Source organism: Culex pipiens, chromosome 1 (genome assembly GCF_016801865.2).
Source record: "Culex pipiens pallens isolate TS chromosome 1, TS_CPP_V2, whole genome shotgun sequence".
Lineage (NCBI taxonomy): Eukaryota > Metazoa > Arthropoda > Insecta > Diptera > Culicidae > Culex > Culex pipiens.
In genome coordinates, this window is record NC_068937.1 from 90,766,055 (window position 1) to 90,910,233 (window position 144,179).

Consider the following 144,179-nt stretch of genomic DNA (forward strand, 5'->3'; position numbering starts at 1 on the left):
ACACTCTAATTTCTTTGATGCAAGATTGTATGCAACGCATTTTTTTAGTTTACACGGTTTACACACAAGTTAGAACCAAGATGTACATCTGTTCTCTGTGGTACTGGGGTGCCATTCCAAAAAACCCGGGCCGAAGGCCCTGGAATATTGCGTCATCCGTCAATCGCTTATATCTTCCTTCCCTCAAATCGAATCGGCACGATTTTGGTTCCATTCGATTCGAAAATTATTCAGCAATTTGCTATTAAATTTTCAATGTTGGCAAAATAGTTTTACTATTGTAACAACTCAATGTTTTAAAATGTTTTCAAAATGCAGAGATTTTGCAAGCAAAATGAGCGCTTCCCACTCACGGACGGGAAGGTCAAGTACCTATTTTGAGGGGAAAATCACACAAGCAGCGCGACCGGTACCGGTCGCGAAAAAGGAGGGGAAGTAGCGGGCCGAAAACTTATATAAGAAACTGCGCCAGATTTCAGACCATCATTCACGTCTCAGACGTCGGACCGGCAGCAGCAGCAGGAAAGCTCAGCCCAGAGCAGCAGCAGCAGGAGAGAGACCAGAGCAGCAGCAGCAGGAGAGAGAGAGGGACCAGAACTGCAAAAGAAGCGCGCATCGCCTTCTCGTCGTCACCGTCAGCCAGTTGCCTCTCGTTGGCCGGACCGTTTGGATCTTTCGTGGTAGGGGGTGAGGATTTCCCAACTCTTCGGAGTTGCCTCACTCCCCGTCCCTCGTCCCACCCGGGACGAGGCAACAACAAGATGAGGCGCGCGCCTGCTGCCTTCTCGCCGAACAGTTGCCTCTCGTGGGTCGTTGTTGTGAAACAATCAGGAAGGGGGTGAGGACTTCCCAACTCTTCGGAGTTGCCTCACCCCCCGTCCCTCGTCCCACCCGTGATGAGTCGGGGAAATGCCTTTCAGGAACTAGTGTTGGTCTTCGGGGGTGACGGATTGCACAGCTTTCTGAGGCTGCTCCCCCCCAACCCCTCTCTCCCCCACATTATGCTACCAAACTTTCATTCGGTTCACGAAAAAATCGTTTTTCGTTCTTCTCTCCTCCATTCGATGTTTCCATTGTTTAAATAAGGCTTTCTAGTCAAAGATTTACCAACACATTCAAAGTATGGTTACATGGCAGTTGCGGTCCGATTGAGTTGACTGGAGTGTGTAAGTTCTGTCTTGTCGGGGGGTCCATCTCCCATTTACGATCTTGTTCCGTTAATGTATTTCAAGTATCTAACTAATTCTTCAAAATTAAGGCTAACAACTCTTGCTGAGCAAAAATCCGTACACTTTGCCGATATGCCACCATGGTATAACAAAAACTGTCATTGAATTATTTAGATAAATTAAATTTAATAAATCTTAGAATTAAAAATATAAAACTGTGTCGTTTTTACAGCTAACAAATTTCACACAATGCTATCAGAGTGCTTATAACTTGCACGTTTAAAAGTATTCATAAAATAAACCATGATTTGAATCAAATAATTATGTTCTTCAATTTTGTTTTGTTAAACGTTTAAAAGTTTACGAAATGTCAAGATTATTTTTACGAATAATATCGCTCTTAGTGTTTTCACGAACACTTTTCCAGAGTTTTTTTTTATTGAAAAGGTCCTATAGCATGTGAAACACAACAGTTTATAGGACCTTTAAAAAAAACTCTAGATTTGTTTGAGATTTGTTAAATGTTCAAATGTTTTCACAAGTTTTAGAAAGCTTTTAGAAATGGAATATATTTAGTAAGGAATTTCTAAAAGAACAATTCTAGAGTTTTTTTTAAAGGTCCTATCAACATAAGCAAGACAATAGTTTAAAAACTCTAGAATTATTGATAATCAAGTTTGAATTGAAGAAAACCCCGGAAAACTCTCTCTTTTTAAATCAAACTCACAGAAACCAAAAATTTCAAACAACAAAACCTTCGACCAAATCAAAAAAGCAATTCAATGATTAAAAAGTTGTTAAAATTCCGTACAAATCCGTATTATGCGTAAAATTCCCTACAAAAATTCCGGCCTGTTAAAAATCCGCGAAGAGGTTCGAAAATCCGTATGGTAAGGAAAAAATTCGTACAGTTGGTAGCCTTATTCAAAATTAAGATATGGAAAACTCTATGTCCACATCTCAAAACTTTACGTAGCCTACGCCATTCCGGTTATGTCTGTGACATAACTACTTTGACTTTTTTCTGAATACAATGACCTTTTGTATCACTAAAAAGGATTAAAAATTAATTTTTAAATCAATTTCAAAAAATTAACTTCGCGACCCTTCTTGACAGAAAAGGTCCTACTTGACAGCTCGTTCCAAGGGGACCATAGTTGATCCATCGAAAAAAGGTTGTCTTGTCAATTTTTGATTTGCATTTTAATGAAGTAAAAGTGATTAGAAATGGGTTTTAATCGTGTTTTTTACCATTGTACATAAAAATTTACATAGTGCTTTAGGACCCTATTATCAAAGAACACAAGAAAAAAAATGTTTACTTTCAAATTTGAATTCAGTTTAAAAATGCGTGACGTAATTTGCGCACGCTCCCCCGCACACGTCCCCACTTTTTGCATAAACAAAAACAAAGCAAGCGAAACGTCAACCAATAACGTACGATTTTTCTCTAAGAGCAGGAGCGACGAATTTAACATTTTCAAAGCATTTTAGCGTAAAATCCAACAAAAAAAACCCACTCACATCCAAGACCCAACCAACCATGGAGGAGTCCGACGTTCATATCGACGTGAGCGGCAACATGGAACCCCCGAAGGAGGACACAAAGCTGGGTGGATTCAACATGTCTTCGTAAGTGTCGAAGGTTACTTGGAAGATGACTCAATCGGTTAATAATAACAAATGATTCAGGTTCACCAGTTTCTCCGCTCGGATTCCGAGCCTGTGGGAGCTGTTGCGGTTAACGCGACAGAACGTGCGTCCCTGGTCCGAATTTTTGCAGACGGCCAACTTTAAAACGGTCGCGAGCGTCCCCCGGTTGACGAATCGGATCATCCGGAACTTGGGCTACTTCCAGAGTAATTACCTGTTCGTGTTTCTCGGGCTGATTGTCTACTGTTTGTGAGTGTTGTTTTTGATTGGTTTCGCAAGGTCACTTCAATTTTAACTCACGAAAATCCCGATTTCAGATTGACGTCCCCGCTGATCCTGATCGTGCTTGGAGGCGTTTTCTACGCGTGCTACAAGATCAAGCAGGCAAACACTCCGGTGGCGTTCTTCTCGCGGCAACTCAACACGAACCAGCAGTGCATCGCGGTGAACGTGGCGTCGATTCCGCTGCTGTATCTGGCCGGGGCAGGAGCCGTCATGTTCTGGGTGCTGGGAGCGTCGTTTTTCGTCATTTCGCTGCACGCGGCCTTCTACAACATTGACGCGATCGTGACGGAGGACACGGAGACGTTCCTCACCGAAACGGTTTAAACGAAAAAAAAAGCTGGAGAAGATCCCACTAAACGAATGTCAATTTGGTCTCCGTTTCCGGCGGGTTGGTATTGTAAAGATCGGCGCCAGGAACGAAACCTAAATCAAAATTTTCTAACACGTGGCGTTTGAAAGCGCTTTGAGTGTCGCGATCATCACTAATAGACGGTAATGCTAGAAATTACTAATCGATCTTTATTTGTTTTTATTATTAGCCTTATCCAAACCAAGTTCAGTGTATGGACGAATTATAATAATCACTTTCACGCTCATATCAGAATACTACAACTGCTGTTAAATTGGTAATTTGTTTAGTTCTAAACATACGCGTACTATACAGTGCAGTTTTCATTTGAGCAATAAACTTTCGTAACAATTTACAAGTGTTTAAATGGTGACAAACTCCCTTTTTGTTATCTTTTTATTTAGAATCGACATTTGAAATTCATTCGCGAATTTCTATGTTTGTTTGAAGCAGAACTTGTTTTGTCTTCTATTTTCAAAATTCGTTTCAAACGAAAGCCTCAAAAACGCAGTAAAACATTCGGAATGCTCTGAAACTGCTGAATAAATAACCCACTTTCAGTAACGATGAAATTTTATGAAGAATTCGATAATTTTATCCAATAAAGGTCAATTCGTGCTTGCCATTTCATTAGGGCACATAACTTTTTTAAACAAGAGTGTGTCCCTTTCACACCTTATGTAAACTGTCATTTGAGTGAAAGAGATACACTATTGTTTACAAAAGTTATGTGCCCTTTTGAAATGTTAGGCTCCAATTTTGGGTGAGCGTACACAAATCCGCTTACCTCTGGTGGCCAGCACTGAAAGTTCTAAAAGTTCCCAGCTTTTAGTACAACTAAGTTAGTTTGCTATAAAAAGCTAACGAATAACTAAAACTTGCCCAGCGAAAGGCTTTTTGCCTATGTGTCGGGCGCAAACATTAAAAAGTTCGGCATTTTGCAAATTGTTCGGGCGTAATCAGTTGAATGAGCTGCTGGTGTTTAAGTTCAGTTTTAAGAATTTAAGGTTTTTCAGTTCAAAATCTACAAAATCAAATGAATGAATTCTCAAAAATTAAAACCCACTTCCAAATTTAATTAACGTCTCCTATTTATTAACGCAAACAATACAATCTCACTTCACGTCCGGTTGCCGACCCGTGCCCTGAACCGCCACCGCCGCCTCGTCCTTGACGCCAAAGTTCGGGTACAGTTTCGCCACTTGGCCCGGCGCGGTGCACAACCGGCCGCTAAAATCTATCCGCTTCTGACTTTGGGCCCGCTCGGACGAGGCCAGAATGTCCAGCAACGATCGCGTTCCCGGCCCCGATTGGCCCTTTTTGAGCGTTCCCCGGCCGGACCCGCTCGCCGCAAGCAGAGCCGTCACGGAACTGTCCGGGTTGGTGCTGGTGGCCGACATCGAGTGGGGCGGCGACATTGGGGAATCGGTGGTGGCTCGGATGACCGACGCCCGGTGCGCGTCGATGGGTTCGTCCTTGTCGGAAATTTCGATCGGGGCCCGGCTGCGGCAATCGCGGATGCACTTGAGGACCGCTTTGTGGCCGGCGGAGGTTCCGCTGAAGCTGACAACCAGTTCCAGTTCGGCCCACAGCAGCCGGTACTGCTCTTCGCGTTTGTTTCCCTTGAGACGGTGGCCCATGTTGGGCAGGGCCAGCGATTCCTGGCGACCCTCGAGGGTGGCCAGATTGTAGACGATCTTTTGACACTGCAGGACGTCGTCGTCGGTCAGTTCGAGCTTTTGTGTTCGCAGCAGAATTGGTTCGACGAATTGGCGCACGTTGTACAGGATGGTTCCGCCGAGCGTGATTGGCCAGTAACGGCTGTTTTTCGCCAGTTTCGTGCGCAGTTTCAGCAGATTCTCGTCGGGCGCTCGCTCGGGTACCACTTTAAGCGGCACGATCCGGTGCAGTTGCATGAGCTGGCCAAAGTCGTTAATGCGGTAGTCGGTGACGCGTCCTCCACCGCCTTCGGAAATCGACGGCGGTTCCTCGAGGCAGCTGCGGGACGTGTTGAGCGAATGGATGAAGATTTCGCCGCCATGCGCAGACAACAAGTGGCTGGTAATTTTACCGCCAGACTTTTTCGGCATTTCCAGCAGCACCGATCGGCCGTTAAGCAGGAAGTTGATCAGGCACGAACTGGGCCGCGACGTGACGTCCACCGGAGTCACTCGGCACTGGGCAAGGCACGGTTGCATTTCGGACGAGCCACAGCTACGCGGGGTGCACCACTTTAGTGTGACCGTTTCGTAATCCGATCCGTCCTTCACGCTGTGAGGCAGCGCCAATTCCGTCCCCAGGAACACCGAGTGTGCCGTTCGACCGTGAAAGATCTCCACGTCGTAATTTGCGCTGGAACTAGCGTTCTGCTCCTCCTTCATGGGAATTCCCGTTACGGTCGTGCTGGCCAGGTCAAAGTGAGGCAGAATCAAGTGCGTCAACTTGTTCGAGATCAAATGCGCCTTGTTGGAATGAATTTCCGACTTCAAAATCGGCGAAATGTCAATCAACCCACGATTGTTCACCATCGATTCCAGATTCGACGGGTACAAATTAATGATTACCAAGTGGCACTGGTCAATCTTCAAGTACTCCTTATGACTGGCCGATATCGTATTCTGCTGCATCAGCACCGTCCGGAAAATGTCCTCCAAACTCTTCATGCTGGCGTCGTCCCGCGCCGAAGTAATGCAAATCACCCGCCCCAAATTGTACGTGACCTGCTCGTTCGCCGCCAGCTGCTCCTTCTGCAGATCCGTCGGTTCCGCCAGCGCCTCGATCGCCGCCCTCAACCCATGAATAACGGAATAATCATTCGCCTGCGTTTGCCTCGGCGGAATCCCGACCATGGACATGGCGTTCATCACGTGCGTCAGACTCTGCGTCGAGGCATTCCACGTGTTGACAATATGCGCAGCCGTATCACTGACAACGAACCGGATCAACTTCCCCCCGGGGAACAGATCCCACGCAATCCGGCAGTACTCTACCGACGCTTCGACCGAAGCCGTCCACAAACTTTTGCTGATCGCAGGAATCGGAATCTTGCTCTTGATAAAGTCGCAATCGATTGGCGCCTCGCACGAAATGCCAAAGTACGGCGTGTGGTCCAGCACGAAGACCGTTTTGTGGTTAAACTCGGCCATCGCGGAGCCGGAGAAAAGTGATTTCAATCCGCGGCGGGTCAAGATTTTTTTTGGTGATTTGCAGGGGTTTGTTTACAACAACGCGGCGCGCGATTGACGTTTCACGTCTTTAAAGTGTCCCAGGTGGTGAATTTTGATTTTGAATATTCTTGTACACGCTCATCTAAAAGTTACACAACTTTGGTTCGCAAAAATTGCATACTCAGAAATAAGTTTCTTACCAATTGAAAATTTGTGTATATTTCAGTCAAACTCCCTGAGTCAAATTTAACTGCAATTGGGCAATTGGGTCATAATGTACACTCAAAGTAAAAAGTATCCTTTTTTCAAGTTCACCCGTCGTCACCCTTTAAAAGGGTATCGAAAATGTACTGAATTTGACATACCCTTTTAAAAGGGTGACGCCGGGTGAACTTTAAAAAAGGATGTATCCTTTTTGAGGATTGAAAGTACCCTTTTGAGGGATACTTCTGACTTTGAGTGTACTACTTTAAGTACGGTTTGCAGATCGGAAAGAACGCGGTCAAGAAATGTTGCGTGTTCTTTTCGTGACCCCCCCAAGAAAAGTTGACAGTTCGGTATGAGCGCGTTTGACGGTGTGCGCGCTTGAGGTTCTATGGGGGAAAAAAATAAAAAGATCAAAAATATTCAAAAGTTAAGCGGTATATACGCACTTCGGAAGGAACCGGTCAAGAAAAATTTCAAATGGGCAGCAGCGGCAGCGAAAGCAAGCCAGAGAGGGTGAAGCAAAGCCCCAAGAAATCGTTCTCTCTCCTTCTTTCTGCTGTTCGTAAAGCCATTTCTTGACCCCTTTTCTTGGGAGGTGCGTATTGGCCCTTAACATACAACAATGAAAAGCATGCACCTAAGCACCAGTCTCGTTCCTCAGCTTGACAGAAGCAGACGTGTTTTGGTTTTCCTTGCGTGGCAAAGTGCTTACGGATGGAGGTGGAAGAATCCTCCGATGGGGACGAGCTTCGTACCGTAAAAGAAACGCGGAAGCGGAAGAAGACCAGCGACGGAGCCGTTGACGGAAATGACCAAGTTGAGCATCTTCTCAACAACAACAAGTTCAGCCCGCTGGTGGAGAACAACAACAAAAACGATGGTAAGCAAGCTGGGAAAGGAGGCGGCCCATCGGTACCAGTGGTTCCAGTGGCCAAGAAACCACCACCTCTGGTGGTAAAGAATACGAGCTACGCCAAACTGAGGAGTGTATATTTCGTGACTGGGTAGGATGGTATAAAACCAAACAGCACACCAAATCCAGACAGCTTTGGTAGAGTTGCTGGTTGGCGGTTGGACTCGCAATCCAAAGAACGTCAGTTCGAATACCGGGGTGGAAGGTTTCTTCTTTTAATCAAGCCATAGGACTCCAGATCGTAAATTCCATTTTGTTTGGTAAGTGTTGAGGAAAGTAAAGTAAAAATAATCCTAAAATATGAAACACTTCATGACAAACACCTAAAAAAACAGTAAGAAAACGGGTACGGATTTGAAAATCAAAACTATTTATTACAGTCAAACCTCTTTTTACGCGAATTTTGGTTCTCGCGTAAAAAAAATTCGCGTTAAAAAAGTTCGTGCTATTTTGAATTTTTCGCGTAAAAAGAGTTCGCGCTATTTTGAATTAGTTTTCAATATTTTTGAGTTTTATAAAAAATTATGATTCTATGACAATTTCCGGAATTCCATTTCCCGGAATGGACATTATCCGGAATGGACGTTTTCCGGAATGGACGTTATCCGGAATGGACGTTTTCCGGAATGGACATTATCCGGAATGAAATTTCGCGGAATGGACGTTTCCCGGAATGGACATTTCCCGGAAAAATGAGTTTTTTTTTATATTACCTGATGTGACAATGAACTGGTTTGACCTAGTCACATTTAAGGAACTCGCTGTTTTGACAACTATATGAATGATAAATACATGAATGATAAAAAAGAAAGTGAAATGTTCGGACACGAACAATAGAAGCAAGCGTTGAATATTGAACCAATACTTCATTAACCACCGCGAGATGTAACAATGTAGATCGACAGTTATTAGACAAACACTAGATGTTTTCAACATTCTTTTAATGTGATGTTATGTAAGAATTTTCCCTTCTTTTGTTAACCAGTTGACTTTTGTGACTAAATTCTACCAAATTTTACCATAAAGTAGAATGATTATTTTCAAAGAAGGGAAAACCTCTAGAAAATAAAAAGCTTTCATTAGATAAAAGTATAAAGTGTATTTTCTTGAAGTTTTCCCTTCTTTAAAAATACACGATCTTTCATCAATGTGATAGGACTTCGCGTAAGAGATTTCCCTTCTTGTGTTAATCAGTTGACTATTGTGACTAAATTCTACCAAATTTTATTATAAAGCAGAATGATTATTTTCATAGAAAGGAAAACCTCAAGAAAATAAAAAGCTTTTCAGAAAATCAAGGTATAACGTGTACTTTCTTGAGAATTTCCCTACTTTAAAAATAAACATTCTGCTTTATAATAAAATTTGGTAGAATTTAGTAACAAAAGTCAACTGATTAACACACCCTGGGCTTTGTCATAATGAGTGTCATCGGTTTGATGCTTGTTTGGCAAAGAGTATGATTTGATTCGATGTGGAATTAAAATCGAAGTGTTCAGTATATTGCTGAAGCTTCCATTTTTACACATGGACACCACTTCATGCTACGAGAACCCACTTTGACGCAGTCTCAGGGCTTAATCGATGGCCGGTAAGCTGTCATCGAGACAAGGAGGTTCTCCGATAGTGGAAATATCACATTTGTACAATGAACCGCTACATATGTGATTTTTCCCTATCTTAATGTGGGTGTCAGGTTAGGACGCGGGTTTTTTAAAAAAAAAAAAAAAAAGTCAACTGATTAACACAAGAAGGGAAATCTCTTACACTAAATCCCATCACATTGATGAAAGAGTGTTCATTTTCGAAAAAGGGAAAACCTCAAGAAAATACACATTATACTTTGATCTTCTGAAAGCTTGTTATTTTCTAGAGGTTTTCCCTTCTTTGAAAATAAACATTCTTATGTATAGTTCAGAGTTCTTTAAGGAAAAAAAACTTCTGTATAGTTCAGAGTTCTTTAACGAAAAACTAGGTAAAATTTAGTAGAATCAACAAAAGAAGGGAAAGTTTTTAAATAAAATCCCATTACTTTGATGAAAGATCGTGTGTTTTTAAAGAAGAAAAAATCTCAAGAAAATACACGTTATTGTTTGATTTTCTGAAAAGCTTTTTATTTTCTTGAGGTTTTCCCTTCTTTGAAAATAAACATTCTTCTTTATAGTGCATAATTCTGTAACGAAAAACTAGGTAAAATTGAGTAGAATTAACAAAAAAGGGAAAATTCTTATAAAAAAATCCATTACTTTGATGAAAGAGTGTTAATTTTCAAAGAAGGGAAACCCTCAAGAAAATAAACATTATACTTTGATCTTCTTTCGTTTTCTACAGGGTTACCCTTCTTTGAAAATAAACATTCTGCCTTATTATACAGTTTGGTAGAATGTAGTCACAAAAGTCAACTGATTAACATAAGAAGGGAAATCTCTAACACGAAATCCCATCACATTGATGAAAGAGTGTTCATTTTCAAAGAAGGGAAACCCTCAAGAAAATACACATTATACTTTGATCTTCTGAAAACTTTTTATTTTCTAGAGGTTTTCCCTTCTTTGAAAATAAACATTCTTCTGTATAGTTCAGAGTTCTTTAATGATAAACTTGGTAAAATTTAGTAGAACCAACAAAAGAAGGGAAAACTCTTATATAAATCCCATTACTTTGATGAAAGATCGTGTATTTTTAAAGAAGGGAAAATCTCAAGAAAGTACGCATTATACATACATTGATTTTCTGTAAAGCTTTTTATTTTCTTGAGGTTTTCCCTTCTTTGAAAATACACATTCTGCCTAATAATAAAATTTGGTAGAATTTAGTCACAAAAGTCAACTGATTAACGAAAAAAGGGAAAATTCTTACATAACATCACATTGAAAGAATGTTAAAAACATCTAGTGTTTGTCTACTATCTATCGATCCACAGTGTTACATCTCGAGGTGGGTAATAAAGTATTGATTCAATAGTCAACGCTTGCTTCTATTATTCGTGTCCGAACATTGCACTTTCTTTTTTTATCATTCATATATAGGTATTATATTCAATATTATTGTCAAAATATCAAGTTCTTTAAATATGACTAGGCCAAACAAACGAGTTACAAACTTAATAATTCTTAACCACAAGTAAGCGAGTAGGCAACATTCCATTCATTGTATAATCAGGTAATATAAAAAAACTCATTTTTCCGGGAAATGTCCATTCCGGGAAACGTCCATTCCGGGAAATTTCATTCCGGATAACGTCCATTCCGGATAATGTACATTCCGGATAACGTCCATTCCGGAAAACGTCCATTCCGGATAATGTCCATTCCGGAAAACGTCCATTCCGGGAAATGGAATTCCGGAAATTGTCATAGAATCAGAATTATTATTATTTTTAATAATAATAATAAAGCTCTATACAAAAAGTGCACACCTCAAACTACAGCAGAAAAAAAACTGTCTGAGACACACACCCCTGTCTGAAGCTGTTCTAAAGTGTTCGAAAGCATCAAAGCTCAGTCAAGACACGCTCCACTATAAGCAAGGGGGGGGGGGGGGGGAGGAGGGGTAGGATTTCAAGTGTGCAAATATTTGGTGCAAAGTTTGCAATATTATCCGCGCACCACCAAACCGAAGTGCGCATCTCTTCTGTTGCGCGAAAAAATCTGTTGCGCCGTACAAAATTGAGTGGTTTGTCGTAAGCGTGTACATCAGCCTGTGACTCGCTGGATACTCTGCAGCAGGTTTAGATGTTCTGGGTTATCCAAGAATTTCCGGAAGTTATGAACTGAATATCTACCTGTTCAACAAGGGTCTGTACCGGTGTATTCACCACCGTGATCATTTCAGGTAGCTTTCGTGACCTACGATGGTAACCTTGTAATCTATTGGAATGTACTAGGTCCTCCAAGAACTCCCAGAAGTTTCGGCCTGATCAGCGGGGGTCTAAATGTCAACATTAACCATCGGTATAGCTTTAGGTAGCTTCAGTGAACCACGATGGACACTCTGTGGCATGTTGGATTGTTCTGGGTCACTCCCGGAAGTCATGGCCTGGATATCTACCTGAACAACGGGGACCCATATGGCTGTATTAACCATAGGTATAGCTTCAGGTAGCTTCAGTGGACCACGATGGGCATTCTGCGACATGTTGTATTATTTTGGGTCATCCAGGAACTCCCGGAAGTCATGGCCTGAATATCCACCTGGACAATGGGGATCTATATGGCTATATTTACCATAGATATTGCTTCAGGTAGCTTCAGTGAACCACGATGGACACTGCGACATGTTAGATTGTTCTGGGTCATCAAGAAACTCCCGGAAGTCATGGCCTAGATATCTACCTGATCAACGGGGGTCTATATGGAAACATTAACCATCGGTATAGCTTCAGTGAACCACGATGGACCCTCTGCGGCATGTTGGATTGCTTTGGGTCATCCAGGAACTCCTAAAGTCATGGCCTGGATGTTGTAGGGACGTCCTGCTTCCGGACGCAGCACGAAGGCTGCAGTAGCCATCCTCCCGACCGCCCACTGACCACGGTCCGGTTGCAGATTGCCCCGTTCGGATTCAGTAGAGATCCGCTCCGCTCCGTATAAGTCACACACGTTTCCCGATCTGTCACTCTCTCTCCCGATTCCTCAATCATCAGGTAACACGGATATCAGTACAAGATCATTCAAATGAAAGGTTACACAAATATTGGGTAATACAGAGAGATGCTCACCGACATCTCTACAGATGTCTACCTGAACAACGGTGAGCTATATGGCTGTATTAACCATACAGCAATTCCCCACGAAAACAGCATGATTCGAAAAAAAAGTTCTCCGATTGAGCTAAATTTTTTTCTGGGGGATCCTTGGCCGAAATAATTAGACCCGTATTTTTTTGTTTGGCCATTAGGGTGACCTACGCCGTGTTAGGGTGGTTCGAAAAATGGCAATTTTCGTCGATTTTCGCAAAAACCACTTTTTTCAAAAAGTCATATCTCCGCGCCATTTCATCCGATTTTAGCTGTCTTAGACGCAAAAGAAAGGTGATTAGTTGGGCTATTTGGGAAAAATAGTAAGAAGTTTCAAAAATCTAGCTTAACATTTGAAAAGGTCGTATGAAAACTTAAAATGCTGTTTTGAAGGTCTCGGGACCAAAGAGCCTATGTCTGAAAATATTTTTATCGGATTCCTCGGAAAATTTCACATAACATAACAAAAAATGGTGAAGTTATGTTTTCGATACTCTGAGATACGATTTTTTGAAAATAAAAACTGGGGTTTTCGACGCGCCACGCGCAAAAATGGGAAAATGACGAAAACGGGAAAAAATCTAAGGGCAGATCACTTCTGATACTGAGGTGTGTATGGAGTGTGTATGTAGCGAGTATCGTACTAGATATCGTGCGTATGATACGCGACCTAGTATTGACCATTATCTATGAAGATTTATTTCAGTGTTGAAACTTTTGACATTTCTCAACGTCAAACTTTAGTGCTGTTGGCTGGATGTGAAAATGAAGATGAAAACACCAAATATTGAGGAAATGCAGATTTCCCACAAGGCTAGCTTTTGCGGTTCAACAAGCTAAAGAAAGGAATTTTCTCTCGATTGATTGAAATTCATCTTTGACGAGAAAGATCTTACCCCCGTTTGTTGGCTGAGGGAATTCATTGGCGAGCTGTACAGTTGGGGCAGATTCTAGATCGGGGAAGCGGTTCTTATGAGGGGGTTCCCAACACGGCGTGTACTGTGCGGTCGACAACCGGAAGGTCAACTTCGAGAAGGTGTCAAAGTTTCTTTAACAGCACGGGATTGATTTGGACCACCATCGGTTCCTGATGCTGCAGGGCGAGATTGAGTCGATTTTGATAATAAAACCAAAGGCGCTCGCGGAGACCGATTGCGGGTTGTTAAAGTACCTGTAAGACATTGCCGGAACGACGCGGTACAAGCAACAGTTGGTGAAGTTTCCCGAACGCGTCAAAGCGCTGAACGAGATGGCAGCGGGAGGGGGGGGATGTTACTTCGGCTTCCTGCTGGAAGCCAGGGAACGGGCGCCGTTAGCCCTGGGATGGTTTCAGCACTCCCGTACCCCTGGAGAATGGTAGTAGAGGACGGGCCACACGCTGGGAGACCCCGGAATAAGAAGGAATAAGACGAAGACACCTCGACGAAGCCGGTGGACATAGGGGTCGCCCACCGGAGAGAGGTGGCACGCTTCGGCATCCGGTTCGGAGACACCCCCGGACACGTGACCCGCGTGGTGTGTGTGTGTGTGTGTGTGTGTGTGTGCGGGGGGGGGGTAGGGGGAGCTGGAGAATTCCCTGACACGCACTCGGAACTAACAAATCCAACAGAATCAACGAGCAAAAAAGGTCTTGCTGAAAGTTTCAAACAATACCGCCCCCAAAACAACTGTTGCCCTGATGCCGCTGATGGTCGATTCCGTCCCCAAATGTGGATGAATTTCTAACAGATCGAGCAACACATCTCGAAATTTCCAAATTTATTTGTCTTATGTTGCCGAATAAACATGTGTTGTGTATGCCATCTAGTCTGTTTATTATTTTGACCGATTTTGACAACTACACTGATATAAATCGTATCAAGAAGTTGACCATACCATGCCAGTATTATGCGCGTATGGTACGCGCGTATGGTATGCTGCCGTACACAGTATGCGGTATACTCGAAGTGCTTAACCCTTAGGAAAAAATCGACTTTTTTCACTAAAACTGCGATAATTTTAAAATTTCAGCGATGACCTGTAGATGTTATGGTACCAAATGGTTGGTATGGTATGGTTATGGTACCGTCTTTTAATTACGAAAATTTTGGTATTTTAACATGTATAGATCATCGCTGAAATTTTAAAGTTATCGCAGTTTTAGTGAAAAAAGTTGATTTTTTCCCGTTTTCGTCATTTTCCCATTTTTGCGCGTGGCGCGTCGAAAACCCCAGTTTTTAATTTCAAAAAATCGTATCTCAGAGTATCGAAAACATAACTTTACCACTTTTTGATATATTATGTGAAATTTTCCGAGGAATCCGATAGAAATATTTTCAGACATAGGCTCTTTGGTCCCGAGACCTTCAAAACAGCATATTATGTTTTCATACGACTTTTTCAAACGTTAAGCTAGATTTTTGAAACTTCTAACTATTTTTCCTAAATAATCAAACTAATCACCTTTCTTTTGCATCTAAGAGAGCTAAAATCGGATGAAATGGCGCGGAGATATAATTTTTTGAAAAAAGTGGTTTTAGCGAAAATCGACGAAAATTGCAATTTTTCGGACCACCCTAACACGGCGTAGGTCACCCTAATGGCCAAACGAAAAAATACGGGTCTAATTATTTCGGTCAAGGAACCCCCAGAATTGAGCCCGATCGGAGAACTTTTTTTTCGAATCATGCTGTTTTCGTGGGGAATTGCTGTATGGCTATATTAACCATAAGGTATAGCTTCAGGTAGTTTCACTGAACCAAGATGGGTACCCCAGAGTACGTTAAATTGTTTTGGGTCATCCAAGAATTCCCGGAAGCATTGACCTGTTGATCTACCTGATCAACGGGGGTCTATATGAGTGTATTTACAATCGATATAACTTTAGGTAGCTCAGTAAACCATGATGGATACACTTGAGTATTGTTTTTTTCTGGAACTTGCTCCCAGCGAACCGTGGCAGGCGGAGTTTCCGACGGCCAAACCCGAACCACGAATTCCGGACCGACTTTGGTTTCGGATAGGCAAAAAAAAAGGAAGACTCGAAACAGGTGACGTTTTGTCTCAAAGTCTTTATTCCGACTGATCTTCTCACCAAATTCAACTTCTCCCGTACCCTCTGTTCCACACCCGTTTGTATGTGTTCGTGAATCCAATAAGAAAAACGTAAACCCAAAAATAGGTTCGCCCTACTCAAATATAGTTAACTTTAAACAACAAATTGTGTTCTTGATTTAATCCAAAATATTTACTTCTCAACTCTAAACAAGTATGTTAGATTGTTATAGGTCACCCAGGAACTCCAAAGAGTCATGGCCTGGATATCTACACCTGATCATCGGTATAGCTACAAGTAACTTCAGTGAACCACGATGGATACCCTGTGCCATGTTGAATTGTTCTATGTCATCAAAGAACTTCCTTAAGTCATGACCTGATTTAAGTAGACACCCATGCCATGATATCCTGAATTTCTGGATAACTCAATACATTCCAACAAGCTGCAGAGTAGACATCGTCCACTAAAGTTTCCTTAAGCTATACCGATGGTAATACACCCATGTAGACCCCCGTTGATCTGGTAGATCATCAGGTCACCACTTCCGGGAATTCTTGGATGACCCATATCAATCCAATATGGCGAAGGGTATCCATTGTGGTTAAGTGAAGCTACCTGAAGCTATATCGATGGTTAATTTAGCCATAAAGACCCCCGTTAATCAGGTAGATGATCAGGTCATCACTTCCAAGAGTGACATGACATCCTGAATTTTTGGATAACTCAATACATTCCAACAAGTTGCAGAGTAGACATCGTTGTCCACTAAAGTTTCCTTAAGCTATACCGATGGTCTACACCCATGTAGACCCCCGTTGATCAGCTAGATCATCAGGTCATCACTTCCGGGAATTCTTGGATGACCCATATCAATCCAATATGGCGAAGGGTATCCATTGTGGTTAAGTGAAGCTACCTGAAGCTATATCGATGGTTAATATAGCCATAAAGACCCCCGTTGATCAACTAGATATCCAGGCCATGACTTCTCGGAGTTCCTGGATGACCCAAAACAATCCAACATGCCGCAGAGTACCCATAGTGGTCTACTGAAGCTACCTGAAGCTATACCTATGGTTAAGATAGCCATATAGACCCCCGTTGATCAGGTAGATATCCAGGCCATGACTTTCAGGAGTTCCTGGGTAACCCAAAACCATCCAACATGCCACAGAATGCCCACCATGGTCCACTGAAGCTACCTTAAGCTATACCGATGGTTAATATAGCCATATAGACCCCCGTTGATCAGGTAGATATCCAGGCAATGACTTTTCGGAGTTTCTGGACGACCAAAAACAATCCAAAATGCCTCAGAGTGTCTATAGTGGTCCACTGAAGCTACCTGAAGCTATATCTATGGTTAATATAGCCATATAGACCTCTGTTGATCAGGTAGATATCCAGGCCATGACTTCTGGGAGTTTCTGGATGACCCAAAACAATCCAACATGCCGCAGAGTGTCCATCGTGGTTCACTGAAGCTACCTGAAGCTATACCGATGGTTAATATAGCCATATAGACCCCCGTTGATCAGGTAGATATCCAGGCAATGACTTCCGGGAGTTCCTGGGTGACCTATAACAATCCAACATATACCAGTGTATCCATCGTGATTTACTGAAGCTACCTGACGCTATACCGAACGTTAATACACCCATATAGACTCCCGTTGATCAGGTAGATATCCAGACCATGACTTCCGGGAGTTCCTGGATGACCCAAAATAATCCAACGTGCCACAGAATGGCCATCGTGGTTCACTGAAGCTACCTGAAGCTATACCGACGGTTAATATAGCCTTATAGCCCCCGTTGATCAAGTAGATATCCAGGCCTTAACTTCCGGGAGTTCCTGGATGACCTCGTACATTCCAACAGATCGCAGAGAGTCCGTCGTGGCTCACTGAATCTACCTGAAGCTATAAAGATGGTAAATACACCGGTAAAGACACCCTTTGAACAGATAGATATTCAATTCGTAACTTCCGGAAGTTGTTAGTGGTCCAGAGTATCCCAATACGATGCAGAGTATCCGTACGTCATACATACCATACCAATCAGCTTAGAACACCATACGCGGTGCCCGTGCTGTATCAAGAAGGTTGTTCCATGTTGCTCGATTCTGGGCTGCAGCTCGCCAGTCTCCTAGGTTGCAGATCTTTCTTAGGTCCGCCTCGATCTGATTTCCCCATCGTGCACGCTGTGCTCCTGCTCTTCGGCCTGTGCCGCCATCGGGTCGCGCGCGGTCAAAGAGCATCCTGACAGGATGGTCTTCGTCCATCCTCGCGACATGGCCGGCCCACCTGAGCCTCCCGATTCTCGCCAGGGTAACGATTGTCGGTTCTCCCAGCAACGCGTGCAGTTCGTGGTTCATGCGCCTTCGCCACTCGTTCTGAGCTGTACGTACTCCACCGTAGATCGTTCACAGCACCTTCCGTTCGAAAACTCCAAGGGCTCGTTCGTCCTCTTGCCGCAGCGTCCAGGTCTCGTGGCCATAGAGGGCAACCGGTCTAATCAGTGTCTTGTACAGGGTCAGCTTCGTGGCGCGTTGCACTCGATCAGATGTCAAGGTTTTCCGTAATCCAAAGTAGGCGCGATTCGCGGAGTGGATACGAGTCCGGATCTCTAAGCTGGTGTCGTTGTCGGCCGTTACCAGCGATCCCAAGTACACGAATTCGCTCACCTCCTCCAGCACATCGCCATCCACAGCTAGAAAGGTGAGTCTTGGGGGGTCAACGTCCTTTTAGCCCCTCCCTTTCATGTACTTTGTTTTCGTCGTATTCATGGCCAATCCAATTCGTCTTGCTTGCGTCTTTAAGGCGGTGTAAACCCTTTTCACCGTCTCTAGGTCTCTCGCTATAATGTCAATGTCGTCCGCATAAGCAAGAAGTTGGACTGTCCTGTTGCAAATCGTGCCTCTCGTGTCTATACCCGCTCTTCGCATAACTCCCTCAAGTCCGATGTTAAACAGCGCATTGGATAAGCCGTCACCTTGTCGTAACCCTTGGTGCGATTGGAAGGGGCCCGCTAGCTCCCCTGCCACTCGCACGTGACACATCACACGATCCAAGGTAGCCTTGATCAGCCGAGTCAGTTTGTCCGGAAATCCGTTCTCGTGCATGATCTGCCATAGCTGTTCGCGGTCGACTGTATCGTACGCTGCCTTGAAATCGATGAAGATGTGATGTGTGGGCACGTTGTACTCACGGCATTTTTCGAGGATCTGCCGGAGCGAGAAAATTTGGTCCGTGGTGGCCCGAGCGCCAGTAAACCCCGCTTGATAGGGGCCCACGAACCTCCGTGCGTACGGTGTCAGCAGACGGCAGAGGATCTGGGAGAGGATTTTAAAGGCCGCGTTGATAAGTGTGATACCGCGGTAGTTGCCGCAGTCCAGCTTATCGCCCTTTTTGTAGATGGGACACACGACACCATCCATCCATTCTTCTGGTAGTTCCTCCTCCCTCCAGATCTTAGAAATCACCAAGTGGATCGCCCTCGCCAACTGCTCTCCTCCATATTTGAAGAGCTCACCGGGTAACCGATCTTTACCGGCGGCCCTGTTATTCTTCAGCTGCCTGATCTCCTTCTTCACCGTCTCCAGATCAGGTGCCGGGAACTGTTCGTCAGCAGCGGGCGGTCCAAGTTGGGCTTCAAAGCCGTCTCCATGCGCTACATCGCCGTTGAGGTGCTCGTTGAAGAACTGCTGCCACCTGTTCAACACCTCGCCTTTGTCCATAAGAAGGTTTCCCTCGGCGTCCCGACAAGTGTTGGCTTGCGGCGCATAGCCTTTGCGGGACCGGTTAACCTTCTCGTAGAACTTTCGCGTCTCGTTCTGCCGGAACAGCTGCTCCATTTCGGCGCGATCGCGATCTTCCAGCTGGCGCTTCTTGAGCTTGAAAACCGTTCTCTGCTGTTTCAGCGCTTGTTTTTATCTGGTCACGTTCTCATCAGTTGCAGCTCTCAGCTTCACCGCATAATCTGCTTTCTTCTCGTCAAGTAGCCGCTGGCACTCCTCGTCGAACCAGCGCTGCTTTCCAACTCGGACCGTACTACCTAGCGCGGCTTCAGCGGCACTGCCGATGGCCGAGCATATTCTCCTCCATCCATCGTTGAGCGAGGCAGCGCCGAGTTCCTCCTCCGTTGGCAGGCTCGCTTCCAGCTGTTGCACGTAGTGCTGAGCCGCAGCCGTGTCCTGCAGCCGCTCGGTGTTGAACGGCGGTGGGAGGCGGCTCCGTCGTCGGTGGTATGTCGTCGACAGTTTTGAGTGCATGCTTGCACCCACCAGGTAGTGGTCCGAGTGGATATCCGCACCGCGGTACGTGCGGATGTTCCGTATGTCCGAGAAGAATCGGCCGTCGATGAGGACGTGGTCGATTTGTGTTTTTGTTCGTTGGTTAGGCGATGTCCAGGTGACTTTGTGGATGTCTTTCCGGGGGAAGAATGTGCTTCGTACCACCATACCGCGGGAGGCTGCGAAGTTGATGCACCGCTGGCCGTTGTCGTTCGTGACGGTGTGCAGGCTGTTCGGCCCGATCACCGGCTTGTACATCTCCTCCCTTCCTATGCGGGCGTTCATATCTCCGATGACGATCTTGACGTCCCTCTGCGGGCAGCTGTCGAACTTCTGCTCCAGCTTCGCGTAGAACGCTTCCTTCTCGGCATCGGATGATTCCTCGTGTGGGCAATGTACGTTGAAGATGTGATAGTTGAAGAAACGGCCTTTAATCCTCAATCTACACATCCGGTCGTCGATCGGCTCCCAATCTATCACACGACTCCGCATCTTGCCCAACAGTATGAAGCCGGTTCCCAGCTTGTTTTCGGCTCCGCCGCTCTGGTACATGGTGAGCTCCAAAACATCATCCTCCCACATCTTCGCTCCCTTCCAGCACATCTCCTGCAGTGCTACAACATCGAAGTTGCGGGGTTTGAGCTTGTTCAACAGAGCGTACTCATACCCATCGAAACGTAGCGATCTGCAGTTCCATGTTCCGAGTTTCCAATCGGTGTCCTTTTCGTGCCTAGGTCTATGCCGTTTGTTCCGGATCCTTATTCCTTCTTGATTGTTCGTAATACTTGAATTTTCGGTATGCAGCCGGATTGGGGCTGCGATACCTAGTCTCGGGGTGGGGCTGCCACCTTGAAGCTACCGAGACCCAGCTCCGGTTTTCTCTCGACACCGTAACGGGGGCCTTTCTCACGAGGCCTAACGGCATAGCTACACCCTCCGAAGAGGATGGAGCCCCCCTTCCCTGTCAGCATACTACCATAGTTCCCACCGGGGTTGGTTACCCGATCTCTCCAATGGTTACTAGTATCCCGGCTAGCGCCGCGGGGAGGCCAGGGTATCGGAGTTACTGGACAAGAGGCTTATGGACCGCTTGATGAGTCTATTTTATTCCTGCGGTACTCGAAGTACCTATGGTACGCCATGTCCAGTCATTCGCCAACCCGTAGGTCACAGAAGCTACCGATGGTGAAAACCCCGATTTTGGTCCCCGTTGAACAGGAAGATACGACCATAATGGTTAAGACATCCGACCGCTTAAAATCGGTTCACGTTATTTTGAATTTTTCGCGTAAAAAAATTCCGCGCAAAAGGAGGTCGCGTAAAAAGAGGTTTGAGTGCTTGTTAGGTGATAACGATAACCATAAAATCTAATTTTTCCTGTTTCTTTATCATTTTGAGGCTGTTTTTCAGAACCAGACGTCTAATTTTCAATGTTTCATAGGATGATTTTGGACAACATTGATTTTTTTTTAAATATAAAAAATATAAATATAAAGATATACCAAATTTTTATTTATTTCAAATACGGTGCAATCTATCAAAATATATCTGTCAAGTATTTTTAAATTTCAAATCCGATTTTGCATTTCAAAAATGTGGTTAAAACTTTTTTTTAGATCTAGCTTCAGAGTTTTTCAAAAAATATGTTTCTTTCGTAAAGCTGTTAAAATTAAAACATTGAAATTTTATTGTAATTCCCTGGGCATGAGTAAGGATCTTGTCGCCGCTAGCGGGTTGGCTCAATTATAAAATTAAATATTGATAATATTACCCAATTATCCGGCCAACACTTGCGATCGGATCTCTACATTGTGTCTAGGTGTAAAATCCTAGTTAGGAGTGATCAGTGTTAGAGATGGTCCCAGGGCTTAAGTAGGAGTTCATTGAAGCAAATAGTCTCCCCTCCCTTTTAAATTGAAAAAATGAACTCTGAAAACAAGCGCTTACTCACAAGAAAAACAGATGCCTCTTCTAGGCCTGGTAGGACTGTAGAAACATAGATATATAAGTATATTATAAGTTTTTATAGGTGTATTATTGATGTGTAAATATGGAGAAACCAGTATCTGCCGCAGTTTTTCTTACTTTTGCAGGTAATTGCCGAGGACCCGACGACATGAGAGGGAGAAGACGAAAAAAGAACGAAATCTGGAGGAAGCAAGCTTATCATCGAGATGGTAATAGTACTAAAACCTAGACACGTAAAGGTAGGTTCTAAGGGAATAGTTCACACGTCCATTTTAGAGTGTGAAGTCCAAACGCAAATTGGATTCATTGGTAACGGCGCGCTAATTCTTTTTGTTTGTGGATGCGTACTCTGCCGTTGTGAGAATACTACTCAAAATTGGGTAGTATAAAGCTGTCATCCGAAATTAGAATAGGAATGTTTTTGACAGTTTAGAGTTAGAAAGTTATAATAAGTGTGTAACAGTAAGACTTGGCGCGAAAAAATTGAGTCGAACGGAATCCGGAAGTAAACAATCGTTGTTCGCGGAGTGAAAATTGCAAAATGGAACCGATAAAGTACAACGGCGGCTATGTGCTAGTGAGGAAGATAAAAGGCGACGGTCACTGTTTGTTTGCGGCAATCGTGTGTCAATTCCACGGGACACAGGAAACGGATGCGGGCCACATCCAGCGAATCATGGAGCTGCGGAACCAGGTGGTAGTCTACATACGAAGTCACATGGAGGACTTCCGTATGTCTCTGGAGGATACAATCCGGGATAACAGGTATCCGGGAGCAGACACAGAGGAGCAGATCGACAACTTCCTGGAGAGGCTGGCAACGACGAATGAATGGGGAGGCCAGGAATCAATTTCGGCGGCGGCGCACATTCTACAGAGGAAGATAGAGTTATATTATGAGAACGGTCCTGTTATTTCGTTTAATCGAGAGGCAGTGGTTTTTGGAGTAATAAAGATCGCGTACAGGTTAGCGGTTCGGAAAAGCAGAAACCGAGTTCGGAATCACTACGATTGGGTACTGCATCGACTAAGCATGCCGAGATCCAGTAGCGCCGCATCCGGTATATTGGAACAGCCGGTGACACAGGTGACGCGAATGCAGGATAACATGGGGCTTAACGACAGCCTTGTTGGATTGGACCCAGAAAGGTTGACGAACGAAGCAGAAGCGGATGAGAGCTGGAGGACTCAGTGGATTTTTGCGAGCTGGAATGTACGGGGGTGCACGGAAGAGGAAAAAAGGAACGACATGGATCTGTTCTTCTTCCAAAAAGGATACCAGATTATAGGATTGCAAGAAACGAGGATGATTCAGTGTTCCATTCAAACCGAAAATTTCTGGTGGTTCAATGTAAACAACGAAGAGGTGAGAAGCAGGATGGGTGGAGGAACAGCGATAATGGTGTCGAAGAAACTGTTCAAAGAAGGGATGTTCCGCCGTATCAGTGATGACTCCTGCTCATACATGCTTGAGGTGTTTGGCGAAAAAGTAGTCTTCCTCTCGTGCTACGTTAGAAGCGAAGCTAGCGTTGAGAGCGGAGAATTCCACAAGATCAGGAACTTCCTGCTGACACTTCCGGCAGCGCTCGCTCGAAATGTCGTAATTGTCGGCGATTTTAACGCTCACATTGGGATACGCGACAGAACTGACCAGGACAAAGGCATTTTTGGAAATAACCTTCATCACGACATCTGCAACGCGAACGGGCTCGGCCTCAAGTCGTTACTACACGGCTTTAGGTTGAAGGACCAGCTGACTTTCAGCGCATCATCATCTGTGAGAGTAACATGGTCCAACGGCAGGAGTATGTCTCAGATCGACCACGTGCTCATGTCTCGCATGGAGTTCATGAAACTTCCACGTGTGAAGGCATTCTTTGATGGAGAGCTCAGGAGCGACCACAAGATGGTAGTCTGTGTCTGCATGAAAAAGGACCAACAGGGGATGCCACCAGCAAGCCGCAGCCAACAGAGACCGGAAAAAAGGAAGAGTCAGGATCAGGTAAGAGCAGCCAAAAAACCGAAGTTCGATTTGGAACGACTGAAAGACGAGGAGGAGAGAGAGAAATACCAGAAACAGGTGGACCGACTACTTACAATCAACTCCGTGGCGGACGAACACTGCGTAGAGGATAAATGGAAGCGAGTAGAGACATCGGTAATGGGAGCAGCAAAGGCAACGCTCAAGACCCAGGGATCTCCTCCAACCCCCCGAAGAGAGCAAGCACACAAACAACACTTTATCGCGCAACAAAGGGCACTGGCGGACAGGAATAACAGATCTCTGAGAACCGAGGCGAGAAAAGCAGCTAAGGAGAAGAGGAACGCGTACAAGGCACACTTTGCTGACAAGGTGGACAAGTTCTTGGAGGACATTAAGAACGAGAGCAGCCTTGCGCAGATGAACCTGACATTCAGGTTTGTCAAAATGCACAAACGTATGGGAGAAAACAAAAACCGAACGTTCATCAGCATTAGGAAATGGGAGGAGAAGCTGGCGTCAAACACAAACGCAGAGCAAGGCGACCAGTTAAACCTTTTGCCAGAAGATGACGGACGTAGTCCGGGTCAAGAGCCTTCGCTGGAAGAGGTTCGGCAGATTCTGTGGGCCACAAGGAACAAAGGAGCGCCGGGACTTGATGGAATGAGGAATGAGTTCCTCAAGTACGGCTCGGAAGCCCTTCTAGAAGAGCTGACGAAGCTCTTGAAAGAAGTGTTCAGGACCAACCAAATCCCGAGCTCGTGGAACACAACGCTACAGGTGCCAATCCCTAAGGTACAGAACGCGAAACACGTGGAAGACTACCGATGTATTACGCTCTGTGGGGTGGCATATAAGGTGTACGCCAAAATTCTCCTAAATCGATTGAGGGAGCAAACTCAGCCGATTCCGTTCTACCAAATGGCGTTCCAGTCAAGAAGAAGTGCTACGGACCAAATCTTCGTTCTTCGGAGGATCATAGATGAGAGATGGAGAAAAGGGTGCCAGACAATTCTGGTATCGCTTGACTTGAAACAAGCATTCGATAATGTTGACACCTCCAAGGCGATCCCTATCCTGCAGGACTTAGGAGCGTCAAAGGCACTGATAAACCGGATCCTGAAAGCATGCCTGAGGGAATCCACATCCGTGCAGTGGTTCGGACAACGGACGACTACAAGGAAGAAGTCCAGGGGCATTAAACAGGGCTGCCCTATCAGTCCGGACATCTTTATTTTGATTCTGCACCATGTGCTAACCACCCTTAAGGATCTGTGGCCTGAACTTCAACTTGGACAGGGGCACAACATCAAACTCCCATGCATCCTTGGATATGCTGATGACCTGCTCGTAATTTTGGACAAGGAGGAAGATGTTGAAAAGCTTTTGGACCTCATCATACCCTTGCTTGCGTCGATCGGACTGGAGTTAAATACCAAGAAGACCAAGGTGTTGTATCGGGACCCATACGATACGAATAACACAGCCCCAGACACGATGAGGAATTTCGGGAAGTACGAGCTGGCGGTGGTGACTACGCTCAAATATCTTGGCGCCTACATAACAAGCAGTCTCACAAGAGGATCAACAACGTCCGAGCGAATAAACAAAGCCTACAAGGCGTTCCACCATCTCTGCTCGTTTCTAACAGAGCACAAGCTGAAGTGGGAAGTGGTAAAGAAACTCTATCACTGTCTCATCACGCCGGTTGCCACCTACGGAATGGAAGTATCTACAATCTTGAAGCGGAACAGGAATTCACTGCGAAGAATGGAGAACTCGATGTTGCTGATTCTTAGGGACCTCAGTCTTGAAGATAGCAGCGAACCTGAGAGCAATGAGGCGGCGGCAGCAGAAGTCGACACAATTGAGCCGGATGCTAACGGGTTACTTGAGGAGGAGGAAGGCTTGTTGGATCTGGAATCTGGAAGAGGCCGCAGCGAGAGCCTCCACGCTGCTGGAGAGGCCGAGGAGGGAAGGACTGGTAGTGGCCGTTCACGAGATGAATCTGAACGGGTGCCGAGCGGAGAGTCTCAAAGTGAGGGAGGTGCAGATGGTGAACACGAGGGAGTGGCGAGCAACAATCCACACATCGCCCCGAATTGGCTGGATAATCGAACCATCAACAATAAAATTCGCAGTGCAAGGTTCAACTTCTTGGCGCACGTGATAAGGAGTCCAGAAGGAGGAATCCTGAAGGCTGCGTTAGAGTACAAGATTCCGCTCCCCAAGAAAAGAGGGCGTCCAGCGTACACAGTGAGGAATAATATGTTCAGCGACATCGAAAGGAGCAAGATTCCACTCGGAGTAATACATGAAGCAGCTATGGACAAAAACAGAATGAAGGCGTTGACAAAGTCATTGTTCATCAACATGGTAGAATCGGAGTATGAAGTGAGCTCAGAGGACTCCGATGAGGACTCGGATGGTTCACTACTTTCGTCGGACTTTGCTGGATTTAGTGATGAATACGGGCCGGATGTGTTTGATGATTAAACACACACCCTGTTGATTTGAACATAATTGTTACTATTTAGTGAATAAGTTATAGAAGTAATTTTAGTTAAGATATCACTCATACTGGTAAGTTTAATCACTATCAGATTTAGAAAATAATTGCTAATCCATAAAACAATATAATTACAGACTCAACGATCTTCGTGGCTAGTTCGACGATGTAAGTAAAATGTTTCTTTTTTGTAATAGGGACTTCATTAAAATTTCTTCAAAAAAAAAAAAAAAGCAGAAAAAAGAGGTGAGCCGAAAACACAGCAATTAAAAGTTAAAAATTTCGTCAAAGTTGGTAGGCATGACCAGGTAGTTGCACATGCTAATTTATTTTTGTCGCGTCGCGGTAAATTTGTTATTCAGAAAAGTTAGAAATTCCGAAAACGTTATAGTAAACTATTAAAATTTCAAGAAACTAGAAAGCATAGGTATTGCTATAACAACTACAAGTGAATATTTGAACTTAAATGAATAATTGAACATTTTGGACTTATGAATAACACACAACTGTGCATTTATTCTAGAGTCAGATCCATGCAGCGTCAGTGTTTATTTGGTCGAAGTGTACTAATTCATTGGCAGATCTGATTCTAGTTGTAATGTACGACAAGACTACTGACGGACGCGACAGGACGAGGGCCCAGTTTAGAGGTTTCGACATCAACGATGTGCGGCTGGATCACCCTCCCAAAAAAAAAAAAAAAAAAAAAAAAAAAAAAAGAAATTTTATTGTAATTGATTCTTACTTACTTTACTTTTACTGCTCGTACAACCTCCGGGTCATGAGCTGTCTCCAGATGCGCTGCCACTGGACTCGGTCCTGGGCTGCTACTCTCCAATTCCGCTGCGGAACTCCCACAGTTTCCAGATCTTCCTCCACTTGGTTCAACCACCTTGCACGTTGCGCCCCCCTCCGCCGCGTTCAACCAGTGCTGAAAATGTCAGGGGTCATGACGCGAAAATCGGCGACTCTGACACGATTTTTTGAGATCCATTCACTGAACCGCAAAACCGTGACATAAACAAACCCGGCGCAGTCGTGAGTGCCCTAGCTCATTGAGCAGCTGCAATGCGAGGCAGTAGTCGGCCAACGCTCATTCGACGTTGCACACACACACATAAAGAAACAAGTTTTTACACAAAAAGTTGGAAATGTAATTTTGAGTATAAGCTATGGTTGATTTAAGTGTTTTGCACAGTCTACAACAATTCAACTGTTTGAAAATAGCCAAAATAGTGTTTAAAGAGGATTTTACGAGTCAGTCATATGACACGAATTGAGTGAGTGTAGCTCATTTTTTCACGTCTCCCATTCTCCAGCAGCCGACCGGCACGAGTCAGGCGGCAGTGGTTGAATAGACACAGTAGGCCTGCGGTCACATGCTAGCAGTGTACTGACATTTTGGTTTGCTTCATGTGTACGCTAGGTTGAATTTTTTTTGCTGGCCTTCTAACCGGCTCTGAATTAAACACCAACTTCACCGGATTGATAGTCTGGTTCGGTTGGCGCGCATCCAGCGCGTCCGGCATACTTGCGACGTGTCCGGCCCACCGGATTCGGCCAGCCTTGGCGACCTTCCGAATACTTGGCTTGCCGTAGAGTTGCGCCAGCTCGTGGTTCATCCTTCTCCTCCATACAGTGTTCTCGCGCACGCCGCCAAAGATCGTCCTAAGCACTCGTCGTTCGAAAACTTCAAGCGCTTGTAGGTCCTCCTCGAGCATCGTCCACGTCTCGTGCCCGTAGAGAACGACCGGTCTTATCAGCGTTTCGTACATGGTACACTTTGTACGCCGGGAAAGATGACCAGACCGTAGGTTCTTGTGGAGTCCATAGTAGGCACGACTACCGGTGATGATGCGCCTCCGAATTTCCCTGCTGCAGTTGTTGTCCGACGTAACCAACGATCCGAGGTACACAAACTCCTCCACGACCTCGAACTCGTCGCTGTCGATCGTCACGCTCGGTCCTATGCGAGTCCTAAGGGACTCGGTTCCTCCTGCCAGCAGATACTTCGTCTTCGCAACATTCACCTTCAATCCAACCTTATCCGCTTCCCGCTTCAATTCGGTGTACCGCCTGGCCACATCCTCGAACGTTCTGCCGACAATGTCCATGTCGTCGGCATAGTAGATGAACTGGCTGGACCGGTTGATGATCGTGCCCCGCATGTTGAAGCCCGCTCGCCTCATAACACCTTCAAGCCCAATGTTGAAACAGAGGCCGGATATACCGTCGCCTTGTCGCAGTCCCTTGCGCGATTCGATCGGGTCGGACATCGCTCCCGAAATCTTCACGCTGCACCGTGCCCCTTCCATCGTCGATTTCACCAGTCTGATCAGCTTCCCGGGAAAGCCGATTGATTCTTAGGTTCGCATTTAAGAGCGAGTCCACGAACAGGGCATACCCCTTTGTATGGGACGTCGTTTGGACCTCACCAATCTGCCTGAAATTTTCAGGGGTTGTTTGTACATATAAAACTAGCATCTGGCCAAAATATGAGCACCCTAGGTCAACGGGAAGTGGGGCAAATCGGGACACAAAGTTTGAAGGTTCAAAAACGTCAAAAATCTTAAAAAGGCTATAACTTACGCAACATTCAATTTAATTTCAAAATTCAAAATGCATTTAAAAGGGCTTGAAAAATGCAACAAAATGCAGGGTAGAGCATCTCAATTGGTTATTTCTAAAGGGAGTTATTGACATTTTAGTGAAAAAATAGCATAATTTTCAAACTCAAATAAAAAAGTGTTCCATCCAGATATCAACTCGGTTCGACCTGCAGCTTGTAGGGGACATCTGGGACTACCATCTGAGACTGAGAACGCTTTGGGTAAGGCAGTTTAACATATTAAATAGACACTTTTACTTTTAGTGAAGTTTTTGGCTGTAAATTTTTACTCGGGGGACCTCTTAGATCCCATTTTCTGGTGATAATTTTGTCATATTCGTATTCCTGAGACAATTTCACAATAGAAACATGCATAAAAATGTTTATTTTCATGCATTTTAACCCTTTTAAAAATGAAAGTTAAAAACAAATCTTCGATTCACATTTATTGAAAATCAAGTTCGTTTCCAAGGATACTAGTTGACAACAGAAAAAAGCAGCTTCTCAATTTTTTTTAACTTTCATTTTTTAAAGGGTTAAAATGGATCAAAATAAACATTTTTATGCATGTTTCTATTGTGAAATTGTCTCAGGAACTCGAATATGATAAAATTATCACCAGAATATGGGATCTAAGGGGTCCCCCGAGCAAATATTTACAACAAAAAAATTCACTAAAAATAAAAGTGTCTATTTAATATGTTAAACTGCCTTACCCAAAGCGTTCTCAGTCTCAGATGGTAGTCCCAGATGTCCCCTACAAGCTGCAGGTCGAACCGAGTTGATATCTCGATGGAACACTTTTTTATTTGAGTTTGAAAATTATGCTATTTTTTCACTAAAATGCCAATAACTCCCTTTAGAAATAACCAATCAGGATGCTCTACCCTGCATTTTGTTGCATTTTTCAAGCCCTTTCAAATGCATTTTGAATTTTGAAATTAAATTGAATGTTGCCTAAGTTATAGCCTTTTTAAGATTTTTGACGTTTTTGAACCTTCAAACATTGTGTCCCGATTTGCCCCACTTCCCGTTGACCTAGGGTGCTCATATTTTGGCCAGATGTTAGTTTTATATGTACAAACAACCTCTGAAAATTTCAGGCAGATAGGTGAGGTCGATGCAAGAAGGGTATGCTTTGCTCGTGGACTCGCTCTTAAAAAACAAAATCAAAATGAAAATACTATTTGAACTCAGCTGCCATTCAGATGTTTATATTTTGCAAGGATATGATATCGCACTTTGCTACGCACGCCAACACAAACGGTTTCTTCGAAGCAATCATTAATTAAAAATACGTTTTTCTTTATTATTCATTTTTTGATTCAGTAAAAAATAGATAAAAAATTAAACTACAATATAGGAATACAAGAGTTTTCTTCTCTACGTTGAACTACTTCTGTGTTTTTTTTTTACTTATTTTCACTTGTTCTTGTTTTATTCTCTTTATATTCGCTCATTTAAAAACTACTCAAAGACTTACTTGTTTTTTTTGTTCACTATTTCTCCTGCTGCCTTATTTTTTTCGTGACATTTTTTTTATTCTGATTTTACTGTTTGTTTGTTATGCTGATTCTAAAAAATCGTACTACATTCTCGCTACCAAAATGGTACAAAAACATTTTCCCTCATATTTTTTTTGTTATTAAATTTATTATTAGCATTGTTTATTTGTTTGTTTTTTTTTTCGATTAAAAAAATAAAGTAAACAGTGTAACAAGGTGTGTGTGTGTGTGTGTGTGAGAGCTCAGAACGATTAAGACGGTTTTAATAAATTTGGCTAAAAATTAGGGGTTCAGTGGTAGCGGTTAGAAGCCTAACTCAGGTTTAATTAACGGTAAGTCTGTTTACTATAAAAATAGACGCTCATTTCGCTATAAAACGGAGAAAAAAGTTCTATAAAAAAGGTGATTATAAACGAGTTGGTTTTGCATACTTTTTTTTGTGTATAATTAACTAGAAGACGTTAGCGCTTATATTTGTGTAGGTGTGATTTCATGTAACCTGTTTATACTAATACTATTCAGATTGATAATGACGGTAACAACGTCAACAAAGATGTTTTCTCCTCTGGAAACAAAAAAAAACATGTTTGTAACGCACGGTGTTTGCATATATTGTATGGATAAGAAGTACACTCAAAATCAGAAGTACTCCTCAAAAAGGGTTCTATCTACCCTTTATCTGTCATCACAAGGAAAACAAACCCTTTTTGAGGGTTACTTCCACTCTTTTCCAAGTTTGGGTGGAAATAACTCTCAAAAAGGGGTTCTTTTCCTTGTGTTGACAGATAAAGCGTAACTAGAAACCTTTTTGAGGGGTACTTCTGATTTTGAGAGTAGTTTGTTTGCTTTCTCTAAAATATGGAACGAAATTCGCCGCTTGGAAAATATAAACAACTTTGAACAAAACTACGTGACGAGAAAGTTTGCATAATTTTTACTCTTTTTTTCATTTAGCGATAATCAATACGTAGGCTTAACTGTGGAACCCGAGGTGGGGGGTTGAAAAAATGGTTTTATAGCTAAACAAAAACGAAGATCAAACAGAACATATTTGAGAGAGCCGAGAGAGGGGCTGCTTATCATGACTGCTCTCTCCCACTCTCACGGCCGCGTTTTGTCTCTTAGATATTTGGTTTTCTTCTTTCATTTTTTTTGTTTACTTTTATTCAAATGTTTAATGGTATAATATATACTTTTCATATATAATTTTAATTTTTTTGGTAATATTTTCTGTCTCAAAAATTAGTTTTCTTTTTTTTACGACTTTTGCTTGTTTTCATTTCTGATTAAAAAATTTCAGCTACGAGTATAAAAACATTCCATTCACCTAAAGTTCATTACTTTACTTTGTTTTTTTGCTTATTACTTGTTTAAATATTTTTTTCGTCAATATTTTTTTATTACTTTTTCTGTGAAAAAATTGTTCTAAAATTATAATAAAAAACTACTAAAAAGTATCTTGTTTCCATAATTTTTAATTATATGTACTTATTAGTTAGATGCTATATATTCTCTCTCTCTCATGCTCCTCGTTTGCAATTATTTCTGTTTTTCTTGCTTAATCTTCCTCCTTTCTTGACACTTTGCGCCCAGTCGCGTCGAGTAAACGAAAGCACGTGCCAAATTGATTTTTAGCCAAAGTTTTTTTTTTGTTTTGGTTTTTCGCCATTGTTTCACAATAAAAAGTGCCGTTTTTTTCGAAACGCAAAATTCCGGAAGCTTAAATGGTCCATTTTCTGTGTTTTTTTGCTTTAATTCTCGCATCGGTCTTAAATTTTGCTTTTATTAGTTTTTTTTTGTTTCGAGTCTGTCCGTTGGCAAAGGTTTTCTTTTTTTTTTGTTGCTAATGTTGTATTTTAAATTTAAACAGAGTAAATCGTACTCTGCTGCAAAGAGGGGATGGAGAGGTTCTACACTTGTATTTTTTGGTGGATTTTTGTTTTGTTTAATATTTATTTTCATGTTTTCATCGGGACGCACGAGGGTGCGCCCATGCCTTTTTGTCTGCGTGTTTGTTTTTATATCTTGAAATTTCAAACAGCTATTCTTTTTTGCTTGATTTTTATTTCACTTTACATTGAGAATCGATATTGCAGATTTGTTTGTCTTTCTTTTGTTGTATTATTTATTCGTATTCTTTTCTTAGATTTTTTTCTTCATTCTTACCTAGCTGCCGATATGAGATGCGTAGCTGATTTTTGTTTACATTCCTTGCTTTCAGAACATTCTTTTAACATTTTTTTCAGCGTTCGTTTTTTTGTTATTAGATAACTGCGGTTATACAAAAAATAGAGAAACAATAGCAATCGGTAAACATCGAACGTCTCTGATTTTTTAGTTTGTTTTTATTATGCATTTCGTTCGTTTAGTTTCAAGCTGATAATGGCTTTTGCAATGGTTAATCGTGTACAAAGATGAGGGTGGGAAGAATTTATTTGTCAGTTTATTTTTTTTAGGATTTCGTTAACAATACACATACATTTGTGGTATTCTTTTTTTTATAAATACAAAATCACACTTCTTTTACATAGATAGTAATTTTCTGACAGGATTATTGATCGTAGCAACCAAAGAATTAAAGTATAAAACGTAAATAATGGCAACAGTGCAAAATCTTAAAATTTCAAAAAAAAATTTGGGTTTCATTGACATTTACAAACCTTAAGGTTAATACATAATACATAATAATACATAAAATATTGCAATCGTTAGATATTATTCCAAAATTGCATGGTTCAAAGTCTCTTAAAATCATCGAATTTTTAATAATGTAAGATTTTGTCACTTCTATGTTTTCAATTTTTATTCCATGTCAGACATTATTACAGACAAACAGACAAAAAAATAATGTCTCTGGAAAAATACTTTGAATTTGTCAATAGCGCACCAACTCAGGAACGATTTTTGACAGCATTCTTTCGACTCAATTTTATCTGAGTTTTACTCAAGTTTGGGTTACTTTCATTGGAAGTTCTAGAAACTTTACTTAAATTTTAGTAAAATTGTCCAAAACAAATATTCTAAAATGTTTTTTTTTTCGAGTGAGCTTGACACACGACAAAACAAGAGAAAACACAAAAAACTTTACGCTCAATGAAGTAATCAACCATTTCTGAGTTATTTCTGGACGAACTTAGTTTAAATCAAGCGTACTCAAATTGAGTTCTAACAGTTTTCTTTTAAGTAGTAAAACTTTGAGTGAATGTTCCACAGATTTTATCAAAAAATACCCAACTGCGAGTCAAATTTACTTGAAACTGAGTAAAAGAGCTCGCAAAACTAGATCCTGTGTAATTTCGGGTTTGACAACACCAGAATGAACATAACTCTATATTTCAAAGGTCCTATCTACATAGGAAACCCATGACTCATAGGTTGTTTTGAAAATTTACTCTAGAACTCAGAGATAATCTGTTCCGGTTGAGCGTTTTTGATACCACTTTTTTGGTAAAAACAAAGTTCAATTTTTCATGTATATTGGATATCAAAAAAAGTTTTATTTTGACATTTCAAAAAAAAAAAAATGTTTATGTTTTCAATCCTTTTTTTCACTATCTTGTATTTTGTGTTTTGTTTTTAATATCTCTATTTTATTTTTTTTTCTGTTCAAATTCGAATTACAAAAGTTTGATTATTTTTCCTTCAGCTATCAGAAATTTACGTTACATGTTTGGCTGTCCAAACGTCTATTGTGAAATTGTTTTAAAAACCGGTCTTATTTTTCGCTAAATTTGCTTAAACAATTTTTCCTAGAAAAGGGCAGTCCAAGGATGGGGGAAGGGCTATTGAAATTTCGCTATAAAAAGTTTGCTGTTAAAATTTGGCGCTAGAAATAAAGAAAAAAAACAAGCTACTTGCTTTTTTTCTGGTGTGATCAACACTTTTGGATATGAACGAAATCTTGTAACGAGATGCTAAACATTATTTCTTGTTTTTTTTAAATTGTCAAGTTATACTGATTTGATCGGGTTTGTTAATTTCCGTGTGTGTCATTTCGTTCAATTTACTACGCTAGATATTCTTGTCTCTTGCTCACTTACTAGTAGTTAAGAAGTACAAAAACGATGTTTTATTTTTTCTTAGATATTATCTCGACTCGACGGCAGTTCGCCGATATCGTTAGTTAATATTTTAAATGTAATATTTGTTTCTATTACTCCTTGTCAGCATGGGTATTTCTCTCCATTTGCAGTTTATTTTGTTGTGTTTTCGTCTCGTTTTAATTTACTACGATAGCTTTTACATACAAATAGTAGAAAAAAGAGTGTAAAACTGTAACCGCTACACATTCGTTACTGGTTTGTTTTTATACCCTAAACTTTGTTTATTTTACGCTCCTTTTTCACACAACTGCGTCGCCATTTTTTTTACGTTTCCCCACAAACAATAATCAACACGCGAAACTTAACGAAACTTTAACGACGCTGTCAAGATCTTTAACGCGTGTGTGCCTTTTCATTGCCCCGTATAAAAATATAATTCTTCGCGCACTTTTCACTTTTTTCACTCGCTTCAACTTTCCTCAAAATTTGCAATATTTTTCGAGTGTGTCTGTCTGTGTGTGTTTTTTTTCTCTCAGGTACGAAAGCACTGATGCTCTTTGACGTGCCTTGTGTGTGTGTGTGTGCTTGTCGAATGGTTTCGCTTCCCAAGATAGCATTTCCCGCCGCCATTTTGATCGAAGTCGACGGCCATTTTTTTGTTTATTGTTTTACCCTACGTACGGTGAAACGGTTTAAAAATTCTGTCAAGAAGTGAGCTTTTGCTACAACTCAAAAACAGTTTAAAAATAGCACTAAAAATTCAATTTATCTACGTTGATTTTGTTTGTGTGTGTGTTTCGAGTTGTTTTTACCCACTTCTTCTTCTGAATTTGTACTAGACGTACTTGATTACTATACTTTTCGCATTGCTATTATGTTTTTTTTTTCATATCAGAGATTTTTGTATTGATTTATTTAAACTGCACGAGCGACGATCGCGTTCCTCCAAGTTTTTTTGTGTGTGTGAGTGTTGCTGTGTTGGTATGAAAACTGTTTCTTTGTCTTCCATTTTGTTTATTCGATGATGGTTTGTTTTAAAAATATAGACTTTTGTTTACTTTGCACGTATGAAATAGCTACTCGATGAACACATATCCAAAAATGGTTTGTTTTTTTTTGTTAAGAGAATTTTCCTAACGTGTTCTTTGTGGAAAAATATTGATCTATTTGTTTTGTATTTGTTCTTTTTCGTTAGAATTCTTCTCCTCAATCCAGTGTTACAGTAGTCGTCACCTTTGCCGAGTCGAAACGAGCCAATAAATTGATAGAAAAATTAGATTTTCTGCTTCTGCTGCGAAACCTTGAAACGTGTGTTTAATTTTTAGTATTCTTTTCCGAATCAGTTTATGCTTTTTGTATTTGCTTTTTAGAAGATTCAGTTACTCACGTTTGTGTGCGTGGTCAATTGATATAATCCACCGTCAACAAAGATGATGGTGGTCACGTGGAAGATTTTCTACTTTTATCTTTTGTTAGAAACAATCGTTTACAATGAGCAACTCGAGTACAAAAATATACACTTTTTTATTACGATATTGTTTCTACTAAAAAATTTGCCTCCTTGCTTTTCGAAATCATACCCAAGCCCTCTAGCAGGGCTTCCGTCCAACCATTCCTTCAGTGTGTGTGAGTGTGTAATTTGTAGTTTTTATGTGAAAAAGGCTACCTTAAACTTTTGTTCGCTAATTGGAAGATTACTGTTGCAAAATGGTTCCATTTGTCGTGACTAATTTTGTTCCACACTGACGGTCGATCGTCGGTTATATTTCAAAGACGTTTTTGGTTTTGTGAAACAGAAAAGATTTTTTTTTGTAAGAAAAAAAGAAAATTTTCAATGTTGTGAAATTGTGATCACGATTTCACCATCAGTAATGAGATTTCTATCGCGCTTTATCGTCAATATCTCACTGAAATGAAACTTTAAATACGAATTCCTTGAACAAAACTCTCTAAAACTTTTATAGCTTTTACTCAATTCATGTTTTTTTATATTAACGTAATCTAATTGTATAACAAAAAATCGAGCAAGTTGCACACAAAGAAGTTAAAATTTGCGTTAATTTTCTTAACAAAAACGTTCTTGGTCAATACAAAATACTAAAACTTCACAAACATTGTGAAATTCAACTTGTCATATTCAAAATTTTCTCAAAACCGATCAAAGCTAGCCGAGGTTTCTCGCTTATTTTTGTTGATGTCACTCGCAATTTTAAAGGGTGAACGAACAGTCTGGTGGAAAATGCGTCTGGAAATTTACGTGATCGTGTCGCACGTTGCTTTTTGAAGTTTCAAGAAAAACGCGTTTTAATGCTTGACCTAGACTAAACCGGTGTCACCGGTGAGGCATTATAACATCACACAATTATGGAACAGGCAATTTGCTGCTCTGGATAAAATAGTGTTGAAATGCAGTTTTTTGTTTTAAAAACACTACTTTTGCTAGTAAAATAGCAAGAGAATGTCCAAGTAAAGGTTCTGAAAATAGTAGGGTCGACAGGAAAGATTTATTTGGCGTGTTCAAATGTTTAAGAATTTTTATTAGAGATTAGGGGAAACATACCAATTCCCATCACTCTAAGCAGTGCTGTCTGAATGATGTTCGATAATCCGGGGTGTTCCTTGAAATTTACTAAAACCACGTACGCCAACCAGTAGAGCAGCTTTTTGTGAATAATTCAGTTTAGTTTGACTTTTACCAAAGTTGTTCCTATTTATTTTACAAGCATTTTACGAAATTATTTAAAAAATCTATTCTCGTCTGACGAGAATGCTCTGTTCCCCACGAAATTTCTATTATCGGCCAACTTTTTTTTTTCAACACACTTTTGCGCGGCTGTCAGTTCATGTTGTTTAGGATTAAACATTTAGGATTAAACTAACAAAAAGTAGCGTTTCCAGAGGAAGTTTCCTGGCATCACTGGCTCACTCTTACACGCGCTGCTGGTGGTGTTAGTGGTAGGCATTTGTTCTTTATTTGCTTTCGCTTCTCCCTCTGTTTTTGTCACACAAAAAAATACAAATAAAAAAATAAAATAAAAATATAAAATTCAAAAAGATCAAAAAATAAAAATTAATAAACGTATTTTTTTAAACTCAAACTATATACACAGTTAAAAAAAATTACAAAGTTTAAAAAATTAAAAGCAACATTACATTTAAAAAAATCAAACAGTTAAAAAAGTATTAAATTCATGAAATTAAAAAAAAAACAATTTTTTTATAAAAAATAAATAAAGAATTCAATTTCTAAAATTAACAAAAAATTAATACTTTAAAAAAATTATGATTTTGAACAAATATTTGAGGGTAACAAAAATTTGATTATATTTAAAAAATAATAATTCAAAAACAGATCGAGATTTTCTCGACCGTCAGTCGTTATTTGTCGATGGTAGATCGAGGAAAGCAAAACAAAATTCTTTCAAAATGTCAAGTAAATGTTATTAAAGTTTCAGAGAATTTGTAAACACTAATTCGCTTAAAACGTTCATTTTGATGTTTATTTTTTTTTGTGAAATATCGCCAATGAAATAATCGCGGATCAATGACGATACTACCATAGTAGAGAACCTTGGTCTCTGCATTGATGTCCGGTTATGTCTGAAACAAAACTGAAGTTGACTTGGATTTAAAGAGAAATTGATTGATTTTAACACAAATTTTAACGAAATTGTCTACGGATTTCTGATTCAACGTGATTGCATGTAACTATTTTTCTTCTTTTTCAAATCTGTAAAGTGTCAGTTTTCAAATATTTTTATTAGTTTTCAACTATCTACGGTTTGTTTTGTTGGGTTCTTTCATGTTTAGCGTTTTCTTTTTGCACTTGCAAGTTTATGAATTTTGGTTACTGGAGAGGCTATTGATTAGCTATGGAATTGTTACTTTCGTTTTGTGTATTTACATCGGTTGTTATCGAATTCTTCGCGTAAATCGGTTTCACAATGGAATGATAAATTCACAACAGAAATAAAACTAAAGTAACAAAATAAGACAGCGAACAAATCAACAGCTGCATTTTTCTTATTTCCAGTCATTTTTTTTTTGTCTATAGAGTAAAATTCATCGCCTTCAGCGCGGGGCCAACTGCTCCAGCTGCGTTTGGCTAACTATTTACACGACTCCCCGCGTTTCGTTTAAAAAGCTAGTTACTGCTTTATACATCTTATGGTTTTTTTCTGCACGTGTTTGCGCATTATATTTACAACAACAGTGAGTGTTATTTAACCTTTCTTGATAAGTTTAACGCAACGGAAATAAACAACAAAATTTGCACTAACTAAAAATTGGCTAGCATTTTGTTTTTCTGTAACAAACAACGGAAATCGTACATTTCAAGATTACACTATTTTATATATATTTGAGTTTAATCGCATGTTCTAGGATTAAAAATAGCAGCTTATCAAAAAACATCTATCCCTCATGCAAATCGTTCTCTTGTTTTTTTTTGTTCTCTCGCAACTTTCGATACAAAAAGCGTGATGATATTCGTATGTGTGTAAGTGTGTGTCTGTGAGATGTTTCTTCTTCGTATGCTTCCGCCTTCGCTTCTTTTCTCCCGTCTGGCTACGGTTTATTCAATTTCTACAAAAATAGTTATCACAAAAACTGATTTGTATGAAAATGTGTGTGTGGAGCTCCTCTCTCCCTTATTTTCCTCTCTCTTTCTCTCTACCTAGCAGTGACTTATCTATTTACAGTTATCATACTCATCATTCTTGTGTGTGTGAGAGTTTGAATTTATGGCTTTCTCTGGCTGATATTTTGGAGTGAAAAAGTACAAATTTCATACAACTTCTAGTGTTTAAGTTCGTCAATAGAGCTGTACAATTTGTAAAGTGTGTGTTTTTGTTTTGTTTAATATAATCGTTTAGCTCTCGATTTTCTCGTACAAAAAGTTAACAAAAAACGCGTCTCTCTTTATAAAAAGTGAACGAATTATAAATAGTACCAACTAGTTTTTTTTGTTTCATTTATTTTGGTTTGTAACTCAATCTTATCATCATTTTTTCTGTTTGTTTTTTTTTGCTTCTTACTACATTAAATATATATATTATTATTTTCATCAATCGCAGCAACTATTATAATACTTCAAGTTTTCCTTTTTTGTTTCAATGATTCGGTGAAAATTAGTTTTTTTTTCTCAGTTTTATCAAAAAACGGTTCGCCCCAAGGGGCGTTAGTCCTTTCTCGCTAAATGGTTATAAAAGTTCGCTTTTCATATGAAAAAAGGGGGCGTTCTTCTTTTGTTTAGTTCCCAATCGCGCCACCATTCGCAGCCATTGCCTGCTGCTGCTGCATCTTCCGGTGATGCTGCTTCATAATGTCCTCCTGCTGTTTCTTACCAAAGGCCAACTGGTCAGCACTTCCGGCCCGGATCGAGGAAGACGGACTGCTGCTGCCGCTGGCGCCTCCACTGATGGCCGCACTTCCAGCCGAACCACCGGAACAGTAGCGGGCCGGTGGCGGGGCCAGGAAGCCGCCCGCCGTCGGAATGCGGTGGCCGCCGCCTAGGTGATGGCTGGTGCGGGGCTGCTTGCCCGACGTTCCGGAACCGGAACCGGTTCCGAGCCCCAGGTTGCCCATGCCGCTGGAGTTGGTCCAGGGGAACGAGGGCGGTGGTGGAACGTAGTTGGACGATCCGGGTTGGCCAAAGCCGTGAAAAGTGCTGCTGCCGAGGGAGGCCGCGGCATTGGACGAACCGGAAGAGCCAGCAGCTGATTGATGGTGATGCTGCTGATGGTGGTGCTGTTGGTGGTGGTTGTTGCTGTTGGTGCCCGATCTGGTCGACGAGGAGGCGCTCGCGAAGGCAGATGGCGCTGTTCTGCCCGCCGCGGCACCGCTCGTGACGGATCGCGGCGGCTGGCGTTAACACCAGCGAAAGGGCACTGCCCGGGGCCGGTCCGCGCCCTCCTTAACGAGGGGCTTGTGGTACTCGCGGCCCGAGCGCGAGTGGATGTGGGCCCAGCAGTGCTCGCAGTAATACTGAAAAAGGGACAATGGTGGAGCGGTCAAACCATGTTCAGGTAGGCAACCAAGCGTTCAAATCCCACCTGTAGACAGGTAACGTTGGCGCAGAAGAACGGCGCAAACTTGCCGCCGCAGCGCTGACCCTGGCACTCGTCGCACATCTGGTCGTCGAGCACGTACGGCTTCACCTCGACGCGCTTGTCAATGTCGCCGTGCTGCAGCTGCACGAACCGGGCCGAGATGGCCGCGATGTAGCTCTGCTGGTTGGAGAACGCAACGCGGCCGGCACCCTGTGTAAGAGAAGATGCGCGCACTCTTAGTCCTGCCACAAAATCACTAGTCAAGAATCGCTTACCTTCGGGTACTTTAGCTCCGGATCGGTGTCGATTCCGGCGTAGCAAACCCCACCGTACAGCCGGTCCATGATGGTGGCTAGTTCGTCTAAAAACAATTGTCAACCATTAACCCAACATTCCCAAGACCCCCCTCCAAAAATACTCACAAGCCTTGAGCGGGCGCGGAACGCCCCCCACGAAGACGGTCTTGCGCGGGTCGAGCGGCATCGACGCGTCCAGGACGTAGTCGGCGTCGGCCAGCCGCCACGGCCGGATCTGCACGGCCTTGTTCTTGATGGTTGGCGACGACACCGTAATGTACAGCTTGTCGTCCTCCGGGTGGCACGTCTCGATCAGCTTCTGGACGCCGCGCTCCTCCTGGAAAAGATAAAAAACAAGTTTTTTTTTTAGTGAACACTTTTCCGCGCTATTCCGCTCTCGCAGGCAATAAATTTTAATGCAATTAGGTTTTACGCCGACTCGATTTCGAGGTTAGAAAGGAGTGCACTGTTTACATGGACTTAGCACAGTTCGATGCGATCGTCGATTTTGTTCGGGGAAATTCGTCGACAATCGAAGAAGACTATGTAAACAGTGCACACGAGCTGTCAAATGACGTCACGGTGTAAAACCTAATAGAGGAGAAAAGCAACTCGCGACAAAATTTTGAGGCTAGGAATTTTGACAGGTATGATTTTCATAAAGTATTCGCCTCCTTTTCTCTCCCACAGAAAACTGGGGACAATGTGTGGGAATTAACGCTTCGCACAGCGCGTGGAAAAACACAAAATCAATCGGAGAACGAAATAAACGTGGTTTTTCAGAAAGAACGCAAAAGGAAACTTTTATTCTTCGTGTTTACCGTTGTAAAGCTTGTTCGCGAATGACGGCGACGATGAGTGCGCCAAAATAACAAAAACAAAAAATTACTCCAAGAAGGTGTAACAAAGGTATACACTTTTTCTCTCGCTGACAGGGGGCGCGTAGATGTTGACAGTAGTCATCCTAACTCAACACTCCTCCTGACTGACTACTGATCCGAATCGACTGCTCTGCATGCTCCATCAACATCTCCAGCAGCAAAGGTCCCAGCTGGCTTGATGGAATGCTCGCCGCCTTCTTTCCGTCAGTTGGACACCACTTCTTAGTTCTCTTATCGTCACTGCAGATACATCCGGCTTTTACGATAATTGTAGGACCTCCGTCTTCGATTAGGTAGGACCGTACCTTCCGAGATCCCTTCGTCTCCCTTCCACTTCTCAATCGTCCTATATCTTCTTCCGGTCCTCGTTCTTCTCCATACGCAGCCGTCTTGACCAGCTTGCCTTCGTGTTTGCCCGGTGTCTTTGACTCCTCCTGTCCGTCAGAACCGACAAGAAAACAAATCTCGCATTCCACACGCGGTTTAGTTTTCAGTGTAGAAACGTGTAGAGGGCGCTCCGTGGTCTTGATAGCTGTCTTCATCACGTACTGATTCCCACGTGCTTCTGCTACTGCAACCACAACGCCATCTCGTGTTTGAACCCGACACAGATCCGCCTTGAACACGACTTCATACCCCTTCAACATCAATTTCCGAACGGAAATCAATCCACCTTCCAGAGCAGGAACAAACAGAACGTTCATCAACGTGATGCAGATACGTTTTCCTTTCCCGTCGATTCCAAAAATCACACCACTTCCGCTTCCGGTTGCTTTCGTCTTCGTTCCGTCCGCTAGCGTCACATCCGTATCCGTTTCGCGCTTGAACACCTTGAAGAAACTGCGATCGTTCGTCATGTGGCACGAACTTCCGCTGTCCACAATCCAATCACCAACGAACCCGTCACCGGCAACGAAGCACACGGTCCTGCTAGAAACATCCGCTTCATCCTGCTGCTCCTCCTCCGCCTTGGAGTCTCTCCATTTCTTCATCTCCAGACAGTTCGCTCTGAAGTGGCCTGGTTTCTGACAGAAGTAGCACTTCTTCACTTCCTCAGATTTCACCTTCAGAGCCTTCTCTTGCTTCACATAAATCTCCTCCTGGCTCTCGCACTTCTGGAATTCGTCCCGCAAGCGACCCACAACGAAATCCATCGTCAGGTCTTCCGGTTTCCGATTTTCCAGTGAGGTCACGAAACTTCTGTATGACCGAGGCAAACTTCGCAACGTCATAGCGATCCGCAGCGGTTCTTGAAACTCGAGTCCGGCCTGCTCCAGCCGCTCGAACATGTCCTCCATCACATCCAGATGTTGTTCGATATCTTCACCTTCGCTCAACTTCAACATACAAAGATGGTCAAGCAGGGTGGCTTGGTTCCCGGCCGTCGCCTTCTCGTGGTACGTCTGGAGGTTCAACCACATCTCTCGCGCCGTTTCAGCCTTCTTGACAAACCGCAACTGGTTCAGCTCAATGCCTTGGACGATCGACGTGCGAGCTTTGCAGTCCAAATTCTTCCATTGCACCAGCTGCTGTGCGTTCTGCCCTTCCGGTTTCGGCTTGGACACAACATCCCACGCCTGCTCGTGTTCCAGCAACGTCTTCATCAGGAACTTCCACGAGACATAGTTGTTTTTGTTCAGCTTCGGAAACGTAAACTTCATACCGTCCGCCATTTTGCTCGTTCCTCTTTTTGTTTTCCGCCGGTCACAGTCCACGAAACAACGTCCAGAAGCAAACCACTTTAAATACTCTTCGAAATCCGATTCTCCTCTAGCTTTCAAATCTGGGCCCCATAACCTGTGGGAATTAACGCTTCGCACAGCGCGTGGAAAAACACAAAATCAATCGGAGAACGAAATAAACGTGGTTTTTCAGAAAGAACGCAAAAGGAAACTTTTATTCTTCGTGTTTACCGTTGTAAAGCTTGTTCGCGAATGACGGCGACGATGAGTGCGCCAAAATAACAAAATCAAAAAATTACTCCAAGAAGGTGTAACAAAGGTATACACTTTTTCTCTCGCTGACAGGGGGCGCGTAGATGTTGACAGTAGTCATCCTAACTCAACACAATGTAGCTGTCAAACTAGGCCAAACTGTTAAAGTCACTCACAAAATGAACTTTGAGTGATTTGAGTTCATTTCTGACGTCACGATTTTCTCCTCAATTGCGGTTTGTGTGCGTGTTACGTTACAAAATTCGACGCCAACATTTCAAAAAGCATCATGTACAAACCATGCGTTTTGTGAAAAACGCATTTGAATGTTGAGCATCCATTTTCAATTCCCATTTTAATATAAAAGCAAAATAAGATGTTCTAATGATAACAAACGATTAAAAATGTTGCTTTTATTGATACTTGATCATCCAAATTCAATAAAACATTATTCCCGTAATTTTATTTGAGAAAAACAAACATAACTTCTTTTGAAATCACCAATGCCAATGCACCCTGCTGTCATTGAGGGGGACGCTTTGTTATGATTCGTTTTTCTTCGTCGAATGTACATGGCGCTTTTTCCATGGTGCTTTTTTTTCGTCACGAGGTTCATGTAGTCTTTTATTTGACAGGTTGGCAGGGCTATATAAACAGGGACTGTTGATGGCAGAGATTTTGTTTATGTTACTTTATTTAAAATCATGATTAAACAGACTTTACTGAAGTAACTTTTGCTCATTTTTGGTGGAGAGGTAGCTTATTAGGAGTATTTCAGAATATGCAATAACCCAAAAAGTGTCAAAATGTACATGATGCCTTTTGAAATGTTACCGTCGAATTGCATCAGCAAAAAGTTTTTTTTAAACCTTCACCTCTTCAACAAATTTTCTCGCGATTTCATGTGGGAACGAGAAAAGTCTCTTTCCTCTCACGAGTGTGTGGAGAAGTTTCTTCAGAAAAGTGCTTCCCCCCACCCACGTGTGCGTGTGTAAAGTGTGCTGGTTTTATTGCGTTCTTGTGTTACAAAAAAGTTGGTTGCACTTTTGAGTATGTTTGCGAGAGCAAGAGAAGTGTGTCTCGAGATGTGTGTAAGTGTACGCAAATTAAAGCTTGAAGCTATGGGGAAGAAATGGTTGTGGATCTTCAGACCACAAAAATCGACTTTGATTAGTTCAATGGAGACGCATGATAATTTTCGAATGCACAAAAATAACCATGCGTCTCCATATTCCATGAAATTTTTAAGATTTCCTGAGTTTTTTTTAAAAGGTCCAATAAACTATTGTGTTTCATATGTTTATAGGACCTAATCAAAAAAAAGTCTAGATTTTAGCAATGTTCCACGATTTTTCAAATATTTTTTGATTTGGGAGCGTTCTTTTTTTCCGTAACGCACAAAATTTGATTTTTTTGAACCCTCCCCCCCTCACACCCCCTCCCCCCGTTTTGTAACAAGATTTCCATACAAATTTCATAATTTTTGTATGGAGCGTCGTAACACGGCCTTCAATCCCCCTGCGTTAAGTAACAAAAGAATGCTGTATGTAAATAATTGAAAATCTGTTTCGTGGGAAGATATTTTCTGATTGATTTGGTGTTCCGGCAAGGCTGTAGGTTTTGAATTTGGAAACAGTTAAATTTGAGTTTTTTGTCAAGTGCCACCCAAACAGTACTGAATCGAGTGCGCTGACCACGCGGACGCGCTGTCTTGTTTTTGCATGCTCATTTTCATTTCTTTTATGTCGCTGTTTGTGTGCTTGGGTGAGTGGTTGTTATAATTAAATAATGGCATCATTAGTGCGCTGACCACGCGGACGCGCTGTCTTGTTTTTGCATGCTCATTTTCATTTCTTTTATGTCGCTGTTTGTGTGCTTGGGTGAGTGGTTATTATAATCAAATAATGGCATCATTAGTGCGCTGACCACGCGGACGCGCTGTCTTGTTTTTGCATGCTCATTTTCATTTCTTTTATGTCGCTGTTTGTGTGCTTGGGTGAGTGGTTATTATAATTAAATAATGGCATCATTAGTGCGCTGACCACGCGGACGCGCTGTCTTGTTTTTGCATGCTCATTTTCATTTCTTTTATGTCGCTGTTTGTGTGCTTGGGTGAGTGGTTATTATAATTAAATAATGGCATCATTAGTGCGCTGACCACGCGGACGCGCTGTCTTGTTTTTGCATGCTCATTTTCATTTCTTTTATGTCGCTGTTTGTGTGCTTGGGTGAGTGGTTATTATAATTAAATAATGGCATCATTAGTGCGCTGACCACGCGGACGCGCTGTCTTGTTTTTGCATGCTCATTTTCATTTCTTTTATGTCGCTGTTTGTGTGCTTGGGTGAGTGGTTATTATAATTAAATAATGGCATCATTAGTGCGCTGACCACGCGGACGCGCTGTCTTGTTTTTGCATGCTCATTTTCATTTCTTTTATGTCGCTGTTTGTGTGCTTGGGTGAGTGGTTATTATAATTAAATAATGGCATCATTAGTGCGCTGACCACGCGGACGCGCTGTCTTGTTTTTGCATGCTCATTTTCATTTCTTTTATGTCGCTGTTTGTGTGCTTGGGTGAGTGGTTATTATAATTAAATAATGGCATCATTAGTGCGCTGACCACGCGGACGCGCTGTCTTGTTTTTGCATGCTCATTTTCATTTCTTTTATGTCGCTGTTTGTGTGCTTGGGTGAGTGGTTATTATAATTAAATAATGGCATCATTAGTGCGCTGACCACGCGGACGCGCTGTCTTGTTTTTGCATGCTCATTTTCATTTCTTTTATGTCGCTGTTTGTGTGCTTGGGTGAGTGGTTATTATAATTAAATAATGGCATCATTAGTGCGCTGACCACGCGGACGCGCTGTCTTGTTTTTGCATGCTCATTTTCATTTCTTTTATGTCGCTGTTTGTGTGCTTGGGTGAGTGGTTATTATAATTAAATAATGGCATCATTAGTGCGCTGACCACGCGGACGCGCTGTCTTGTTTTTGCATGCTCATTTTCATTTCTTTTATGTCGCTGTTTGTGTGCTTGGGTGAGTGGTTATTATAATTAAATAATGGCATCATTAGTGCGCTGACCACGCGGACGCGCTGTCTTGTTTTTGCATGCTCATTTTCATTTCTTTTATGTCGCTGTTTGTGTGCTTGGGTGAGTGGTTATTATAATTAAATAATGGCATCATTAGTGCGCTGACCACGCGGACGCGCTGTCTTGTTTTTGCATGCTCATTTTCATTTCTTTTATGTCGCTGTTTGTGTGCTTGGGTGAGTGGTTATTATAATTAAATAATGGCATCATTAGTGCGCTGACCACGCGGACGCGCTGTCTTGTTTTTGCATGCTCATTTTCATTTCTTTTATGTCGCTGTTTGTGTGCTTGGGTGAGTGGTTATTATAATTAAATAATGGCATCATTAGTGCGCTGACCACGCGGACGCGCTGTCTTGTTTTTGCATGCTCATTTTCATTTCTTTTATGTCGCTGTTTGTGTGCTTGGGTGAGTGGTTGTTATAATTAAATAATGGCATCATTAGTGCGCTGACCACGCGGACGCGCTGTCTTGTTTTTGCATGCTCATTTTCATTTCTTTTATGTCGCTGTTTGTGTGCTTGGGTGAGTGGTTATTATAATTAAATAATGGCATCATTAGTGCGCTGACCACGCGGACGCGCTGTCTTGTTTTTGCATGCTCATTTTCATTTCTTTTATGTCGCTGTTTGTGTGCTTGGGTGAGTGGTTATTATAATTAAATAATGGCATCATTAGTGCGCTGACCACGCGGACGCGCTGTCTTGTTTTTGCATGCTCATTTTCATTTCTTTTATGTCGCTGTTTGTGTGCTTGGGTGAGTGGTTATTATAATTAAATAATGGCATCATTAGTGCGCTGACCACGCGGACGCGCTGTCTTGTTTTTGCATGCTCATTTTCATTTCTTTTATGTCGCTGTTTGTGTGCTTGGGTGAGTGGTTATTATAATTAAATAATGGCATCATTAGTGCGCTGACCACGCGGACGCGCTGTCTTGTTTTTGCATGCTCATTTTCATTTCTTTTATGTCGCTGTTTGTGTGCTTGGGTGAGTGGTTATTATAATTAAATAATGGCATCATTAGTGCGCTGACCACGCGGACGCGCTGTCTTGTTTTTGCATGCTCATTTTCATTTCTTTTATGTCGCTGTTTGTGTGCTTGGGTGAGTGGTTATTATAATTAAATAATGGCATCATTAGTGCGCTGACCACGCGGACGCGCTGTCTTGTTTTTGCATGCTCATTTTCATTTCTTTTATGTCGCTGTTTGTGTGCTTGGGTGAGTGGTTATTATAATTAAATAATGGCATCATTAGTGCGCTGACCACGCGGACGCGCTGTCTTGTTTTTGCATGCTCATTTTCATTTCTTTTATGTCGCTGTTTGTGTGCTTGGGTGAGTGGTTATTATAATTAAATAATGGCATCATTAGTGCGCTGACCACGCGGACGCGCTGTCTTGTTTTTGCATGCTCATTTTCATTTCTTTTATGTCGCTGTTTGTGTGCTTGGGTGAGTGGTTATTATAATTAAATAATGGCATCATTAGTGCGCTGACCACGCGGACGCGCTGTCTTGTTTTTGCATGCTCATTTTCATTTCTTTTATGTCGCTGTTTGTGTGCTTGGGTGAGTGGTTATTATAATTAAATAATGGCATCATTAGTGCGCTGACCACGCGGACGCGCTGTCTTGTTTTTGCATGCTCATTTTCATTTCTTTTATGTCGCTGTTTGTGTGCTTGGGTGAGTGGTTATTATAATTAAATAATGGCATCATTAGTGCGCTGACCACGCGGACGCGCTGTCTTGTTTTTGCATGCTCATTTTCATTTCTTTTATGTCGCTGTTTGTGTGCTTGGGTGAGTGGTTATTATAATTAAATAATGGCATCATTAGTGCGCTGACCACGCGGACGCGCTGTCTTGTTTTTGCATGCTCATTTTCATTTCTTTTATGTCGCTGTTTGTGTGCTTGGGTGAGTGGTTATTATAATTAAATAATGGCATCATTAGTGCGCTGACCACGCGGACGCGCTGTCTTGTTTTTTGCATGCTCATTTTCATTTCTTTTATGTCGCTGTTTGTGTGCTTGGGTGAGTGGTTATTATAATCAAATAATGGCATCATTAGTGCGCTGACCACGCGGACGCGCTGTCTTGTTTTTGCATGCTCATTTTCATTTCTTTTATGTCGCTGTTTGTGTGCATGGGGTGATTGGTTATTATAACTTATTGGACATCATAAGTGCAGTGCTTCAGGGGACGCGCAGTCCTGTTCTTTTCGCGATAATTTTCATCGTAAATGATCGTAAAAATTTATTCCAACTGGCATCGATCGATTTTATGAAGAGTAAAGCGTCATTTATTTACTATTTTTGAAATTTGCTCGCGTTATCTAAATTGTAAAAATATACTGATAAGTCCAGCCTATAGCACTACTGCTCGGCTGGCACGCGTTCGATAAAAAAAAAACTTTTTAAATGATCAATTATCTATCTTTCCGCAGCCGGCTGCCTAAGTTTTAAAATTTTCAACCGATAAACAAAATGCTCATGGTCACATCACTGCCACTCGTGAATCCTGACCTCATACCCATCTACTAACCCCCTCAAAACTCATGTGATACTTTGTCGGAGATGCAGTCGATTGGGCGGTCTCTATCACTCAAGTATCGGACTAACATTCCCATCCACTTCCCCGTGACTCTACCACTGGTCGTGGCCGGCGCCGGTATTGATCAGCATGATAGGGGCCTTTGAGAAGTTGCGAAGCGAGGAAAGATAGCTCCCACTTATCTTCCACGGCTCGTGGATGTAACTTCTGGAGGTCCTGGTCAATAACGGAGTAGCAACTGCGGGTGGGCACCTATGCTTATGCTTATGCTTATGCTTATGCTTAAGTGCCACCCAAACAGTACTGAATTGCAGGCCAAGGATTGATACCTAAGAGCATGCAATGGCACTGATCTTGTTGCGTGCTCTTCGGTTGACGTCCACGTAAGGAACATCCTGGAAGGAGCGTAACTAACTACATCCGTAGTTCTGTTAGATCATCCGAATCATCTTGATCAGAACAGTATAGCTCTGGATCCTTGCAAGTGTCCTATTTTCTTACCTCCACGTTGGCTTGGTTTTCATGATGACCTAGCTGGTGGCCTGTGGAAACGGCTCGTAAACCTTTGACCACCGCAGGTCAGAGTCGAGACGGCTGAAAGAAAGGGCGCGACAATGTGGGAAAGAGAAGTAATTTGTGATTGTAGACGGTATTGTTTTGATTCGCAGTATGTTGAGTCAACTGCTGTGGATGTACCTGAAACATCGCACAACGGGGTTTGTCTTCTCTTCATTCTCAGCTACCACCTATCTCCTATTTTTATTTTGCTCTACTGATTGTCACTTCTTCACTGATTCTTCTATTTAATATCCATCATTTGATTTTGATTTCACTAACTTTCTTATCTCTCAAAGCTTTTCCACTCTTTTTTTTACCAATTGATACTGCTGTAACAAACTTTGTTTTTTTCCTTAAAAATATACTTTTCCTTAATGTACTAGTAATATCAAGTCTATTTATCATTTGCCTATTTTTTTTAGATTTTATTGCGAATTAATTTATTTGAATAATTATTTATCTGTCGTATAAATTATTTATTTATTTATTTCACCGCCTCCATCTAAAATGCTCAGGCTGTATAATCTTAAAAAACTAACATTAACTTATTCTAGTTTTAAACACAGTTTTGGACACGACATAATCAAAACAAGAGCAGATTTCATTAAATTGACGGAAACAAACATCTAGCGGGTTATTATAACCATAGTCAAATATATGTCTCGGAATCCACAGCAGGGGGCGTTCCCCTCTGAGTCCTTGGCGAGCCGGTTCATTGAAGCGTACGTTGTTGCGGATGCTGCGGCAGTCGATGTTGCCGCGCAGCAGATCGAATACGAAAAGACGCTGCATCAGGGTCCGACGCTCGGCAAGTGAGTGCAGCCTAAACAGCAAGCAGCGTCCTTCGTACGATGGCAGGATCAGCGGGTTATTCCATGGCAGCTTGCGCAAGGCAAACCTCACGAAGGCACGCTGGACTCGTTCAATCCGCGCAGCCAGCGTTACGTGGTACGGTGCCCAAACAACCGCAGCATACTCCAGGACGCTCCTGACCAGCGACGCGTACAGCACTTTCAAAGCAAACGGGTCGTCGAAGTGGGCGGTGTTGCGCTTCAGGAAGCCTAGCATCGCAAAAGCCTTTCCAGTTGTCAAAGCGATGTGTTCGTTGAACTTCATTTTACGATCCACGGTCACGCCTAGGTCCCGGATAGAGTTTACACGATCTAAAGGACACCCATCGCCCATCGTGTAGTCAAATCGCAGAGGGTTCCTTGAACGACTGAACGAGATAACCTTGCACTTCTTCACGTGTACCTTCATTCCATTTGACTCGCACCAGTGCAGGAGCGCATTGACGTCCATCTGTAACGAGCAGCAGTCGACGTTGTTCTTCACCGAGCGGAACAGTTTCAGGTCATCAGCGTACATCAATGTGTTAGAATTTGTAAGCGCACATATTTCGTTCACAAAGAGAATGAAAATGAGTGGGCCGAGGTGGCTGCCTTGTGGGACGCCAGAGGGAATGTCAAATGTGCTGGAACGGGCGATTCGAAGATTGACAAAAGCTTTCCGATTCGTCAGGTACGAAAGCAGCCAGTTGGTGATCCAAGCAGGAAGACCGAGCTTGCGGAGCTTTCGAACGGTGAGTGCGTGAGGTACCTTGTCGAAGGCTTTCTCGAAATCTATGTAGATGGCGTCAACCTGTTCACCGGATTCAAGGGCATTTACAGTTGAGTGTACAAATGTTAGGAGGTTGGTTGTTGTTGAACGTTTCTGCATGAATCCGTGCTGATCATCCGAAATGATCGGACGCACCACCGCGTACAGCCTATCATACACAATCTTCTCCAGAACCTTGGCAAGACAGTTCAGGATCGATATCGGTCGGTAGTTCTCGACTTTCTTGGTGCTCCCTGATTTATGAATCGGAGTGATTATCATTACTATAATCTAAACTTGCTTTTTATCTCTATTTATTAACTATTGTCTAATTTTACATCTACTACATCCAGTTTCTCATTTTCATTCTTTAAAATACAAGCATCATTCTCTTATTATTGAATCTTGATTTTTTATAAAATATGTTCTCTTTTACTGTCTATTGTTTTCAATCTTCACCCTTTTATTTCAAACAAGTTAGGTTTGAGCCCTTACTCAATTTATAGAATGGTTAAAGCGGTGTATGCACATCGGAAGGAACCGGTCAATAAAAATTTCAAATGGGCAGCAGCGGCAGCGAAAGCAAGCTAGAGAGGGTGAAGAAAAGCCCCAAGTAAACGCTCCCTCTCGTTTGTTCTGCTGTTCTTAAAGCTGTTTCTTGACCCCTTTCCTTCCGATCTCCATACTAGCCTTAAAGGATTAACACAAATAACACAAATGGTAAACTTTCATAACATGCATAGGACCAAAATATTGTAACAAAACACCGCGACAGAAGAAATAGCAACAGATAAACAAGACTCAACACTAGGAAAGATTTCAGGAGAAAACAATACACAGTAAAATAACAACTAGTTTTTGAATCCAAACTAAAAATGAAACAGTTTTTGCTTTAATGAAAGTTGAAGCGTGTTGCTCGTACTGACTCAGAGCAAGGGTGAGATGTAGGTGTAAGGGCAGTGCGTGTTCGTCGGGAACCTTGTGTATAAGATCGGTCAAGGCCCGTTCTTACACTGAAAATTGCGAATTGCGAATATGACCAATCAGGCTTGAAAGGGTTAAAACGAAAACGTTCGGATTTCATTTGATATTTCAGTGTTTTTGATAAATGGAAATCAACGTTCGTTTTGATAGAGTACGTGAGCGCCGTGTAAAAAGTGACAGCTCGTCACTTTTTAGTTTGATTTTGACCAACCAACGTTGTACAAACTAAAAATATGTCAAACGAAAAAAAAAAGTTATTGAAAGTTTGGGCATTGAACTTGAAACTTCTTTTGGGAAAATTATGATTGCAGCTGCATATTTGCCTTTCCAATGCACTGGGGAAAATAAAAATTATTTCAAAGGGGATTTGAATAAACTTACTCGGCATAGATCTCGATTTTTGATCATCGGTGATTTTAATGCCAAACACCAATCTTGGAATAATTCAAAAGTAAATTCCAATGGTAAAATTCTATTCAGAGATTGCACTTCTGGTCTTTATTCGGTTTTATACCCGAATGGGCCAACTTGATTTTCTTCTGTTAGAAATCCATCAACAATTGATTTGGTTTTGACAAATCAAAGTCAGTATTGTGGTCCTTTAGTGACTCATGCTGATTTTGATTCTGATCACCTTCCAGTAACTTTTTCACTTTCTCATGAAGCAGTTACCAGACCCAATAGTTCTGTGTTTAATTATCACAAAGCTAATTGGGACAGGTATCAGCATCATATTGAGAATAATTTAAATCATGATTTTGTTTTAGAAACCAAAGCTGATATTGATTCAGCCTTGGAATCTTTAACTAATGCAATTTTGGATGCAAGGAATATTGCTATTCCTAAAGTCCAAGTCAAATTTGATTCTCCCATTATTGATGACGATCTTCAGCTTCTGATTCGTCTGAAAAATGTTCGCCGAAGACAGTATCAACGTTCTCGTGATCCTGCACTGAAGCGAATTCAAAAAGATTTGCAAAAGGTTATTGACCACAGATTCACTCTCCTGCGAAATGAAAAGTTCGCAAGAGATGTCGAACAAATTAAACCTTATTCCAAACCTTTTTGGAAACTTTCAAAGGTTCTTAAGAAACCTCAAAAACCAATCCCTTCTTTAAAAGATGGCGATAATATTCTATTAACTAATGGGGAGAAAGCTCAAAAACTTGCTCAGCAGTTTGAGAGTGCTCATAATTTCAACTTAAATGTTTTGAGTCTTATTGAAGATCAAATTTCAATAGAATTTCAGAACATTGTTGAACAAGAGTTTTCATCAGATGATGTTTTTAATACGGATCTGAATGAAATAAAATCTATTATCAAAAAAATTAAAAATATGAAAGCCCCTGGTGAGGATGGCATTTTTTACATTTTAATTAAAAAATTACCTGAAGCAACTTTAAGTAGCTTGGTCAAAATTTGCAACAAATGTTTTGATTTGGCATATTTTCCCAGTAGTTGGAAAAATGCCAAAGTAGTTCCGATTTTGAAACCGGACAAAAATCCTGCCGAAGCTTCAAGCTATCGGCCCATTAGTTTGCTTTCATCTATTAGTAAATTATTCGAAAGAATAATTCTTAATAGAATGATGACGCACATTAATGAAAATTCAATTTTCGCTGATGAGCAGTTTGGATTTCGCCTTGGGCATTCAACTACTCATCAGTTGTTGAGAGTTTCAAATTTAATTCGAAGCAACAAATCTGAGGGCTATTCTACTGGCGCTGCTCTTCTAGACATAGAAAAAGCATTTGACAGTGTTTGGCATAAAGGTTTGATTGCGAAATTAAAAAGGTTTAATTTTCCGATTTATATCGTGAAAATTATTCAAAATTATTTGACGGATCGTACTCTGCAGGTATGTTATCAGAACAGCAAATCTGATCAACTACCTGTACGTGCCGGCGTCCCTCAAGGAAGCATTTTGGGTCCAATTTTATACAATATTTTTACTTCTGACTTGCCTGATTTGCCCCCAGGATGTCAGAAATCACTTTTTGCTGATGATACAAGCATCTCCGCCAAAGGTAGAAGCCTTCGTGTCATCACAAGAAGATTACAAAAAAGCTTGGATATTTTCAATTCTTATTTGAAAGAATGGAAAATTACTCCAAATGCTGCAAAAACTCAACTTATTATTTTCCCTCACAAACCAAGGGCTGATTTTCTTAAACCAAAAAGTCATCACATTATAAAGATGAATGAGGTAAATTTAAAGTGGGAGGATCAAGTGAAATATCTTGGACTTGCTTTTGACAAAAACCTTACTTACAAGGATCAAATTGAAAGTATACAGGTTAAATGTAACAAATATATTAAATGTTTGTATCCCCTTATAAACAGGAATTCTAGACTTTGTCTCAAGAATAAACTGTTAATTTATAAACAAATTTTCAGACCTGCCATGCTTTATGCTGTGCCGATCTGGACAAGCTGTTGCTTAACCAGGAAGAAAAAACTTCAGAGGATTCAGAACAAAATTCTGAAAATGATTCTGAAACTTCCTCCCTGGTTCAGCACCAGTGAACTACATCAATTAGCCGAAGTTGACACTTTGGATGTTATGTCCAATAAGATAATTGATGCATTTCGACAAAAATCATTGCAGTCTTCAGCTGCATTGATCCGTTCTTTATATAGTTTATAAGTTAGTTTTAAGGTATCCCTTTTCCCTTTTGTACATGTAGGACCTCCTACATTTGAAATCACTGAATAGCGAAAGCTAAATATTTCATGAATAAATGAAAGTTGCTAGTATTTAAAATTGAGGTGAAAAGTCATCGATTGTGATTGGACACTCAATAATATTTTAACTGAATGAATGTACATGGAAAAGAAAAACTGAATAAATATAAGTTAAAAAAAAAAAAAAAAAAAAATGTCAAACGAAAAAGTGACCAGCCACCGGGGGTTGAGTGCAATTTCCCTTACCGAGCTTTTGAAAACGAATTTCAGTGACACAAACGAATATCATTTAAATTTTATTAAATTTGCAATTCAAACCTGATCATGTCGATAGTCTAGTAGATTTCATCACTAAAATGAAATACAAAACTTCGTTTTGTAGTTGCATCTCCAGCACACCAACTTTTTCCCCCCTTCAAGCTCTTTCCAATTGTTGCACACTATTCTGCGCCCTCAGCTCGACTTTCCCCAGCAAGCTGCAGAAGGATCAAACTTTTAACAATGCAACCGCGCCGCCACCTCTCGTGTCGCAACTCGACTTTTTTTTTCTAGAGCAGTTTTTTTCGTTCGCGCTCGCTTTGGAAAAGTGTTTTTCACGTATTTTCACACCGGTTTTCCAGCGAGCTAGGTTGTGTTTTTTTGCTCTTGTTCGAACCTTTGGGAGGAGCGAAAAGTTCTGCTGCACTCCCCCCTCCGCCGTTATCCGTGGGTATGCAATAATAGCAATTGTTTGCTTCAAAGTGGTGTGTTACCTTGAGGCGTATGTGTGTGTACACAGCTTCCACTTTGTTCGGAAGAGGATCCAAGTGTAACTAAATACACACACACCCCCACATGCCCTCCGGCAGCAAACAATTGTCAAGTTTTCCACCGCAAGAGTGAGCGCGTGTGTGCTTGTGTAGGAGTAGGTTTTCCCATTTTCCATAACCTCAACTTTGCGAGCAAAGTGAGAGTGTTTGAAGAAAACATAAAAATAAATTCGCTTCAACTTGTAGTTTGGCAGGGTTGTTTTATTAAATTTTCACATCTTGGTTTTTTTTGTATTTTTTTCCGTCGAAACTTTAACCTTTAGCATTTTTACTTTGATGTGTCCAACACAGTTAGCCCATATTATGTTTGCCATGGTCAATATAACATGTCAAATACAGAACTCTACGCATGCATTCCTCAATAATCTCCGCTTGCTTGCTTGTTACAGAAGACTAATGTTCCAGAATAAGAATAACATATTTATCTCTTTACATGCCAACCTCGCCATGAGTATTAATTCATCATAAAAGCTGGGAAAAATTGTTTTTAGATTTTAGAGAGTTAACTTTGCAGCGTTTTTTTTCGAGCCAACTGTTATGCAACAAGTTGCAAAGAGAAGATTTTTTCAGCGAGTCGCTTAACCAATTTATCCAGCGATGTTTACTGCAACGAGTTGCTTACAGCATTTTTTGCAATCCCGAAAAACAATTTTTGGATGGAATTGTATGTCAAACATGTGTTAAGTAAATTCACCGTAAAAATTTAAACAAATATTGGAAAATGTTACTTTTCGAAGTGCTGTAAAGTTCCACATTCTTTTGAGAACTGAAAAATTGAAGTTTGACACTTATCTTGACGGAAAACAACATTCCAACTGGGAAACAAGAGTTTCACTAAAAAATCAAATTCAATGGTTTTATTTCTGAATTGCAAAAAATGTTGTATTCAGCTTTTGGCGAAACTTAATTTTCTCAGCACTCGTCGTATTTATCATATTTGACAAACAAATCGATTTTTAAAATAGTTTTTCAGTAAAGAGTATTTAAAGGACGAGTAAGTACAAATAAAAGCTTTTTGAAGAAAATAATTTGTAAATAAAATGAGAATCTATCAAAACACGGCTTAGTTTACAAATGGTGCGAACTAACTTACGCCATAAGCTAACAACACAGTAAAAAATTCAAGGGATACACCTTTCATGTCAGAAAAAAAATGTGTTATTTTACTTCTGAAAATGTGTCATTTTATTAATGGTGTAATGTCACTTTTTCAGTCTAAATTGAGGTAAAATTATACCATAAAAGAGGTAATATTCAACCATCCAAAATTACACCTTCCAAATTTACACAATTTTTTATTGCGTAAGCTTTACACTGCTGAATGAAATTAACAAACAAACTTAAACTTGGAGAAATGTACTCGTGCTGAAAAAATCATCTTTTTGCAACTTTTTGCCAATCTTTTGTTTTAAAACGAGTAAATCAATAATTGCTAGCTGAAAACGGCGATGAGGTAGAAATTTGGTCCCAATGGGACTTTTATGTACCGTAAACTGGGGTGACTTTGATAGCCCGGGGTGACTTTGATAGGTTTTTCAAATGCCCGTCAAATTAATATCTAAACATTTTTGAGAATTTTGAGTATGTAAGCATTAAGGGATAGCTTATTATCGAACATGTATGCAAAAATGAGACTGTTACATTGGATGTATCAAAATTAGTGGCCAGATCAAATTTCTATCAATGTCACCCCGGGATATCAAAGTCACCCCAGTTTACGGTACAATTGGATGCTCAATTAGATGACGTACTCAAAATAAATAAAAAAATGTTTCATTAAAGTAAGTCTAACTTAGCATACTTAGCTTTACCGCGTTGAATAAATACGACGAATGCTGGAAAATTGATCCGTCGATCCGCCTTGAGGTCTGTAAGACCTAAGTTAATATTATGAAGTTTAGAAAAGTACTTTAAAAGTTATGCTAAAAAACGATTTTGGCTAATGTTTAGAAGATTGTTAAAAGTGTGGTTTTTGTAAGAAACCCCGTTTTGTTACATATTTTTAGAAAGGTATCTGAAACACCTTTCCAACGAGCCTAAAACAATGAAGTTTTGACAACCCTATCAAAAGTTATTAGCACTTGAGTGTTATTTATACACTTTTTGGAAGCCGGATCTCAGAAATTTCGATGAAAATGATGTCTGGGTCCAACATGTGACACGTCGTTAGATATTTGAAAGACCTTTCAAATGAGCCTAAAACATCGAAGATTTGATAACCCTATCAAAAGTTATGAACACTTAAGTGTTGTTTATACACTCAACCCCCGGTGGTTGGTCACTTTTTCGTTTGACACTTTTTGATTTTTGAAACTAAAAAGTGACGAGCTCAAATAACGTTTGGTAGTGTGTGTGACCTCCGTGTGAAAGGGGTGTCAAACTAAAAATTGACCACGTTCGTTTGTCAACTAGGGGAGCTGGGGGAGAAGTCTCATAAAATTTACACAACAGATTATTTTGATCTCAAATTACGTACATATTGTTCTACCAGTAGTCCATTAAAGAAATGACAAAAATTAGTTGGTTTAAAAAGCAATTTTCAATACTTTTCAGCAACTTAAAAAAATCTGAAATCGTATATATATTAAATACGCGGGGAAAGACGGCCACCCATGTGGGGTAAGATGGTCAGTGCTAAAAATTAACCTAATAACTTTGCTAAATCCACCCAAATACCTACATGGTTGGCTGAACATGTTCTCTGAACATCATAACTATTTTGGTTGAAAAAATCATGTTTCAAATGTAAAGAAAAAAGCTATTTAAAAAAAAAACACACTTTGGCTCAGTGAATTTCATATCATTGCGACCACATTTTATGAAAAACTGTGAATTTTTACTACAAAACAAACACAATTTGATGCAAAATAATCAGTTTGTGTATTTCGATTAGAATAAGTAAATCAAAACTATGTACACGGAACAAAATCCGGTCAGCGGATCCGAAAAATTTTCGCGATGAATTCGAAAACAATGCATGTTTCCAAAATCATGAAAAATGTTTTCGATTTTGAAATAAATGTTTTCAATATCGAAGCAAAATGTTTGCGGAATCGCAACCACCATGTTTGCGGCGCAATTTTGTTTGGTCTGCCGCAGCCACAATGCGTTACGCTGTCAGAGTGTCAGAATCAGCTGCCTGCGGTGCGCTCGCAAAATATAAACAAACGACAAAAATCGTGTTTAAAGCGTTTGAAGGTAGCGTATTTCTGCGGTGGCGAATGTTATGGCAAATAAAATGGATCCAGAAATTATTAGAATTTAACCTCAATTTTTATTTTACAGCACGAAAAGTAGCAAGACATCCGGCGGGCAGCGGGACGGACAATCTGTTGTCGATCGATCGACTTCCGCGCTGCAAACCTGCGGCTGCTCGAGAGGAGAATGGTGAAATGGTGAGAAAGTTCGCTTTGGACCTGATCGACCTGTGATTAACTGTAATTAATCCGCGCTCTCTGCCCGAACAAGGCCCTGATCCCGATTGAGCAGATCGGAAACCCCCCTTCAGTTCCACCAACGGCCGCAAATCCCAGCGTAGTGATCAACACGCCCAGCTCAACGCCTTCTGCCCGTACCAGTCCCAACGGCCGCCGCCCTCAAAATGGGCGTCGGATTCCCACTCCAGAACCTCATCACCCAGGGCAAGCGGGACGACACCGGCCGAATTCTGCAGCACCCAGTGCAAGTAGAACAGCGAAGTACTGCTGAACGAGTGCGGAATCTGCACTGCTCCGACCAGCACCTTCTCGCCAATTGCAACACCTGTCATCTGTACTACCACCTCGGCTGTTCCAATCCCCCACTCACGCGGCACCATCAAAAAGTCCAAACTGGCAGTGCTCCGAGTGTGACAAATCGGACCACATCGGCCCCGAGCTCGTGATCCTGCCGAAAGCCCCGCGCAAGTCCCGAACCCGGAACAGCAAGGACGGCATCATCGTCCCTTACGACATGCCCTTGCCCGAGTTTGAAAAGTCCTCGGAGAGTAACCCCGTCGTGTGATGCGCCAACCTCTCAACCCATACGACCCCGCAAGAGTGGAACCGGAGATAGTCCCCACAAGATAGCGGTGGCAAACGATATCAAGACGAAAGATTTGCTGCTGGAGATCCCGAAAATCGACCAGGAACTGGCGGAAAAGCTTAGCGCAGGGGAAACTTCGGTGGAAAAGTTGACGCCGATGGCGGCCGCACCACCGGTTAAGCGAGGTCGCAAGAAGAAGGTCACCGAACCGACTTCCCCAGACAAAGAGAGTTCCAAAAGCAGGAGGACATCAAACCCAAGGTTGCAGTCACCGAGATCCCGGACTCTCCGGTGAAGAAGCCCGAGCAGCCAAAGGAAGAATCTGCTCCTGCCATCGTTAAACCCCCTGTTAAACCCAAAGAGGTCAAACCGGAAACAGAAGAAGGAGAAGCTGAAGGCCGGCTCCAACGAAGTCTGAACCAGAGTTCCCAAGAAAAGCTCACATCGGCGGATCGATAACCAGTGAATCGCTGGAGCCACCAAAGCAACCATCGACCCTCCCCAACAGGCTCCAGACGGCGTGAAAGTTCTTCCTGCGGTGGACGCCGCCACAGCCGGCACATCCGGAACCGGAGGCATCTCCTCTTCGTAATCCTCACACAAGCGCAGCAAGCGGAAGAAGGAGAAACACCGCAATCGATCCCCGCACGAGGACGGATCGCCCGCGAAGGAGCACAAGCGTAAACGGAAGCGGAGGAACCACGACATGGAGAATCTAAACGACGTTCCGGGAGGAACTGTCACGTCCAGTGGGGAGGACAATCGACCGCCGATTAAAATCAAGGTAGGGTTGCGGAATAGTCCAACTTTGACAGAGTTGATCAGCGGAAATTCTTGTCTTGCAGATCAAACCGGTGCTGGACTTGCTGGTGCTGAACGGTGCTTGGTTTTTCTGATTTTTGGTTTTTTATTTGATTTGACGTCAAATTGCAAAACAAACTAAAATCAATAACAATATTTCATAAAACTTCAAAAATTCAGCAACAGTCGTAAAGTATAAAAGTTTAAAAGTATAAAAATCGTAAAGTCGCAAAATCGTAAATCGTGAAGTAGTAAAGTATAAAAGTCAAAAAGTCTACAATTCGTAGAGTCTAAAAATCTAATAGTTTAAAAATCTATGAGTCTAAAAGTCGCAAAGCCTAAAAGTCTTAAAGTCGTAAAGTCTAAAAGTTTTAAAGTATAAAATTCTAGAAGTTTGAAAGTCTAAAAGTTTCAAAGTCGTAAAATCGTAAAGTCGAACAGTCGCAAAATCGTAAAGTCGCAAAATTGTAAAGTATAAAAGTCACAAAGTCTAAAATTCGTAAAGACTTTAAGTCTGAAAGTCTAAAATTCTAAAGTCTTGAAGAAGTCTAAAAATCTAAAAGTTTTAAAGTCAAAAAGTCTAAGAGTCTAAAAAAGTCTCAAAGTAGTAAAATCGCAAAGTCGTAGAGTCGCAAAATCGTAAAGTCGTAATGTCTAAAAGTTTTAAAGTCTAGAAGTATAAAAGTTTAAAAGTCTTAAAGTCTCAAAGTTTAAAAGTCTAAAAGTAGCAAAATCGTAAAGTCGCAAAATTCCATTCTAAAATCCGTTAAGTCGCACAGTCGCAAACTCGCAAAGTCGAAAAGTCTAAAAGTATAAAAGTCTAGAAATCTGAAAGTCTAAAAATCTAAAAGTCTAAAAGTCTAAAAGTCTAGAAATCTAAAAGTCTAAAAGTAGCAAAATCCTAAAGTTGCAAAATCAAGTCTAAAATCCGGTAAGTCGCACAGTCGTAAACTCGCAAAGTCTGGAAGTCGTAAAGTTGAAAAGTCTAAAAGTGTAAAAGTCTAGAAATCTAAAAGTCTAAAAATCTAAAAGTCAAAAAGTCTAAAAGTATAAAAGTCTAGAAATCTAAAAGTCTAAAAATCTAAAAGTCTAAAAGTAGCAAAATCGTAAAGTTGCAAAATCAAGTCTAAAATCCGTTAAGTCGCACAGTCGCAAACTCGCAAAGTCTGGAAGTCGTAAAGTCGAAAAGTCTAAAAGTATAAAAGTCTAGAAATCAAAAAGTCTAAAAGTCTAAGAGTCGTAAAGTCTAAAAGTCTTAAAGTCTAAAAGTCTAAAAGTTTAAAAGTCTAAAAGTCTAAAAGTCTAATAGTATAAAAGTCTAGAAATCAAAAAGTCTAAAAGTCTAAAATTTAGAATTTTAGAATTTTAGAATTTTAGAATTTTAGAATTTAAGAATTTAAGAATTTAAGAATTTAAGAATTTTAGAATTTTAGAATTTTAGAATTTTAGAATTTCAGAATTTTAGAATTTTAGAATTTTAGAATTTTAGAATTTTAGAATTTTAGAATTTTAGAATTTTAGAATTTTAGAATTTTAGAATTTTAGAATTTTAGAATTTTAGAATTTTAGAATTTTAGAATTTTAGAATTTTAGAATTTTAGAATTTTAGAATTTTAGAATTTTAGAATTTTAGAATTTTAGAATTTTAGAATTTTAGAATTTTAGAATTTTAGAATTATAGAATTTTAGAATTTTAGAATTTTAGAATTTTAGAATTTTAGAATTTTAGAATTTTAGAATTTTAGAATTTTAGAATTTTAGAATTTTAGAATTTTAGAATTTTAGAATTTTAGAATTTTAGAATTTTAGAATTTTAGAATTTTAGAATTTTAGAATTTTAGAATTTTAGAATTTTAGAATTTTAGAATTTTAGAATTTTAGAATTTTAGAATTTTAGAATTTTAGAATTTTAGAATTTTAGAATTTTAGAATTTTAGAATTTTAGAATTTTAGAATTTTAGAATTTTAGAATTTTAGAATTTTAGAATTTTAGAATTTTAGAATTTTAGAATTTTAGAATTTTAGAATTTTAGAATTTTAGAATTTTAGAATTTTAGAATTTTAGAATTTTAGAATTTTAGAATTTTAGAATTTTAGAATTTTAGAATTTTAGAATTTTAGAATTTTAGAATTTTAGAATTTTCGAATTTAAGAATTTAAGAATTTTAGAATTTTAGAATTTTAGAATTTTAGAATTTTAGAATTTTAGAATTTTAGAATTTTAGAATTTTAGAATTTTAGAATTTTAGAATTTTAGAATTTTAGAATTTTAGAATTTTAGAATTTTAGAATTTTGGAATTTTAGAATTTTAGAATTTTAGAATTTTAGAATTTTAGAATTTTAGAATTTTAGAATTTTAGAATTTTAGAATTTTAGAATTTTAGAATTTTAGAATTTTAGAATTTTAGAATTTTAGAATTTTAGAATTTTAGAATTTTAGAATTTTAGAATTTTAGAATTTTAGAATTTTAGAATTTTAGAATTTTAGAATTTTAGAATTTTAGAATTTTAGAATTTTAGAATTTTAGAATTTTAGAATTTTAGAATTTTAGAATTTTAGAATTTTAGAATTTTAGAATTTTAGAATTTTAGAATTTTAGAATTTTAGAATTTTAGAATTTTAGAATTTTAGAATTTTAGAATTTTAGAATTTTAGAATTTTAGAATTTTAGAATTTTAGAATTTTAGAATTTTAGAATTTTAGAATTTTAGAATTTTAGAATTTTAGAATTTTAGAATTTTAGAATTTTAGAATTTTAGAATTTTAGAATTTTAGAATTTTAGAATTTTAGAATTTTAGAATTTTAGAATTTTAGAATTTTAGAATTTTAGAATTTTAGAATTTTAGAATTTTAGAATTTTAGAATTTTAGAATTTTAGAATTTTAGAATTTTAGAATTTTAGAATTTTAGAATTTTAGAATTTTAGAATTTTAGAATTTTAGAATTTTAGAATTTTAGAATTTTAGAATTTTAGAATTTTAGAATTTTAGAATTTTAGAATTTTAGAATTTTAGAATTTTAGAATTTTAGAATTTTAGAATTTTAGAATTTTAGAATTTTAGAATTTTAGAATTTTAGAATTTTAGAATTTTAGAATTTTAGAATTTTAGAATTTTAGAATTTTAGAATTTTAGAATTTTAGAATTTTAGAATTTTAGAATTTTAGAATTTTAGAATTTTAGAATTTTAGAATTTTAGAATTTTAGAATTTTAGAATTTTAGAATTTTAGAATTTTTGAATTTTAGAATTTTAGAATTTTAGAATTTTAGAATTTTAGAATTTTAGAATTTTAGAATTTTAGAATTTTAGAATTTTAGAATTTTAGAATTTTAGAATTTTAGAATTTTAGAATTTTAGAATTTTAGAATTTTAGAATTTTAGAATTTTAGAATTTTAGAATTTTAGAATTTTAGAATTTTAGAATTTTAGAATTTTAGAATTTTAGAATTTTAGAATTTTAGAATTTTAGAATTTTAGAATTTTAGAATTTTAGAATTTTAGAATTTTAGAATTTTAGAATTTTAGAATTTTAGAATTTTAGAATTTTAGAATTTTAGAATTTTAGAATTTTAGAATTTTAGAATTTTAGAATTTTAGAATTTTAGAATTTTAGAATTTTAGAATTTTAGAATTTTAGAATTTTAGAATTTTAGAATTTTAGAATTTTAGAATTTTAGAATTTTAGAATTTTAGAATTTTAGAATTTTAGAATTTTAGAATTTTAGAATTTTAGAATTTTAGAATTTTAGAATTTTAGAATTTTAGAATTTAAGAATTTAAGAATTTAAGAATTTTAGAATTTTAGAATTTTAAAATTTTAGAATTTTAGAATTTTAGAATTTTAGAATTTTAGAATTTTAGAATTGTAGAATTTTAGAATTTTAGAATTTTAGAATTTTAGAATTTTAGAATTTTAGAATTTTAGAATTTTAGAATTTTAGAATTTTAGAATTTTAGAATTTTAGAATTTTAGAATTTTAGAATTTTAGAATTTCAGAATTTTAGAATTTTAGAATTTTGAAATTTTGGAATTTTGAGTGTTTGAATTTTTTGAATTTTTATTTTTTTTTTATTTTGGAATTCTGGAATTTTTATTTTTTTTTTGGGTTTTGAACCTTTGATTTTTTTTTTCTTATGACGATAATTCAAATTAAATTTTCTGTTCTCTTCCGCAGTCTATGCCTCGCGATTGCAGCGAGATTTCAGCAAACATCCTATACTGCTGGCGGAGTTTCTGCTCGCCAGCAGAGTTTCCAAAGCGGGGACTCGTTCCAGGCGGACGGTTTCCTAGCGCTCAAGTCAATCCTCGTGGTGAAGTTCTGATTTGGAATGACGCCTTCGTTTCCCTCGAGTGTCATGAACCTGAGTCGGCACTATGACCCCTTTCCCGAAGGCACGAATGGGAAAAGAGCAACAACCTCCAGAACGAGGAGAACTTCCGGCGGTACGCGAATCCGCTCAAGGGAAGTGCCAGCACGCTGTGCGGTGTCATGGAACTGAGTCTGAAGCCAGCGCCGGAAATCAACCAGTTCGCTGGAACGAGCATGCTGCGCCGGTCCCAGCAGCACCTATATCCGTGTGGCTCCACCGCCGACGTCACCGAGTACGAGAAAGATCTTGACAAGGCGTAGGCTGCCAACCGGAACTCGCATACTCTGCTGCGCATAACGCAAAACGCCGACATCTCCAGCATCAAAAGCATCCGCGGCGCAATCATGGTGCCAGCCACAAAGACTTTGGGAAGTGGAGCATCAACGGGTGTACGGTGGCCACGTCTCCTGCTACTGCTAGCACCGGAACTCACATCACGGGGAGCAACGTGCCAACGGCGGCGTCGGCGCCCAGCAGGTACCCAGCTGCACCACGGTCATCGAGGCCGGTTTGCTCTGCCTGATAAAACATCGCCTCGTTCGAACCGTCGCCACAACCACAGCATTCACTCATGCAGTTTCGTTAAATATGAATAAATAAATAAAAACTCAAAACAAAATAAAAACCTCTTCTTCTTCTTCTTACTTCTTTCCAAATATCGAGCAGCAACGGTTAATTCAAAAAGGTAAATACTGAAGTGGCTGCGTGCTGCGTGCTTTTGCCGGGATATGCGTTACTGCGTTACGTTTGCGAAATCGTGGAAACTGGTTTGCGATATCGGAAGCAATGCTTCCTGCTGACGAGTGCAAACCGAGATTTTCGATTTTTAGAGCAAATCGGAAGCAAAGTTTGCGATTCCGCAAACCGGATTTTGTTCCGTGTAAACAATATTAAATTAGCAATTTTTATGAAAAGTTTGATAGGATTTCATACTATTCAATGAGTTTTGCTATATCACAGTGAAGAATTTTGTGTTAACCATTTGGTTAAAAATTGATAGTTTTATTGAAAATGCCTTTCCTTATCTACAAATATGTCTTAATAGTCAAAAAACTGTAAAAAATATAACCTATATCAAATAAAATTTACAAATTACGGGTGGCCGTCTTACCCCCGGAGAAGGTGGCCGTCTTGCCCCCAAATAATTTTTTTTTAAACATTTTCTGCAAATAGCTCATCGCATTTTTTACACTTTTCCGAGGGACATAATCTAGGGAAAACTTCAATTTAACATGAAAAAATATTTGAAGACAGGAAAACATATTGTTATCTAACAAAAATGTCTAAATTGTAATTCAAGAAAATTACATCCAGTTTCAAGTTCAAAAATTATTTGTTTATTTTGAGCTAATTTTATACTATTTCAAACAATAAACAGTCGACTCTCTGGCTATCGATCTTCCCGATTTCAATATTGCTCCATCTACCGATGAAATTTTCAGTCCCTTCAAACTGCATACTACGATTCTCTTCATTCCTCGATATTTTCTCTTGCTTGAAGGATCTCTTCCTCGACGGTCCCTTGAATCAATTTTACTCTAAAAATCTTTTCTGGTTGTCAATAATTTCATTTTCTCATGGCTTGCATAGACATTTTGCTTTGAGAAACGAAGCTTTGAAGGGTGTTTGACATTTGTTTGTTTTTGTTTAGTGACGTTTCCATCGTTCTCTCCCATAGCTGAGAATCAGGAAAAACATATTTTCAATCGAGTCTTCATTTTGCATCGTTCTGTAAACTGATGATTCTCTTCCTCGACGGTCCCTTGGATATTGACAACCAGAGAGTCGACTGTATTTGGCAAAGGTAGCTCCATATGCATTATTTAGCATGAGGAACAGTATTGCTAAACATTTTAGTAATATTCATAAGTATATTTATTAAAACAGTGGGGTGGCCGTCCTACCCCCAGCTCCGCTATTTGTGTCAAACCATCGGGGAAAAGATGTTTGGATCAATCATGCGACCTATCGTTGGATGCGTAATCAAAAGACCTATCTAATGAGTCCAAAAGATCAAAGATCTGACAACCCTACCGAGTTATGAGTATATGAAGTTTTATTTAGAGAACAGTTGTGGGTTAGACATTTTTATTTTACAAAACAAAAACTTTATTTATGTGAGAAAGGCATCAACCACGTTACGGTGGATTAAGTAACGTTTTGTATTTTTTATTAGGCTTAAACTTTGTAGGGCCCATGGCCAAAGAAGCCATTTTGTGTCATTGGTTCACCCATATATAAGTTAACCCATACATAAGTCTTCATACAATTCTGGCAGCTGTTTACACAAGAATGGTACGTAAATAATCGAAAATCTTTATATTTTGAAGTCAAGGCTAACATTTCAAAAGAAACAAATATGCAATATAACGACTTTTTGAAATGTTAGTCTTGATTCCATAATTTCCAAATATTTTTTTCAAAAAGTAAAAAAAACTTTTTTGTCAATGTTGTTTTTTTTTAAATTTTTGGACTATTAGTAGAGGGCTTTTTGGGAGAGGATTTGAAAACTTAAAATTTTCCGTTTGTTTTTCTCTTATCCGGTGTTGCTGAAACCAGAAGTTCAATCTTCACAGTTTCTTAGATGAAATTGTGGAAAGGTTTCTGCACTTTTCGAAAATCTGCAAATTTTTCGTTAAAGTCAAACGTTAAGCGGCCTTTCCTCGAAAATGGTACACTTTATCGATTTTATTCTAAAAAACTTTTCGATTTCAAATTCGATTTACATCATAAAAAATTGCAATCAAAAATTTGTTTTTTTAATCTAAAAACATTTTTTTTTCAAAAAACTATAACGGTAATTTTTTTGGCTGTACTTCTCCTCTCTGGTTTGCCGGATTTTGTTCACTTAAAATTATTATAGTAAATACAGATTTTGGGAAATTGTTTTTTTTTGTGAAAAAAAATTAAAAGCCGAAATCACAAAGTTTTCAGAAGTCGAAGTTGGAGTCACTGCAAAATCTACCCGACTCCGCAGCACTGGTATAATAATTTCTGGATAATCAAATTAACAATCGAGACTCCGAACAACCAAATCTCGCCTGTCGAAAGACATTGACCCGCTCTAATTGGCAGCAGATTCTTCAAATTCCACTCGATTATCCCCCTCAAGAATGGAAAATGGGTTTCCAAAATTTACAGACTTTCCAGGCAGCATCCTCCTCATTGTGCGATTTCTTCGACCTGCTGCTGGTGTAGACAAAAGGGGTACAATTTTCCAACCCATTGGCTTTGAACGAGAGTGGCTGTCATGGCCGGTCAGGACGCGGCGGAAACTCTGGCTGGTTAGGTTCCAATCATCGGAACTGCCTGCCCGCCGATGGACGAGGATTCAATGATCGAAGAAAAGGATGCGACGGTTTGCAGCACACAACAGGAAGAACTGAAATTTTGTCGGAGGAAAAAAAAGAGAGCATCCCAGGTTGGAGGGGAAATAGTAAAAGTCGAACGTAGGACAAAGGAAAGCTTTTCATTTATTGTTTTATCGTTGCACGGGGCAGCATTTTACGGTCGGGGTCTGGGAAAAGAGCAAAACCTTTGTCTTAAAAAATCCGGTGAATGATGTTCTTTGACCATGAGCTTGGAGAGCAAGTCGGAAATGATTTCGGATGAAGGTCAATTTGAGAAACAGGAAACTTTTGTGGAATGATGGCAATCTATGAATTGGTTGGTAAAAAATAGTCTTCCTAAAAAACATTAAAAAATATCATGATTTTCACATCTAACCCACTTCCTGTCATGCGTAAGAGCCGATCAAAAGCTCCCCCGGGCTTTGTTGAGTAGAGCGAAACGAAAAGTGCATCCCCTGTACGCGAGGAAAAAGCTTCGCAAACATGGTTCACAAAGGCCAGCAGCAGCGCCCGCTAAAGAGCAAACACACTTTTTTTAGCTCCTTTATTTAAACATGAGAGTTTTCCTCTTTTCGTTTGAAAAAAAAAAAAAAAACAAAAAGGAAAGTGAAGCCGAATCCCACTCGAGCGGAAGTGAATTAGTGCAATGATAAAACGAGTGCAAACAATAACTTAGCAAAAGGTCTGGGATAGCTTCTGCTGAGAGTAAAGTTAAAAAGTAGGGAGAGGTTCCGGTTTATCTCGAAGTATAGTTTTGGGTTCTTTTTTGTCTCACCTTACTGTTGTTTTGTGTCATTTGTGTAAGCGAAACATGCACGTAGAATTAGAAAAGTTAGATTTTTGGAGGGAATTTAGAGAAAAGAGAGTCAGAATAAACACGCTCCTCTCTGAGCACGTTCTTGTGTGAGTGTTGCCGAAAAAGTGCCATGCCAAGCATTACATAGGGAGTGTTCTTTTATTACGTAACGCAAAAAATCGGATTTTTAGACCCCCTCCCCCCCCCTCGTAACAAATTTTCTATACAAATTTTAAAAAATTTGTATGGAGCGTAACACGGCCTCCGACCCCCCCCTCCCCCCCAACTGCGTTACGTAATAAAAGAACGCTCCCATAGTTGTGTGAAGCGATCAACCAAATCGTTTTCTGCTTGCGAATCGTGGGTAGATCACAATTGATTACGAATTAGGGCGACAAGAAAAAAAAAAAAAAATGGAAAATCTTAAAAGTGTTGTCTTTGGCAAAGTTGTAGTAATTGATGAGGATTATTTGGTTGTTAGCGATTGACAAAAAACGCAACTTTTGAGCCATAGCCGTCGCCGAGATTTTTTGAAAAAAAAGGTGCAGGTGGTTATGTTCTACATGACCAATAAGACAAAGAACTTTGTACAAAACTCTAAAAAATCATTCTATTGTTATTTATATTTTTTAATTCTTTGCCAATTTATTTAATCCTTAATAATTAATACTAATTTAATGTCTTCAATCATTGACATCTCTGTGAAAATAAATTGCCAGAAAACGAAACTATTGCCAAAACAAGTATGGTTCAGAAAATGTCTATCCCCCCCAGAAAAAACGGCATCCGGAAACCATGGACCTTACAACCACTATCGAAATGGCAAATTTCATGTCCAGTCTCAAAAACGATATTGCCCCAAGTCGCATGGTTCGATAAATGTCCCCGGTAGAACCTTCCCTCAGGGCAATGGCCACTCCAGTTTGTGGCCAATCCTGTCAAAATGGCCATTTTCATTACCAGTATCAAAAACCATGAATTTTGATACCCATATTGCCCCAAGTCGCATGGTTCGATAAATGTCCTCCCGGGAGAACCTCCCTGAGGGCACCGGCCACTCCAGGTTGTGGCCAATCCTGTCAAAATGGCCATTTTCATTACCAGTATCAAAAACCATGAATTTTGATACCCATATTGCCCCAAGTCGCATGGTTCGATAAAAGTCCCCGGTAGAACCTTCCCCAGAGCACTGGCCACTCCGGGTGTGGCCAATATCCTACCAGATTGGTCCCAACCCCATTGCCCTAAATCATTCTGGTTTTCGGGTGACCGTCCAACAATCTTTATAAGAACAGAATTCCTCCCAAGTTGGTGCACAACCTGTGTCTATCAATGTGTGGGTTGTGTGTGTCTGAGCAATAAAATTACCACCGTGGATCCGTCTTTGACGAAACCTCGTAAGGTACTGAAATTTTCTGAGGCTATCTGTTAGCTTAAATAGTTCGCATGAAATGTGGCAACCATGGTGCAACATTCTCGCGTGAAAGTTCCACGACAGCAAGAGAAAAGGCAAAATTTGCACCATGTTGCCACATTTCATGCGAACTATTTAAGCTAGCACTTAGCCTCAGAAAATTTCAGTACCTTACGAGGTTTCGTCAAAGACGGATCCACGGTGGTAATTTTATTGCTCAGACACACACAACCCACACATTGATAGACACAGGTTGTGCACCAACTTGGGAGGAATTCTGTTCTTATAAAGATTGTTGGACGGTCACCCGAAAACCAGAATGATTTAGGGCAATGGGGTTGGGACCAATCTGGTAGGATATTGGCCACACCCGGAGTGGCCAGTGCTCTGGGGAAGGTTCTACCGGGGACTTTTATCGAACCATGCGACTTGGGGCAATATGGGTATCAAAATTCATGGTTTTTGATACTGGTAATGAAAATGGCCATTTTGACAGGATTGGCCACACCTGGAGTGGCCATTGCCCTAAGGGAAGGTTTTACCGGGGGGACATTAATCGAACCATATGACTTGGGGCAATATGGGTATCAAAATTCATGGTTTTTGAAACTGGTAATGAAAATGGCAATTTAGACCGGATTTTTCACACCCGGAGTGGCCAGTGCCCTGCGGAAGGTTCTACCGGGGGGGCATTAATCGAACCATGCGACTTGATGCAATATGGGTATCAATCAGCATACCCATATTACCCCTAGTCGTATAGTTCGGTAAATGTCCCCCCGGTAGGACCTTCCTCCAAGGCAATGGCCACTCCGGTTTTGGCCAATCCGGGTGAAATGGTCATTTTCATTACAAGTTTCAAAAACCATGATTTTTGATACCCATATTGCCCCAAGTCGTATGGTTCGATTAATGTCCCCCCGGTAGAACCTTCCCGAGGGCACTGGCCACTCCGGTCAAAATGGCAATTTTCATTACCAGTTTCAAAAACCATGATTTTTGATACCCATATTGCCCCAAGTCGTATGGTTCGATTAATGTCCCCCCGGTAGAACCTTCCCGAGGGCATTGGCCACTCCGGGTGTGGCCAATCCGGTCCGGTAGAACCTTCCCGAGGGCACTGGCCGCTCCGGGTGTGGTAAATCCGGTTAAAATGGCCATTTTCAATAACAGTTTCAAAAACCATGAATTTTGATACCAATATTGCCCCAAGTCGTATGGTTCGATTAATGTCCCCCCGGTAGAACCTTCCCGAGGGCACTGGCCACTCCGGGTGTGGTAAATCCGGTTAAAATGACCATTTTCATTAACAGTTTCAAAAACCATGAATTTTGATACCAATATTGCCCCAAGTCGTATGGTTCGATTAATGTCCCCCCGGTAGAACCTTCCCGAGGGCACTGGCCACTCCGGGTGTGGTCAATCCGGTTAAAATGGCCATTTTTATTGACAGTTTCAAAAACCATTAATTTTGATACCAATATTGCCCCAAGTCGTATGGTTCGATTAATGTCCCCCCGGTAGAACCTTCCCGAGGGCATTGGCCACTCCGGGTGTGGCCAATCCGGTCCGGTAGAACCTTCCCGAGGGCACTGGCCGCTCCGGGTGTGGTAAATCCGGTTAAAATGGCCATTTTCAATAACAGTTTCAAAAACCATGAATTTTGATACCAATATTGCCCCAAGTCGTATGGTTCGATTAATGTCCCCCCGGTAGAACCTTCCCGAGGGCATTGGCCACTCCGGGTGTGGCCAATCCGGTCCGGTAGAACCTTCCCGAGGGCACTGGCCACTCCGGGTGTGGTCAATCCGGTTAAAATGGCCATTTTCATTACCAGTTTCAAAAACCATGAATTTTGATACCCATATTGCCCCAAGTCGTATGGTTCGACTAATGTCCCCCCGGTAGAACCTTTCCGAGGGCACTGGCCACTCCGGGTGTGGTCAATCCGGGAAAAATGGCCATTTTCAATAACAGTTTCAAAAACCATTAATTTTGATACCAATATTGCCCCAAGTCGTATGGTTCGATTAATGTCCCCCCGGTAGAACCTTCCCGAGGGCACTGGCCACTCCGAGTGTGGCCAATCCTGTCAAAATGGCCATTTTCATTATCAGTTTCAAAAACCATGAATTTTGATACCCATATTGCCCCAAGTCGTATGGTTCGATTAATGTCCCCCGGTAGAACCTTTTCCAGGGCACTGGCTATTCCGGGTGTGGCCAATATCCTACCAGATTGGTCCCATCCCCATTACTCCAAATCATTCTGGTTGTCCGTTGACCGTCCTAACAATCTTCATTAGAACAGAATTCCTCCCAATGTAGTGCACAAACTGTGTCTTTCAATGTGTGCGTGTGTGTGTGTGAGCAATAAAATTACCACCGTGGATCCGTCTTTGATGAAACCTCGGAAGGCACTGAAATTTTCTGAGGCTAAGTGCTAGCTTAAATAGTTTGCATGAAATGTGGCAACAGTGGTGCAAAATTCTCGCGTGACAGTTCCACGAAAGCAGAAGGCAAGGCAAAATTTGTGAAGTGCTCTCAGCCAATCAGCAGCCGGGATTTTTCCTGCATTCATTTTTTTAGTTTCATCTTAACTTTTGAATACTTTAACAAAGTTTTATCAACTTTGTGAGGTAGTCAACTTGTACTTTAAGACTTCCCCTTTCGTTTGGTGGGTAAAACATAAAGATTGTTTGAATGGAGGGGAAGATATAAGCATTTGAAAAACGACAGAAAATCGTTACACTTTCGCTTCGCGAAATTTTGGATTGACACCCGTAGACAGTGCCCTTAGGACAAAGTTCTTTGTCAAAAAAAAATTCGGTCAAACATTTTTTACGGCTTTTTTTAATGTGAAATCAATGTTGCTATCGAAAAGAAAAGAAGGAAAAAAAATCAATATTACGCTCTTTTGAAATGTTAGATCAAAATGTTTAAAATAGTTTTTTTTCAAAAAGATAATATTCTGGGATATAGTCCAGGCTCGATCGAATCGAAATCGGATTTTTTTGTCCATGATTTAATTATCCGAAGTTCCTTTCAAACCATTGGATAGTCAAAAACTCGGATAATCGAGTCTGGACTGTACCGCCATTTTTTGCTGCCATCTTACATTAAATTTTTTTAAATCTTTTCATTTTTGTATGGTTTTAATCTTTGTTGTCGTCTATTGTCATTTCATTAAAATTAAGAAATCTATATTTAAAAAAAAAATAAGCAAGGGTATTTCCAATGAAAAGTGTTGAAAAAAAGTTGATTTTCCGATAAATTTTCGAAGCTTTTTTTCGGAACTAGAAACTGGATGCTCATTACTCTTATTTTTAAATTACTCAATTTTCTTTAAAATCGAACCTGCTCAAAAAATGGTAAATAAGACAGTAGAAAGAATTCGGTAAATTTCACTCCATTTTCCTCAAATTCTGAGTAAAGTTTATTTAAATAGGTTCGATTTTGACAAAAACTGAGTGGTTCAGAATGTGCGTGTGGTGTTAACCAAACACCACACCCAAACGGCGGTCGCATGATTGTGATGCATGGCGGCATGAAAGTATATCAGAATCTGCATGAAAACTGTCCTCATGCATTTTTTGCGATATAGGGGTATGACATTTTTGCCCGTTACCGACAATTATCGACATTACCGACGGCTTTTTGGTTGTATTTCACAAAAAAACCCTTACCAGAACGAAAATTGAACCACTAACTTCTTGGTTATTGATCCGACACGCTACCACCGCGCCATGGACGCTTGATGAAAAGTGAGTGAAAGAGCACCAACATATGCTTCTCTTTGGAGTGTTGTTCGGGGACGGGCCAGCGTTATATGTGTTGGTGAGAACTGCAGATCGCTGAAATGTTTACACGCGGGCAAAAATGATCTAGGGGCTTGCTGCAAAAAATGTTATAAAATATGACATTTTCTGCAGCAAATCCACTGTTGCAGATTTTGAGATATATTTTTCCTTTGGGTGCACCCAAGTTTGAAATGTCGTTGTCTCAGAAACTAATGGTTTAATTTCAAAGTTAAAAAATTAAATATTTTCAAAAAAACATTCTAAAATGAAGACAGAAATTGGGCTAGCATTTAATTTTGACAGAGTTTTTAAATTTTAGAAAGGTAAAACATGTTTAAATTTGTTCGACCCTTTTTAAAAGAGTGCTGAAAAGTCAAACTTTTCAACACTTTCTTAATAATTGATTGATCTTAATGTTGAATTTAATTTTTTTTAAATGTTTATCTTTTATTTAATGAATTTTGCCTCGTTCTTTGTTTTCATCTCATCAAAACGTGCCAATATAGTCGTCACTATCAAAACCCTTCCTCCTCAAATCGATGTCTCCTCTTCGGAAATCCTCCACGGGGAAGCATTGCACTCTGCTCATATTCTGTATGTTCTGTGAAACTTCCCGTCATCGTAGCCGGTCGGCACGGCGCGCGGACGATTCAACTGTTTCAACTCCTTGCGGGCATCGTGGGACGGTGCTGCAATTTCCGTTCCATATAAATTTCCCACCGTTCGCGGATGTTCAACCCCGTCGGGATGAAGAACCTACCCGTTATACGACGAGATGGGGCCTGACTGATTATATCGAGCGAGCAGTGGGGGCGAACCTACCTGGAACAGCAGGAACGCGTATCCTTTCGGCGGAAAGTACGACTTGGACTCGGCCTTGTGCGGCCAATCGACGACCAGCGCTCCGTACTGGTTGAACGACGTGGTGATTTCCTCTGCAAATATAAAGAGAAAGGGAAGGTTAGAGAAATTCCGGCTGTTGGTGCGGCGGAGTTGGAGTTGGCAAAGCTGAAGGAGAGAAAAAAACAAAAACTAGTCCGAGCGAAATCTCATTTGCGCCCGTTTTCCGATCCGGGACTCGGCTGTCGAAGAGGGTGGGGCAAGGGTATCATCATAGCTAGTGTAGTGTAGCAGCTTTCGTTATAAATAATGTAGATATTCCGGCGAAGATCCCTGGCTAGCAGGCGCTTCGGATGTTTCTAGGATCGAGCTAGTGATGTTCACGGTGTGTTCACAGTGGGATTGACCTTTGAAAAACTAGTCCAAACTTTCAAGACCTTCAAACCATGTTCTGTTTTCCTTAAGAACCCACTGTGTAAAGCACGAATAAAAAAAATAAAAAATAGAAAAAATCCCCAACCAACATCTCACGGAGAAGCACGGAGGCAGCGAACCAGATGATGATAAAAAATTTACTTCAATTTAACTAGATTTGCTCCGTGATTTTACCGAGCGTGTGCTCTTTCACTAGTACGGAGCTGTAAGCAGCTTGTAAGTTGCTCTCTATTACATGTTCCCTGGGCTGACGAGTGTGTAGTAGCACAGGTACAGGTACCCCCGTTCGCGGAAAATTCCTTCTCCGATGGAAATTATAGAGTCGACCGGAACCGTCCGGGCAAGGGTTGAAACAATATGCGAGTATGATGACTCTAATGGGCATAACGAGCTGAAAGCAATAAATCTGTTTATATAATAACAAAGGCATAATGTTTTCTTCTTGGAACAGGGAAATCCTAGGCGTTATCACACACACACACACACACACACACACACACACACACACACACACACACACACACACACACACACACACACACACACATCGAGCACACATTCAAAGGAAAAGTCTAGCCAAGAAAGCAAAGTTGACGCACAGAAAGTTTGTGGGGCAGGTTTAATTCTTCGGCAAAAAGTTGCGCTTTGTTGGGTGAGCATAAAGCCAACAAACTTGATTCCTTTGTGATTCTTGATTAATAATGCCGGTCTATCTGAAGTTGCTACAGAATCCATTGTTAAATGATTTAAAAATTATCTGGTGGAAATATTATTGTTTTTTTTTTTTTTTTTTTTTTTTTTTTTTTTTTTTTTTTTTTTTTTTTTTTTTTTTTTTTTTTTTTTTTTTTTTTTTTTTTTTTTTGAGAGGGTGGTCCAGCCGCACATCGTTGATGTCGAAACCTCTAAACTGGGCCCTCGTCCTGTCACATCCGTCAGTAGTCTTGTCGTACATTACAACTAGAATCGGATCTGCCAATGAATTAGTACACTTCGACCAAATAAACACTGACGCTGTATGGATCTGACTCTAGAATAAATGCACAGTTGTGTGTTATTCATAAGTCCAAAATGTTCAATTATTCATATAAGTCCAAATTTTCATTTGCGGATAACTACCTAACTTGAATTGAATACAAGATTTAAAGCAAGCTATCTGAAAGCTACTCTTATCTCAAATCCCCGACATTTAATTAATAGCCAAAAAACGTTTCTTGTAAAACCTGTCTGGCTTCTTTTATAAAAAAAAAAAAAAAAAAATGAATAACAGTTCATATTTTACAAGTCGTGAATTGAAATAGAGACGACCATTTGATCGTCAGAATTCCAGTAGATCCTCGATTCGCAACAATGGTCGATACAATCATAATCCGACAACCGTTAGTTCAACAGATCAACGAACTTAGTCCGATATCATTTCACTATTGATTGATCGAGACTCTACGGAAATTTTGACAAATCAGAATGGTTTTTATGCTACTTGAATGCAAATCCCCGATTCTGATAGAATTACTAAATTCACTGTTACTAATTTTGTCCCTAAATAACTAAAGGCAAAGTATTAAAAGTTGATATTTATAGTTAAAATCCTAAATTCTACAAAAACTAAATTTAAAAAAACCCGCATCCTAACCTGACACCCACATTAAGATAGGGAAAAATCACATATGTAGCGGTTCATTGTACAAATGTGATATTTCCACTATCGGAGAACCTCCTTGTCTCGATGACAGCTTACCGGCCATCGATTAAGCCCTGAGACTGCGCCAAAGTGGGTTCTCGCAGCATGAAGTGGTGTCCATGTGTAAAAATGGAAGCTTCAGCAATATACTGAACACTTCGATTTTAATTCCACATCGAATCAAATCATACTCTTTGCCAAACAAGCATCAAACCTATGACACTTATTATGACAAAGCCCAGGGTATCTGGTGGAAATATTATTGTTGTTAACATAAAAGTTAAACAACTTACTGATTTGTTTACAAGATCACCCAAAAGGACATTACCTCTGGCATTGAATTATCAGAAATGGATTTTCATCTCTGTCTTTTCTTAAGGAAAAAAGAAGAAGAAATTAGTTCCCAAAATCGGCAAACGCACCCTGTGAAAAGTTTGACACTTCTCAATCTGAGCCATCAACCAACGAAATCGGGTGCCTTCAAAAACGGCCGACCAACTAACCGACTAAGTTTGGATGCGTATTGTTTACAAAATGGACATAGTGAAAATATTTGCAATTTTCTTCGGCAAAGGAAAAAAGTGAATAACGCAGTGAAATCGATAGCATGTTGTAGAAATCCATCGAAAGGTAAGTTTTTGCAATGTAATATGTGGTAAGAAATATGTGGAACCGTCCTGAACCTTGCCGGACGCTTCTAGCAGAGCAGGCAATAAATCATGAACATTTTTTTTTAATTTTCAGATGCCGTAGCCAAATCAAGATTGCCGCCGGAAGAAAAAGTCAGGAGTTGGTCAGGATATTTAGGGTATGTAACAATCGTATTCTTTATCTGCAGCGGATCGACCAACTGGTTCCAGCAAGGGTCCCCCGGAACAAGTATTTTTAATCAACCAACTAATTGATTGATTTCGTCAGATAAAGTCGGAGTTTAAATGATAATTTTACATGGAAACCCAATATATGTTCTGAGGGCAGATTCACCCAATATTCAATTCTGAGGGCAGATTCAGATTCAGCGGGCAAAATTACTTGGAAAAACATATATTTGGAAAATTTTCAAATTTCGTTAAGATGGTCCCATATGGTTTTCCCTTGAAAATTAGACTTTTTAAAATAAAGATATCTCGAGTTTAAAGAAAAACACCCCTGAGATTTTTTCAGCGTTTGTAGTGCTAGATCTCCTCTTTCAAATGCAACTTGGTGCTTAAAATTTGGCTTGCGCCTTTTCGAGATATTTAAGTTTTAAATTTGCATCTTTTTTACATTAAAATGGCTGTAACTTTTGACCCTTAAGTCCAAATTGACCTGTCAAATAATCAAAATGTTTGTTTTTTAGAGCTCTAAAAGTGCCTCGAACATCACTTTTCTCTAAAACTTAACCCTGAATTGCCACGTTCAAAAAACTGATTTTTGAAGGTTTGCACAGATGCTTTCTATAAATTTGGTCGTAGAAGGCGTAGATTACGAGATAAAATTTCGGTGTCTTCGACAAAGTTGCTTGGATTGGCAAGCCCTACAACTTTTTAGAAGACAAAAAAATCCCAAAAATATTCCTGAAAAGTTAGATTTTTAAAATCACCCTAATAGTGAACCACCCTAATTTTCAATCAAACCAAAAGTTGCCCCTTTCCATTTGCAACAACTCTTCAGAAGACACTCCAAAACCAAATCAATTTTCCACTTAATTTTGCGATCTGGACCACTGTGCATTGGTTAGGGTGGATTTTTTGTTTTCATTATAACGGTCTGTGGAGGACCCGTGGCTATAAAATTGGTTTTAATGGCATCAAAATTTTCTGCTGTTATGATAAAAAAATATGTTAAGATTTTCAAACAAACTTGAAACATTTTATTAAAAGTTAATAAACTTAGTTAAAAAAATCATCATCATAATTTTTTTTTCATTGTTTTAAATTGTAAACTGTTTAAATAAAACATTAGAAAAGTCACTTAGCTAAGGGACAATTGGACGTAATCCGTTCAATTTGAAAACTTTTAGGGCAAAAATTTGTAAGAAACATACCTAATGACTTTAAAAGTTATTCGGTTTTTAAAATAACATATTTTTATCGTAACTTTTTTCAATGTTTTTTTTATTGCGCAATTCTCACTAACTTGGACTTCGCACTAAATTATTGCTATCGATCGCACTTTTGCGACTTGTCAAACTGGCTTGGGAAAATTAAATTTTCTCAAAAAATGATCAAAGCGAGCCGATGTTGCTCACCGCAATTTTAAAGTGCGAATGTCCAGTTTGGTGGAAACTGCGACTGGAAATATAAATAAACAACTGATGGTTGCCTAGTTTTTGGAAATTTTGTTGTCAAAAGTGCGAGAGAAAAGTGCGGGCCAAATCCAAGTTACAGTGCAAGGATCAATAACTGATTAATTTTTTTGTTACTTTGCAGGGTAATTTTAACAATTCAGCTGACTTCTCATCCATTTAGTTTGTAACACCATATACAAATCCACACTATCGAAAGCTGGACGTGCCTGATTTTTCTTCAACTATCAAATTAATTATGAATCCTGCTATATTTGCTCTGGGTCATATTTGGACCGAAGTACAAAAAACGACACTTTTATTCTTGATGCTTTTAAAATAGTGGCATCCTAAAAAGGGTATCACTTTGTCAATTCAGCAATTTGTTAGCAAAAGGGTGGATTTGCAAGAGTCAAGAATTGAATTAAATATAGTTCTGTGAAGGTTTCAAAATTTCCAAAACAATCTTTAGTGATTAAATTGTAAATAAATCATTTTCATACGTTTGGACGGAGTTGGCCACTTTAGGATATGCACATATATTAGGCTCACCTACTAGCTCGCCCGGTTTAACACTTTTGCACAATAAGTGCACCGTACATAACCTTTGCTGCTGCTGCTGCTAGTGCGGCTAGTACTAAGAGGACAATGATTGCACAATTTTCCGGACCCCGGAGCCCGAAACCCGGCCAGCCAGTCCCGTTTCAAGTTATGCAAAAATAATGAAGCTATCCATTTTCATTATTTAGATTTGGAACCCCGAGTTTTCACTCTCTTTTGTGTGTTCTGCAGCGGAAAACTTGTGTGGTGCACTGGTGACTCTCTCTGTGTGAGTTGCAACAATTGCTTTGTGCCACACCACCACACTTTAGTGACTTGGAAAAACGGATGCATAAAAGGCGGAAAAGCGTGCCGTCATCGGATGGGTGGTGGTGGTGTTGGTGGGAAAACCTTGTTCATTTATAACTAGCTCTGCCTCCTCAAACCTGCTGAATGTATTTATGGTTTACGAATGATAATATGCATCTTCAATTTAGTGAAAACACGCCATTCGTTTTCCGCAGTGACAACAACTATGAAAGTGCAGTTTAATCTTTGCTTTCTGAGCACGAATTGATTATGAAGAGCCGCGTTTTACGGCGCCATTTGTGCAATTATTTTAAATTTGATGTCTCAAGTTTTGTTTGGTTCTATTTTGTATTTTTTTTTTCAATTTTCACTACTTAAACAAATTATTTGCAAAGCTTTTGGTAGAAACCCGATTTCAAAGAAACATAATGACTGCTCTTTTTTAATTTAAATAAAATTTAATTTATATTACAGTCCAGAAATATTGATATGTTGAAAAAAACACGAATTGATAATATTTAAGGCAATCAACCTTTCAAATCTACCCAAAATGGGATCGCAGAATCCGAATTTGATGTTAAATAAAAGTAAGAAAATAAAAAAACTCGATTCGGATAATCGAGTCTGTACCGTAATTAAAATTGTATTCATCATTCGGTACAATGAATAGAGTCAATCAACTGAAGGAAAAAATGTTGAGAATGTTGTGTGTTCGGTTGAAATTCGATACCTTCAAAACGGTTTTGCTTGCATGTACTTTGAAAGTCCCACTAATTGATTGATTGGAGTAGAAAATTTATGTTGATGGAAGATTGTACAAATCAATCACTACGTAAATGATTGGCTCAGATAACATGATATCGTGAATATTTAATCTGATCAAATCCAATCTGTCAAGTATATCAATGTTGTTGTTTATTTTATTAACGTGACTTTAACCTAGAGAGGTCACTTAATATATCAATGAGTTCAGCATGAAAAGATTATTTCAAAATAATCACTAGCTCTCAATGGTACTTAGCGCGATCCTGGATGATCCTAAGAAATTTGCATTTTATATGAAATCAAGAGTACTTTTTCAAAAGGTACTATGCACCATGATGGGTTTCGTGTACTAATAGGACCTTTGAATAGGCAAGCGAGAATTTGTAGTTTATGCAACTAGTTGCAAAACTGTGTGTTTTTTTTTTAGAGATTTACAACATTACAACGATCTGCATGCATTTTTTGAAATCCTGAAAACAGTGAAACGCTTTTGTTCCGCTTTAATTTTGCGTAGATACAAGTGCTGGAAAGCTTAACTTTTTGCAATTCCGGCGTGAAACTACTTAGTTTTCCTGTCATTCTCGAACGACGAAATTGCCTACTTTTTTTCCTACCAAAAATAATAGAATCGAATAGAAACACTTTTCAAAATAAATAACAAAAAGTTCTACTTTTCAGCACTGAAATGGTTGAATGTTGAGCTTTTTAGCACTTGTTCTGAAAAGTAATATTTTTCAACATTGCTTTGATTAAAACGATGGATTGACTAAATAAAATACATAGACATTTGACTTACAATTTCAATCAAAGGGTGTTTTTCGGAATTGCAAGAAATGTTGTATGGAACTCGTTTGCAAAACTTTTTTTTTTTCAACACTTCTCGTATTTATCCAACGAGTACGAATCGTGCTGAAAAAATCTTCTTTTTGCAACTTGTCACATAAATTACTATTTTGCAATTCCAAAAACACCATTTGAATTGGTTTTTTTCAGTGAAACTTTTATTTCCCCGATTGAATGTTATTTGTCGTCAAACAGTATTGAAAAGTATTACTTTTTGACACACAAAAAAAAACAACGTTTTTTGACGTTCCGAGAAAAACGTGATGTAAAAGCATTGTAAACAATAACAAACAAATTTTGTTTGTCTAACGCTTCTGTGCATTGTCCCGCAGTTTGTATGTATTTGGTTGCCGGAGTCCCAATTTATAATTAAAAATGTTTACAGTTGTCGGGCATGTACGTGTGACAAAACGTACTCTGACTTAATTTCCTTTGGCCAGTTGTCGCACTTGTTGACCGAGCCACGTAGCCCAGCGGTAACGCTTTCGCCTTGTAAGCGGTAGATTGGGGTTCGAATCCCGGCTCGGACCAACACAACTGGTGATCTTTTACCTTCAGGATTCGATTGTTTAGTAAAGGGAAGGTAGTGTATCGTCACAAACTGGACCTTATCAAGACACTTTAGGAAGACAACCTATGGAATGTTAACATTAACCTTAACATGTAAACATTAAGTTAATTAATAAACTGTCACTGAATCCGCTTTGTAAATGCCGGCCCCGATACTCTTCATGGGTGTTCCCTTCAGGAACATGGAAAGATTTACTTAGTTGTCGCACTTGCAATAAGTTTCAGGGTGTGTCAAGATAGCACGATCAGATCAAAACTTCTTTCATATGAAGAGTGACAAAAAAGCGTGAATATTTCAGGGATCTTTGAAGATCAAAAGGTAAAGCATTGAAAGCTGCACAAAATGACGTTCCTAACTCACTTTGGCCCAAAATTAAAGTGCGACGATCACGAAGAATTGAAATTTCTTCTGAAAACATCTCCCATAATTCCTTTATTTCACAAGCTCCTCGCCAAATTTGCCCCAATTTCATACGAGTGAGCCAAAATTACCCTCGATAACATCGTCCCCTGGAAAAACCTTCCCCAAAAAACGAGCAATTTTCAACCACATCTGAAACCTTACATGAACAGCGCAGTGCACCCAGAACGGAGGGAGAAAATTACTGGAACAACGTCCGTCCAGACATTGCTGGGTTACGTTACGTTACGCTATCATGTCGAGCGAAATCCAGCGTAGTACGTAGTTGCTACATCAACTGGCCAAGACGAGGCCATATCCCCTCTCCCGACAATGATGATGATTTTCCACATTTCACGCCCCATGTTCCGAGTCAAGAGGGGCACAAAATGAGAAAATCCGCTGCACCGCCGTCGTTTGGGAACGGAATTCGAGGGTTGCAAAATAAAGTGTTTGGCAGACCCGTCAAGGGCCCTACAAGTGTGGCAGAACCGTCGGTATAATGCCGACACCCATTGTCATGGATCTGAAGGAGTCACAGTGAAAAATTGCCTGGTTTGGTTAAGCGTGTAGCTTTGACAGTTGGTCAAACCCGGTACGAAGTGTGAAGATTTTGTTGGCTCGATGTAAAGCAACTTGAACTTGAGTGGGGATTTTCACCGTGTTCTCGCAAAGCTGAGTCCGGGTGAAGAAGCAGGCCCATATTCGACATCATTATCGTCATCACACACGATCAGAGAGAAAGAGTCGTTGGAGCGCCCCAATCCTGAACAAGACGGGTAGAAATCGGCTCCCGTCAGGACCAGCGATTCCCAGCGGGCGTCCTGGAATGGAAGATACCGTGCGGACTAATAAGCACTTAAGGACCCCACACCACACTCTCTCTCTCTCTCTCTCTCTCGTCACGTGGTGCACATGCTGTTAAGTAATGAGGTTCTGGAGAGCATCCTTGGGGCTGGAGTAGCTGAGCCGCTCTCATCAGGGACGATTACATCGATAAAAACTGGCGGTGGCGACGACGATGCACGGCAATCAAAGTGAGAAAACCTCCACTTGTCGAAGACGATGTCGACGACGTTCCTGAGAAGCCAAGAAAGGATAGGAACAGTTTCTTTCCAGCTCATAGGACTAGGGAGAAGGTATTTTAATTAAGGCTCCGAGGTCTGGTTTATTACCTGCTTCTGGTTGATGAAATTTCTCCGGCTTTCCCAGAAGGAGAATGTGCTCACTTCAGCAGTTTTTTTCCCCCTCAAACCCATCACGTAACATTGCCGCAGTAGACTATCATTAGCGTCAATTGACACCTTTTACGCCTCCCACGCACGCACGCACGCACGTGGATCTGGACAAAAGAGGACTAAATCGAGAGCCTAACCTCTCGTGAGGACGGGAGGACATCGATTAACACGTATGGGAAGCGAATGTTGTCAGCACAAATGAGGGTGTCTCTGCCTTGCAGATGAATGCGAATCGTGATTAAGTTGGCTGGAAAAGAAACCCCCTCCTTCGAGCATTGCGGTTCATTTGGTCCTGTTGGAGATGTTGTCATCAGCTTGAAGACGATGTGGAGTACACCGTTAGTCTTTAAATTAAGTTGTTGCTAAACGATTCTATATTGCTATGGCTTATGAACATTAGGCCGTCCCAAAAAAATGAAAAGTTGTTAAATCTTCGGTGCTCACCCCTAGGATGATAAATTAGGATGTCAGGAACAATGTCTTCATACAACAAAAAATTCCCAAAAATGGTTTACAACTCGCGCGCGGAGCTTTAATGAAAAAAGTGCGTTTTTCGAGTATTTTTCAGAAATGCGAGTAACAATCATACTAAAGTCATTCAAATTTGGTCGCCTTGGGCTTCAAGTTATAATTTAATCTCCCCTGAACAAATTCCTGTACAGACATAGTCTATAAAAGCTTGTGTTTGGGCATGGCAGGGCGTTTTTGGGAGAAAAAAAAAGTATTTTTTAGCCAACAAAATTCAAAAATCGCTCCCCAAAACGAGCGAAAAAATTTTGCAGCCAAAACTAATGCATTCAGCTTATAGGAAATTTTATGGAGATCATTTTGCTTTTTTTAACATTCAATTTATGTCCACGCGAAGCCGAGATATTTGCATTTTAGTGAACAAAAAGTGACGAATTTTCAAAATTCTTGGTATATAAGCGTTTTTAGCATAAAACATTGGCTACTATGATTACAAACGGGAAGGCATATATTTTGGAAATTTTTATTTTGCTCGCTTAAAAACGATATTTGTTAATAACATTTCATGAAAAAACATGAGATTTTCTCATAATGTGGGGAGCGATTTTTGAATTTTTTTGGCTAAAAAATACTTTTTTTTCTCCCTAAAACGCCCTGCCATGCCAAAACACAAGCTTTTATAGACTATGTCTGTACAGGAATTTGTTCAGGGGACATTAAACTATAACTTGAAGCCCAAGGCGACCAAATTTAAAAACTTTAGTATGATTGTTACTCGCATTTCTGAAAAATACTCGAAAAATGCACTTTTTTCATTAAAGCTCCGCGCGCGAGTTGTAAACCATTTTTGGGAATTTTTTGTTGTATGAAAACATTGTTCCTGACATCCTAATCTATCATCCTAGGGGTGAGCACCGAAGATTTGACAACTTTTCATTTTTTTGGGACGGCCTAATGAACATGTCTGATACTTAAAAAAGATTGACAGCCCCACTGAAAAAAGTATGAAAGAGGCTAATTTAAACCAACATGGGTATTCTCTCATCAGAGTGTAGTAATGTAAACAAAGTTCGGTCCCATTTAAAATAACAAGTCTAGAGTCATTATATAAAAGCACTTTTGCGTGTTGGCAAACAACAGTTCAGGCTATACAATGTAAATGGGCCAATGTGGATTTGTAAACATGCAGTCTAGATTGCTCATGTTAAATGTCAACATTCCCTGACGTGGGCAGAACAAACTGCTTGTTTACAATTTCCCATTGGCCTAAAAATTTCTAACACAATCACACCTCTGAGTGCCACAGAAGTGGGTTTGTTTGCATCAGATATGCTTTCTCTTTCTGGTAAAAGTTGGTTTGTCATGCGACTTATAGCTGGTTGTTAAATGCCCACCGCCCGATGACAGCTAACATATTTCGCAGCGACAGTGACAGCTCGAGCTCGATCTTTGTTTGCATCAGGACACTGCGACCAATTAGGTTTTACGATGTGACGTCATTTGACAGCTCGTGTGCACTGTTTATATGTGCTTCGTCGATTTTCGACGAATTTCACCAAAATAAAATCGACGGCCGCATCGAACTGTGCTAAGTCCATGTAAACAGTGCACTCCTTTCTAACCTCCAAATCGAGTCGGCGTAAAACTTAATTGTTCGATTTTCTGAGTTATATCCAATATCCAACTTTTCATACGAATTTTTCAGTTCAACCCATATAACCATTTTTATTGTTGTAGTACCTGAACTCAAAAAATCTTTAAAAAATGGGATATTGAACTTAGAAAATCATGATTTTTGGTAAGGGTGTACGTGAGTGGTATTCGAAATGAGACAGCTCTTTGTTTACATTATTACACTCTAATGAGAGAATACTGGTATTGAGTTTAACTAACTTCTGCCCTTCTTTTTTCAGTGGGACCAACAGTCTTTCACCATCAATTTTGAAGTTTGCTGAGGAATCCCTTCCGAATTAAAATTATGACAATCTTCAATCAATAAGGTGACAAAGAACCGCAAAGTCACGAAAAAGTCAGTCCCTCTAAAGCTCTAATGGTGATGGATGCAAACAGAACCTCCCAGCTCGGAAAGCTCGAAAACAACCATGGACCATGGACCCACAGCCCGGAGCGAAGCGAAAACAGAAAATGTAAATGATGTTTGAAATGAGCATTAAATGAGATTTAATGGATACCGCGCCGAGCTTGCTCCGAACCTTTAAAAGCCGTACGTACGTCTTGTTTGTGTACGTTCAGCCCTCGTCCGTTCCTCACAATTTCCAGACGAGCCCTCGGAATCCGATGATGGAAGACAAGCACTCCCGAGCTGGACACTACCTTGCCGACCACTAGTCGCAGTTACGCTCCATTTCCGGTTGTTCATCGTCGAGGACGACGACGACGGACCGGAGGTTCAGTGCTAGTTAGTGCGTTGTACATCTCGTTAACACGGGTCCGTAGGGAGTGGATGTGGATCTTGCGGCGGTCACAGAACTGCGGACTTGTTTTAGTTCTTGTCAAAACACTAGCGCGCTACGACGGATTCACATTGACAGCCAGACATTGGTTAAGTGGTGACATCTACGAGAGAATTGTCACGAAAGCTTTTAGATCCACTTGTCTCTGGGCTAGTTGAGCTGGATGCTGACAAATTACTTGTGTTAGTTGTGCTGGTAAACCAGCGTCTGTCCAGCTGTTGGGCGACCCCGGACGCTAATGATCAAAGGGACTTTTTATTTCGAAACTAGCGACATCAACCTAACGGTGACGAAGATGATGATGACGGTGGAAATGGCGATGGCTGATTTGCTTCCGTTTCCGTCGTCCGGAGAGCGTGTCGGCTCGGACCAGAAGAACGACCGAAACGAGCGGTCCTAAGCTGTGTTGACTACGGTGACGTCCGTAAAGCACTGTTTGCAGTTAAAGAGTGCCGACACCTAGCTGGCGTAAGTTGAAACTAATTGAAAGTTTCGGTAGTTAGGGCGCTCGGCTTTATTTCGTACGACCTCAACAAACAAACCTCCTCCCTCTCCCAGTCCGCGTCGGCCAAGGTTTTTTATGGACCTTGAATCAAGCACTCTCGTGGGAACACGGTACCCGGCACTAAGACGAGATTAAAAATAATTACTTCCGCCGGTTGCACCTTGCTGAAAACAACTAACCCGAGGTAAAACAAAAATCAATTTTAGCGTTTCTGCAAGTCGGCAGGAATGCAGTTTTTTGAGTGGCGGAGCACACTCCAAACGATCCAAGTGAGAGATTGTTGAGGGAAATCCAGTGAAGGCGGCAAAGGAGGGGTTTGCAAACTTTTTGTTGACATAAGATGTTATGCTCTTTTGAAAAGTTTGATCCTCTAAACACACGTCAAAACCGAACCTACTCAGAAATGAGTAAATGAGACATCTGTCAGATTTGAGTGAAATTCACCAAGGTCTGAGTGAAATTTACTCATTTCTGCTGTCAGAAAGACACGTCCACAAGAAAAAAGTCATTTTAAGCCAAAAATCGTTTTGCACCATAGCTTTTTCAGTGGGCTAACACAGCTTTCGTCAGAAAAAAATAGAAAAAAACAAAAACGAAGTTTTATGTCAATCCGACGCCCATGGCCGCTTCCGACCGACGGGTAATCACCGGGCCAGAAAACCGCCTCGCAGAGTTCTCCTAACACGAACCGACTTTCGAATGTTTTTCTGCTGAGGCACCGGCTTTTCCGACCTGGAAAGAGGAAAAGTGCATTTTCTTTCCGTGCGCCAAACTGGTTGAATGTCGAACAAAATTGGAACCTAATTGGAAGAGGTCCTCCTGCAGCGCAAGCCCAAGACAAAACCTTCCTCCGTGAGCTGCCGAGAAGGAAGCGTTCCCGGTCTTTGAAATTTGCTCAAGACCTCTCTGGAGAAAGAAAAAAAAGTTTCCCGGCTGGCGCAGCCTGAGCAGGAGATGAAAAATGCTTCAATGACTGTAATTTTTCTTGCACGGCAGCAAAACGACGACGAGAACCTCTGGAGAGGATGCACCGCACCCGTCAGAACTTCCAATTGTTGAACCAAGGAAGCCAGCCAAGATTTATGAAGGAGAGGAGCGCGCAGAACCTGGCAAAAGGACACTTTAATTTTACAGTGCACTTGATTTCCGGGTTCTCCCCTGCTTTCCTTGCACAGAAAAGAGCAGCCAACTTTTCTTATGAAAATCAAAAGATAAACGAGGCATGCCGTTGATTGTTATCGCCCGGTCGTAATTCTTCGTACGAAGCATTTTTGTTTCATCCCGGCATTTTGGGAATAAAAATAAAAGGCTGATTTAGGGGTTTTTGGGCGTACCACAATGATTACAATAAAAACCGTGCTAAATTGTAAAATGTTGCTGTGCTGGACAATTTTGAAATTCAAAAAGTTTTGATTTTTAATAACCGAGCTGTTAAACCAAGTGCAGAAAAGTGATCCTGATGAATTAAGACCTGAATGTCAACGGGCTCAACGACAGTGTGTTTTGCTTTCTGGTAGCTTCAGTGACCTACGCTGGGTACAACACTTATAATGTAGTTTGATTTGGGTCATTCATTAACATCCTGGAGTTAAGACCTGGACGTCAACCAGCTCTACGACCTATGACCTAGTGACCCATGCTGAGTAGTTTAGATGTTTTGGGTCATCCGCGAACGTCCTTGTTAGAACCTGGATGCAGCCACAGCAACTGCTTCAATGACCTACGCTGAGGACAACAACCAAAATTTTGGTCGTTTTATGTCATTCAATAACTTTTTGGAGTTGGGACTTTAATGTCAACAAGCTTTGCGATGTTCCCACTTAAATTTTACTCAACTTGGCAGTGACCTACTTAACATACAGTTTTGGATCCTTGGGTCATACAAAAACTCAACCATCTCAAACGACACTTACTGACAGTATTTTTTAGTTTTAGGTCATTCAAGAAACTCCCTGGACATTAAATACGAAACAAACGTTATTCTGAAGCTAAGTTTCACTGCAACGCACCCGGACTGCACCTTCTGTTTCTTAACGTCCGGACGTGCGACTTACGTTATGCCCGGCCAGTAAATTGTAAACTTCTGCCAGTATGCAGACATCGAATTGGACATCCAGCTGGCTGGAGCACTCTCTAACCAGCCATCACACAAAACGACAACTCATTCCGAACTTTGGGTGCCATTTGACGACGACGGCTGCTTTCGGAAGCTGGAGCTCTGGAAGTTGCGTAATTTACACTCGGACCAGGGAGATATTAATCCACAAGACAAACACAGCTCGTAAAAGCAAATCATTTCTCCTCCCTCGCCAACGGGGTTTCTTTTCCTCCACCCATCGAACCCGTCTGTTTGCTGAGGAAAATTGTTTTTCGGGTGTGGAGGAGCGGGTGACTTTGGGTGAACCCCCACCCTTCACCGTAACCCCATGGACTTGACCCAGTTGATGGTAGGCTCCCCAAGGGAGAGACAGCTCTAAATTTAAGCAAGTGTGTGCAATGTATAAATTACAGACTCTCTTGAAGTAGGTACACGCAGGAGGTCATCGGTTACGGGGCAGGCAGCAGGAAATAAATTGAAAATTGTGTATCTGCTCTGGCTGCTGGCAACACTGCCCACCGAACTTTGAAATGGTGCAGAATGTTTTAGAGTGTAGCAACGTTGTTCGAATGAAACATGTGTTGCGTGTTTCGTGTTAGGGGGCGGGTTTAGGAGGTAAAAAATCGTTTGTTTTAGGTTATCGTGACTAATTTGCTTGAAATTGCAATCAACACTTGGCTTAAAAGCTGACGGTGGGACAGGTGAGAAGAAGTTTGGGGGTGGGGTTTCATAATTATTTATGCAGAACAGTTGAATTTATTACTGGTCCGGGTTCGAATCTGATTATGCTAGCTGAATTTAATTGGATTTGCACTGCAGGTGCAACTAACTTGGCCAACGTGCCGGATTTGCGTTAATGTCTATACTTTTGGTTTGGGTTCCGGTGGTTAAATACATATTTGTTCGTGCTTTCGTACGTATTCTACTAAGCTTATTTCAGGGTGGCCGCTCAAGTCGGGAAATCGGTGGTAATTCGTCAAAATTCGCAAAAAATAGAACTGGTAAAAGTCAGCAATTTGTTATTTTTTTCGTCAAAAAGTTTGTCATTCCGGGCATTCATGTTGTTTGTAAAAAATAAGTCAACTCTTGAAAATATTTGAAATATTTTTTAACAAGATTCAAATCAATTTCAGTTGAATAGTTATGGCACCTTACATCAAATGTGTGGTTTATTAAAAAAAATATATTGATATCCCAATCTGTAAAAATAAATTAATTTCAACGAGTATGAGTATTGTGGGATATTATTGTGCCTCTCACAATTGTGGAACACCTGAATTTAACTAATATTTTCCCCAAAATGTTATCAGACCATGTATAAAACTTCACTTAGCTTGAGTTTCACTGATTTCAGTGTGTGAAGTCATTATTTTGTAGAAAATATGAACCCCTGGAGAGATCCAAAGTTTGTTTACATCCGTAACCCGAGCAGCGGTAAATAACACGGGAATACCATATTTTGGTATTACTTGGCATAATAACAAATACCAAAATGTGCCCTTGGTTGCAAAGTAATAGATGGTATAATATCATGTAATCATACCAAAAAACTGTATTGGGAAGACCAAAGCAATACCAAAACGTGCCATTCCAAGGGCAAATGAGTACCAGACAAATAAAAACTTTCCGGGTAAATAAAAATCTCATTGGACAAAAAACAATGAGAATTCTCTATAGGATTACAGCGGGAATTCAATTTGGCTAATGGGATTGTAATGAGAAATGGGTAGAATTTTGATGCTATATTTAAATCCTTCGAACAAGCAGGAAACGAGTCTTGCTTGGAGAGCCAAAAAATATCAGGTAAAGAAAACTGGAGGTATACTGGAATCGAACTCATGACAGGTAAGGTGCAGACACCATTTTAGCAACCAGTTTACCAACTGAGCTATCAACGCTTGTTGAAAACGAGCTGCTGCTGCATCAACATGTTTTAGCTGCAGGTAAAAATATCAGGAAATTCAAAGAAAGAGAAACAAACTGGCATTTTTCGTGGGATTTTTGAGGATGCATGATTACAGTTACAGTTTATATAGAATTCCAATAAGAATGTAACAGAAAAATCAGGCATCGTGTCCAACTGTTAAAAGGATTTTAGAACGAAGTTCGAATACCACATGCATACCAACATTTTGGTATTGAAAGAGTTATTTTATCTAATTAACAAAGATTGACATGATTTTTTTAGTTTATCGATTATGACGAAAAAGGCACAAAATGTTAAGAAAAATCCACATAAATTTTGAAAAATATTTGTAACGGCCTGAATCAAATAATTTTTTTATACATTTCTTTGAGGAATTTATATTTTTTTGCTTTTTTAAATTATTAGATCTTGGAAATTTTTGAAGTTTTAAATTTTAAGAATATCAAAAATTTTCACATTTTTGTGAAAAATCAATCAATCAAATTTCTGAAATTATGAAATTTAGCATGTACGCATTAAAAATTTATATTTTTTTGAATCTCTCTAATTTTTATAAATTTTGGATTTCTAAGATTCCCTAATGTAAAATTTTGGAATTTTTATTTTTTTTTAAGATTACATATGAAATTTTAAATATTTGAATTCTTAATTTTTTTAATGAATTTACCTGAATACTAATTTTTCAAGGCACCGTGCTGTGTAATTACCTATCACTTAAAAAAAAGTTCATTTTAATCAAGGTACATTTCTTGACTTTTTTTTGATAAGGTCCTATAAACAAATGTAAACATTGAGTGTATCCCGTTCACACCTTATGTCAAAGTCCATCGGAGTAAGCGGGATACACTCAATGTTTACATTTGTTTATAGGACCTTATCAAAAAAAAGTCAAGATTTGTAGATATATAGATAAGATAAGATGTAGATGTAGACTAATCACTACTCGACAAAACAAAACTTGTGCCATGGCAAATACGATATCTCATTGTTTCCTCAGAGAAAATGCTTCCCCGAATCCGATGCAATCGACAGAATTTGATTTTATGTCCACTCGGACTGACGAGAATGTGGTAAATTTTTTAACATAAAAAATCGAACAATTAAAAAAAAAACCATGCGTCTCCTCCCAATTATATGAGCCATCTACAAGAATATGGAAGCGCCTGGTGCATAGCCATTTCCTTTAAGCACAATGGAAACAACCAATAAATGTATAAAAAAGTTGTCAAGTTCGGGGAGGTCCACAGCTAGCATTTTTTGTACGATTATAAAAATAAATATTAAAAGTTTAAAATTGAAATATTTGAAAAACATTTTTTTTTAATTTATCTGTTTACTAAAATTTTATGTATCTCAAAGGTCTATGGGTACTTCGGGATGTCCATGGTCATCCAAGGACTGACTCCCTGGAGTTAAGATCTACGAGTCTACCGCCGTAACAAGCAAGAGGTCGTCGGAATTTGACCCCGGATCATGTGCGTATAGCATCAGTGCATATGATAGACTACTATATGAATGTGTTGGGATGTTCATGGTCATCCAAGGACTCCCTGGGGTCAAGATCCACGAGTCTACCGCCGTCACAAGCAAGAGGTCGTCGGATTTTGAACTCGGATCATGTGCGCATAGCATCAGTGTTTGTTTATTTTTGTTTGTTTGTTTATTTTTTAAATACAGCAGCGTAAGGCTTACACCTTTTTAAATTGCTACCTCCGGTGTCATTACGTTTAAAATACAATTAAAAGAAAAACTACGCTAAATTTACTGGTTCTCCACAGGATAATGTCGTCTTTCTCGTTGTCGTCTCAGTGCATATGGTAGACTACTATAAGAATGTGTTGGGATGTTCATGGTCATCCAAGGACTTCCTGGGGTTAAGATCCACGAGTCTACTGCCGTAACAAGCAAAAGGTCGTTGGATTTTGACCCCGGATCATGTGCGTATAGCATCAGTGCATATGGTAGACTACTATATGAATGTTTTGGAATGTTCATAGTCATCCGAGGACTCCCTGGAGTTAAGATCTACGAGTCTACTGCCGTAACAAGCAAGAAGTCGTCGGATTTTGACATCGGTTCTTGTGTGTATAGCATCAGTGCGTATGGTAGACTACTATATGAATGTGTTGGGATGTTCATGGTCATCCAAGGACTCCCTGGAGTTCCGTGGAGTTCAAAATCCGACGACCTCTTGCTTGTTACGGTGGTAAACTCGTAGATCTTAACACCAGGGAGTCCTTGGGTGACCATGGACATCCCAACACATTCATATAGTAGTCTACCATATGCACTGATGCTATACACTAGGGTGGGTCATTTTTTTTCGAAAGTGCTCGGATCCGGCTGAAATAAAGACCATATTGTAGAGGGGACCCATAGGGACTCTCATACCAAATTTGAGCTCATTTGGTTGAAAACTGGCTTGTCGCTCGGGGGTTAAAGTTTACATGGAAATTACTATGGGAAATGCGTGATTTTACTTCAAACGCTCCTACAAGCTAAGCGACAAACTTTAACCCACACTTACACTAGGTAGCCGTGTCGGGGGTGGTCCAAGGAACATTTTTCTCTAAGGGTTCATGGTCATCCGTTCAACCCTGAGCTTGCGCAAAGCCGAAACATCCGGTGACGCCGGAATTCTTCAAAATCTCAGGTTTAACGGTCGACGCATGCTACGAAACTATGATTGACGCATCGGAAACACGACGCCAAACGTCAACATACTAAAGTTGAAGCACGAAACAACGGTTCGCCGTCGATTTCGCTGCAAATACATCGCAAGTCAGTGTCCGGAAGTGTGCTGCAAAAGAGAGTGACCTGACGAGCTAGAAACGCCAGAATGGCAAAATCTTAGAGCGTACCGCAGACACCATTAGCAGCATCAACCGAAAAAAAGTTTCAAGTTGGGGGAAAGAAAAGCAGAGTGCGAAAAAGAAAGTCTCGAATCGGTAAGTTCAATTAATTGAACCTAGAACTTAAAAAGCTAAAAATAACCGTCACTTTTATTTTCGCAGATACGAGATTGGCGAAATTTTGCATATTTTTTTTAGGAAACACCTCAGCCGGAACAGGTCCCTGAACCTATTGAGACCACCACTCTACGAACCTCCCGGAAACGATGATCAGTCAGTGATGTCGTAAGAATGCAAAGAGAAACACCGTCATCATTGACCGCTCGCTGCCTAACATTGTGGACAAAATGCGCGAACAACCGGCAGCGGTCGGAGACCTGAGCATCCTGGAAACGGGAGCTGCGAGGGGGATTATACCATAAGGGGGAGGAAGGCGACCATGCCGACGCGGAAAGCTTCATCGGCAGTCCGTTTCAAAGGGCGTTACCGGGAGGCAAACCGGCTGTAGCCAGGACTAACTGCACGGTCCTTGATCAATCCGCCTTACATGATGTAAACGATGGCCACCAACATATCCGTGCGGGATGTGGATCGATAATAGTCACTTCCTGGACGGGGATCGTGAACTGGTGATGGAGGTTTTGGTTTTTTTGCGTCACACACGGAATAGAATTTACGAATGTAATTATTATTGTAATTTTTGATTGAAATAAATTATAAATCTTAAGCAGTTTATTCTTGAGCATTATTGTCTTTCAAACATCTTCCTAGACTTCCCCCAGCACTTGCATCTGCTCTCGCTTGACCTTTTGGATGGCGGCATTCGTGGTCGATTCCTCGTCAATTCTCACACGGCACATTTGCCCCCAGCGATGCCGGAAGTGCATCGACATGTGATTTGCAAAGGAGGTCAACTGTCCGCCGCCGGGTTGAACAAGGCTGTAGGTTCCTTATTCCTCCATTGATGGATCTTGTCCAATCGCCATTATCCACTTCTGATCTCGCACAGACACTTCCCATGCCGTTGGTCTCAGCCCAAATTGATCCGGAACGTATCACCTCATCCCGCTATTTACCGGAAGTGGATGTACGCAATGATGTGAAGTATTCTCGGTCAACACTGCGGCCACTAGCCAATGGTTAAGCTCCAACGGGGGGTTTGTAAATTTTGGTGAGTAATTGTGTTGACGTTTGGCGTCGTGTTTCCGATGCGTCAATCATAGTTTCGTAGCATGCGTCGACCGTTAAACCTGAGATTTTGAAGAATTCCGGCGTCACCGGATGTTTCGGCTTTGCGCAAGCTCAGGGTTGAACGGATGACCATGAACCCTTAGAGAAAAATGTGCCTTGGACCACCCCCGACACGGCTACCTAGTGTAAGTGTGGGTTAAAGTTTGTCGCTTAGCTTGTAGGAGCGTTTGAAGTAAAATCACGCATTTCCCATAGTAATTTCCATGTAAACTTTAACCCCCGAGCGACAAGCCAGTTTTCAACCAAATGAGCTCAAATTTGGTATGAGAGTCCCTATGGGTCCCCTCTACAATATGGTCTTTATTTCAGCCGGATCCGAGCACTTTCGAAAAAAAATGACCCACCCTACTATACACACAAGATCCGAGGTCAAAATCCGACGACCTCTTACTTGTTACGGCAGTAGACTCGTAGATCTTAACTCCAGGGAGTCCTCTTGCTTCTCCTCTTGCTTGTTACGGCAGTAGACCCGTAGATCTTAACTCCAGGGAGTCCTCGTATGACTATGGACATCCCATTACATTCATATAGTAGTCTACCATATGCACTGATGCTATATGCACATGATCCGGGGTCAAAATCCGACGACCTCTAGCTTGTTAAGGCGGTAGACTCGTAGATCTTAACTCCAGGGAGTCTTTGGATGACCATGGATATCCTTACACATTCATATAGTAGTCTACCATATGCACTGATGCTATACGCACATGATCCGAGGTCAAAATCCGACGACCTCTTGCTTGTTACGGCGGTAGACTCGAAGATCTTAACTACAGGGAGTCCTTGGATGACCATGGACATCCCGAAGTATGAGATACATAAAATTTTAGTAAACAAATAAATTTAAAAAAAAATGTTTTTCAAATATTTTAATTTTAAACTTTTAATATTTATTTTTATAATCGTACAAAAAATGCTAGCTGTGGACCCCCCGAACTTGACAACTTTGTTATACATTTGTATTGGTTGTTTCCGTTGGAAATGGCTATGCACCAGGCGCTTCCATATTCTTGTAGATGGCTCGTATAATTGGGAGGAGACGCATGGTTTTTTTTTAAATTGTACATTTTTTATGTTAAAAAATTTACCACATTCTCGTCAGTCCGCGTGGACATAACATCAAATTCTGTCGATTGCATCGGATTCGGGGAAGCATTTTCTCTGCGGAACCGATGAGATATCGTGTTTCCCATGACACAAGTTTTGTTTTGTCGAGTAGTGTAATCTACAAACCTTGCATTTTAACCTTAGATTGTAGATATATAGATAAGATAAGATGTAGATGTAGACTTATCTACATACCTTGCATTTTAACCTTCTTTTGACTCAATGTCAGGCTTAGTTTCAGCAAATGTCGATCTGATATCCGGTCGCCGTAACGAACCTGTGCGATTTATTTATGGGAAAGGTTTAATCTGTGCGGAAAACAAACCACTGAGTGTATTCTAAAATGTATCCTTAGAATTTTTGAACTTCATAAATAAATATCTCAACATCTTCAGCAATTTGTTTGCTTCAAATTTAGCTACCTTTTTTGTTTAAAATTTTTCAATGAAGCCAAGCAAGCTGCAATCGAATAAATGTTAAAAACCATGAAAAAGCTCAAACAGAAGCCATTTAAGTTAAACTTATGAAAATGAAGCAGCCTTCGCTCAACCTGTTGCACTTTTATTATCCCCAATCAACTATTAAAACTATTATTAAAATTCCAGTAATGAATTGCTAGTGCATTGCCGGAACCCCCGGTTCCATTTCGTCCCACAAAAGCCATCGGAACCATTCCCAACAACTGTCACATCCATTTTATTAGTTTAATTCACCTTCTAGTCAAAGCCAGAGTTGGCCCCCTTCCACCCCGTCCCAGAAATTATCACAATTGGAAAATATGAGATTGCTTTTTCGGTCCGCTTCAAAAGTGGAAACCCGAAACTGTTCCGATATGCCAATTTCGAACAAGTAGAGTGTCACGGACCGGTTGCTGGCGCAAATGCAATTTTCCGTCGGACAACACCCAAAGAAGTAGATCGTCGTAATAAATGACCACATAGATTCCAGGAGGATTTGGAGTAGGAGAAAATGAATTTCCATTTCTCCTAATTCACAGTGCACACTCTTGGCTGGGGCATGTCCCGGAACACACGTTCCGGAAGATAACCGGCGAGTCCATATTTCACCCCGTAGTTCCGGGTTCAGGTGTGTGTGTGTTCGCACGTGCAAATTGAAACATGTGTTCCTTTCGTGCTCGATTGAGTGCGGGACAATATCGAAGCAAGAGCACTTACCTTCATCGATGTCCGGCGGAAGTCCGCCGACAAACACCTTCCGCGAGAACCGTTCCGTCGACTCGGAACCGTTCGAGTGGGGCGACGAGCGGGAGCAGTTACCCTGCCGAGGGGGAAGTAAGATGACGAAAGACGGAATTAGCGCTTGAGGAAAAGATCTTCCCCCGGGGACAAACGTCAACTTACCGTACTGTGGAATCCGTTCGGGTAGTCCTTGCCGGTTCCGAACCCGCCGGCATCGTCCGTGATGTGCTCGTCTAGTCCCGAGAAGAACGGTTTGCCTGCGAAGAGAGAGAAAAGTGAGGTTAGTTTTTTAATGTTTTTCAAATTCAAACACCAAAAATTACTTCGATAATCGCCCACTTTGAGTGCCATCATGGCACGCCACATTTGCACACCGGAGGAATTCATCACGCGCGGATTGAAACCGTTGAAAAAATCTCGAAATTGCAAATCACTCGCGTCAACGCAAAAAAAAGATTCTTCCCGACTGAAGCCGTGGTCAGTTTGGAAATGAGCGAGTTCTTGGATGGCCGCGGCCACAGTGGCCGTGGTTAGCAACCGTTGCTAGGGACGTTCCGGCCAACTTGGATGCCGCGCACGTTGTGAGCTGGCCAAAGAGCCATGCTTTGAGTGGCGCGCAGATTGCCTACTTGTTGGCGATTTTTGTTTGAGTGGAAATCTCAGAAATTCCTGTTGGAAAGATAGTTAATCTTACGACTCAATTCCAACTGAAAATTAGCCGTAATTTATGAAGTGTATACAAAAGCTTCCGCAATAACTTGCACTCTAATCTGAAAATTACTGTTTTCAGCTCGAGCTTACAATCACGTGCGTGTTCAGGGTACATGTCCGAGCGGATTGAAATGCAAAACTCAACATTTCGTGACACACCCTGGGCACGGCAGGGCAGGAACCTGTAATCGTCGGTGGTCAAACACGGCTGGAACATGCATTTCCTGAACATACATTTTTTCCCCTCTCTTTGGACCCACAACCTTCGGTATTTCGGATTCAGAAGTGCTTGTAGTAACAGGGGCAGCAGCAGCGAGTTCAATAAATACAAATTACAAGCAATAATTGTGATTGTTTTAATTTACTGAACATGGAGGAAATTTGGGCTTCCACCCCTCGATTTTGGGAGTGCATTCCATAAATTGACCTTTTGTCGTGTATCCGTCCCCAGAAGGGTCCGCTAGCAACCGTTTAATGTCTTCGGAAATGTCCTTCATTTCGATGGTCCTCATTGAGGTTGCAGGAAATAAACATTTTGTAAATTCTTGACTCTTCTACTGTAAGCCTTTTTAGGATTTTTTTTTGTGTGGATCGTCCTTACAAGTTTCCATACAAATTTGACAGTTATCCATATAAAAATGATATCTAAATATTCTAGAATCTGTATTTTACATCATATCACAAAAGTTGATTTCCGCAAAAACATTATTTTTGAATAATTTATACGTTTTGTTTTTTTTTAATGGATCAAGTAAAACAACTTTTGAGCGATTTGACAGTTTTGTCAATCAAAAATACATTTTTTGTAAAACGGTCGAAAAAAATTCAATTTATTCCAAGATGCAAAATTTGATGTGAAGTTCCCTTTTTAATAAAAACAAAAAATATGATAAAGTGCACCTTTTTTCGGGCAAAATTTTGATTTGTATTAAACTTAGTGGTTGCTGAGATATCGGCATTCAAACGTAGTACTTATTGGAATATTTGTATGGACAGATGAGCAATAAGGTCTTAAAGCCCTATGTCAATTTTTATGTACAACGGTAAAAAAAAACACGATTTAAAACCATTTCTGATCACTTTTTTGATTTTATCGATGGATCAACTATGGTCCCCTTGTAACGAGCTGTCAAGTAGAGCCTTTTCTGTCAAAAAGGGCCGCGAACTTGATTTTTAAAAATTTATGTGTACTGGGTCATTGTACTCAGAAAAAAAAGCTTTATCGTTGTGAACAATAAAATCACAAATATAAGCTTAATTTTAGGACCCAATAGTCTGAGATTTTGACCACCATTTTTTACATTTTTTTTTATCTGACTTCCGTATGCCAAAAGAAGTTCTTTTGCATTATAAGTTTATCCATATCATTTTCTATTCAAATTTGACAGCTTTTTAAAAAAAATGTGCTCTTTTCAACATTTAAAAATGCCAAAAATAAGTATTTCAACCCTAGTGCGTACATCCCTGGATATCTCGGGACAGAATTCCCGGGAATTTTCCCAAACCGGAAATTCCCGAATCCTGGGAAATTTGGGATTTGTACCGGTTTCCGAAATTGAAAATTAAAATACCTATTTTCGTCTGGAAATTCGTATTTGACTGTGCAAATAGTGGAACAGTAAAATACTTAATAACAATAGCTTTATGAAGCTGTTTGACATATCATCGCTTGTGTGCTATCTTGTTACACGTCTATTGTCAAAAGGTAGGAAGTGCCCCAAGATAGTAATTTTGCATATTGAGACAAATTGTACAATTGTTTGTGTACCGATCCACAAAATGCATATAGTAGCTCTTTAAATAATTTCAATGATATTTTATAAGTTTTCAAATGATTCGGTATTTTATTTACTTATGTGATTTTTTTTTATTCGCAAAGAATGTTCATATTTCCCGGTATCTTAGACGAACCAGGACTAATGTAACGAATTGGAACAGCTGTTTGAACCGAATTTCTTGCATAATATTTTGATATTTTATAACAGAAACTGAACAACAAAATGAGCACATCGATTTCCAAATTTAATCGTGTAAAATCTACGGTCCATATGAAGACTATCCAGTTTTTAAGCGAAGATGGCGTCACGAATGGTGCACTCTCGAAGAAAAAAAATGTAACACACTTTTTTTGTAATGTTGGTACCATCGCGTGATTTTGACATTTTGGATGTGCACCATTCGTGACGCCATCTTCGCTTAAAAATCTGGATAGTCCCGGTTCGCCCTAGTTTGCAGGAAATGACTGAAATGAAGATAAGAAATTATTTGGAAAATATTTGTTATACAAAAGACGAAATTATTAACTTATATAAAATTTTACATTTAGTAGTTGTAATTTTCTATGTTTTCGTTTCTATTCTTTTTTGATTTTTTGTTTTAGACGTTATCAAAGACATCGAACATTGTTTTTTATGCTCACCTAGTCATATCAATAAAATAAGCGAAATAAACTAAACTATTAGAAACTTATTAAATCTTAATCAAATTGGATAAAGAATTGTGGTTAATTCAAAAACCAAAGCACATCAAAGTAGGGGAGAATGGGGAGACTTGATCCCCTTTTTTTGTATCGCACATAACTTTGTCAATTTCTCACAAAACTATGATCTTTTTGCATCAATTGAAAGCTTAAACATTCAACTATATTTGGCTGATAAGGGTATTTCATCAGATAATCTCTTTGAATCATGCCAAGCGTTTTAAAAAAATATTTTAAACCGGCATTTTCAAAATGTTGGGGGTAACTTGATCCCCCTTTCAACATTTTGAAGAAATCTTAAGCAAAATGTTTCTTATTCATCCAAACTTTTTATTTTCTATAAGATACAGCAATTTCACATTAAACCTGTACGATTGTGTTCAAAATATAACAAGTTTAGCATGCAAAATATTTGAAAACATAAAATTTTCTTTTTCAGACCAAAATTGAGCATGTTTTTAAAAGCTGGTAATTTTTGTTTAAAAAACTTTTGAAAAATGGTTCAAACTGCAGTAAGTTATGTACAACTATACTAAAGAAAACCATGTACGAAAACCCAGCCCAATTATTTAATCTTGAGGCTGATTCCAGTGACTGTAAAAATGCAGGGATCAAGTCTCCCTAAACGCACTTTTTTAAACATTTGATTGTAAAAATAGTATGACGATAAATTTAAAGTCAAATGCGTAAGGGTTGTGGAGTTGATATGTTTATCAAACATTTCATGTATAAAAAATATTTTTTTGAATAATTTTTGAGTGTTTTCTATACTTATCAAAACAAAGAAAAAAGATCTCTTGGAAGTTTTTTGCATCACTTCTTAGAAAAATGTGTGTAACTCAATCTAAACATTTTTTAATTTTTTTCTTTGTTTTCTACAATGAGTTTTAGTCAATTTCGCACAACTTTCTAGAACAAAGCTAATTGTTTTACCCACATGCTGACGAGATACAGGCTTGGGATCAAGTCTCCCCGGGGATCAAGTCTCCCCACTCTCCCCTACATTAAAAATTTCCGTCAATCCCTGTTCAGATTTTAGTCTTAAACTATCACCAGTTAATAGTAATCAACTCATTATATGGTTTCAAACTTCAAAAACTGAAAAAATATTGAAAAATAGGTATTACGACTATTTAAAATACCCTGGATCCCGGGAATTTCCAGGATGTAAAATATAACCCGGGAGAAATTACCACCCTATTCAACCTAGAGATCCTAAATAGAGAGACTGGTCGAGTTAATTTGACGTACCCAAACATACACGAGTTTGACGTATCCAAACGAGCATTTGCCTTTACGCCCAGCAAAACTGCCAAGCTCCAAAACATACGTTGCCAGATCGATTTAGCAAACTTAGACCAGTCTCCTTATTTAGGGTCTCTAATTCAACCCTTATTCGAAAAGTTATTTTTGATTATAAAGTTTAAAATTATTTGTTTGAAATGATACCCGAAATTTACATTTTTATTTATTGGCAAGGAGTTCACTAACATTCAATTCTGTGGATTGGAGCGCGTTCAGGGAGCTTAGATCTATCATACCTCGACGAAATCGGAGCGTTTACTGAAATCTAGTTCAAAAATGTCGAGTTGAGTAATTAAGAAATTTAGTTTCGGCTTAACTCTGCAAGAACACGGGTGGTATTTGAAAGAAAACATAACATTTTTAATATTTCTAGAATGGTAATCAAACATTTTTCCTACAAACCGATGAGATTTAAGCATAAAAAAATAAATAAGAGACTCTTAATTTCACACATTTTTAATCCATGAAACTTTTTTAAACGAGCTAATAATTGCGTCAAGCAATTCACATGTTCCAAACCAAACCAAATGTATACACATCGACGGAGAAAGGTCCAAAAGTTGTAATCGTTTAATTTGAACGACGGGTCGATCTGATCCCAAAATCGGCACACACTTTCCAGCCTGACGCCCATTCCCCGCAAAACGGTCAACCGGTCAGCAACTCAACAAAGTGAGAGAAAACATATCGAGGCGCATAAATTCGATTAAGGTCTTAATCGAATTGTTAATGGATCGTTTATTTATCGTTCGGCACCACTCCCAGGGTAACTTTCCCCAACAGATGGCAGCACGTCGGCAGGCGTCTACATTCAGGCGACGGGAAAACTCGACTGATTGAGATTGGTTGGTCCTTTTGGCGCAGGAATGTTTTCCAATATCTCATTATCGCTCGGGCTGCTGCTGCTGGAGCGTTTCCAATCAGGAAATCAAACAATTGGCTGTTTGAAGCGGAAATGGAGTCAATTTGCTGTTTGTCCTGGGGTTAACAGGGGGGAATTCCGTCCTACTGTGATTTTGGCAGTAATTGAACAATGATTTGCTCGAAGGTGCTTTTGCCGACATTGTGGCTGTAAAGCAAATATTTGTTTGGCACTTGAATCGCATTGAATTTGGAAAATCGAGGGGAATTGTTCAACAGGTGTCAAGATTTCCGTTGAAATTGTCTTGATTCTTGTTTGACCAACTAGATGGGGCCAGGGGTTAGTCGCGCAAATTTAACATAAGTTCAGGCGCGTGATACCTTAATGACACCGGAACAGAACGGGTTCGCAGATCACGAGCAGAGGCGTTATAAAAATCTTTTATCATTTTACATCCCTCAGCTCGGCGCTAATTCGAATTGAAACGCCAAACACGCAAACGATGTGAAAAACGATAAGCGAAACAACCGCGCTCATCTTCGTCACAAACCAGCGCGCAGGCAGGCAGCAGTCGTTTGGCAAATCTCTGCCCCTGAATGACGACAACGTTCAGCGTTCAGGACTTCGTGTCACCTTGTACAGCGCAGTTTCCGGGTGGCTGGAAGGTGTGCGTTCCCAGCAGCAAGATCGCATGTACTTGGATAACGGCAATAAACATTCTTGTCGTCGACGTCGGTTCGAGTTTTATTGTGGCAGACATTATCCCACCTGCGCGGTCGTAAAGTTTGGATTTAATTTTTTTACACGTTGGTGCACATTTTACCCCCTACCACGTTACAAAAAGAGCGATTGCTGCGGGAGTTTTTACTGCTCTTTCCATGAAATTTGATGATTTGTGCGACGGGGACGAAATTTTGTTGTCAGCGTTCTAGAAGTCATTTCCGCGCAAAAGAATTTAATTCCATAAGTATAACACACCACGGAACACGGGTTGTATTTGCGTTCGCGAGTTTTTAATGACTGAATTTATCGGGAGCACACCCGTAAATAAATTCCTTCGCGGAGCATTAAATTCAATCCACTCCCCCGCTCACGAGCATACACGTGAGCGATTAAATCAATTATCCACCGTCGGGCGCGACCCGAATGTGCGAGCGCCATCTACCGTCGAGCACATCATTTAGAATTACTATAATCCCGGGAAAAGTCAATAAAACTGTGTTCTGGTGAACGACGAAAGCGGGCTTGTAGTTGCGGTTGCAATATAATCTCGTTCTGTCATCATCATAATCGTACCATGAGTTTTGGATATGGAGGGAGGTTTGCGCCCCTGCTTAATGAGTATCCATCAGCAGATGGGGAGCGTTCTTTTATTACGTAACGCAGTTGGGGGGAGGGGGGGGGGGTCGATGGCCGTGTTACGCCCCATACATTTTTTTTAAAATTTGTATGGAAATTTTGTTACGAGGTGGGGGGAGGGGGTCCAAAAGTCCATATTTTTGCGTTACGTAATAAAAGAACGCTCCAAGGCGCTATGCACGGGAAGAAGTAATAGGGTCCTAAAGTCCTATGTAGATTTTTATGTACAACAGTAAAAAACACGATTAAAAACCATTTGTGATCACTTTTTTTTCATTTTAATGCAAAAAAAATATAAATTTACAAGACAACATTATTCGGATGATCAACTGTGGTCCCCTTAGAACAAGCTGTCAAGTAGGAACTTTTCTGTCAAGAAGGACCGAGATGTTATTTATTTTTTAAATTGATTTAAAAATCAATTTTTACATCCTTTGCGGTCGTACAAAGGGTCATTGTATTCAGAAAAAAAGCTTTATTGTTGTGAACAATAATATCTCAAATGTAAGCTTAATTTTAGGACACAATTTTGCGCAAAGTAAGTAAAAAAATAAATAAAAAGACAATTTACTGAATATGTTAGCCTGACAAAAAGCATAATTTAGTTTTTTTTCAATGATACATCCAAACAGATGTAATTTACTGTAAAATTTGATCGAAAATTCATTCTTCACTGCTCACGAGCGCTCTGCATCTGTCAAACTCGAATACACAAAACCCCCGGTGGTTGGTCACGTTTTTAGTTTGTAACCCGTTGGTTGGTCAAAGTCTAACTAAAAAGTGACGAACTGTCACTTTTTACAGCTCACGCACACTATCAAAACAAAGTTAGGCAGTGTGTGTGAACTCCTTGTAAAATGGGTTTCAAACTAATAAGTGACCCCGTTCGTTTGACAACAGTTGGTGTCAAACCATCGGGGTTTGAGTGTAATTAAGATGTGGTGAATTCAAATTTGCCGTGGTAAGTTTGGCCGTTTCCAACGATGCAGTTGATTTATAGATTGGTTGAATTAAAAGTACATTAATGCCTGTTTGTCTGTAATAGATGTAGATTTCCATAATGCCGGTCACGGCCACCTACTGACCACCAGTGTAATCTATCTGTAAAAGGTATGGCTATGTTTTCATGCTTGTATTAGTGTACGAACGCAGGGAAAAATATTTTGTCGACTTTGAATTAGTTTTTCCTTTAATCAGCATTTTTCTCTCCGTGCATGGTTAGCGACTGAACGGTGTAACGTCATACCGTTTGTTTTGGTTTGGTTTGCCATACGATTTTGCAAGAAATCTCAGTTTCTCGCTTAAAATCGTTCAAAATTTGGTTTATTGCTGAAAAAATAGCATTTAAAGGTAAGTGCCAACATCTATGACACGTCACATGGCACGAGAAAATGATCATCTAAGACGATTTTTTTTGTTATTTTATTTTTTATTTTTTGTACTTTTGATCCTCGGTCCTAACCTGGTCACAGCACCTAAATGGACCTAATAAAAATAAGCTAAAAAAAAAAAATCTATGACACATCTACATCAATATTTTTCCACATTAACCCTCTACAACCCAACCCCGCCTGTAGACGGGCTTCGATTTGAAAAATCGCCAAAAATCAATTTTTCAACCAATTTTTGATCTTAAAAAGCATTGAAAAGAAGAACTCTTAAAATTTTAGAAAATTTATGGGTTGGAAGTTTTACTTGTTTTATGTGACTTTGCCAATGTTTTTAAAAATGTCATTTTTTTAGGGGTCAACTTTGGCAGTGTTTTTTACTAACATTTCTTATATTTTAAGTAAAAAGAAGTATGCAGTAATTTTTCTAGTGCCCCAGACTATGCCTCTATGCATTTATTTACAATTTAAATGATAACGGTGCCATTTTATAGCAGAAAATGTGAAAAACATGCAAAAAATTGAAAAAGTTACTGTAAAAACATGAAAAAATTAGATAGGCAAAAAATAATGATAGGAGGTGGTAGAGTAGGCCAAATACTACCAAAAACAAACATAAACTAAGCAAGATAAATGCAGATTAAAATACTAAAAATGAAACAACAAAAACATAAAACAAGAGAAGTTAAGTTTTTCGTAGAACAAAAGTTGCTCAAAATGACCCCCTGAACACGGGAAAAATAAAAATTTTCGAAAAAAAATTTGGGCAGTAGAGGGTTAATGTTTCGATTTTCCAGATATTGTCGGGAGAACCTGTTCTATAGAACGTGCGTCGAAATTACCATAAACTGCGACCAGCACAGACGAACAGAGGACGGTCTCCTTGCGGAACTCAGAACGTGGACCTAACCCATAGTGGCCGTACCAAGGACTTGAAGGAAAACCGGTGCCAGTGGCCGGATGCAGTCCGTCGGATGGGATACTGCTGAAGCGATCAGTAGCAGCAGTCCCGTGACCATCAAGGTGGAAGTGTTGGTCTTTTGTAAGAAGCACGGATTGCCCGTGATCTTCAAGGCAGCGTAAAGCGGAAGTAGCCGTGGAAAGGAAAGTGTGAAAGATGGTAGAGGTCGGGGACAACTTCGAGCGAGCGAGTTCGGAGGCGAAGGCTTCCTTCGGTAATGGTGCCATGCTTATTGGAAGGTTCATCGAACGACCTAGGCATATTGAGTTGCAACTGCTGGATGACAACGAACGTGATGGCCTGGTTGAGCGGCGGCGCCAGAAGTTGGTGGAAATTGCACCTGCACCAAAACTGGCCCGCGAGGTCCGTGGAAAAAAACCGAATACGCTGTCAAGTTAGCAAGACACGTCAGATATGAAAACGCCGGAACCGTAGAGGTCCTGTGAGACGGCAACTTCTACTCATCAAAGTGAACGCCTGTCTGCAAGTGGAATTGATTTCGTTTAGTTGGGACTAAATCTAAAATCCGTGTCGCCGAGGGAAAGACGCTGCTAGAGTTGGGATACACTCATGATAGCATAGCATAGCATAGCATTGGTGTCTACCCGTAGCTGCTACTTCGTTATTGACCAGGACCCCCAAACATTGCTCCGTGGACCACAGATGAAAAGTAGGAACCAATCATCACCCCTTCGCAATTTTCAAAGGTCCCTATCATGCTGATCAATACCGACGCCGGCCACGACCAGAGGTAAGACACGGGGAAGTGGATGGGAATGTTAGTCCGATACTTGAGTGATGGGACCGCCAAATCGACTGCGTCTCCGACAAAGTATCACATGAGTTTTGAGGGGTTAGTAAGATGGGTATGAGGTCAGGATTCACTGTGGTAGGTGATGCGACCATAAGCAATTTGTTTATCGGTTGAATTTTTAAAATCTTAGGCAGCCGGCTGCGGAAAAATACAATGTTTATTATTTAGAAACTTTTTAATCGATCGCGTGCCTTCCGAGCATTGGTGCTATGGGAATGACTTTTGATTTGCGAAAACAAATTTAATATTAAATGAAAAAATATAAAAATAAAAATATGCAAATTGCGTGGCAAACTCGACGGTAAACGTGGCAAACCAAACTTTGGACAAAAACGAACCCGAATAACTTTTCGGCCCGACAATCATTCGCGACTCGTAACAATAAAGACGACAACGCCAACGAAAATCCTGCGTGAGTCGGTCGTCACGCACTTAATCGTGATGATCCCATTGATCACAAGAGAATCATTTTTTATTATCGACCGATTTTTATTTATTTCGCGGCAAAAGAATAGTATTAAGCCATTAAGAAGAATGAGAAAATATTCAAAAAGCAATGTAAAGTCGAATCAACCACGCGCGGCAAATAGATAAAACCGATGATTACAATAAGGATGACTGGATAATCAACAGAAACAAATGCGCCCGAATCGAAGCCGAACAAAAATAAACAACTTTTCGATCAGGCCTAATCAATTTGAAGATAACGACAAACCGGCGGTACGAAACGTTAACGACGAAATTACTTAGCGGGGAGAACCGACCACGACGCGAACGTTTAACAGCACCGAATCAATCCCTGAAAAATAATTTGATTTATATTGAAAAAAAAACTCATTCATACAAACTCTTACACACCACACTCTCTCACTCACCGAGACCTTAACCGTTAAAATTTGCAAGTTGTTTGAAAACTACAGTAATCTCTGTTTTATCTCATTTTAATTTCCAAATTCACGTTAGTTCAAGCTTATTTCTGAAGTTGCTTGACGCTATATTGAATGTAGAAGAAGCAACCAGCAAAACAATACATGTAACACTTAAATTCATTTTTGTTTCCTTCTATATGTTTCAATATTTGAGATTGCATTTAATTCAATAATAACGAATAAAAAAACTTCTGGCCTTATTTTTTTATCCGTCGATTAAGTTCCGTTCTGGCATCCCTGCGTAGGATAAATGATTCTCTCTTTCTCTCTCTCATCCATTCAAGCTTTACCAAGCACACACACACTGTCACTCGTAGGGCTACATGATAACAATACAAATAAGACTGATCTCACCCGAATTCCGCATTATCTTTAACCACTACCCACGTGATCCTCAGCGCATGGTAGAAAAGGCATTGGGAGAGCCGCCACTGCTGCGGACCAGCGCCAGAATCGCTGCTTTGCCTCGTGCTGACAAGCGGAGAGGGTGTTCCGCTCTCCCCACCCGTACACATAATTCCGAAGCCTTGTTGCACACAAGCACGACGAAGAGCGCGTGCCATCCGTGTTGACACTCGCACACATTGCCGTACGCTCGACGCGACCGCCGGGTTTCCACACTACCAACGCGCACCGGCTTCCGAAACCACATGCGAAGCTTGATGGATCAGCACTTACATTCGGCCAAAGACTACTTCCGTTCAGCCTTCTTTGAGGCCTTCCTCTGTAGACACCATGTTTAGCAAACACCAAGAAAGACCATTAAGTTCCGAAACACCGAAAAACCCCTCTTCACGCAAAATTCGGGTATCGCATTATCACATCTTTACAGCAGCTCAGCTCTTTTTTTTGCCCTTTCACTACTCAGCACACTCACACTATCGCGACCACGCACGATGTAACCTGCTGTAACCTTCATGTCATCCCAAAACCACACACGCATACAGACAACCAGACGTATTCGGTTTCCTCCTTCGCCGACACCAATACATAAGCCGAGCCGAACCGACGCCGTGTAAGCCATCAACATGAACAGGAAAACACTTGAAAAAAATCAGATTTATCCGAAATCAAACAAAAGAACACACAAAATTCCACCAGAAAACTGATCCACGGTTAGTTCCGGGCTGAATTATTAAAAAATGAAGCGCCTGGTTATAACAAAACACTCAAAACACAGAAAATAAACGCGCGCGAGACACGACGATCCGCACTCGATGACAGCACAAACCGAACTCTCAGTTGGGATACACTCATGATATCATTAAAACTCCCCAACAGCAGCAACCGCTAATACAGCCTAATTACGAAGAACAACAAATGGCAAAAAGTTGATCTCAACGATTTTTTTAAGTAAGCAAAAATACAACAAAATACTGTTAGGTACATTATACATGCACACCATCTGTAACAGAAATATATTCTTAAAACAGTTTTAATTTCTTAAAACTACTCTTTAGTTCAATTTGTTTTCATTCATCTTGTTATCATCGGTGGCAACTAGTTTTAATTCATAATAAGTACTTCTTCTAGGTTTGTATTTAATAACACGGAGGCGTTTTGGGCAAAGTCGAGTCTCTTAAGAGAGTGGGAGTTATCTAATTCTGAGAAGTTAGCTGAAGTCGTGGTCGCAAAATCTTCAGGAGCAGCTAATGTGGAACATATTTTAGGCTTCAGGTCAAATCGAGATGGTATCTGGATGGATTTTTGTATTTGAGTTTCAAGGTTGTACAATATTTTCACTAAAATGTCGGTAACTCCCTAAGACTTAATGAATTGGGATCATTCGACCTTCATAAGGTTGCATTTTTCAAGCCAATGCTTATTTATTTTTATTTATTTTTGTCAATACCTTTTAAACTAGTGACCCGATTGGCCCCACTTTCCGTTGAACCAGAGTGCTCATATTTGGACCAGATTCTAGGGACCATCCATAAGCCACGTGGACACTTCTTTTTGGGAATCTCGAATCCCCTCACCCTCCCTTAGTGGACAATTGTCCATACCAAAAAAAAAAATCTTTTTTGTATGGAGCGTGGACAATCGCTATAACACCTTCCCCCCCCTCCCTAAAGTATCCACGTGGTTTATGGATGGTCCCCTAGTTATATGTTTCCAAACAACTCCTGAAAATTTTAGGCCGATTGGTAAGGTCGATGCGGATTGGTATGCACTGCTCGTGTACTTCCTCTGAAGTATCGTTTAAAAGTGTTCATATCAGGAAGAAATAAAATTCTCGATAAAATCTTTCACCACTCTTGCACAACATAGTTCAAATTAATCTTTTCATGCGTGAAAGTAACCAAAAAATACTTAAATTGCAATAATTCAATTCAATTCGGTTTTATTGGTGAATTATCAATATACAATAAGTTCTTTTGAAATACATAACAGAGTTTTGGAGTTCCTTTCAGCTGTGTGTTACATCATAATCCATTTTGGAACAATTGTTGCTTGTAGTTAAGGGGTTACCGAAAGTAAGAAAAAGATAAGAAAAAAAACCCGATTTAATATCACCAGAGGTGAAATAGAGCCTTTCTTACAAAATGATGAAACTCCGAGAAATAAATTGGTGCAATTATTTTTTAAAAAACATAATGATACCATCCAGTGAAAATTTTACCTAAAGCTTCGAATCTTTTAAGGCTAAACCTCAAATGCCATTTTTTTTAATTTGAGAAGTACATTATTTGTCGCAAGACATTTAAATTTAATTAAGAAAAACTTATTGGATTGACATTATTAGAAAAAAATAAAGGGTACTCAGTCTATAATGTTAGTCTATGATTAACTTAAAAAAAATATGTATCGCTATTGCACTTTGTCGATCAATTATGAGAAGCCAGAAAGAACACTTTCACGCGCAGCGTAAAACGAAAATAAATAAAATAAATAAAACGAAATAAAATAAATAAAACGAAATAAATAAATAAAATAAATAAAACGAAAAACACTAAAATCGCTATATCTCTGGAAATACATTTTGGAAAAGCTTCAAATTTTGGGCCCAAACAGTTTATGGCGCATGTTTTCGAATGGCTTTTTGTTTGAAACTGAATTCTTTAAATTTGATAGTGTTATCTGTAAAATAGTCCAAAAAATACCTCTAAAAATGGCTTTGACCACATTTACTGGTCGAAAATTGTGCATCGAAAAATAAAATGTTCGTCTCCACCCCACGGCTACAGATCTGGCTTTTAAAAATGGTGGGTTTTACGAGCGGTTTTCCAGTGATGGAAGACACACATTTTTAAGAGCGGATACAGACATCGGCCATGTATTTCAGAAAAAGAGCTCTCAAAAATCAGACTTTGAGTTCCGGGTTTCGGGCGAAAATTCAATCGAAAGAGCGCATCTAAACCTTCAATTTAGTAATAGGATTTTTTCCTGGGACGAATCCTCGCCGTGCACGAATTTTTTTAGATTTCTGAAAAAAGCGTTTTTCCAAAAGCAAACCTTAAACCTTTCTTTTGTAAGAAAGGCAAAGAGTCAAACGCTCTCAAATAAAAGTGCGGAATCCAATCGATGTGAAATTTGCTGAGAAGTTTGATCGAGTCGTGAACACTCAGTTAGAAAGATAAATTTAAGTGAAATTACAAATAAATCCTTGGGGAGAATTATTCTGAATGACCCCTTACCTTTTTTGAGAAATTTACTCTGTATATAAAGAAAAATCATACAGCTATAACTTTTGAACCAACCGTCTGATCAATACCAAAATTTACTCGAATACAATTCATACCAAATGCTTTCGATCGAGAATGGGCTGGGACTTTGAATTTGATGTTCAGTATATGATTTTGTATAAATCCACAAATTTAATAGGAAAAAATAGGGTAAAAATAAAACGAAAAACACTAAAATCGCTATATCTCTGGAAATACATTTTGGAAAAGCTTCAAATTTTGAGCATGAGCATGAGCATGAGAGACCACCCATGGTTGTCCTTCTCCGTTGCTGAACAGGACCGTAATATCCAATCAACACAACCGGTCATACGCTTCAACGATCAAATAATGTTTCCCTTATCAACAGCATGCATGAATGCGCTGAAAAGATAAAACATCACGATCATCAAAACTAGAGCCGTTGCTAATAGGTAACAGTCATTGGCCACCAACGGCGCCCGCCATGTCAGTTTGTAGATCTCGAGGGAACGGGACGGGAATGTTAGTTAGCACAGGCTGCTACCAAGGGTGGGTTCTATACGATATCCACACCCCCGCGTGTGCCGGAAAACTACTTCTACTTGGGATTTTGTTAGTGGGAATGGGTAATGGCCAGGATTCATCATAAAGGATGATGATGTGGCCCAATAATCAATAAATTTCGTTTAATAGGGTGATGTATTATTCTCAAGGCAAACAATCGGATGCTGCGGATGAGACTATTCCCGTTTATTTGCTGTTGAGTTTAGCTTAAATGATTCAATCTTAGACAGCCGGCTGTGGAAAGATATGATCAAAATAATATGTAATTAAATGGTGAAATTTTATACTCAGCGTAACATTTTTGTATAGAGTTTAACTAAGATGATTTATACTTTCAAATAATTATAAAATGTGTGACTAATCAATGGTTGATGAATTACGATGTTTTAAGCAGGACTGGAATAATCGCGTTGAAACAATATTTGTCGCGTGTTTTTCGAGCTACAGTGCTTAGAAGAGGTATTTTCACGGTGACCCGACGGAAAGACGCTTTAAATTGGACTAGCATAGTTGTCATCGCAGCCACCAGAGCCAGCCGCATTCTTTAACACACGCCCGAAAACAACAAAAACATACCGGCGACGAACGCGAAAAAACAAGCGATCGGATGGATTGGCGCTACAAGTCGAACAAAAAATAAACTGTCTGACACAATTTTTAATAAATTCAAGAAAACGCGTTATTGGACCCTGCGTAAATTTCGACCGTTGAAATGCGTACATCTTCTATTCTCTTCGCACATTTTACAAAAAGAAGCGATCGCGACCAAAATAAATAAAGACAAAAAGAAAAACAATGAACGCTCTCACCCAAATCCAGCAACGATTTCTGTCATCTTAGAGTATGGCAGCAAACAACAGCTGACAAGTGCGCACTCAACCGACTGCTGCGCCAACGGAGCCTTTTTCTTGCACAGGACAACAAACGATGCTTTCTTTTCGACCCCATGATAGTCAGCAGCAGTCATACACACCCAACACAATTATAAAAACGCGCACACGGCGGCCCAAAACTTATTTTGTTTGTTTAAGCATCATTCACTACTGGTTCAGATGAGCAGCATTCAAAACTACGCATTTTTTCAAATCTCGGGACATAAATTGGCAGAGTTCGTCGTTCACCAATTTACCCAATTATGCTCTCATAACTTAAACTAAAACTAAACTAATATTCACACGCGCTAATGAAGTTCATTTTCAGTATTGTAACAATAATTCCAATTTCGACCAATTTCTTTTCGACCAAGATTGCAATTCCACTAAAACACTTCAGCTCTTCTTGGCCGGCTCTAGTACTGCAATTTTGCAGTCACACTAATACATAAACACTCGCGGACGAATGTTAAAGTGAGAAAGAAAACCGGCACTTCAAAACGCACGATCACTGCTTTTGTTTCTCTTTCACACATTCGCACACAGGCAACTTACAAAAAAGCCATGATTCCTCCTACGGATGGCTAGGCTCAAAGCCAACGCCAACAAATGTTTTGCCGATCGGAGAACGCAGCATCATCAGATTTTCCACAAAGTTTTCGGACACATAAAAAATATGTTTCATGGCATCCAAATCATCACAAAAACCGTTCGCCATTATCTCCCGCTTCCGTGTTGTCGGCGCAGCGCACTCATGCTAGAAGCCAAGCTCACCACAACACTCATGCCAGCCGGACCAAGTCCGTCACACACACATTTGTACCCTTTTTCCGGAGGGCAGAACGCCACTTCAGCACTCTTCCGACGACACCTTATGCGAAACAAAACACAACACATCAAGCGAAAAATCAAATTTCACGACCTTTTTCTAGAAAACTCCACCTCTCTCCAAAAGAAAGCAATCACTCGCGACGACTCGACCACTTCCGCGACCCGCTCCGCAACTTCAACGCCACAAATATCGAAAAACAAACCGGTGCCACACGGTACACGTCCAACTCGACCGCCATCTTCTTCGCCACCACCATTTTGGAAAAGCTTCAAATTTTGGGCCCAAACAGTTTATGGCGCATGTTTTCGAATGGCTTTTTGTTTGAAACTGAATTCTTTAAATTTGATAGTGTTATCTGTAAAATAGTCCAAAAAATACCTCTAAAAATGGCTTTGACCACATTTACTGGTCGAAAATTGTGCATCGAAAAATAAAATGTTCGTCTCCGACCCCACGGCTACAGATCTGGCTTTTAAAAATTGTGGGTTTTACGAGCGGTTTTCCAGTGATGGAAGACACAAATTTTTAAGAGCGGATACAGACATCGGCCATGTATTTCAGAAAAAGAGCTCTCAAAAATCAGACTTTGAGTTCCGGGTTTCGGGCGAAAATTCAATCGAAAGAGCGCATCTAAACCTTCAATTTAGTAATAGGATTTTTTCCTGGGACGAATCCTCGCCGTGCACGAATTTTTGTAGATTTCTGAAAAAAGCGTTTTTCCAAAAGCAAACCTTAAACCTTTCTTTTGTAAGAAAGGCAAAAAACGAAAAACACTAAAATCGCTATATCTCTGGAAATACATTTTGGAAAAGCTTCAAATTTTGGGCCCAAACAGTTTATGGCGCATGTTTTCGAATGGCTTTTTGTTTGAAACTGAATTCTTTAAATTTGATAGTGTTATCTGTAAAATAGTCCAGTAAATATAATACCTCTAAAAATGGCTTTGACCACATTTACTGGTCGAAAATTGTGAATCGAAAAATAAAATGTTCGTCTCCGACCCCACGGCTACAGATCTGGCTTTTAAAAATGGTGGGTTTTACGAGCGGTTTTCCAGTGATGGAAGACACAAATTTTTAAGAGCGGATACAGACATCGGCCATGTATTTCAGAAAAAGAGCTCTCAAAAATCAGACTTTGAGTTCCGGGTTTCGGGCGAAAATTCAATCGAAAGAGCGCATCTAAACCTTCAATTTAGTAATAGGATTTTTTCCTGGGACGAATCCTCGCCGTGCACGATTTTTTTTAGATTTCTGAAAAAAGCGTTTTTCCAAAAGCAAACCTTAAACCTTTCTTTTGTAAGAAAGGCAAAAAGTCAAACGCTCTCAAATAAAAGTGCGGAATCCAATCGATGTGAAATTTGCTGAGAAGTTTGATCGAGTCGTGAACACTCAGTTAGAAAGATAAATTTAAGTGAAATTACAAATAAATCCTTGGGAAGAATTATTCTGAATGACCCCTTACCTTTTTTGAGAAATTTACTCTGTATATAAAGAAAAATCATACAGCTATAACTTTTGAACCAACCGTCTGATCAATACCAAAATTTACTCGAATACAATTCATACCAAATGCTTTCGATCGAGAATGGGCTGGGACTTTGAATTTGTTGTTCAGTATATGATTTTGTATAAATCCACAAATTTAATAGGACGGCTACAGATCTGGCTTTTAAAAATTGTGGGTTTTACGAGCGGTTTTCCAGTGATGGAAGACACAAATTTTTAAGAGCGGATACAGACATCGGCCATGTATTTCAGAAAAAGAGCTCTCAAAAATCAGACTTTGAGTTCCGGGTTTCGGGCGAAAATTCAATCGAAAGAGCGCATCTAAACCTTCAATTTAGTAATAGGATTTTTTCCTGGGACGAATCCTCGCCGTGCACGATTTTTTTTAGATTTCTGAAAAAAGCGTTTTTCCAAAAGCAAACCTTAAACCTTTCTTTTGTAAGAAAGGCAAAAAGTCAAACGCTCTCAAATAAAAGTGCGGAATCCAATCGATGTGAAATTTGCTGAGAAGTTTGATCGAGTCGTGAACACTCAGTTAGAAAGATAAATTTAAGTGAAATTACAAATAAATCCTTGGGGAGAATTATTCTGAATGACCCCTTACCTTTTTTGAGAAATTTACTCTGTATATAAAGAAAAATCATACAGCTATAACTTTTGAACCAACCGTCTGATCAATACCAAAATTTACTCGAATACAATTCATACCAAATGCTTTCGATCGAGAATGGGCTGGGACTTTGAATTTGATGTTCAGTATATGATTTTGTATAAATCCACAAATTTAATAGGAAAAAATAGGGTAAAAATAAAACGAAAAACACTTAAATCGCTATATCTCTGGAAATACATTTTGGAAAAGCTTCAAATTTTGGGCCCAAACAGTTTATGGCGCATGTTTTCGAATGGCTTTTTGTTTGAAACTGAATTCTTTAAATTTGATAGTGTTATCTGTAAAATAGTCCAAAAAATACCTCTAAAAATGGCTTTGACCACATTTACTGGTCGAAAATTGTGCATCGAAAAATAAAATGTTCGTCTCCGACCCCACGGCTACAGATCTGGCTTTTAAAAATTGTGGGTTTTACGAGCGGTTTTCCAGTGATGGAAGACACAAATTTTTAAGAGCGGATACAGACATCGGCCATGTATTTCAGAAAAAGAGCTCTCAAAAATCAGACTTTGAGTTCCGGGTTTCGGGCGAAAATTCAATCGAAAGAGCGCATCTAAACCTTCAATTTAGTAATAGGATTTTTTCCTGGGACGAATCCTCGCCGTGCACGAATTTTTGTAGATTTCTGAAAAAAGCGTTTTTCCAAAAGCAAACCTTAAACCTTTCTTTTGTAAGAAAGGCAAAAACTTACTAAAATTGCAAGGGAAAGGGGATAGAAATAGAGAAAGCTTAAAACTAGATCACAATTTTTTATCCTTTATAGATGTGCTTGATCATCAGCTCCCTGAGGGCCAGAAATTGCTCCGCCTTGTTACGGCAGGTCCGAAACCGCGTCATCATCTCCCCCGCGAGAGCAAAGAACTCCGGCAGGGTGAAGAGATCTTCCGCGGTGACTCCTTGTTGGGTCGCATCGCCGCTACCGGCAGCGACCACGCTCGCAAACGACCGCCCCCATCCAGGAGGGAACGCTGGGTTGTCCGCTGGAACCGTACGCTGGCCAGCTGCAGGAACGGCTGCGCTCGTACTTCGCTGAGGAGGATGGGCTTTCTTCTTCCTCTTTTCCTGCTCCTCGAGGTAGGACTTCCGCGCGACGCATCCGCGGTAATTACCGGTATGGTTACCGCCGCAGTTCGCGCACTTGATGCGCGCCTTGGTTTGCTCTGCCTTGTCCCCCAGGTCCGCCTTGCACGGCAGTGCACACGCCTCAGAGAGGTGTGTTTCACCGCACTTCACACAGCGGGGCGGGAGGTTGCAGTTCCGCGAGCCGTGGCCGAATTTCTGGCAACGGTGGCATTGTGCTGCGTCCGACGGGTTCTTTGAGTAGAACCGCCAGTTTACCCAAAAACCGTCCAACGCCTTAGTCCGCCGCAGGTCTTGAAGTTTGACGGTGCCACGGTCGAAGTACAACAGGTACAGTGTGTGTGTACCTGTGACTGTTGTCTTCCGCGAGAGGACTTTTATGTCTCGCGGCGTTATTCCGACACCCGAGAGGTGCTCCTTGAGGACGGAGATCGGGCGGTCTTGGTACCCCTGCAAGACGATCTTAACAGCGGTCTTCTGCACGGGGTCGAATGTGTAGAATTTGAAGTTTTTACGCTTCAATTTCTCCACAACCAGGTCGAAGTTCTTTTGGTCAAATGTGAACACTTGCACTGACGATTTACCTATTTTGAGGCAGTACACGAGGCCTTCCAGCTGCTCGTCAACATCGTCCGCCAACGTGTCCAAAACGAAAATTGGTGGTGGTCGTCGTTCCTTTGGAGTAATTACTTTTTTTGGTGAAATCACTTTCTTCCGTGTACGACCATCGTCGTCGTCGTCGTCGGTAGTGCTACCGTCGGTGTTGTTGTTGTTGCTTTCCTCGTCACTCAGTCTCGCGAACTTGTTACTGGTGGGAATGTTGGCGGATGTTGAAGCGCCATCGGTCGACGGATTGCCGGAAGTAGCTGAACGGAGCCTAATAGGGCTGCGATCCTGGACGCGGTAATTAGGGTGTAATAACTTGGGGTCGAATCCTTTGGCGCACACACTCCCCGGCGCGATGGCGGACGACGCGGCGTTGGTTTGTTAACCTTTTTGCACACGGCCGGTAGACGAACTTCGCGGGTTTTTCGAGGCCGCACTCGAACTGCCACGGCCACGGCCGGCCCTTGGCATGCTGCAGGAGCAAACTCGCGGCTAATCCCGGTAAATTACGGCGAAAAATTTCGAAAAAACGATGGAGCACTGAGCACTTGACTGCTGCTTGCACTCGTGCGTACACGGAGGTCTAAATTGCAATAAAAAGCACATTTTTCATTGATTTCGTATAGCATCCTGCAGTGCCGCGAACGGTATGACGTCAGCACGAGAGGCTTCGCGAATGTTGATACTTTTTCGCTTACTAACACTAATCCAAAACGTTTTCAGCCGGACCTTTTAAATATACGGACATTGACTGACCACGACTCTGTGCGATGACCTTTTTTGTAATTTCAAATGTCAACACCGCGAGCGTGCCGCAAAACCCGGACGCCATTTCGCGGTGTTTGGCTTGATAATACTGGCAAAGTGTAAACGATTATTACAAACCCCCAGGCGTCACAAACCACACCTACACCGGCCACCTGACCAACGGCGTAACGTTTTTCCTGTCTGGAGTAACACACCGGACCATCCGAGGGGGCGGTCACTAAAGGTGAATAATTTAATCAGCCGCATGAGGCTCACCTGTGCCTGCAAGGTAGGCAGCCTGCATTACACCGAGCACCCACGAGTTCAGTGCGAAGCATCCACCCAAATAAAAATAGAGGGCGATCTCCCGTCGGCAGAAATTTTGCGGGTCTAGCTCGCGGGTTCACCGCTGGGTCATAATTGGCGTGAAAATTACGCGCCGTCAACATAAGCCAGATGAACTCCGTTTTAACCCATCGACGAGCGTTATGATTGCCGACGGGTCATAAAACGGGTGTCGCACAAAACATGTGCTGAGATATCCGACATTTTAGCGAGCAGTGCTGCCAGGTTTATTTTTGACAGTTCACAGCGGAAGGGGTTTCGAGAGGTTAGAATTTAATTAAACTTAGGGTGAACCGATGGGTCATCCCAAAAACGGGGAGGAACACTAAAATTCCGTCCATTTCAAGCAAGTGTCCTCGGAGCATCCGGAATGAAGAGTGGGAAAAGAAAATTACGGCGAGATTCCTTTCCGTTTTTAGCCGCCGCCTCCGACACACTGTGCCTGGCGGAGAAATTTCCGCGTAGCTGACTAGATTAAAGTGAGTTTTAATTAAAACGTCCTTCAAGGAATTCACCGGTTTGCCCTGGTCGGTACCATGGCCTACTTTGTTTTTGTGCCGTCGCCTGAATTGTCTGTCTGTTAGTCATGGCCTCGTTGCTTCTAAATGGGCCGTAAGATTCACTTGTTCAATCATTAACCTGATGGGGCTCGACTTTGCTAAGAACTCTTGTGTTTTGTTTATTAACTTCTCAGATTCTGAGCAACTCGTCCTAGCCATGGGCATCCAAATGTTGCACAAGTTTTTATTTATTGTTTAAACAGTTGACAACGACAATGTTTAACAAGGTTGTCCCGTAGACCGGCAGCGAAATTATGGAAAAATATATTTTGTATCAGATTATTTAAATGGTTTGCATGATATGTGTAATTATGAAAGCATTTAAAGATCGAAACACCACAGTGCCTACCATAAACTCAATCAAAACGACTAATAACCAACCTGTTTCAGGCTTCCGTGTTGCATAATTTCAGGGGAGCACCCCTTACAAATACACAAGCACCATACTTTTTTAATTAGAAATATGAATCTCATTTCTCACTCAATCTACCATCACTTTGAAAAGCAACCCTTTCGCTTTGACCCCCCCACCTCGTCACCCAACCACGCCATTAGCATATCGTAAAAAGCTATAGCTTTCCTGTCTTCTCCAGCCAACACGTCACTTGGTGGCCCCATCATCATTATCATCGTCGTCGACGACGTGGTGCATGCCCTTTTTGGAAAAGGAGAAAAGTTCCGGGGTATTTATATATCTGGTCTACGATCTCGATAAACCGGCCACGGGATGGCACCACCAGTTGCAAGGGGGCTGTCATCCGATCTGCCACGACCCCGAAAGGTTAATTTAAATTGCAAATTGTTCCGCTATTCGCGTAGTGGACACGCTTGAAAAGTTCCCCAAAAACTGTTGGCAAAATAATTCCGCGCAACATCCTCACTCAAGTGCATACTTTCAGGCGAAATATTTTTCTGCCAATAGATGGCGCCACGCAAAAAAGTGCTTTAATCACCTCAACCACGTGGTTTGAGTGGGCAAATTTACTTTTATCTGGTCGCGAACTTTCGCTCTAGAGAGTGGGTGTGGAAACACTTGAATTTTAAATGAACACAAATCTCAACGGCGACGTGTCTGGGACAGAGGGGTGAAAAAAAATGACTCCACCAGCGGTAATTATATGCAACCGTAATTGCGTTAACACAAGTTTTCCAGCCTGCGTTCCGGCTTTCCGGAGGATTTCCCTGGAGTTATGGAACTATAAAATTGAATGTTAGTTTGTCGCCGTGCTCGTGGTGGAGTTCTGCGGTAATTAAAAAGATAACGTTGTAAAAGTTCTTGCGCAAGTTCCGGCGCCGGCAAAATCAGTTGGAAAAGCTTGACCGGAATGTGATTAAAATACCCGGTTAGAAACTTTGCGCAACGGAAATGGTCCACGGAAGGCCAGCTAGGTTGGCGGAATTAATTACAACTGGTTTAATTACAGTTGCACTTGGAATAACGAAATCAATTTTTGCTTGTAGGGCTGATATTAGCTATCGAGAAATGTAAAGTGAGAGTGTGTGCGGGCAACATGGAGTTAAACTTTTCGAAGTGCCATGGAAAAATTCACAGCAACTTCACAGCAAGTTTAACTCCATGTTGCAGATTTGACAGCTCGATTAGGTTTGATGTTGTTAATAAGGCTTTCTAGGCCCAGTGAAAAAAAAAAATAATTTAACCCAAAAATTATGAACTTCTCGTCACAGTGTTCTGATGCAAACAATAGAGATATCCACACGCGAGAGTGTGTTAGTTTGGAGTTTAGTTACACGCATACATAGGCAAATCGAGTAGAATGATTCGTCTGTCACAATCAGCTGTGTCCTTTGTTATACCACGAGCACGTGGTAAACAGCTGTTTTAACAGGTGATTGATCTACTCGATTTGCCTATGTATGTGTAAAAATAGTATAAACAAAATCAGCTGCTTGGAATTCAGCCAATCACAATCGATCAAAACCAAAACATTACTTTAAATACAAATACTAACACAGAATCATGGTGTGCGTGACAGAAACCGTGGAGATCTCTATCGAGAAATTAAAAGTGAGAGTGTGTGCGTGCAACATGGAGTTAAACTTTTCAAAGTGCCATGGTAATCTTCACAGCAATTTCATAGAAAGTTTAACTCCATGTTGCACACACTCTCACTTTTAATTTCTCGATAGAGTTATTTACGTGCGAATGTTTTCCTTGTGCGTATACGAAAAAAAGTGAGGTTAAATTTTGTCAAATGGAGCGCTAGTGTGCGTACGCGAAACGTCATAAAGCTCTATGATCGAGCTCGAGCTGTCACAGCCCTGCGAAATATGTTGGCTGACATATCGGCGGTCAGTAAAAAAACTAGCTGGAAGTCTTCTGACAAAAAACTTCTGCTAGAAAGAAATGGCAAATCTTATGCAAACAAACCCCCAGCTGCCATGCAAACATACTTTGAATGTGTTGGTAAATTTCTGACCTAATGCATTTTGAAACTGTCATTTTTTTCTAAGTGACAGCAGCTTGCACACTTCAGATGAGATACCCATTTTTTTTTTTTTTTTTTTTTCAGTTGCAAAGTAACCGCCGACCTTACAAGTCGCATTCTCAACGCCAGTCCGCAGTTTGTGTGCGCGTCGCCGCTTTTTTTAAAATGTGCACCGTAGACAAAAACAGTGTGGTTCTGGACTTTTGTCAACTCCAAAACCAACCAAGCCCAAAGCTTGTAAAAAAATTTCTCGCAGACCTTCAAGTAAACCAAGAAAACTTGCGAGCATTGCAATTATGCAATAGAAGAAAAATAGCCGTGTTGCAGTTCGCCGACTCAGCAATGGCCTCGTCCATCATCGACAAACCTCTGGTATATCAGGGTTGCAAAATCCCGATTTACCTGGACAACAACGCTACGGAAGTTCGTGTGCTTGACCTACCTCTAGGCATAAGCAATGATGACGTAGTCAAAGTGATGAGTAAATACGGCGAAGTTTTGACCATCACCAACGACCGCTGGATTAACTTCTTCCCAGGGATCCCAAATGGAGTTCGGACCCTGCGGATGTTGCTGAAACAGCCAACGCCGAAATTAATCACTGTAAACAATGCTGCTGCAGCAGTGACGATTGTAGGCAAAAAATCGCTTTGCAAACTCAAAGCAAAGAACAAAAAATGTGCGGATTCGAGTAAAAAGGTTAACCAAAAAAGCAGTACACAACCGATTGAACCCGAGCCAAGCAGCAGCAGCAGTAAAAGCAACAATAGTAAACCAGAACAAAATGCAATGGAAACAAGTGAAATCGACGAAGAAGACAACGATGGATTCGAGACCGTGCTTTCTAAGCACACCCGCCGCCGAAATCGCTTACAGGCATATTTGGACGCGGAAGAAGAACTAACAAAAAAACGAAGAGAGATGGCTGCAGAAGAAACAGATGAAGAAGATGAAGATGTCATAAAAGCAAAATATTATAAGAAAAAGTGTTGTGAGATAACTTCTAAATCCCTGGAAGAAGAGGACGAAGATAAACTTGAAGAACTTGATAATTCATTCTTTAAATATTCTGCTAAATATTTGAAACATAGAGAGAAATCGTTAGAAAAAAGGCATGGTAATAATTATTGAAGTGATTTTAAACTCTGTAATATTTCCTCTTTCACTATCCACCTTGAAGAGATGAATGCACAATGGTGTAAAGTCTCTATAATAATAATAAAAAAAAAGATACCCATTTTTGGCTAAATTAATCTGCGCCATACTTTTTCCAGTGGGACAAAAAGTCTTAATACAACAAGAGAAAGCCATTTCACGAATCATGACATTCCTTGGACGTCAAACCCCAGTCCCACCATATGGCACCTCATATTGCGTGGTAGATTAATATCATCCGCATTGTCATGTAATTTCCTCCCAATCTGCCGAGGTACTCGGGAAGGGATTCCCTTGGTGAGCCATTTAGCACTATCATTTACCGATTTGTAACGTACACGCACGCACAAGACGTGGGACGACAAGGACCAACTGACAAGCCTGTATCGTCAATTCTCCGACCACGACAGATTTCCATTGTGGAGGAACGGAACTGATCCTCGGGGTTGTTATTGTTGTTACCGCCCGATGGTCATATCTAGCACACGCAAACAAGAACCTACACGCACAAACACGTGGTCGACCAAACTTCTAGATTGATGACCTGAATGGATGTCAATCCTTATGGCCATCAGGCTCAGGTCCCGGCTCTTTTTCGTCATTCATCAGCCACACTCACACATCCGGGTAGGGTGAAGAGTAGTCCTCTTCTCTTTATTTTGCGGTACGCCAAGCCGATGTCTTTTGTTGTAAATGGTTTTTGTTCTGTCACAAATGGTGTTCCGTATGTGGGGGCTGCTCCAGCATAAAAGATGTGTGGCAGAAGATAAATCATAATGTCGTTTCGGCTCGGCTGCAAATAGACATAACCTATCCCTTGGTCTGTGCGACGCGTCGTACCCAACAGGATAGGACAGAAAGTTTTGCCATGACACCTTTAAATTGAAGTATCTTGGTAGATTTGACAGGTCTCAAAATCGCAACGCTTTTGATGCGTGTGTAGGTTTGTTTGACAGTTGCAGAGGGTCCGAAAGCCATGGGCTACCGATCCGATGTCATAGGAGAGCAATTCCAGCTCAAATCAGGAATTTATCTGGTACTTTTGTACCCGACCCTCTCCGATTTCAATGAAACTTTGTAGACATGTTATCCTAGGCCTATATAAGCCATTTTTGTGTATATGGAGCCAATAGTACTCGAAAATAACATTTGAGGAGGGCATAAGGTATTTAAATATTTTTGTATTTTGTAATTTAAAAAATACTGTATCTCGAAGCCGTTGCGTCGTATCAAAAAGTGGTCAAAGACAAACTTGTAGGAAATTGTACGGGCTTTCTGAAAAAAATACACTGAAACAAAAATACACGCCACATCTATGAGATTTTTTGGTTTTTAAGTCTAAAACTTAAATTTAAAGGTGATGTCACGATTTTTTTTCGTTCAAAATTTTTGAGGCAATTGCCTAAAATGTTACTGAAAGACTGACGAAAAATGCAGGATGGTATGTCTTTCCTAAAAAAATACAAAAATCATTTACTAAAACTGGTTTTTTGAAAAGTGGTCTAAACGTCAATTTTTTTAAAAACCAAAGGTGGGAATCGTTTCTCCAGACAATTTTACATAAAAGTCTCCATATTGATCATTGTCCTATGTCCAATCCTTGGGAAGATACAGCGGTTTTAAAAATAAAAAATGTTGAAAAAACGGGTTTTTGACGTTTAGACCACTTTTCAAAAAAACAGTTTTAGTAAATGATTTTTGTATTTTTTTAGGAGAGACATACCATCCTGCATTTTTCGTCAGTCTTTTAGTAACATTTTAGGCAATTGCCTCAAAAATTTTGAACGAAAAAAATCGTGACATCACCTTTAAATTTAAGTTTTAGACTTAAAAACCAAAAAATCTCATAGATGTGGCGTGTATTTTTGTTTCAGTGTATTTTTTTCAGAAAGCCCGTACAATTTCCTACAAGTTTGTCTTTGACCACTTTTTGATACGACGCAACGGCTTCGAGATACAGTATTTTTTAAATTACAAAATACAAAAATATTTAAATACCTTATGCCCTCCTCAAATGTTATTTTCGAGTACTATTGGCTCCATATACACAAAAATGGCTTATATAGGCCTAGGATAACATGTCTACAAAGTTTCGTTGAAATCGGAGAGGGTCGGGTACAAAAGTACCAGAAAAGTTCCTGATTTGAGCTGGAATTGCTCAGGAGTGACCAACTTGAAAAGCTAGCCCAACACACCCGGCTTGACCTGTCGAAGGCCGGTGCGGTCACGCAAAGTGAAGAATATCGATTCCACTCTCCGGGCTCGTTCAGTTCTCCGAACAGCTTCAGGAATCACAATTCCGAAAGGCCGTTGACGGCACCAGAAAATCTTAGGGCTTTTCCTGGAGGCGGCAGAGTTGCATTCAATTCACCCAACAGACGACACAAATCCTATTGATGAGTTCCGGAATCCCGTAAGAAGTTTGTTGGAGGGAAGGGTGTACGATAGAGCATTCAGTCGTAAACAGAATTATCTGCAGAGTTCTGTTGTAGTTTCTGCTTATAGTTCTGAACAATCGTAGTGTATCTCGTCTTGTTGGCTGGTGGTGGCAAACAGTGCCAGTAATAAAGGTTTAGGGCTCCAAACAATTACATTGCTCGAACAATATACTGTGATTGAAAGGCTGTACTGAGGCGTAGCTGTTTGTTTTTGGGACTTTGAAGATTGGTTTCAGTGTTCTAGATAGTTGCCGACATTGTTAACACTACAGTGCGGCGCTGTGATCAGCTGTCTTTGATGTGTAAACAACAGTTACAGACGTCTTTTTTAACACAGTTTTCGTTAATTTTGCACCATTTTGCGCATTTTTCTCGTACATCTTTGCCTAATTAATTATTGCCGTTTAATTTTCATCGTTTCGCGCATAAAACTGCCAGTAATTAATCACAAAACCGGGGAAACAAAAACATAACCCCCCGAAACCCTTCCGCGCCGCAAGATAAGCTGTGGCTCGTTAAAATGAGTGTCTAATTTATCATTTCCAGCTCTGCGTCGACGTCCCAGCTCGCGCCGGACACTAATTTCGTCCATTAAAATCAAAAACGCAACCCGCGTCAGAGCTCGAGAATGGAAGGGGCACTCTCTGGTGCATCGTTGCGGTACTAAACTGCGCATTAGCCCGGTGTCAGTTTGCTGTCAGTTGGTCTGTGGCCCGCGTGCGGTGATGGGTCAACACTTGGCATTCAAATTTGGAATTTTTTAATGAAAATTTGTTGTCCTAGTGCACAACACATTTATTTGACAGTAGTAATAATAAGCAAAATGAGTACATCAACCCCTTTTGAAAACAGAAATAACCTAACAAAAATCTGTTAAAATCGATCCGTCAATCTTTTTCATCCCACACACATTTCACACCTAGCTACCGGATGACCAACCGGAATCAACCCCTTCCCGGTCATCAGCAGTGTGGATTGGCTCGCGTGATTTTTATACACCTCTTCTGTGTACATTAGCCTGTCCCATTTTGAGGTCATGTCGAGGAATTTCAGGTGCTCACTTCTTAAATGATAGATTATGATGTTAGGAACAATGTTTTCTTAGACAAGAAAAAATAATAAAATACTTTCTCGCACCCCCTAGTCGATTTACTGAAAAAAGTCACTTTTTTGAACAAATTTTCTAAAATCGCTTGGAATCAATACAAAAACTGTTTCGATCAGGTGTGTATTATCTTCAAACGATAGGTTTCTGTCCATAGATTAAGATGCACTATCAATATTGGACGAAAATTTAAGTTTTTGGACTCTCCCAGGCGGATTTGTGTCGAAAAAATCGCATTTTTTCGAAACTTTTTTCAGAAATGTTCATTTAATTTAGGGTAGCCTATTTTTCCCAGTGAAACCAATACGTGCAGCTTGTAGGAAATTTAATGGCGAACATTTTTCCCTCTGAGAAAATTCAATTTCGACACTCCAGAGCCGAGATATTTGAGTTTTAGTGAGGAAAAAAGTGCCAATTTTCAAAATTTCTCAGAATTCAGAAGCAAGGCCTACTAATTACACGATGTAGCAAGCATACGTCTCAAAGGTCAGGGTATGCTTTTTATAGTAATTTTAGCCGCTGAATCCGAATCTGAAATCAAATTTCGTGCAAACAGTGATGTTTTGGAGCTACACCCTTTTGGAATGTTATTTGCGTGTTTAAGAGGCAGTTTTTGTAAATATTGCTCGGTTTGTTCTAGAGGTCGTATCAAGGTGCTCCGATTTGGATGAAACTTTCAGCGTTTGTTTGTCTATACATGAGATGAACTCATGCCAAATATGAGCCCTCAAAGACAAAGGGAAGTGGGGTAAAACGGGCATTGAAGTTTGAATTTTCCGAGGATTTCGAATATGACAAAAGTGAGACTAAAAAGTGCCGCTATGGATGCCTACAGAACAATAACTAACGTTGTAAAATGTTTGTTATAGAAAAATCGAAAAACTATGAGAAAAACTGCGATTGGCAAAAAAGTTATTGCCGTAGGCTTATAGTCCATGAAATTCCCTAACTTTTGAACTAAAAGAGTATGGGTATTGGAGGATGTTGCAAAAAAAAATTGAGGTTTAAAAAAACAATTTTAACAGTAATTTGCAAAAGCTATGAGAAAAAGTTAAACCAATCCTGGATGTCTATGGCTCATTTTGAAGTGCTTCAAAAGACCATTCAAATGCATCTAAGATAGTTGGAATTGATGAAGTTTTACTTAAATGCGAGAAATTTTAAGATTTTTTATGTTTTTTGGACCTCAATCTTCAATGCCCGTTTTACCCCACTTCCCTTTGTCTTTGAGGGCTCATATTTGGCATTAGTTCATCTCATGTATAGACAAACAAACGCTGAAAGTTTCATCCAAATCGGAGCACCTTGATACGACCTCTAGAACAAACCGAGCAATATTTACAAAAACTGCCTCTTAAACACGCAAATAACATTCCAAAAGGGTGTAGCTCCAAAACATCACTGTTTGCACGAAATTTGATTTCAGATTCGGATTCAGCGGCTAAAATTACTATAAAAAGCATACCCTGACCTTTGAGACGTATGCTTGCTACATCGTGTAATTAGTAGGCCTTGCTTCTGAATTCTGAGAAATTTTGAAAATTGGCACTTTTTTCCTCACTAAAACTCAAATATCTCGGCTCTGGAGTGTCGAAATTGCATTTTCTCAGAGGGAAAAATGTTCGCCATGAAATTTCCTACAAGCTGCATGTATTGATTTCACTGGGAAAAATAGGCTACCCTAAATTAAATGAACATGTCTGAAAAAAGTTTCGAAAAAATGCGATTTTTTCGACACAAATCCGCCTGGGAGAGTCCAAAAACTTAAATTTTCGTCCAATATTGATAGTGCATCTTAATCTATGGACAGAAACCTATCGTTTGAAGATAATACACACCTGATCGAAACAGTTTTTGTATTGATTCCAAGCGATTTTAGAAAATTTGTTCAAAAAAGTGACTTTTTTCAGTAAATCGACTAGGGGGTGCGAGAAAGTATTTTATTATTTTTTCTTGTCTAAGAAAACATTGTTCCTAACATCATAATCTATCATTTAAGAAGTGAGCACCTGAAATTCCTCGACATGACCTCAAAATGGGACAGGCTAGTGTACATGACTTTGACGGGAGCCATGCAATTGACATGTTGAAGTGGGTGGCGCGCTGACTTTTGGGATCCGCTGGTTGCACTTTTTGACGCCACTTGACGGGTGATGGCGTGAAAAGCAAGAGTGAGGACTTAATCGGTGACTTTTTGTTGAAATTTAATGGGTACAACAGCATGTAAGTTTTGTTTTTTTTTTCTACAGTTGAAAAGCATTTGGAACTAAATTATTTTACAAAATTGGTAGATTGTCTTGAGCGTGTACATCACCTCGTATCTAAACATTGTTTTTGACAGTTCTGTATCTAGCGAATCGGCTGCTTTGTCGGACCTACAGAGGCAGATTTGAAGCGTTATCCATTTAAAGACCTTCAATCGATTGAAATGCATTTCCAAAACGTCACGTTCGTTTGCACTTGTCTGGTCGCCCTAATGACCATATGTGCGCTCCAATTTACGACCACTACTGCCCACTTTTGAATCAACAAACCGTCCACGATCGTCATCGAACACTCCAACTTGGCCAAAGTTTCGCTAATAAATTAGTTTCTCATTAATCCTGCATTGCTTCGAGCTGGCACTAACTTCCGGACCCTGCCCCAACCCTCCTTCAAACCAGCATTTCTGGCGCAATGATTTATCGCTCATTTGACACATCTGCATCACTCATCACGTGTCCCCCCTCTCCAGCTCTAAAACGTGACCAGAACCAATAGAAACAAGCGCGCGCCACCTACCTAATGCCTAGCAAACAATAGATTTGAGGTTAGAATTTGGAGTTGGCAGGGGGGGGGGGTTCGTCGTCGATGCAAATCAAAATTCCAGTCACGTGTCCGTTTTTCGTGGTCGCGCGGCGTTCTTATTGATATTAGATTTTCTGGAGGGGGGTGGGGAGGGGGGGGGGAGGTTGTGTCAAGGATCGCCATCGTCACGTCGAATTTCGCGTTTCCGTAGGTCATCGTAAATTAATTAAACAGCGATTGAATTTTTGATTAAAATTCAGCGACTCGAGAGGAGCCCGCACTCAATTTTCTGCTCTTTGTACCGTGTTGTTTTTCGTGTTAGATAGGCGGGGACCTTGAGGGCCAAGTTCATGCTCTGGAGAGTTATACAAAATGCCATATAAATTGCACTAATTATAACCTCAAAAACAACGTACCGCTGGAGCTGGTGCCAGTCCCAGTGCTAGTTGGTGGCAGTGCGAAACGAGCGAACGTTTACTTGTTTAGCACTGAGGGAAATTTCAACACATTTTGTTTATGCATCCATGCAGCAAAAGCAACTTTAGACAGCAATGAGTACATTCCAGTGGACGTGTACATTTGACTTTATGATTGGACGAGAAACTTTTGAAGCTTTTAATCTAGAAAACAATATTCAGAACATTTAAAAAGTTTGTTCTTTGCAGAAAGCCCGGTAAGAAATTTGCATGGATTTGGTTGTAGAACCGACTTCAATGAATGACAGCTCGATGTCCAGCAAACTGAAGATTATTGTGTTGAGTTGAGAGACAGCTGTTTGTTTATCACATGGAAAAGTTTAACCCATCAGAGTTCAATGAAAATTGAATAGAGTTATCTAAGCCCGAGCTCACGCACACTAGCACCCCATTTCTTTTGCTGGCGGGTACAAAATTTAACCTCAATCTTTTTCGTGTAGGTACACGCAATACATGCGCATCTCAAATCTTGCTTACTAATTCTTTAGTAGGACTGAGTTTGACGTAATCTAAGTAATTTAGAATGTGCGTGTACTGTTTTTCAAAACGTCAAAGCAACTGACAGCATTTCGTCAGTGTGCCAAAACTCCAGATCTTCCACATTTCAACTTTTACTTTTCCCACCGTGTCACTTCCGTTAGTCCACCGCTCATTGACGCTTCCGGGGTAGTAGCAAGCGTCCCCCCGAAGCTGTTGCTCTTCCCCTTACACAAACTACAACTCCGCACGAGGACGACGGCGGTCTCTCACCTGGCAACGCCACCCATCGGCAAACAACAGAGCCCACGTGGACACGTAGCTTCGAAGCTGCTGCTGGGATTTAATATTTACCTAGTGTAAACAGTCACTTGTTCCTGCTGTCCTCCCGTGTCTGGCCACCGACGATCGCGGGGTTCGCCCACAATTCGCTTCGCGTCACCTTCGCCTTCGAGTTATACAATACGCGATACACGCGAAATAGAAGGCGAGAGCAGGACGCGGGTTTGGGTACATTATTTGTGTTTCTATTAAACGTAAATTCTAATTAACATTAGCATAATAAACCGATGAATTAAAGCTAGCAACCGAACCGCGGAGGAGGTCCCTCCCCCCCTGGCACTCTTTTGGTATAATGTGTTTTGGTGGGTAGCCTAACTACGGGCGCACGGTGGAGTAATTTTCGAACCGTACTTTTCGGCAAACATGTGGATACACTTCAGATGAGGTGAAAAAGAGGTGAAACCGTTTTTTTTTAGTGGAAATGGCGGGGTGAGGGGCCTGGTTTTGGCTCGCACTAATTGCTTATTAATGATCAATCATTTTGAAATTATGTTCCGCCCGATGCGCTACACAATCGAGCTCCGGACTGATACAATTTCGAGTGTGTGGTATCGATTTACTCACGCTAGGGGGCTATTTCCGATTGGATGCATTCGGGCAATAATTTCCGGGGTAGGCAACGATTTTTAAAGAGTGTGTTTAAACACTGTGAGTCAGTTTGGGGGAAATTCTCGTATCTTTGGCAGGTTTTGCCCAATTTCACTATTTAAAAAAAATATAAAAAAAACCGCGTGGAGCTTGCTTGGTCACTTCCAATTTAGGGCCAAAGTAAAGGGGTCAAGAAACAGCTTAACGAACAGCAGAACAAAGGATAGGGATCAATTCATTGCGGCTTTTCTTCGCCCTCTCTGGTTTGATTTCGCTGCCGCTGCTACTCATTTGAAAATTTCCTTGACCGGTTCCTTACCAAGTGCGTGTATGTACTGATTTAGCCTTTGATTACCTCATTACAGTTGATAACGCTTTTTAGAAGCTGGTATTAAACATCAAAGTGTTGATATGCCAACATTAGGCGCACGATGGAAATACATGCTTTTTCCCTTTTTGCCTTTCTTACTAAAGAAAGGTATAGGTTTTACTTTAAGCCAGGACGTCATTTCCATCTTCGTAAATATGTCGATTCAGCATGAATTTTAATCGGAAAAATCGGCAAAAAATCACACTGCATCGATTTCCGATTTCGATTCTTCTAAATGCAGATGAAAGCTAGTGTGCTGAACCTGGGCGAGTTGCCGCGCAAATTTCGAAATATCCATCTGTTTTCGAATGCGGCCAGACTTTTCAACAAAATACACAGTTTTCAAATGAAAATATGGTCAAATTTTTTCATTTTCATATCTTTTATTTATCTCAAAAATTGCATTTTTCGAGCCCTACAACCTCCCAAATTTTCATCCAGATTCATAATATGGTTCTGGAGTTAGAGCAGTTTGATTGTCCTACCATAAGAAAAAAAATCCCTAAAAAAAGGTAAAAGCCCACCTGGTGAACTTTGCCAACATTTTTCATTTCAGATTTTATTCAAAATTTCTTGCTACATTCATAGTACAGACCATGAGTGAGCATCTGAAACAAATTCGACATCGGTCGGCAATCCCGATCAATTTTTAGAACGATTTACTTTTTGCCTTTCTTACTAAAGAAAGGTATAGGTTTTACTTTAAGCCAGGACGTCATTTCCATCTTCGTAAATATGTCGATTCATCATGAATTTTAATCGGAAAAATCGGCAAAAAATCACACTGCATCGATTTTCGACGCTTCGTCGCCAAGTCGACAAGTTGTCAAGTTGTGCTTCGAATGCTGGCGCGACTTATACTCGTTTGTAGTAGCTTGTCTACCGATGTTTCCTACATCATGTAAGATATCGTAGATTTTCGGTTTCTTTTGCCCTGTTTGTTTTTGCATAACTGTCCAATGTTTATTTAAAAACTTTTGTGACATAGGACATTCATCCGGCTACATTCTATTTGTTTTCCGTGTGCTCCGAAAATCGCCTAAAAGTAGACTTAATTTTTTCGTGATTTCGTATGTTTATTTAACAGGGTTCATTGGATTCCAATAGGAGCTTTCTAAGCTTTTCATCGTTTATATCGTTTTCAAAGTTTTCAATGCTGGCGACGCCAATGGCTTTCTACCTAAGGTACTCGTGATTGAGTGTGTAGTGGTGCGGTTGTAAAAATAGCTATCTCTGTCACTCTGTCACATTCGTAGAAGCTGAATGGCTATCATCCCTGCACCGTGCGGCACATGCGGTTCACTTATACCTCGGTATTTCTTTGCACCTACCGCGGTGTGCGTTGTCACTGGCGCATGTGAAGCTTGCTATGCTCGCGTTTGTCATAAACGCTTGTTTTATTAAGAATATGTACGATTAAAAATATTATTTTGGTGAAAATGGCGTTTTTTGTTTCTTTTGGAAATCATATCATTTATAATACTTTGCTTTCATCATAAGACTTTCTTCTTCTTCTAAACAAAGTCAATGTTATGAATTGAAAGAAGTTCTACCATTGTTATATTCTTTAGTAAGAAAGGCTCTATCTCACCCCAGGTGGGATTAAATCGGGTTTTTAACACAAAATGTGTGCACTTAACCCCCGATGACTTCAGGGTAAAATTTTCAGTTTGACAGCTCTTTTACACGGTGCTCAAACAAACTCTTTAACAAGTAAGCGTTGTTAAAATGAAAGTCCACGCAGAAAAATAAGGCATATTTGAATCAACAAAACGTTTTGTTGATTTGAAATAAAGATTTTTGTTGAATCAACGCTAAACGTCAAAGCAACTTTTTCAAAACAACAAAAGAATTTTGTGGAATTGAGAAAATCAAGGTTTGTTTCAACGCAAAATCGGCGTTGATTATATTCAACAAAAATTTTGTTGAATCAAACCTCGTACAGGCTGATTCTACAAAATATTTTTCTGCGTGTCTGTCAAAAGGATTTTGTTTACTTATAAAATGAGTACAACTCCCATCAGAGTGTAGGCATAACTAACTTAGGGATCATGAAAGATATTCGGCAATACACTCATTTAGAATAAGAACATTTGATTGGTTGGGATGCCAACCAATAGACATCCAGAATCCTTTAGAGATCCTTAAGTAAGATATATGACAACTCGACGCCAACATTTCAAAAAGCATCATGTACAAACCATGCGTTTTGAGAATAACGCATTTGAATGTTGAGCATCCATCCAATTCCCATTTTAATATAAAAGCAAAATAAGATGTTCTAATAATAACAAACGATGAAAAACGTTGCTTTCATTGATACTTGATCATCCAAATTCAATAAAACATTATTTCCGTCGTTTTATTTAAGAAAAACAAACTTAACTTCTTTTGAAATCACCAACGTCTATATCACCCTGCTGGCATTGGAGGGTGCGCTTTGTTATGATTCGTTTTTCTTCGCCGAATGTACATGGCGCTTTGTTCATGATGCTTTTTTTTCGTCACGAGGTTTATGTAGTCTTTTGTTTGACAGGTTGACAGGGCGATTTAAACAGAGCTGCTGATGGCAGAGATTTTGTTTATGTTACTTTATTTAAAATCATGATTAAACAGACTTTACTGAAGTAACTTTTGCTAATTTTTGGTGCAGAGGTAGCTTATTAGGAGTACTTTTAGAATATGCAATAACCCAGAAAGTGTCAAAATGTATATGATGCCTTTTGAAATGTTACCTAAAGTGCCTAATAGAAAGTGGGGACAAGGCACTCAAAATGCAATGCCACTCACAGTTGGTCACTCAAATTTTACCAAGCGTTTAAATGGAAGGTGTTCATTTTTTGACAAATCCTACACTCAAAGTCAGAAGTATCCCTCAAAAGGGTACTATCAATCCTCAAAAAGGATACTTTCTATCCTTTTATAAAGTTCACCCGGCGTCACCCTTTTAAAAGGGTATGTCAAATTCAGTACATTTTCAATACCCTTTTAAAGGGTGACGACGGGTGAACTTGAAAAAAGGATACTTTTTACTTTGAGTGTATGGACGAAGGAGAGATTGTAAGCACCTTATGTGTAAGATCTTGGAGGTGCTCAATTTTTTGACAGAAAATCGCTGGGTTCTCAGTTTCTCGTGTCCCCACTTTCTATTAGGCACTTTAATGTTACCGTCGAACTTTTGGTGAGTGCCTCGAAATACTTGCCAAAGTTGAGTGCCCCGATTGCAGCGACATCTATGTCGTAAAAATCCAAATCCCTGATTGGTTGGGAAAATGTAAACATTACCTGATTGGTTGAGATAGCGACGTTAGATGAGAATTAACCCTAAATAAGGGGATCGTGTATTTCTATTGGCTGGCTCTCTACCAATCAAATGGTCTGATTTTGAATGAGTTTAAAGACGCATCTTTTAAAAGATCTTTAGGATCCTTATTTAGGGTTAATTTTCATCGGTAGATGTCTCTATCCCTCACCAACAACCAAGTTTACATTTTCCTAACCAATCAGGGATCTGGATTTTTACGACCTAGATTTTTCTGCAATCAGGGCACTCATTTTTGACAAGTATTTCGAGGCACTCAAAAATCGTTGTCAGATTTCTTTTTTAATTTGTAATTTGTAACTCCCAAGAAAAGGGGTCAAGAAATGGCTTTACGAACAGCAGAACAAAGGAGAGGGAACGATTTCTTCGGGCTTTTCTTCACCCTCTCTGGCTTGCTTTCGCTGCCGCTGCTGCCCATTTGAATTTTGTCTTAACTGGTTCCTTCCGAAGTGCGTATACAGCTTTTATTGGTTAGTAACGATAGCCTGCATAAGATGCTTCAAGGCACTCATTAGAATTAGACCATTGGTTTGATATGCCAACGAACAGACATGCATTCAGTTTCCTCATTTAGGGAAAATTCTCATCGGTAGATTTCTCTATCCAAAACAATCTGTGCATTTGGTCGTCAGAAATAAACACAAGAGTGACAGAATTTGACAGCTGTCAAACTCAGTGAAATACCTCACTCAGTTATCCCAAACAAATATAGGGGAACATTTCATATCGTCGCCGTCGTGCTTACTTGTCGTACGTGCATTTTGGGCAAAATTGAGTTAGGAATGCCATTTTGTGCAGCTTACAATGCCTCACCTTTTGACCATCACAGATCCCCAAAATTCGATTTCAATCCTGAGATATTCAATAAAAACCAAAAAAGCTCCGCGGATTTTTGTCACTTTTCATATGAAAGAAGTTTCAATCTTGTCGTGCTATCTTGACACAGCCTGAAAATTGATGTAAGTGCGACAATTGGCCAAAGGGATTTCAGGTCAGAACGCGTTTGACGAACGTACAAGTTAGACTACCGTAAACATTTGTAATTATAACTCGGGACTCCGGCAATCAAATACAACCAAACTTCGGGGCAATGTACAGAATGGTCAACCAAACAAAACGTGTTTTTCATTGTTTACATTGCGTGCTCTAGTTTTAGTTTATTCAAGGTCAAACATTCAAACGCGTTTTTCTCGGAACGTCGAAATGGCGGGTGCGACATGATAGCACGTCAGCGTCGATATGTTTGCCAGGTTATGGATTTGGTTCTATTTTCATATAAATGGCTGTGCCTTGCGCAAAAAAAAACTGCAATCTGAATTGTAATTCATGCCAAAACTCTAATCAAATTGTTTAATAGACTCTAAAGCTTTCAGCGACACCGCTAAATTTGTTATAGCCAGTAAACCCATTTGAAACTGAACTAAAAACACACACACAATCACATTCCAATTAGTGCTCACTCCCCCTCCCTAAATGTCACGTTATTTATGGCCCATATCATTCACCGAACTGGTTGTAAATGCAATTATTTCCACATACCGCCATCAATCCTGTCCAGCAAATTGGCAAGGGTGAGTGGGAGTGTGTGCATTTGTACCTCCGAGTGGACTGCCCTCAAATAAACTGTCATCAAATTTGTTTCCCTTAAAATAACAGCCATTTAACGAGACCACAACTCACATGTGCACAAACGGACACCACTACACGCTCAAGCGAAAAGCGGGTAAAAACCAACAATAAATAACATTTTCTAATTAGGGCGCCAGAGTTTGCAAGGTTTTTTCGTATCTCGAGTTGACATTTAACAAACACAACCTCACACACTCTCTTTTATCTCGCTGGCAATGTGTCCGTTAACACATTTTTTTATTATTTCTATTAAACCACATGCAATAAATTCTCCAAAGTGGTGGTCCTTTCTTGCACGGATGTCGGGGGTGTCGGTCCCGAAGCTTTCGGGGATACTATGTGGGGCAATATTTTGCCACTATTTTATCTGGTTAATGTACAGAAGATTTTTTTTTCGACCGGTCCAGTCGAAACTGAGCTGCCCAGCGAAAAGCACTTTCTGCAAATAGTTTTTTCCCCCCCCCCCCCCCCCCCCGCTCAATCCTTCTCTTCACAGTTAGAAGCAGACAGGGGGAAATTGGGACAGAAAAAAAAAGTCCGATGAAAACGTTTATTAAAAAAACCTAACCTAAAAATCCTCTAACCGGTTAGAACCGAGTGTGCCCGGAAAGGATACAACTTTCGTCTTTGCTGCCCGGGAAGTCGAAACTTGTTTTATCCTGGTGTGCTAAATTTTAGCTGACAGTTCTGCTGCTCTGCTGAGCCACTATCTGGACAAACCATCCGCCCCCGTGCTGACTGGGATTGGACCGGTTCCTCCGCGCGGGGGTGTATCCTCAATTGCTGGAGCACTGAGCAAAAAATTGGTACAGAAACGATTCGTTGGTTTGAATCCCGTCCTATAATAAATATCCTGCTTGTTTTAATGAGTTCAAATGTCAACATTCAACTTTCAGTATTTTCATTTTATTTATTAAATTCTCTCTGTATTCCACTTGTTTTTTTCCTCGCAAATTTCATGTAACTGTGACTGTGATTGTAACTTTCACCTTCTCGTTAGAAACATGTTTCGTTCAGGCCATCCTGAACATTTTACTGACATTTAGGCGATTTTGATCGGCGGCAGGTTTGGATTTTATATTTAATTGCAGATTTCTGTATTTAATTGAGTTCGGTAGGTCCAATAGAGGTACTGTGCCCAATATAGGGACATCTACCATACTTCATTTCAATTTTGAAAAAAAAGTTGGCTGTGAACATGATAACAAGGTTAACATCAACTACAGCAAACCAGTTTAATTGCGAAAATGTGAGTTTGTAAACAAAGAGTGTATCTTATGCGGCAAGTTTGTACCGATTTGACGTTTGCGAAGGGATATCTCAAATCCCCCTGGGACTGTCAGATTGTTCTGAGCAACAATTTAATGGTCTAAGAGTATTGAATTGACCATTGTGGCACCTCCTACAGCGTGGTACAGACGAGTTTGACGTATCCAAACGAGCATTTGCCTTTACGCCAAGCAAAACTTGGTAGTGTTGGCAAGCTCAAAACATACGTTGCCAGATCGGTTTAGAAAAGTCTAGCCAGTCTCCCTATTAAGAGCCTCTAGTACAGACCCGTAATGCTATGCTATGCTATGCCATTTGACGTTTGCGGAGGGAGGATAAATGAAAATAAATCGCTTTCGTGCATCAGTAAATGCGTTATTTTGTATGAGCGTGTATGTGTCTGTGTACAGAATAGAGTTATCTAAGCCCGCTCTCACGCACACTAGCACGCCATTTGTTTTGCTGGACGGTACAAAATTTAACCTCAATCTTTTTCGTGTACGTACACGCAATACATGCGCACGTAGATAACTCTATAAACTGTAACATGTCAACTGTTTAGCAGAGTTCCCAGATTACTAGATTTTTTTTTCAAATGTTTGTTTCAAAAATTGTTTGAAATGTTTAAAAATTATTTTCATTACACTTTAGGTTACGTTTTTCCAATGCATTTTTAGAATTGTAAGCTACAGTTTATTTAATTACACTCATGTTCATTTTTTTGTGGTTGGTCATGGCCTTGTTAAGTCGGACCGTTTTTAAAGCTTTACGCTTCCCGAGCAGACGGAAATAACTTGTGAATAACATTTTTTGATATCTGAAAAAACTAGGCCAATAACATTTTATGTTATTTATTACAAGATTTTTTATTCGTCGTTATGATTTTTTTGTTATTGGATCGTTATGTAATAACAGACTAATAACAATTTTAGTTATTCTTCGAACAAATCTATGTTATTACTTTTTGTTATTTTAATAACTAATCCGATCATCCCAATAACAGTTGGAGGTATTCTTCCTTAACAAAAAATGTTATTCCAAAGTTGTTTTGGCTTTCAACTTATATCAGACCAAAAATAAATTTTGTTATGATAACATTAACTGTTATTTAACCCTTTTGCAAAAATGGATTTTTCAAGAAGATTCCATAACACTTTATGTTACTTTTACAATATTTGTTTGAATTTTGTTATTACCGTCTGCCCGGGTTCGAGCAATGTTAAATTTAATTTAGTAAAAACATGGCGTAGGTCGACCACTCTGGTAGCCGCAAACATACCACACATACAGATGTGTATTGCTCACATAACTGCACAGAACTGTAATTTATCACTTTCAAGCGGAATTAAACTTCCGAGATGAATTGTTGGTCGAATTTGCCACACGTGCGGTACTCTTTTTATTTTCTATATATTATTGTCTGGTTTATTTTGAACATCTATGCCTTAAAGACCAAATTGTTACCTGATTCCACAATCAGCAAAGTTCGCTCGCGTTGCTTACCTGTTAAGAAAAGAAAAAAAGATTGAAGTTTAGCTACAAACACCTAGAAACATTTTTAAACAAAATGGCTTATTTGTTTCGGCATGCCAAACTTTTTAAACCATTTTTAATCAAAATTGCAACTCTTAAAAAAAGCATCAGCGACCTTTTCACCCACGCATTATTCCGCCAGTCCGCGGCAGCCCGTAAACATTGAATAAATTTGTTCTCCAACAATAAAAAAAATATGATGCGAAAAATTGACGAAAAATACTGCAAAATTCCCTCTGGACAAAATCAGGACACACTGGCAACGGGGGTGGAAGGGCTGCCAGACGCGGTCGAGTTATAAAATGTAATTAAATTGTTGGAAAGTAAATGTAATTAATCTTTCCGCCAAACGGATCGTGTCACACTGATGAGACGCGCAAGAACCAGTCTTGCCAGACCGGTTGCGCAGAGAACGCGGTGGTGGGAGGCAGATGACAGATCTCTGTGTGTGCGATAACTTGACAGACAGCTGAAAAAAATGGGGGGATTTAGGGTGGGGGGTGGGCACATCCGGTTTTCGGTTGCCTAGGAGGTGGATAAACGCGCGTGTAATATAAATAAAATTTATGAAACAATTTCATAAAACGAGACTTAGCCCTTTGAACCCCCGCAAGCTGGCATCACTGCCTGCCAGAGGCGATGCGAGGGGGGTGGGGACGAGCGGTTGAAATAAAATGTGGGAAATTGTGCCTGGTCAGGCAGGGAAAAGTGTGGAAAGTGTTTGTTTTATCTCTTTGTCAGTTGCGCGTACACAGAGTGGTGCAGGTTTTCCCGGAAGGGGCGCCATTTTTTTGTTGTTGCCTGCAGGACTTGGGGACCTGGGCCATGTGCGCGCACCGGTTCATAAAGCTATTAATCTAGCTACTTTTAATCGCATTGCGAGCCGGAGCCGTTTATGGCGGCGATAAAATGGTTACATGAGTTATTTGGTTTGTCAGCTTTATAGTGAAGTTGTTTGTTGTTCATATCGTTACTGGATTTTATTTTGCGCGATTTTTTTTTCTGTGCATTTTGCAAATTGCTTTTCGGTGGAAAATTGGGACAGCTTTGAGCGGGACAAAAGTGGATTAAGCAATATTGTTTGCGTAATCGATATGGGGGATTGTGAAGCTGTTGGAAGGTTATTTTTACTTTGTTTGAAAATATCTATTGGACTCATCCATTACTGTGTTTAAAGATGGCACAATTTGAAACTTATTAAACATAGTATAACATAACCTATTTTGAAGAATTTTGTCCTTTGCACGAACATTTTGAATAAAAATTTATTCAAGAAAAGCTAAAAATCTGGCAAAATACGTTGAAATCTTGAAAAGAGTTACAGTCTATCTTTCCTCCATCCTCAAACTTGACAAGAGTCGAGGGACAAAAACCTAAAGCACAATTATTGTAGAATTCACATATTTTTTTTAAATGTGTTTTTTATTGTCAGAAATCTATTTATTTAATTTATTTAAAAAAAATATTTTCCAATTTTGTGCGATTAAATTCAACTCCCGGGCAGACGGTAATAACAAAATTCATGCCATTTCAATAACAAATACTGTTAAAATAACAGAAAGTGTTATGGAATCTTCTTGAAAAATCAATTTTTGCAAAAGGGATTAATAACAGTTTATGTTATCATAACAAAATTTATTATTGGTCTGATATTGGTTGAAAGCCAAAACAACTTTGGAATAACATTTTTTGTTATGGAAGAATACCTCAAACTGTTATTGGGATGATCGGATTAGTTGTTAAAATAACAAAAAATAATAACAAAGATTTGTTCGAAGAATAACTGAAAATGTTATTAGTCTGTTATTACAATAACAATCCAATAACAACAAAATAATAACGTCGAATAACAAATCTTGTTATAAATAACATAAAATGTTATTGGCCTAGTATTTTCAAATATCAAAAATTGTTATTCCCAAGTTATTACCGTCTGCTCGGGCTGGACCTGTCTGCTTCCACCACAATCTGACATTCAACAGCTGACTCGAGCACAAAAAGTATAAACTTTTACAAAACCAACCTGGCAAGAGACAAATTTAATTAAAGACAAGAGGCTAAACGTGTCGATAAGTGGGGGAAAAATGGTCAAGGAAAGTTATCTGTAAAGGCATCTCATGGCTCGTATGCCCTTGCCAACGTACCAGCAAAGAATCTCGATGTAAAATCCCATCTGCCCCAAACTCGAAAAACCGCAAAAACGATCTTTTGCCAAGGCAGACCCCGTTGCTGGTGCAACGGAGGAAAAATTAGTGCAACCCATGGGTCTACATAACCTCACAAAAGTGGAATCGCTTTTGCCTTCTGTGCTGGCTGTGCTGCTGTGTGACAAGTGTATTGTGGTTATGCTGGCAAAACCACAAACCACTCCCCCCACCACCACGTGCGACGACAGAAAGAAATGTCAACCGCGCTGGCAACACTGCCGGCTAATATGGTGGGCGCCTACTTTAATGAAAAGTGCCCAGTAACAACTATTGACAGTGTGACAAAAAGGTGGGATGGTGAAAAAAAAAGGGTTCTCGGAAATGTGTATCGAAGCCTGCTGCGGTTCGTGGGTTGTCAACACGACGGCGGAAGCGGAAGCGAACATGCTGTCAGTTAGGATCGCGGAAGCAACGCAAAAAACCGCAATCGGTCCGGGCTCGTCCGGGCACAACATCGTTGGTCGACGGGAAAATGTTAAATAAAATATTGGAAAAGTTTTTTAATATTTTGCCTGGACACCGGGGCCAGCTGCTGTTGGTTGGTGCTTGTTTTTTTTTGTTTATATTTGCTATAAATTTCAAACTAGGGCAGCGTGGGTTGTTATTGATCTTGTTCACTATCAATATAGTTAAGGTCAGGCTCAAATTGTCACTCGAAATTGAAGAAAAAGTGTCAATGCTAGTAAAAACTGGCAACACTGCACAGAACATGGAGCAAAAGCTGATGGCGCAAGCAATTAAAGTGATATCGGATCAAACGTGGACAAAAGTGAGGTTATGAGAGAGGAACACTTCATCACATGGCGGGACGGGCCAACATAGTTGCAATCAACACGCCGGAAATCGATTTTCTTGCCCAGATTGAGCGATGTCACATGGGAGGGAAAAATGAGGAGAAAAGATGATTTCCGGTTCGTTAGGGCATGTAGTCGCAATTTGTGGGAAGACGTGTTCGTGATGCTGACATGTGCTGTCAATTTTAGGGAGATGTTCAAAACTGGGCTAATTGGGTGAAAGAAGGAAGGTTGAAATGTACAACAGTTTTGTGCTAAAGAGAGTCAGTTTAAATAATAAACTCAAAAAATTGATTTTTTAAGTTTCAGGTAATTGACAGTGATGTCAGTTTCTCTTCTTCGTCCCAAACTTATTAAAAACATAACTTTGTAACGAGGTTATCATGACTGAAAACCCGCTGAAAGTACTCGCGGAATTTCCTCAGCGACTGCAACTTTTATCACCGGCAGTAAAATAGCGTGCCATTTTACAACCACTTTTTGCACAATTTCCGTGCGATCACTTTTAATTGGTGCAACAAACAACAAAAACTGCTCGTCTTCGCAGATGATTACATCATCTGGTCTCCCAGGCTGCAGATTTCCATCGGAGATTATTTGCCGGTCAGGAAAACAGTGGAAGGAATTTATTGCAATTACTGTTTACTGGAGTGTAAAACAGTTTCATCGTGAGAAATGTTGGCATTTTCTTGCGAAAGGAATTTCGCAGTGACATTTTCTTGTAGATTGCAGTTTCTTTGATAAAATGCATCTTGAAAGGAGAAATTCATCTTCATGAATCTTGAACAAAACGATTAAAATTTGA

At 40.1% G+C, this 144,179-nt stretch overlaps 3 protein-coding genes across 3 annotated transcripts; 1 reads left to right on the forward strand and 2 right to left on the reverse strand.

Moving 5' to 3' along the window:
* Nucleotides 1–2,579: 2,579 nt before the first annotated feature.
* LOC120418746 (prenylated Rab acceptor protein 1) lies at nt 2,580–3,807 on the forward strand. Its single transcript, XM_039581223.2, has 3 exons — nt 2,580–2,801; nt 2,862–3,071; nt 3,140–3,807. Exons 1-3 carry the CDS (start codon nt 2,713–2,715, stop codon nt 3,429–3,431), a joined length of 591 nt encoding a protein of 196 aa, XP_039437157.1. The 5' UTR covers nt 2,580–2,712; the 3' UTR covers nt 3,432–3,807.
* Nucleotides 3,808–4,531: 724 nt separating this feature from the next.
* LOC120418745 (protein asunder) lies at nt 4,532–6,703 on the reverse strand. The gene has a single exon (XM_039581222.2). It carries the CDS (start codon nt 6,600–6,602, stop codon nt 4,572–4,574), a length of 2,031 nt encoding a protein of 676 aa, XP_039437156.1. The 5' UTR covers nt 6,603–6,703; the 3' UTR covers nt 4,532–4,571.
* A 24,530-nt stretch (nt 6,704–31,233) lies between these two features.
* On the reverse strand, nt 31,234–99,307 carry LOC120418740 (translational regulator orb2). Its single transcript, XM_039581215.2, is given in 8 exon segments — nt 31,234–40,411; nt 40,480–40,686; nt 40,752–40,837; nt 40,899–41,109; nt 75,251–75,363; nt 98,170–98,272; nt 98,356–98,450; nt 98,517–99,307. Coding segments are annotated over 8 exon segments (1,614 nt in total). The 5' UTR covers nt 98,581–99,307; the 3' UTR covers nt 31,234–39,676.
* Nucleotides 99,308–144,179: the final 44,872 nt, after the last annotated feature.

What these genes read in the sequence shown, in the direction of transcription:
- LOC120418746 (XM_039581223.2), top strand. Translation starts at nt 2,713, where the DNA reads ATGGAGGAGTCCGACGTTCATATCGACGTGAGCGGCAACATGGAACCC. An exon ending in GGTGGATTCAACATGTCTTC is followed by an intron (nt 2,802 to 2,861) that starts GTAAGTGTCGAA and finishes CAAATGATTCAG; the next exon opens with GTTCACCAGTTTCTCCGCTC. An exon ending in GGGCTGATTGTCTACTGTTT is followed by an intron (nt 3,072 to 3,139) that starts GTGAGTGTTGTT and finishes TCCCGATTTCAG; the next exon opens with ATTGACGTCCCCGCTGATCC.
- LOC120418745 (XM_039581222.2), bottom strand. Translation starts at nt 6,602, where the DNA reads ATGGCCGAGTTTAACCACAAAACGGTCTTCGTGCTGGACCACACGCCG.